General features: G+C 49.9%; 1 protein-coding gene and 1 long non-coding RNA gene across 17 annotated transcripts; one reads left to right on the top strand and one right to left on the bottom strand.

Annotated features, from left to right (window-relative positions):
- The first annotated feature begins 50886 nt into the window (after positions 1–50886).
- On the top strand, positions 50887–130582 carry CHST15 (carbohydrate sulfotransferase 15). Of its 16 annotated transcripts, none has more exons than XM_058544218.1 (10): positions 50887–50977; positions 51393–51609; positions 51980–52067; positions 94197–95261; positions 95985–96324; positions 98147–98293; positions 101333–101489; positions 117557–117713; positions 126207–126354; positions 128140–130582. In XM_058544218.1, the coding sequence occupies exons 4-10, from the start codon at positions 94716–94718 to the stop codon at positions 128328–128330; spliced, it is 1686 nt and encodes a 561-aa protein (XP_058400201.1). In that variant the 5' UTR covers positions 50887–50977; positions 51393–51609; positions 51980–52067; positions 94197–94715; the 3' UTR covers positions 128331–130582. The 16 variants fall into 16 exon arrangements, with proteins under 16 accessions (XP_058400201.1, XP_058400204.1, XP_058400200.1 ...); XM_058544214.1 differs by lacking the exons at positions 50887–50977; positions 51393–51609; positions 51980–52067 and adding exons at positions 76360–77537; positions 78034–78127; positions 92836–92977; XM_058544209.1 differs by lacking the exons at positions 50887–50977; positions 51393–51609; positions 51980–52067 and adding exons at positions 85629–86270; positions 88451–88597; positions 92836–92977.
- On the bottom strand, positions 82695–83150 carry LOC131407523 (uncharacterized). The gene is made up of 3 exons (XR_009220511.1): positions 83094–83150; positions 82797–83034; positions 82695–82765 (listed from the first exon to the last, which is right to left on the bottom strand). It is a non-coding gene; the product is annotated as an uncharacterized LOC131407523 (long non-coding RNA).
- Positions 130583–142259: the final 11677 nt, after the last annotated feature.

Here is a 142259-nt window from a genome sequence, read left to right as displayed (position 1 = left end):
ACAAAATACCACCCACTTGGGGGCTTATAAACAACAGAAATTTATTGTTCACAGTCCTGGAGGCTGGAAGTCTGAGATTGGGGGCCAGCGTGGTCTGGCGAGGGCTCTCTTCCTGATTAACAGCCTCGTCTTTTCACTGCGTCCTTAGCTGGTGGAAGGGGCCTGGGACCTCTGTGGGGTCTCTTTTACAAGAGCACTGACCCCATCATGAGGGCTCCACCCCCATGACCTAATCACCTCCTGAAGGTCCTAGTAGGAATATCACCTTTGGGGGTTAGAATTTCTACCTATGAATTTGGGGGGACACAAACATTCAGCCCAGAGAAGGGACCCTCCAAGTCCCCATTTTGCAATCTCACTCCCTATAGGAAATGGGTAATCCAATAGGGGGAACTTTGTCACCCCAAATCTCAAGTTGGCCCATGATAACAGTAATGGCTGAGTAATGCTGAGCACTTCCTGGGCGCCAGGCCCTGTGCTCAGTGCTTCTGAGGCAAAGTCTCTACACACGTGAGACTGTCACTGTGGAGGCCACACCCAGCTCTCCCTCTGAGAAGTCTGGGAGAGGACTTGGAGACCCACACACAGACACGTGTGTACACACAACGCACACACACAGGCACACACACACTCACACAGACACACAAATATACACACAGACACTCATACTCTCTCACACACTCACAGAGACACACGCCACACAGACACTCTCCCTCACACAGACACACTCACACACACTGTCACACTCACACAAACACTCACAACACTTACACACAGACGCTTTCACAGACACACTCAGACACACCCGCACAAAAGCATCAGAGCCCATTCTGTGCCCGTGGACACGCCCAAAGTGCTGGGCTGGTTCCTGAGCATCTCACGTGAAGAAGGACAAACACAGACGGAAGCCTGTTCAGAAGAGGGCGAGCAGGTGGGCTCCTTGTGCCTGTGAGGGAACCAAGAAGAAACGAGAGGTGTCCAGCTGAGAGAAGATAAAACTCAGGGGCCAGTGAGCGCTCTTCCAATAGTTCATGAACCTCCCCGGGGAAGACAGTTGTTCTGCAACCATTGCCTTGGCCAAAAAAAAGGAACGATATCCTTCAGCAGATGATCTTTTCATGTGGGGAAGGCCAAGGGGGCAGAACAGCAAAGGAGAAAGAGCAAAGAGCATGGAACGGGAGGCAGGAAGCCTGGGTTCAGTCCTCTGCTCTGCAATTTACTTACTGTGTGCCTTTAGGCAAGTCACTTGCCCTCTCTGGACCTCTCCTCTAATTTGAGGGAGTTGAATTGGTTGATTTTACGGTCACTCCAGCCCTGAAGGGCTGCAAATAATCCTGTACTTACTGAGCCCACGACAGGCACCCGCAAAGGGTGGGATGTGGGTGGGCTGGCCCATCCTGCAGCCGCTGCCAGGCTGAGATCCAACATCAGCAGAGCGAGTTTTGGAGTGATGCTATTTACGCCTTTCTGGGTTTCAGAACAAAATCCCAGAAGCAGAAACCACTTACCTCTCAGCCCCCAGAGGTTTCTTTCCAAGGATGGTACGTGTTCACCAAAGACAGCTGCATCAAAACCGAGGGTTTTTCTTAAACTCCCCCTGGAAACCTCCATGCTGGACACGCCGTTTGTCTGCTGCAACACTTGGACTGTAGCTTTAAATAGACATCCTCAGGGCTCAAATTTCAGCTGAGGCAAAATCCACACACAGCCACAGGCAGATGGGAAAATTTAAAGTTTCAGAATCTTACATTTTAAAACTTACAGTGAGCGTGCAGCAAGTTTATGAAAAGACTCAGCGGTCTGACTGGTCTCCTGCCCTCCTGATCCTTGGACTAAATCGGTGCCGATAGTACGCCCGCCTATTGGCACGACCTTTGAAGGACTTCTCCAAAGGTTGTGATGTGGGTTGATGTCCACTCCCTCAAGCTGCCTCCGCCCCAGGTGACCCAGCAGGCCTGGCTTCAGGGGTGGGCACAAGGCCTGTGCTCAGAAGGGCCCAAGGCTTGGTTTAATGTTCGACTGTCACCGTCTTAAAAGTATTAATAATTTTTGAACAAGGGGCTCTGCATTTTCATTTTGCACTGGGCCCTGCAAATTATGCAGCCTGTCTGAACCCAAGAACCCATTTCCCAGGCAGTCACTGACCCGATGGCAGTGTGCTAATTTCTAGTCTAAAGCCATTTAGCTTTCAGAAGAACTAAATGTTCAATTTTGGTCTTACGAGCACACAACTTGGCCTACTGACCTGTCCAGAACAGGTGTTCAGCACCAAGGAAAGATGGGTCTTTTGGCTCAAAAAGAGAAATAAAATCAGGTCTTTCTCGTGTATAATTGTTCTCATATAAAAGTCCAAATACAATTGTCCAAACTTGTACAAACTTGGTGGGGCACCTACAAAGACCATAAGGAATTCCCAACTTTCCAACACCTGAATTAGATGAGCTAGATCAGGGGTGAGCACACTATGGCCCATGGGCCAAATCTGGCTTGCCACCTGTTTTTGTGAATAAAGTTTTATGGAAACACAGCCACCCCATTCATTTACCAATTGTCGATGGCTGCTTTCCGGCTACAATGCAGAGCTGAGAAGCTGCAAGAGACTGTAGGACCAGCAAAGCCTAAAATGTTTACCATCTGACCCTTTCCAGAAAAAGTTTGCCAATCCTAGTCTAACCATTAGAATTGCTAAATTTCCATAATACAGTAATGAACTTCTGAAAGCATAGCTTTTAAGAATAATGTTGTACCATTGGGATAGAGAATGATTACTTAGATATAAAAATTTATAAATATAATTAAGTTAAAATAAAAATTTTGCATGGCAAAAGCCACCATGAACAAGGTTAAAACAAGCGGCTGTCTGGGAGAAAATGTTTTCAAAACACCAAATAGAAGGCAATTCAGATTATATGAAGAAATCCTGCAAATCCAAGAAGAGTAGAAAAAATTGGGCAAAGGCTATGTGCAGAAAATTCACAGAAGAACTACAAATGGCCAAAAGCATATTAAAAGATGCTTCCCCCATTTAATAATTGCGAATATGCAAATTAAAATGAGATGCTGTTTTTCACCCATCAGATGGGCAAAAAATGTGAAAATCTGATAGTTTCACATAAACAAGGATGTAGGAAAATAGTGGGCATACACACTGCTAGTGGAAGAATAAATTGTTACAACTGCTTTGGAAAGCCATCTGGCATTGTCTAGAAATCTCTGCTTCCAACCTGTGGGCCCAGCAATCCTCTTCTGGATACATAAACCCTTGAGAAACTTTCAAAGATGTGCCAAGAAAGCATATATGTGGATGTTCACTGCAGCACTGTTTATAGTGGAGGAAAATGAACCAAAGGGAGCACATATGGAGAACGGACAATTTTGGCTACTTCATTTCCTCTCTTTGACATTTCTTAGCCAATTGCTTAGCCAAAGAGGCAATATTTGGCAGAATGTAATGCCTTCCCCTGGGCATCCTTGCCTCTCTGTGGCTTCTTCACCAGAGCTGATTCACAGGTCATAGCAGACCTGGGCCTATGCACTTTGCTCACATGAATGAGTGCAGAGATTCACATATGGATGAGCACAGAGGACCCTTCCACTAAGTGGTCAGCATGGTCTATTACTGTGCCTGTGTGAATGGTAGAGACCCAGAGTGCTCTCACCGGGCTCCACGGTGAATTTGGCCCTACACAGTCAGAGCAAAGTAGTTGATCAGAAGTGCACAGATTTTGTTACCCAGCCTTGAGTTTGAATTTCTACCCCATCATTTACTGCCTGCGTGGCCCTGAGCCCCAGAGCTTACCCATCGTAAGCTGTATTTAGAAGCTCCGGTGTAAATTATAAGAGTTCCAAAAGAATAGAACAGAGAATAAATATTTGAATAGATAATAGCAGATAATTTTCCAAAAATGCACAAAGCTACAAATCCTCAGACCAAAGTGAACCGTGAGAACTAGGTGAAATAAAAGTAAATCTCCATCTAAACACATTATAGAAAATAACAGAATGTTAATGCTCAACAGAAAATTGAAAAATCTCCCCCAAAAGATAGGGCAGGTTAACTAAAAGGACCATCATTGGACTGACAGAAGAATTCTCATCAGTAACCATAACTGTTAGAGGACAGTGGAATAATACATTAAGACTACTGAGAGAAAATAATCACAAACTTAGAATTCTGTACCTAGCTAAGTGATCATTTAAGAGGGAGGGGAAAATAAAGACATTCAAAGACATAAAGACTAAAACAAACACCACCGACCCTTACAAGACAATTTCAAATTGTGTAATTAGGCAAGAAGAGAGTAAATATAAGGGGGAAGATACAGGAGACAACATATAAGAAAAAAAGTCAGTGGAAACAGAAATAGATTAAAATGTTTGTAAATTTGGTTAACTATTTAACTGTAAAGAAAACAAAAACCCTACTTTTGTGTTTAAAAAATAAGGTAAAACTAAAGCTTTAATGAATGAAAACAGAGTAGAGTGGTTTTCAGTAATAGTTAAAGCAGCCTAATATTTGCAATGTGCTCTGAGTCGGTGGAGGGTGGTGGAAATCTACACATATTTTTAATTTGTTAGAAAAATTTACAGTTGAATATGTTTGTTTAAGATTTAATGATAGGCACTAAAAATGAAAATAATTTGTTATCAAATAATCACAGCAAAAAGGAAGAACTATAGACGACTTTAACAGAAGGCAGAGAAGAGGAGGAAAAAAGAGAAAGAAAGGTGAACATACAAAAATAGTAGAAATTAGTCTAACCACATTAGTAATCAGTATAAATTGAATGGATTAAACTCACTTATGAAAAGAAATATTGTCATGTTAGGTAAAAATACAAAATCTAGTTAATATATTGTTCACTAGGGGAAAAAAGCAAAATAATTGCAAACTTAGAAAGGTCAAAAGTAAAAAAATGGAAAAACGCATACCCTAAAAACGTCAACCAAGGAAAGCCGATCAGCCATAGTGATGTCTGATCAAAGAGAACTGAAGGTGAAAAGCTTATTAGGAATAATGTGAAAGTCTACATAATAAAACAGGAATAATGCATCAGGAAGATGCTACAATATGATGCATATTAAACTTTAAAGCCAAAAAAGTCTCGAAACAAATAAGATAAAAGCTAAAAACAGAGAGAACTTGAGAAATCCACATTCACAATCTATTAAGCAGATTAGTAAAAGTACAAAAAAAGTACAAAAAAATTAGTACAGATATTGAGTTTGATTTTATGAAAGAATATATAAATAACCCTGCAACCAATATATATGTATAACTTATTTTAAGTATGTACGAATGGTTATAAAAGTTTGTCGTGTGGTAAATCTTGAATAAAATCTCAACAAATACCACAGAATTAACATCATACTGATTCTGTCTCTGAGCACAAGCTACTAAGTTAAAAATCAACAGAAAAAAGATAAAAGTATGTTCAGAAGGTTTAAAATATTCTGCCAAGTAACTCATGTGTTAAGGAGGAAATCACCATGGAACTACAAAATATTTAGAACTGACCAAGAATAAAAGAATGATATATCACAACTGGTGGGGTGTAGCAAAAGCAGCACTCAGAGGAAAATTTATAGCCTTAGCTATAAATGAGTTCAGTGTTCAACTCAAGTATTTAGAAAAAACTTTGAAATAAACCTAAAAATATAAAGGAAAAAGAAAATGGTAAATATAAGAGCAGAAATTCACAAAATAGAAAACCAAAAGAATCAATTGTTATACTTGAGAAATACACATGCAGGATTCTAGACTTTATTATGCTTTTTGTGGCATAAATAATTTCTTCAATAAATGTATCATAAACACAAGTATTTAGTAATTGTGTGGTTATTTGTTTAATATCTGTCTCCCTATCACATTATATATTTTATGCTTGTTTTGTTCACTATTTTATCCCCACAATCTGGCACTTAATAGATGTTCATTAAATCTTTGCAAATTGAATGAGTGAAAGGGATCCCAGCCCAGCCATTGACTATGTGACTTTGACCAAGTTAGCTAACTAATCTGAGCCTCTCCTTTCTCATCTGTCAAATGTGGGAACAAAGGCCCCCTCACAGGGCTGTTGTAAGAAACAAATGATGTAATGTACTTGGGGTTCTTCCACAGTTCCTGGTACAGGGTGAATAGCCCATAAGTGTAGGGAGGTACAATTGTGAGTCAAGGGCTTGGCTCAGACACTGGAGTGTAACCTGCCCGCCCAGCAGCCCCCATCTGTCATGTTCCCCCAGCTTTCTGAAGGGCAGCGCGACACTCTGCTGGAAGGCACCAAAGGGCCCAGCTTGACTGGAAAGGGGAAATCTGGTAAATGAGAATCACGAGGAGGGTCAACCAGATGAACGAGCCTGGACTGCAACAAGGAGGCCAGTGCACCGGTCCCTGCCTTGCCTGCTTTGTATGCCTTTTGCTGGAATTCTCTTCCCCCAGTTCTTTGCATGACTCCCTCCTTTCAACATAAGGGTCTTGACTCAATGTTTACCTCCTGTTCTGACCATTTGCATGTTTGCTCTAGGATCCACATCCCTCCTCCTCATTTCCCTGCCCTGCTATATATCATGGGGCTCTGGGGGGAAAATGCATTTTCCATGCTTGCCTGCCCATTGGCTCTTGGTTAGGTTCAGCCATTGGGAGGTACTGGCAGCAGATTAGAGGGCAGGAGGAAGGGAGAGCCAGGGTATTTCTAGTCCCCACTCCCCCTCTGCTCAGGGACCATCTCCAGCAGCTACTCCATCTCTCTGTAGTCCAGATTCTACTGAATAGCCCTCCCCTCTATGGTGCCACCTCCTGGACTCTGGGACCCCTTCCTTTGGTCTCTCCACTAGGGTTGGTAGCAGCTGCCCGTTACTGCTCATCTCTGGGAGACTCGCCATCCCGTTTGTCATTTCTGCCCTTCTCTATATTCGTAACTAGTTCTCTATATAAAATCTTTCTATTGAACTACTTGGTGTGAGGTCTGCTTTCTCGATGGGCTCGATGTTAAATATCCAGTGTTAAATATTTGGGATTCTGTGACTTTGCAATTACTATTATAATTCAGCCAGTTTGGGAATAACTCAAAATTTCGAATTTCCTTGTCCAGAGGCATCAGCCCGGTTAATAAAAGTCAGAAATCATTAATTCCTTAGAGTGCTTTGTTCCACTGAAAGGCCATTTGTCCTGGGGAGCTGCTGCTCTCTATTAAGTGCTCAAGTGTGTGCTCTCATTAGGAAGAAATGGAACAGACAGGCCATCACTCAGATCCAGCAATGACCTGACAACGTGGGCAGCTCACAGAATCCGTTCCAAATACCAGCAAACACGTAATTACAGTGTCGGAGGCCAGCAGAACCCAGCCAAGTTCATGGGAACCTGCCATTCTAAGCTGTCTCTAGCAACACATGGGAGGGCTGGAGCCTTTGTGCTTTGAGCTTTAAGGCAGCCACATGCCGAGCAGTCATTTCCCTGTGGGCGCACCACAAGCACTAGGATTCTTTAGAAATATGCATTGGACACCTAGGATTTAGACAGCTTCTCTCACCCCACTGCCTGCAGCTCAGAGCCCCCTCACTGCTGGTCTAGACCACTCCCCAGCTTCCTACCAGGTCTCCTGCCGCCGCAACGCCCCATCCTCTATCCCACCCCCCTCCAATCCCTCCTCCACTCTGCCATGAGCACGGCCTTTCCAAAACGCTTAGAGGACTGAATCACTCACCCGCTTATGACCCTTAAATAACTCCCCATTGCCTTAGGGATAAGTTCCTGGCTCCTTCGCTTGGCGCCCAAGATCACTGCCTGATCTGCCCCCCACAACATCTTCAGCCTTGACTTGAACCATCCCATCTCGATGTGCCTTTACTTACCACGGTTCTTGAGGTTTCCCCACTTACCTGCCGGATTACCCAGGCTCATGCTCTTCCTGCTCCCAGGATATCCTTTCCTTCCTTCCTTGTCTGACACTAATTTATTCTTCTTTTTCTTCAATTTTTAAATAAAATATTTGGCGTCCAAGAGATATAAAGAATATCCTACCAAGCTTAAGAAATAAAGTATGTGAATACAGTCAAAGCTCTCTGTGCCCCTTCCCAATCCCATCTCTCTTCCTCCCTTCCCCCAGGTAACCACCACTCTGAATTCGCTGTTTTATCATTTCTATAAAGATCGTCACATGTTTACAATGAATGTATGTCTGCATCCCTAAGCGAGAGGCACTGTTGCTTAGAATGTTTTATAACTGTATATGAATTATATCACATTCTACATATGCTCCTACAATTTGCAATTTTTGCCCAATGTCATGTTTTTGAGATGTTCCATGTTTATGCATGTAGCCTTAGTCCACTCATTTTCAGGACTGTATAATATTCCATCATGTGTTTGTGCCCCTGCATGTGTGTCTCCACATCTGTTCTCTTGTTGAGGGACATTTAGCTTGTTTCTTTTCTTTCTTTCTTTTTTTTCCTTTGTGAGGAAGATTAGCCTTGAGCTAACATCTGTTGCCAATACTCCTCTTTGTGCGGAGGAAGACTGGCCCTGGGCTAACATCTGTGCCCATCTTCCTCTACTTTATATGGGATGCAGCCACAGCACGGCTTGACAAATGGTGCATCAGTCCTTGCCTGGGATCTGAACCTGCGAACCCCAGGTCACTGAAGCAGAGCGTGAGAACCTAACTGCTACTCCACTGGGCTGGCCCCTCTTTTCGTTTTTTTACTGTTACAAACCTTCCCGCTGTGAACACTATAAGCACATCTGCTTGTACACATAGGAAGAGAGCCCCTCAAGGGCATCATGCAGAAGTGGGATTACATCACAGGGCAAGTGCATCTCCAATTTTACTAGATATTCTCGCCAAGTAATTTGCCAACATGTTCGGAGCAGTTTATGTGCTCATCAGTGGTACGTGAAGAAAATTCCTTCAGTCTACATGATTGCTAAACTTTTTTTTTTTTTTGAGGAAGATTAACCCTGAGCCAACATCCATTGCCAGTCCTCCTCTTTTGTTGCTTGAAGAAGGTTAGCCTTGAGCTGACATCTGTGCCAGTCTTCCTCTATTTTGTATGTGGGTTGCTGCCATAGCATGGCTGATGAGTGGTGTGTGTCCATGTCCAGGATCTGAACCCGTGAACCTGGGCCACCGAAGCAGAGCATGCGGAACTTTAACCACTTGGCCAGGAGGTCGGCCCCACTAAACTTTTTAATGACACATTTTTAAGAATTTTGACAGCAAATGGGTGTGAAATGGAATCCCTTGTAGTCAGCATTTGGCGTTTCCCTGACTGTAAGTGAACTGCTGTATTTCCCCTTCTGTGAAATGCCTGTTGGTAACTTTTGATCATATTTCTTTTTTTCTTCTAATGATTTTTTTAATGATTTGAAGAAATTTAAAAATACATTTTGGATAACAATCTTTTTTTGGTTATATATATTGCAAATGTCTTTGCCTTGTTTGTGGTTTGTGTTTTTCTGTTTATGGTGTCTTTGATTAACAGAAGTGTTTTCTTTTTTTAATTTAGTCAAATTGTTTTATTTTTGCTTTTATTGTTTATGCTTATTGTCTTTTTTTCCTCCATAAGATCTGAGGCAGGGATCTAACTTTTTTCCGTATGGATAACAATTTTCCCAGAACCACTTATTTAATAGTCAATCCTCTACTCTTAGAGTCAACATTTTCTTTCTTTTTTTTTTAATAATTTTATTTATTTATTTTTTCCCCCAAAGCCCCAGTAGATAGTTGTATGTCATAGCTGCACATCCTTCTAGTTGCTGTACGTGGGACGCGGCCCCAGCATGGCCGGAGAAGCGGTGCGTCGGTGCACGCCTGGGATCCGAACCCAGGCCGCCAGCAGCGGAGCGCGCGCTCTTAACCGCTAAGCCAGGGGGCCGGCCCGAGAGTCAACATTTTCTGTTGAATAAAAGTAGCGATCTTAGACATCCTTGCCTCAGTCACCATTTTGAAAGGAATGCTTTTAAATGTTTTACCGCCAAATGTGATGTTTATGTAGATTCTTAATTTATTCTCTTTATCCTGTTAAGTAAGTTACTATCTTTTTCTAGATTGCTAAGAAATTTTATCATGAATCAGTGTTAAATTTTATCTAATGCCTTTTGCTGCTGTTAATAATATGCTAATATAATTATTCTTTAATCTCTTAATATAGTGAAATTATCAATAATTTGCTAGTAAACCATCTTCACATTCCTAGGATAAACCCAACTTGATGATTATGCATTATTATTTTATAGGCATTGGTAGATTTGGATTGCTAATATGCTGTTAGGACTTTGCATGTAAACTTGTGAGAAAAGTCAGCCAGTGATTGTCCTTCTCATACTGTCCTTCTCTGGCTTTATTATCCAGGTTATACCAGCCTCACAAAATGGTCTCTCCTTTCCTAGTCTCCAGAAGAGTTCTTGTAAGATTGGAATTAGGAGTTTGGTAGAATTCTCCTGTAAAACCATCTGGGCCTAGCAAATGATTTTCCAGTGGGTACTAACCCGATTTATTTAGTGATCATAGAACTACTCAGGTTTTCTACTTCCTCTTGGGTCAGTTTTGGTGAGTTAATTCGTTAGGACTTAAGACTAAGCTCAGGTGTCATACCCTGCAGGAAGCCTCTGTGACCACCCCCTGCCCATACGGACTAAATTATCCTCCTATTAACTCCTATGTAGCACTGACATTCATTCACTCAAAAGATATTTATTGAGTGTGTACAGTATGTACTTTTCTAGATGCTAGAGAAACAACAATGGATAAAACAGGCAAAAATCCCTGTTCTCATAGAATGTACATCCCAGCAGGGGCACGCAATAAAAAAAATAAAGGAATGAATTATATGATATACTGGAGAGAAAAACCCAAAACATCAAAGAAGGGGTTCCAGGGGCACCAAGGCAGGAAGGCCCACAGTTGTAATACAGTTATATCAGAGATGCCATCGTGTACATTCTTCCCTGTAAGAAAGAAATATTTACTGAGTATCTACTAGGTGCTAGGTACTAGGATTATAGTGCAGAACTAAACAGACAATGTTTTTGCTTTTGTGTTTATATTTTAGTGGGGAGACAAGTGATAAATAAGTAAAAATCAAATAAATAAAAGTTATAGCTATTGACGAAGGAAATCAACAGGTGCTTTGATAGAGAGAGTCGGGGAAGCCTGCACTGAGTGGGATGTTCAGAGAAGACCCTTTCAAAGGGTGGCCTTGAAGATGAGACTTAAAAAATGAGGAGACGGTTGTGCAGAGCACCATACTGAAATGATCTGTCCTGTCGTGTCCTGTCTTTTCCACTAGACTATGAGCTCTTTGAGAGAAGACGTCATGAATTATTCATTTGGGTGTCCCTGACCTGGCACAAGGCCTGGCACATTGTAGGTGCCCAAGAAGTGTGCGTTTAACTGTTAGGAACAGGAAATCGAAGGTAAGAGTTGAAAGACATTTGAAGACTTATATTGGCTGGCTGGAAGGATCAAAGTTTATAAAGCAAAGAGCTGACATCTATTCAACAAATACTGACACTGCCTGCCACTGGGTTAAGGCTGTGTGGGAGACTTCCTCTTGAGGTGTCACAATCTAGAAGGGGAGGTGTACTGGGTTTTTTCTCATTCAAGACAGAGTCCAGGCCCCACGCAGCCCCAGCACAGAGAGGCTGATGTGTGGGGTGGAAGTAGGCCAGGAGCTGTGCCCCCAAGCAGTCAGTGTTGCACAGGCGGTATGCTGTGCCCCCTGGGATGGAAAAGTGGGCATGGTGTGGGAGCTGCTCTGAATCCTCTTTGGCCCAGGGCCTTGGAGACAGATTTGAGCAGCGACCAGACTCCACTGGAGTCTCCACTGGAGGGTGAGCCCACAGCGCTCATCAGCGGGGTTCCTTGCCGACCGGCAGGACAGGAGCCAACCGTGTTGAGAGGGCAGCCTCTGTGGACGGTGCCCGAGCATCCAAACCCTGCTTTCCATGTTCAAAGTCACTGGGGATGTTCCCAGGCCATCCAGCCACATAAGTTGCATAAGCATTTACTACCTTGTCTCGGGGAGTTTGATAGGACTAATGGGTTGATTTGCACTCTGAGAAGGGAGGAAGATGCCCTCTGAGATGCATCATCAAAACAGTGACAGCATTTGGAATTAACTGGGCAGGTCCATGTTTCTTCATTTCCCAGCAGTGTCCCAGTGGCCTTTTCTGCCAGTTTGCCACAGGCAGCCCTTCTCAGACTGGTCAGAAATGTTTTTATGTGCTTGGGTGTCTGTATCATTTGGCTGACACTTTTTGAGGGAAGCCGACATTTGGAAGAATCAGAAAAACTAGCTTTTAAAATACATAAACAATAACAACACCTTGTTTCTGTATTTACCTACACTTTGTAAGCATGGATTTCTGAGATCTTAGAACCTGCTAATTTCTTCGAGATGCTATTCAGTAGGTACTACATATATTGAAAATAACAGAACTCTCTTCTACTGAGACAAAAATTAAAGAGGAATCTCCCGCTACTATAAGCAAAGAAAGTAATTGACAACTTAGGACAGAACCTAAAGAATTACAAATGTAGAGGGTCAAGCAGGTACCTCCTCAAATACTCCAGTTACTAACTGTCACTGCTCAGTCAAAACCTCATCTTTGTGCACAAGCCTTCTCCTGATTGCTGCCGGAACCATTTGGGGTCACCCAAATGACCTGGAATGCTGGGATGAAACCCATCTGGATCCTCTCGCAGGAGGGACCTTCACTGCCCGTCTTGTGCAGGTCACTGTAGCCCTCTGTACTGGCTCTCGGGAGGCCCCGGGGCTCTGGTACTCTCCTGGCTTGGCTGGTAGAGCAGCAAGTGAACCGCAATGCTATAACAAGAGACAGGCTTTATACAAACTTTCAAAAGAGAGACTATGATGCTTTTCTTACTTTTTCCAAGTTTTCTCCATTTTTCCTTGCAACCACCAACACCTGATCTCTTTAGGAAGCTCATCACCTGTCTTTTCTTCTACCTAAACTTAGCTGGACTCCTTAAAGAGCTTTATAAAATAGGCTTTATACACGAAAATTAAACCAACAAAACTGTCCTTCCATGCAGAGTCAGGATTTTGTCTTCACTTCTTCCCTGGGTCTGCCATTGCTATGCCCTTGCTAGTTTTCAAATCAGTCTTTGATCTTCGCCATTCTCCGGCTAGTTGTCTCCGTCAGGGCTTGTCGAATACTATTACCCCATTGCTCTGATGGGGAAATCAAGGCCTCAAGAATTTGGTGACTCATCTGGCCCTGCTCCCTCTTTCTCCAACCCCACTGCCATTGCCATAGATCAGACATCGCCATCTTGCCATCTCGCACTTGGAGTCCACAGCAGTCCCATCCCTGGCCTCGTGCCTCCAGCTTCAACTATCTCAGTTCCTCTGTGGCCCAGGACAGCTAAGGAGCTGTCCTCAGAGCTGCTGCCCCAGCCCACGCTCCCTCCACGGGAGCAGAGAGAACTCTGTGCTGTACTCAGCCCAGGACGGGAGGGCAGGGGCTGGGTCTCGGTCACAACTGTTGCCTCAGTTGTCTGCACCAGCCAGACATCAAGAAAGGGGCTCAGTGAATGGTTTGAACTTACATGTAAGCAAACGCTAAAGAAAAATCTAAGGATGGAATGAGGTTCTCAAGCTTCCTTGGCTAGTTGGGAGCAGAGCTGAGGGGAAAGGCCAGGCCCCTAACTCCGGGTTTAGGGCCCTTCTCGTCCCATTGTGACCCCTCTTCAAGTTCCCCTGGATCTGTGTTCCGCCATCTTGCTTTACTTTTCATGAAGCAGTATTTGTCAAATATGTGCTTTCTTTATGCTGCTTTTAGAACTCAGGGGTAGAATAAAAATGTTTTTTGCAGTCATCAATTTACAAAAGAGCGTTTAAAAAGTGATTACTGGTGAGATTATGACACTCTTGGTGATGGGAAAGCCCACTGAGTGCCTGCCCCAGGACTTGCCTTTACCTGCGACTGGGCCTAGGAGATGCCGAGGGGGCAAGGCCTCTCTCCTCTTGCAGAAAAGCCCCCCCCCCTGCTTTTGGGAGGGTAACTCACTCAGTGCTCACCTGCCCTAGGAGCCAGACCCTCCCTGGGACACCTGGCGCCCCGTCCCTTAGCCGGCATGACTCTGGCAGTCTCGGCAGGCCTGCAGTGCTGTTTGCTGTGGGGTCATCAGATTGCCCTCCCGCCACACCGGCCCCTGCCCCACAGCCCTGGGATCCAGCGTTGGTACCGAAGGTAACCACAGCCCCATCCTCTCCTTCTTCCCAGGCTAGCTCTGTCCAGATATTTCATATTGCAACAATGCTTTTGTTTTTCTTTCTGAGATGACAAACTGGGAGATTAAACTGACTGGTGGCTTGGAAAGTGTACAAATGTTAAAAATATGTAAAAAGTACTCCAGCAGGTTTAAATGGTGTCATTACCTTCAAAACCAAACCGGGAAGGTAATTGGCGCTCCATAAACATTTGTGCGGTGAGTAAGCGAAAATGTCAAACCCTTGAACCATGGGCAGGAAAAATGATCACACTAGCTGAATTTTGAATTCTCTGTTTTAGCTTGTTCTGGCTTTAAGAAAAGTGCACATGCCAATGTTAGTGTTTAATATCTAGGAACTTCCAAGTTTCAGCCTGAGGCTAACTAGAAATATCAGTGACTCTTGAGAGATTTGGCGAAGTGACAGCAGAAACGGGTAGGAATGTCTTCCGCCCGAGGGGCTGCAGGGAAATCCCAGGACGCTGAGTGAAGTGCTGTCAGTGATGGTATTTCAAAAGCCTTTTTCCTAATTTAATTTTTTGTGCTATTTTGTTTCCTTCATTATCTTCTCATTCCACTGCTCATGACTTCCCGGCTCCCATCACGCCTCCTTATTTCCTATTTTCTGGGTTCATTTCAGTCCTCCAGAGACTAAACTGCCCAGTGCATTTCCAGCTGTGGTCCAGGGGGCACAGGGGGTTGGGAGAGGAGTGAAAGAGAAAGCAGAAAGCCAAAGAGAGGAAGGGGATAGGAAGAAGAGCTTTCTACCCGCTCACCCCCCTCCTCCGAGAGGTCGCCGGGGCCTCCCCGGCAGCAGCTTCAGCCCCACAGACAGGGGGCAGCAGCTGGGACAGTGTTACTGGCCTGGCACCTGATGTGCTGGCTGTGGGCCCTGGGTAACTGTGCACAGTCACACCTTTTCCGCACCCTAAGGCCTTGGTATGCTGCATTCCTGGGTGGCTGCCTCAGTTTCCCTGCTCAGCACTCCAGGTCTTAGCTCCATCCCAAAACCTGTCCTGAGCTGCAGCCTTCTCGGCTGGAACCTAACCTGTGTCTTGACGTCCCTTAGGTTATTCTCCACTCCCCCTGGCCAGCCCAGCCCCGGCCTGGGCCTTGCTCCAGCCGAGACAAAGCAGCTTCCTTCACAGCAGAGTTATTTTCCAAAGTCCCTTTAAACGTTCCTCTGGCCCCAGGAGGCTAGCCTAGGGTTATGAGGTCCCTGTGCATCTCAAACCCAGGCCCATATTGTGTGTGCGTGCATGTGTGTGTGAGGCTGTCAAGAACTCCTTTTCTCCATTCTTCCACTTCCAGAGAAGTGGTGCCCCCAGCATCTCCCCAGAGTGTGGAGAGACCTGTCACCTCTCTCAAGTGTCCTGGAGATAAGGGGGTGCTTGGCACACGACGGCTGCGCTCACAGCACTCTGGGTCAGGGGCAGAGAACGGCATCCAGAGAACTTGAGTCCTGGTCCTGCTATTCTTGTGTGCGTGACACTGTGCAAGTCTCCTAACCTCTCTCGGGATCAGGTAGCACACCTGTAAACCACAGCGCTGCTGACGACCTGCTTCTCGAGGCTGCTGTGAGACGAGACGCCCTGGCTGGAGATGGCGCTGGGTCAGTGTCTGCATCCCAGCAGAGCTCCTGGACAGCAATACGGAACCCTCAGCTCCCCCAGCCTCAGAAACTGCTTCCCCTCTGGAGACCACGAATGGCTGTTTACAAACAGAGAGCGGAGAAACGGTGGCCCGGCGCGCTGAGAGAGCAGAGGCAAGGCCTTCGAGTGGGGTCTGTTGCTGGGCCGGGCTGTCTCCTTCACTCCCTGTGCCCTGGCACACAGGCCTGGACCCCAGCGGTGTGGGCCTCTTTATTCAACAATGGAAGGGACCAGTACAAGTGGAACTCCTTCGAGGAAACACATCCTAAAGGCCTGGGTGCTTCTCGAAACATCTCAGGAGGATTTGTAGGGAAATCAAAGTTGCAGCAAGAATCATAATTGGAAACTCCTTTATTACATTAATTACCCTCTTGGAGACGAGATCAGCGACTTCCCAGGAAGCTTTTAACATCCTGCATTATGGCCTGGACGTCTCAGGGCTCCACAAGAGAGCAGGAGGCTCGTCAATTATACATGGCCGGTGTGGGGCGGAGGAGGCCGCTCTACCCTGAGTGGTCGGGATTGACGGCGGAGCCTCGGACCATGATGCGCTGGGAGAGGGAGGAATGTGGCTCATCTCCAGGCTGCCCCTCCCAGCTTCGCCCCACCTAGGCTGTGCCTCCCCTGGGGAGTGAAAAAAACCATTTGAGTAGTGAAGGTTAAAAAGGAAAATAATTGTTGGGAGATCTGTGCAAAATGGGGCTAGTTAACGTGTGAAGCGGAACAGGAAGAGCTTGTTTCCCCTGGTTTGCTCGGCCTCCAACTCACACGCGCTGGACCCTGGAGTTTGGATGGTCTGTGCTGGAAAAGCCGTCTAATGCACGCCCTCAATTTACAGATGAGAATGCACGGAAGGAGAATGAGACCCACGCACGGTCACGCAGCGGGTAGGGAGAGAGTAAGATGTGGTGGAATAGAGCAGGTGCACAGAGGGGCTGCTTGTGGGGAGCCTGGGAGGTTGGGTCGGGGGAGAAAACAGTTTGCCCCTTCTAGGTTTTGTGGCATCACAAATCTGGGGAGCTGAATCCCTGCTGCTGCCACCCAGACAGGCCTTTAAGGGCAGCTGAGACCCCCGAGCCTTGCCTCTTGCTCCCACCAAGCCTGCCGCGAGGGTTTGGGGAGGGAACGAGGAGACAAGAAGAATGAGGAAGGAGATGGGCGGGTTGGGGGCAGCAGGGAGAGGAGACAGACAAGGGATGGGATAGGCAGGCCTGGGCAGAGGAGGCCCACCTGTGCCCACTGCAAGGGGCAGTTGCCTCATAAACATCTCCTTCATTCGTTGAGCATTTTGCCCTCTCTGGGCAACAACGGGTGTTGTACCTCCTGGCACCCAGACGTCTCCTGGGCAGGCATTCACAGATTCCATCTTCTCTGGGGGATTCCAGATGGTTCTCAGCCCCCCTCAATCCCACTCAGGCCCCCAGGAACTGGGGAGCTCATTCCTGACCCCATCTCCCCAGACAATGCCCCCAACCCCACGAGGAGGAGAGGGGGCCCTGTATCAGCCCTCCGGGTCAGAGTCAGAAGTATTGGTGCACTTTCTGTCCACCCTGGGATTGGCCTCAGTTTTAAACACACATTGTTTAGAAATTTTCTGTGTGTTTTTAACCCTCTCCAAGCGATGGTAATAGCTGAGCATCCTGCACTGCGGGAAACACCCCAGGGTGGTGGGGAGGGTGCAAGACCAGGGCAGGCCACCTGGGCACAGCCTGCTGGTGCCGTCGGGCCTCCTCAGCCACCTTGAGGTCTGCTTTGTCATCTCTGTCCCCAGTAGAGGAAACTGAGCCCCGGAGACGGCAGCAACTGGCCACAGTCACAGGGTAGCGGGGCCAGGGCTAGAACTGCAGCCCAGGCCCTCGGGTCCCAAGCCTTTCCCTACACCTGACAAACACGGGGCCTGCAGGCCCTCCCAGAGCCTCTGGCTGAAGTCTGCAGACACATTTGTCTGTCACAACAAATGACCCTCAGTCCCGCCGGCTGCCTCCTGCTGTTCTAGGTCCCGGGCTTATGCAGCCCCACTGGGCTCATGGGGTGGGCGAGGCTGGCCATCCTATTGCCTGGCCATGGAGGCCGCATGTTGGGGCTTTGGAAGGCAGGGGGCGGGGCTTGGCGCTGTCCTGGGAGGGGAAGATGGCAGCAGAGGATGTGCACGTGAGAGCTGCTTCTGGACCAGGGACTCGGGCCTTCCTGAAGAAATATAGCCACTTGGTCCTGGTGACCATCTGAACAAGTGACTCTCTTGCCTAAAACCTCCAGAAGCCTTTCATTTCCCATTGTCCTTAGGATCCAGGACTGAGTCCTCAGCACGGCCTGGGGGCCGCCATTAGGGCTGGAGCCGCCCCTGTGCCCACACCCACCTGGCCCCACACCTACCTGGCCCAGCCCTGCCACCCCCTTTCTCTGCCTCTGCCAACCCCTCCTCTCCTTTCTGACCCAGCCCTCTGCACCTTGCCTGGGGAGGGACAGAGCCCAGCAAGGAGCTGCAGCCCCTGCCCTGCAGCCGTGGTACTGAGGCTGGTTCTGCAGTGGTTTCCTCTCGGCCCTTGGTGAGGCCAGTGTCCAGCCTGGGATTCTGGCATCAGGGAGCCCATGAGCGCCCCGAACCATATCTGGCCAAGGCCATGGCTAAATGCCCAGACACGAGAGCCCCTTCAGGTGAGGAAGCAGTAATGGTGGCTGGGGCCATGCAGGGAAGAGGACAAGACGAGGGCCTGGGGAGGGCTGACGGCCAGTCAGTGCTGGAGGAAGAGAGGCCGGAGGGCTGAGTGTCTGGGAATCTTTCAGGGAGTCACACAGGGGCTGGGGACATTGAGGCAGATGACCATTTCAGGGCTGGAGCTGCTGGCGGGGAAGTGCCCTCTGGGGTCTGCTGAATATGCACCGGGCAGACTGGATAAATCACTCAACGTTATTTCTGCAAGTGGCTCCGCTGCTGCGTGGGCCTCCTGGTGTGAGCTCAGGGTAGAGTGAGGCTAGCCCAGCCCTGACTCACTGACTCACTTCAGGGGCTGGTCACCTACGTGAAAGTCCTGATGGCCTGGGGGGTCCAAGGAGACAGAGTTCCCTGGGGCCAGGGTGCCTTGGGCTTCTCTGTCAGGGCCCCAGGGCTTGCTCTGAAGGGAATGCCTGGTGGGCATCACAGATGGTGGGGCTGGGAGATCCATCTGGTTGTGCAGTGAGCACCCATGCCACATTGTATGGCCTTCGGCGATCTCCGAACCTTTCTGAATCTTAGGTAACTTACTTTAGAGAGAAAAATACAGTGTACATTGATGTTTGCGTCTGCTCAGAACAGAACACCACACTCCCTTTCTCTTGGGGAATCTTCTCTCCGGTTACTGGCTCTGGGGGTACAGTTGAAGAGAAATTCCATTCTTAGCAGAATCTGTGACATCTGACAGCATCGCCCATGGAGAAGGACTTGGTGAACACAGCAAATGCTAGCAGAGTTGTCCTTTTCTCTCCACTGCCCCCTCCCCTGTCCACAAGGGGTCTGGGGCCCAGAGGCAGTGCTCGCCCCTGCACCTGGTGGGGCCAGGGGCCACTGTGCCCAGCGAGCATCGGATGGAGGACAATGTGATGGAGGGGGGCAGCTCTGAGTCCAGTCTGGGCTTTTCATCCAGTTCACCTTCCAAGGCTGCCTCTGGACCTCCTGTGTGTTATCCTTCACCAGAGGGTGAGCAAGGAGGTCTCTCAGGCCGTGTCTGGTATCTTCTCCATAAGCATCTTTGCTGTAGACATCTTTGCTGAAAGCATTTTCCCCACAAACACTTGTGCCGCTAATTGGCCGTGAGGCAATTGTGCCGTAAAAGAGAAACTAACGGTTGACAGATGGGTTTCATTTCTCCATTGACTGCAGTGCTCCATTTTTATGTTATATAAATCTTAGCTCCACATTCCCACAGAACTTTGGAACGTCTATCAACAGACATGTGACAATACGCCAAGAACAAACAACAGTGTAGAAGGCTTCTCACGACGCAATGCAAAACTCAGTTACAAATATGCATCCTTATATTGGAAACCAATGCCTCTCCCAATGAAGGAAGAAATTCTAGCGGGAAAGAAAAAGTGCGATGGGTGCCAAATGAGGAGACGATCAGGAGGAAAAAAAAAAAGAAAGAAAATGTGTAACACTGAGAAAGAAAGACTTTGAAGACAAGTGCCTGGGTACAGACCACAAAACGAAATTTGTTCTTTACACAGTATTGCCTGAATCTACACACGTTTTAAATGTATTCAAATATTTTGTATTTATTTTGCAAGAGAATCTTTTTAATTTTGTTATTCATTTTTCATGTTTCGGTATGTCTTTTTTAATGTCCCTTTTTTATTTTTCTTTATTTTATCTTCTAGGGCAAAATTATCTTAGGGTCAGTTAGTTATACAGTGAAAATGTTTGCAGCAGAGATGTCTATGGCACAGATGCTGATGGCGAAAGTACCTGGAACCCTCTTAGGCGCCTTCCCGAGGCTCTAACCCTGACGGCGGGCATCTGCTACCACCCCAGAGTCTTGACTGGATGCGTGTGTGGGTGACGGAGGAGGCAGCCTCGGGGACCTTGGTGGGAGGGCTGGGGCACGGGCATCGCCTGATTAGCGCCCTGTGGGGAGGAAGCCTTCTGTGAATGTGCTCAGCTCAGAGGCCAAAGGAAGACCAGGGCTCTGTAGCTAAGAGGCCACACAGGCAAACTCAAAGTGGGAATAAATTTGGTGCCTGACAAGAATACCATATTAAGGGGTAATTTTTCTCCTGTTATAAATCCGTTAGGAAATTAAAAATCTAGGCTGTGACTTTAAAACATGGAATGGAATTTTCTTCATAGCCCCCTAGGTAATTTTTTTCCTCAGTAAATGCTGAAATCTAATGAATCTAAATCTCCTCATTGAGGATAATGTTCCCAGGGGTGGCTGCTGCTCCTTAGCTGTTCACTGACTTGCAGCTAGGATCTTACCTTCAGAAACGTTAACATAAAATCTGACAGTGTTTGCCCATGGCTGGAACTGAGAGCTGCCTTACGAGTGTTAAGAAAGACCTACTGCACGCCAGGACCCTCTGGGCCTGAGCCAGGGGCGTGCAGGGGGAGGGAGGAGAGTCAGGCGACTCGCAGATGGGTGAGGTCCACTCAGATCCTACATCCTCCCCACAGGGAGAGAGATGGGAGAGAAACACTACAGAGATAGTTTGACAGAGGTGCATGTCAACAGGGCCAGTTAGGGTTCACCCAGGACTAGTTAGTCTCCAACTAGGGAATTTAGTGTACAACCAGAAGTTAGTGTACAACTAGGACTAGTTAGTGTACAACCAGGAAAGTTACTATATAACTTAACCAGTTGTATAACCAGGGAAGTTAGTGTACAATTAGGTCTAGGTAGTTTACAACAAGGATAAGTTAGTATAACCAGAATAAGTTAGTATACAGTGAGTGTGCAATGAAGACAAGTTAGTGTATAACCAGGGAAGTTAGTGTATAACCAGAGAAATTAGTGTACAACCAGGTCAAGTTAGCATCCAACCCAGGAAGTCAGCGTACACCAGGAGAAATTAGTGTCCCACAAAGACTAGTTAGTGTACCACACACAAAGGTTCTAGTACTCCACCAACCCGGACATCAGGCTTTCAGCAGAGCCGGGTCTGGAACGAACGTGAGCTCTGGACCTGGAGCACAGAGCTGAGCGGGGTAAGGCTCTGCAAAGCCGGGCACCGTGCTCCGTGGCTCTTCCAGAGACATCCGCGCTTCCAGCGAGGCCCGGGTGGGAGGCAGGAGCGCCTCTGCCGTCAGGAGCTGGGCCGTCAGAGAGCAGCCCGGAGACCAGAGAAAAGACCCACGTGGAGGCCTGCAGCCAGGGGGCTGCGAGCCCTCAGACCCCCACGCATGAAGAGACGTCTCCGTGTGAACTCAGGCTCAGAGTGACGATCTTAGAGCAAGAAAATGGAGTCATCTACTGATGTCGGAATGCAAGAAGGACATAAAAATTTTATCGAGCTTTTTCACCAAAGTGGTTGAAATTTTAAAAACTCATGTCCTGAGGGTGAATATCACCAACCTACAATATTGATTTAATATGATGGGCATTCTCCAACCATGCTGGATGAGTGTGAGTGTGCGTGTGGGGTGTGCGTGTGTGTGTATGTGTGGTGTGTGTGTGTGAGAGGTGTGTGATATGTGTGTGTGTGGTGTGATGTATGTTGTGGTTATTGAGTATTGAATAAGTGCAAAGAGGATGCCAACCAGGGAAGTAAATGGGTAGGGTGTTTAGGAGAAGGGGAAACTGGGCTGACCTCAAAGGTGGCCAAGGGTGTTGAAAGTGGGAAAGCCAGAGCAAAAGAACATACTGTTTTGATTCCCAAATCAGATAACCATTTTCTCAAAGTATTTTTAGACAACTTGGTTGCATTTAAACCCTATCAAAAAGGAGACATTTCCTGGGCAAGTATCCCAACAGCGGCATCGGGGATTTAAGAACGTTACAAGGAACTGGTAGATGTGGTTCCTGAACACGGAGACCCGTCATAGAATCAAAAGCCATTAGGAGACTGAAGTCATGGTCCCAACTCTGCCCCTGACTAGCTGTGTGACCTGGTACAATGACCTCTCTGGGTCTCATTTTCTGTAAACTCTGTAAAATGAGGGATTCTGTCTAGACACCAGTGGATCATACCCAGAGTTTACATCAGAATCACCTAGGATGCTTTGTCACAATGTGCGTGGCCGGGTCACACACCAGATTTGCTGAATCAGAATATCCAGTGTGGAGCCCAAGGAGCTGGATGTCAAAGAAGCTTCACTGCTGATTTTAGACACAAGACCAAGTTGGGAAACAGTTACGTTAGATTAGGCCAGCTCCTATAACAAACAGCCCCGCAAACTTCACTGGTTCAACATGATTACAGTTTGTTCTCAGCCACATAACAATCCACACAAATGTACCAGCAGCAATCCTCCAAGTGATGAATCTGCCATCCTGACTCCTTCCGTCTTTCCCTCTGTCATCTTCAATGTTCTCTTTAACCGCATGTGCGGTCTCATTGGAGGTCGTCTCCGTCCAGTGAGCTGGAAGGGGAAAGAGCATGGAGGATCCAGGAAGTGTGGAAGGCTTTGATGGGCCAGGCCTGGAGTAGTGCACATCACTGCCACTCACATCCCTCTGATGGCAACCAGTTTCCGCAGCCACATGGCCACACCTAGTGCAAGGCACCCTGGGAAATGCAGTCCATAGGAAGACGAGAATTGAGTTTGGTAAACAGAGTAGTCTTGGTCATAGTACTGGTAGGAATAATTGCCAAGATTCCTTTTTTTTTTTTTTTTGGTGAGGAAGATTGGCCCTGAGCTAACATCCGTGCCCATCTTTCTCTACTTCATATGTGGGATGCCCGCCTCAGCATGGCTTGATGAGTGGCGTGTAGGTCTGCTCCCAGGATCCGAACCTGTGAACCCTGGGCCGCTAAAGTGGAGTGCACGAGCTTAACCATTATGCCACTGGGCCGGCTCCACTAAGATTCTTTTCAGCAGCAAAGTTCCTGAATGTTTGTCCATTTTGCTGCCACAGCCCTGGGTGAGAACCTCAGTTCTAGTTCAGAGCTGGTTTCATTCTGCGTCTGGTTTCATCTGTGTCAGTATCCACCCCAGATGGTATGCTCCCCAAAGCAAATACTGTACCTTACCCATCATTCTTTCTGTTCCCCGAAGTACCCAGCACACTATTTTGCACAGATTATGCACTCAATATTAACTGAGTGGGTGACTTAAATGTATGATTTCTAACAAACTCGTTAGCTCTGGGGGGGGAGGGCAGGAGCCCTGGTGTCTGCAGACCCAGGTTCTATCCAGCTCTGTCTTTCGCTAAACTGAGGGGCCCTCCCCCAGGCTTGGTTTCAGTAAAATTGGGCAACAACAGGACTGACCTCATAAAGCTGTTGGGAGGATTAGTGAGATAATGGTTATGAGGTCCTGAGCACATCTGGTGTGAGCAATTGTACCTCCTTTTGTCTTCGCGTGGGTTCGTGCCATCTTGAGACAGTCTCAGCAGAGGTCACATCCACGAGCAGCAGAACCTGGACAGATCAGCTCCATCTTGTATTTGCAAATGGCCTGGAAGTTTAGCACCATGGAAAATAATATCTAGAATGTTCCATACTTTATCCTAGGGGTCCAGGTGACTCTTGCAGTCCTGGCAGGATGAAGGACAACATAATCGTCACTATAATTCGTTACATTTATACAGTACTTTGTGGTACTCTAGGTCTTTTACAACTATTGTTCTAGATCAGAGTTCAGCAAACTTTTTCTATAAATAGCCAGATACAAGTATTTTAGGCTTTGCAGGCCATGTAGTCTCTGTCACAACTACTCCACTCTGCCAGTTTGGTGTGAAAGCAGCCACAGACAATATGTGAATGAATGGGTATGGCCGTGTTCCAATAAAACTTTATTTACAAAGACAGGGAGCAGGCTGGATTTGGTCTGCTCATAGCTACACTGCAGGTTCAAGCTTAGTCATTTGGGTATCACGTGACTCTTCTTGTTGTAGTTGCTTGGACCAGAGATGACAGTAACCCAAGGCCAGACAGTCTTTTGATTGGCCAAATTATTTCCCTAGAGAATTGGAATGATAATGTAAGTCCATGAGGGTCCATCTGCCTTTCTCATCCTGTGTCCCAGCACTTACAGTGCTTGGCAGATGGTGGGCACTGCATAGATATTGATTAAAGCAAGGGCTAGACCAAGCAACCTAGAGCCTAGCCAATGTGTGGTGGACATCGAAGCTGTAAGATCCTGTACACTTGTCGTAGATCAAAAAAGAGAACTGGAGAGGAGAGAGACCAGTGGTCCAGAGAAGAGAGACAGAGATAGAGAGAGACAGAGATAGAGGTAGAAAGACAGAGACAGAGATAGAGAGACAAAGACAGAGAGACACACAGAGAGAAAGACAGAGACAGAGACAGAGAGACTTGGAGTCCTAATGACTTCCTAGCTCCACCTGAATTCCTCTGACCCTGAAAATAAACTCCCCTTTCTGAGCAATCTTGTGTGGGTTTCTGTCCCTAACCAAGGCAATGGTGTGACAGGGGCCAGGGTTCAGGCCTTCTGAGCTCTGTCCCAGGACTTTTTCTACTAGTCAATGGTTCTCAACCCTTTGTATCTTTTTTTCCATCAGAGACCATATCAAAAAAGCTGGGGGGCCGGCCCCGTGGCTTAGCGGTTAAGTGCGCGCGCTCCGCTGGTGGCGGCCCGGGTTCGGATCCCGGGCGCGCACAAGGCACTGCTTCTCCGGCCATGCGGAGGCCGTGTCCCACATACAGCAACTAGAAGGATGCTATGACATACAACTATCTACTGGGGCTTTGGGGGGAAAATAAATAAATAAATAAAATCTTTAAAAAAAAAAAAAAAAAGCTGGCTTCTCCAGGATAGAAATGGAAGCCAGATTTTCTGAGAAAGCAGTAAGTCCAGGGTGTTCTGTGTCTTCTACAGAATTCCTAACACTCTTCATCTCACCTGGGTTCCGTCTTCCCGCCCCTGGGGGTTGCCCCTTCTGCCTGCAGAACTCCTGGGGGTCAGAAAGCACGCCAGGCTGCAGTGGCCTTGGTTCCATCCGCATCCGTGAATGGAGCTCATCCCGCAGGCCATACACACACACACACACACACACGCACACCCCATTTCCTGTTTTCCTTCCCTGTCAAGGCGACCCCTCCCTGGTCTCCTCTTCACACTAGCAGCATCTTAAATGCAAGGCTTCTGAACAGTTCCACAGTGTTCAGGCAGTGTTCCCAGTTCCCCCTCATTTCCTCCTATTGTTTGAAGGGAATGTGTTTGATGCTATGTCGGGGGGGGGGGGCTGTGTGCGTGTGTGCGTGTGCGTGTGCGTTTGTAGCCGAGGAAATGGCTACAAGATGGTCTGTTTATCAGTGAGGGGAAGGCAGTTTTAAATTCTAATTCCTGGGGAAGAAACCAGGAGGGGAGGCAATCCCACGCCCTCTCCTTCTGGGTATTTTTAATGCATTGAACACCTATTTGCAGAATGTCCACCATGCTCAGCCCTTTGCCAGGCACTGAAGAATGCTGGGGAGACAACAAAGGAAAATAAGACCTGGACCCAGGTCTGGGGGAAGCTGGCACTTGGCAGATGGTGAGGGAAACAGCTGACATTTGTCAAGCACTTGCTGGGTACCTGGGATTGTGCTAACCAGCCTTTCCCTCCCTGCCACCACGGAAGGGGGGTTCCATTTTATACGTGAAGAATTTGAAGCTCAGCTAGGACATGACACAGCTACTAAGAAGGAAAGCCAAGATCTGAGCCCAGGTCTCCCATGGCTGGGTCCCCAGGCCAGGCAGACTTTGAGAATAAACAAAACTAGCAAAAGAAACATTCGCCTCCCACCAGGCGTGAGCTGGGTGTGAGTCTGCTGTCAGACCTGCAGGTGCACGGAAGGACCCGGGGAGGAACCTAGGGCGAAGGCAAGGCTCCTGGGCCGAGGAAGCCCAGAGCGAGACAGGGAAGCGGCCAGTTCTGTTCCAGAAGGGAACCTGGGATCCGAGTTGGCTGAGAATTTCCATCCCAACCAAGTGCCCCCCAGGAAGAGGCCCCTGCCCAGGGGTCTGTGGGGCTGAGCAGAACCAGTCCTGCACTGGGGACCTTCCTTATGGCCTGAAGGGGGCCTTGACCCAGCGCACTCTGTTCGCCTCCCCCTCCCTTCCCCTTCCCTTCTCTTCACCTCCTCACTCTAGCCTCACCCTCCTCCCTCCCTTCAGGCAAAGCTGGTGGGGTGCAGTGTGATGCTGAGTCTCTCCATGTCTGGAATGAGCTTATATGTGAATCTGTTTTCTTAGGACCAGAAAATTGCTTATTTTACAACGTGACAAAAAAAGAGTTATCTTTCTCAGGTTTATGGGGCCCAGTCTTAATAACACACCCCAATGGGAAAGGAGATTGCTTTATGCCACCTTCAGAGTGTCAGTGTGTACCCGTGGACTCACCTGGCTGCTGGGAAATTGAAAAGACACAGGTAGACCGAGTCCCAGTGTGGGCTGCAGCTCAGTTACTGGGAGGAGCGAGGAGGTAGGCTCTCCCTGTAGGTGCTGCATGCTGATCCCATATCCCATCAGCCCTGCATGAGACCTGCCTGGCCTGGAGAGTTTGGGGAGCTGGGGTCCAGCTCAGGCTCTGAGACAAACTCCCTGTGTGAGCTGGACAAACTGCCCTCTCCTCTTGACCTCAGTTTCCCCATCAGATCAGCGAGGCCGTTGGACAAGATAGTGGCTGCACATTAGAATCACAGGGGAGCTTTAAAACCAGGACAATGCCCAGCTCCAGGCCCAGAGATTCTGGCTTAATTTGTTTGAGGTGGGACCTGGTTATTAGCACTTTAGAAAATCTGCGCCAGCAGATCCCAGTGCCCGGCCAGCGTGGAGAACCATGGGACCAGATGATGGCTAGGATCCTCTTCCCCGTCTCATCTGGGGTGTGGGGTCTCTGCCTTTGGAAGAAGAAACCAACCTATTTGAAAATCAGAGTTGTCTTCACTTCTGACTGTCCTGTTTTTTTATTTTGCAGATACCTTTATTGAGACAACGGCTAGTGCTTTCACGTGACTATAGAAGACCTGAAAGGGAGGGCGAGGGCAGCTAGAGCTGGGCTGTCGTACGGTAGCCGCTAGCCGCATATGCCAATTGAAATGTAAACTGATAAAAATTAAAGTTAAAAATTCAGTTCCTCCAGTGTTCAATACCCCCATGTGACTAGTGACAGTGCAACTGGACAGCACAGATATAGAGTGTGTCCGTTATCACAAAAAACTCTACTGGGTAGGGCTGAAATAGAGACTGGATTGTAGTCCAACCTTGTCGTTTTATAGATGGGGAAACTGAGGCCCAATGAGGCTAAGAGGCTTCCTCATGGTCTCAGAGCTGAGTGAGGCTGGGGGCCTGGGCTCCCGATGTTCATACTGGATCCTCCACTTTAGGAGAATTGGGGCAAGAGTTTGGACTTTCGGTTTCCTGACCCACATGTTTTCTTTCTTCCTGTCTGCCTCCCCCACTACGATGTAAGGCCCCTGTCTGGTCACCTGTGTCAGCGCCTGGCACATGCTGGGAGCTCAAACGGCTGCTGGCTGGATAAACGAAGATCAGGAAGGTGGATGGAGCCGTGCAGGCAGCAAGTGGAGAAGGGGCTCAGCAGAAACCTTTTGAAAAGCAGGATGAGGAGTGGCTGGAGCTGCAGGAGGCAACCTGAGGCAGAGGGAGAAGAGAGTTCCTGAAGGAGGGCGACCACCGGTGCCTAATGCTGCCAAGAGGCCAAAACGGGGACCAAAGTGTAGGGGGCTTTGGGGGCCAGTCAGTGGCACCGAGGCTGAGGGCTGGTGGGGCCGAGGCTACTGGCTGCGTTTGGGCGGGCTGTGTTTGCTCAGACTCCGGCTCAGTGCCTGGCCGCGTCCTGTCCTTCAGGACCTTCTGCGCCAGGGTATGTCCCAAAGGACTTCCGCCCCTTGCCCTTCCGTTCACAGAGGCCGACACGGCAGCTGGCCCCTGAGGGAACCCTGACCATGTTAGTTATCCGAACAGGTGCGCCTCCTGCGGCTTCTTTCCCGGCTGAGCCTGGGGTCTCACACAGGTGAGGGCGCAGCCTCCTCCCCAAGCCTGGGTCTCTCCAGGCGGCACCCTGGACCCACGTTCTGGGGGCTGCTTCTGAAGCTGCCACGGCCAGGCATGGAGGAAAATGGATTTTCCTCTGTGGTTCCCCACCTCTCAGCCACAGAACATTGGAGCTCTGAAGCATCTTTACAAAAGAGGGTTGATTTTATCAAACGTGGCTCAGAGCCAAGTCTGTTATCTGAAGAGATGCCCGAGCTGGGCTGCTCAGAAGCAAAACGCCCCTCCCTCTCAGCATCCTTCTCCTCCAGGCCCCGCCCAGCCCTCCTCCCGGAGCCCCCATGTCCTCCTCTTCAGATTGAAGGGAAATTTCAAATGGAAGGTGTTTTTAGGATAACATCGAGTGGTTTTTAAAAACTGCTATTTTGTTTTCTTTTCTTTTTTTCAAATTCTCAGTGGAACATATGACTATGAGGGTTTTTTTTAGTATTCAGGGGGCTGAGCTGGGGCAATTAGAGTAGTCACTTAAAATATTCCACCCCAGTGCTCTGAAAGTGGTGTGCTAACGGCGATCGAGTTATCAATGCTAGCAGGGTTCCCACTAGAGGGAGAAAGAAGGGTGCAGCTTTGCAGGGCTGAGCTCCAGTCTGCAAGTTGGGACAGGAGAAATAATGGCGGCAGGAAGGTGCCCTAGCCCCTGCAACACGGTTGAGACATTATAAAACATAGTGGCATCCTTTATGTCCCTAGCGGTAGGTGGGAAGGGAGTCATGATTGCTCTCTGAGGGGCAAGCCCTCTGCTTCCTTAGGAAAACTGCCCAAAGGCTCAGCTCATGGGCTGAGGGTCAGATGGCCACCTGTCGCCTCTCTCTGCCGACTGCCTTGCACCTGCTTCAGTGAGAAAATTAGAGCAACCTCAGAGACACCCACAAGCTCCCCCACCTGCCCACCTGTTTGCCTTCACTATTGGCCTTCTCTCCTCGCACTGTGGATGGAGCATGTCGGTGTCCAGCTAAGGCCAACCCCCAGGCACCAGATCCCTTCTTACCCTGCCTGCTCTAAAGACGCTGCTGGAGCAACTTCCCCCTCTGCTCCTGCATCAGTTTCTTTTCTCTACCGGTTCACTCCCATAACACCCAGACATGCTGTACTTTCTCCCTGTAAACCAGACTCCTCCCGTGACCCACTCCCCCTCCATCTGCCACCCAGCCGCTCCTTCCCTTCACAGCTAAACTCCTGGAGAATGTTGTCTCTACTCGCTGTCTCCAATTTCTCTCTGCCCATCCTTTGACTTGGCCCTGCCCTGATTTGTTTTTTCTCCTTACATCTGTCACTACCGAGCTACACATTTTCCATGTTTCTCTCTTTGTCGCCTGCTCCCTCACCCCACACCCCTGAATTAATGTCCCTGAGCGCAGGAATTCAGTCTGCTTTATTCACAGCTGTCAGCTTAGTGCCTAGAACAGCACTGGTATGGAACAGGGGCTAAATAAATATTTTTTAAATGAATTAATGGATGAATTCGTAGATGACAAAATGCTTCCACACGCAACAGTGAGTTATTTCACTGGATTTTCACAAACCCCCCTGAGGTTGGTCTCGGACGGTCTCATTTTGCAGAAGAGGAGACAGAAACAGAAGAGGTTAGTTAACCTCCCCAAGGTTGCTGGTGAGGATGGTGGTGGGTCCAGCGCATGTCTCTGACTCCTAGTTCAGTGCTCCATCCTTTACCCCACAGCCACCTCCAGCAAAGGGCCCCCACTTCTGCTTCTCTAGGGCCCCGGTGGGAGGGGCTTCCTGTCCACCAGCTTTGCGGATGGGCCCAGAACTAATGAGAACGAAGCCAGGACTCAAGTAGCAGGCGACCTGCACTAACCCCATAGCCTAACGCCTTAGAGCTCCCCTCCCATATCCAGGGCTGACCTTCCATTGCCTCCGGAACCTTCCTGGTTCAGCAAAACATCAATTGCGTGATGCATTGGTTAAGATATTACATTTGGGGGTGTAATCATTTCAAAGGCAATTAGGTATTCAATATCTCTTATTCCGCCTGCCAGCAGGAATTAATAGAAAACCTTTCAATCAGGAACAACTGCAAAACAATTTCTGGCCCCAAAGATAATCAATATCACCCAGCAGAGCATTCTTCTGTCTTCAGGAGGCTATTCATTTCTGGTACTTTCAAAACCAGAGGGGAATGTTCTATTTCCATCCTCATCAGAAGCCCCTGCCCCCATTCTTTACATACAGCCTTTAAAAAGACATAGAAATCTATATGGCTTTTTCTGACTATGCGTGTCCATGTCACGTTCCAGAGTGCTGGGAGTAGTCCTAGAAAATCCTGCCCAGCGGGAGCGTGAGAGACAGTCATGTTATTAGGAATGCTAATCGCTACTTTGCCCTGAGCCTCAAGGCCAGATTTTCTGAGGCCTGCGATGGGAACACGAGACCCTTAACTGTGCCACTAGATGGTGTGTCCTAGAGGCCCATGGACCTGGCATCTCCTAGGAGAACCCGGAACAGCTGGTAGCATCTTCCCTCCCCTCTGCTCTGCAGGCCCAGTTCCAGGGCTGGCCCCTGCCTCAGTTTCCCTGCTATCACAAGAACTGGTGACCTTCCTGCTTGGCGAGGTCCCTGACATCCTGTCCAGCTCTTGCCAGGCCCCTTCCCAGGGTGGGGACTATGTGTGTAAGGGGAGGAGGGTACGTGGAACATAGGTTTATTGTTGGATCCTGCTCTCTCTACCCCTCCCACATCCCCCAGTTTTCTGTGTTCACACCATGTTCTGTTCTTAAGTCTGCAGGAATTATGGTGGGGGGGAGGGTCGGGGTGGGGGGGGGTCTCAAACAATGGCAATCAATGGAATGGGAAGATATTTCATATGCTAATAGGGACAGCTGGTCTCAGACCATCATTTACGTACAACAGGGTGAGGGAGACTATAGGGCAATAGGTCAGAGGGGAAATGCAGAGAATGTTCTGGAACAAAAGGCCTTTTGCATTGGCTTCCTAGATATGAGGGTCTGGTTTCCACTGGAACCAATGTAATTTCTGCACTTCCAGGCTTCACCATCCAGGAGAGTGTGAACGTTCCAGGCCTCGGGTTCATCTGTGATGCTGGCCGCATAGGCTGCTGTCTTGGAGACGCCATGGGAGTTCTGAAAGCTGATGGGAAAATTACCACACAAGGGCCTCTCCAGAAGGGAGAAGAGGGACCGATGAGCCTTAAACGTTTGAAGTCAGAGGTAAATGGCAAGGGTGTCTCTCTGGCCAGCTGAGCACGAGGGTGCTGGAGAAATCGGAGAAGCCTTGGGCTTCCATTGGAGCCCTCCCATTTTCACTTTGTGATAATGTGAACTCAGGAGAGTGCAGCTCAGCTGGGCCAATACAGAAAGCGTTTGTGAAACAACCTATTTAAACAGAACACAAGGGTGTAATAGTTAATCTATGGGAGAGAATAAAATTTTAGGAGGCTAAAAATCAGGGTGTGAAAACGTTCATTTCTAATTATAGACCAGTGAGTCCAGCTCCTCCAGCCCTGCTCTTCCTCTCACGTCTCCCTCCCTCCACCCCACTTGAATTCTCGGCTTTCAATTCCTCCAAAGAGCCATGCTCCTCCCCTCTACCTGACACGGATCTAACCCTTGAAAAAAGAGCGCCCGCCATGTTACAGTTGGGGAAAATGAGGTGCAGAGAAGGAAATTGACTGCCTCAAGGTCACCAGTCAGGAAATGGCAGGGCCGCCATATAAACCCAGGGATGTGAGATAATGTCCTGCGAGTGCCCTGAGCATCCCGTGGTCCATTGACCAGACATTTAATGAGCATTTAGGACACAGTAGGCACTGCCCCAGGCTGTGTGGCTCATCTGAGTGGCACACACGTGACCAAGTGCCCTAATTTTGTGATCTGTTCTGTTCTCTGAAGACCCCACATTGGCACCGCCTGGGCTCTGGTCTGAGATTTCCCCCTTGGTTTACTGTGAAGGAACAAGGAGGTGATGGCTGTGGTTATGTGGTTGTGTTTTCAATTAAACACACTCTCCAGTGACAGTGTGTTGAGTCAGGCACAGCACTGTCTCGAGGGGCAGAGAGGTGATGGGTTTTGTGCCCCTGGTGGGTGCCCTATTGCGGTGGGTGTCTTCTAGGCTATGGTACACCCTCAGTGGCTGGTGGGCAGACTGCTCCATGTATGCTTCTCATGTGTGGTGAAGTTTCTTTGCCAGGGTAGGGGGCAGCATGGACTGGTGGGCCCCCAGCTCCTACCACATTCCTGTCTTTCCTGCTCCTGACTCCCAAAGCCCCCTCTGAAGAGCCCTTTACAGCAGTCTGTACTTTTTTGACTAGGCAGTGGTTATCTGTCCATCTGTCTGCATATCCATCCACCCATCCATCCATCCGCAGCGCACTGTCCATCTGTTCTCCATTGCCTCTGGGATAAGGCCCAGACTCCTGAGGCATTGATTTAGGATGATGTTGCTCTAAGTAATAGAAAGCTTCAACTCAAACTGGTTTAAACCATAAGGACATTTGTCATCTCACCACCCAGAAGTCCAGAGAGGTGCATGCTCTTAACAGGATGCCAAGGCTCTGACCTCATTTCTCCCTGATCCCATCAGCTCTGCCCCATCCTGAGTGTTGGCTTTGCCCTCAGGCTGGAGGTGAGATGGCTTTAGCCACTCTGGGCATCACGGCCAGACACAGACACGGCACTCTCCCAAGGAAGAAGAGGGGCCCTCTCTTCCTCTGTCTCTTTCAATGGCCTTTGTTTGTGGATTTTCTCATCCCTAGGAGAAGCCATGAGCCAATCATGAAGAGTGAATTCAAACCCAACTGGATGGCTCAGTGGGTCTCAAATCAAGCCAGGCTGGTGGAAAAGGACCACCACCTTCAGCCGATTCCTGGAGGCCGAGCGACGGTCAGCTGACACAGTCATTGCAACAAGTGCCTGCCTGGTGGACAGCCCTGAGTCACTCTCTCTTCTCCCCAGAGCCTGGCATCACGCAGCAGGCCATTAAAGGACAAAATCCAAGCTGTCCGTCCCCTGGCAGCTCTCCTCCATGAACCCCGCCCCCTCCCGGAACTGGTCTCCCTGGGGTCTTTCCAACAGTCTTCTCACTCGTTACCTTGGGTTCGATTTTCTTTTTGCCCAGGAAGGAGGACAATCAGCATAATGGCTCCCTTGTGCTCAGTGTGACACCAGAGACGAGGCTACCAGCACTGCCTGCAAGCTCCTCTCTCCACCCCGGCTCCCAGGCCCATGACGAACAGCCTCAGGCTCCAGCCTAGCACGCCTCCTCTGTCCCCCAGAACAGAGGCACTGTGGGGCGGCGGAGATCCCATGGGCTCTGATGCCGGAGGACCCTACATAAAAGGAAGGTCAGAAAGCAAGCATCTTTCATATATTCATTCAACCGACTTTGCAGAGCACCTACTGTGTGCTAGAACCTGTGCTAAGTGCTGGAAGCGGATAGGGAGGGCTCCAGGGCTGGTGAGACGCACAGACAGACAGACTGCCCCTTGGTGATTAAACAAGCCACGTAACCTCTCTGAGCCTCAGTTTCCTGGTTTGAAAATGGGAACAATAAATAGCACATACCTCAGAGTGTAACCAAGTGAAAAAGGGCTTGTTCTGCTCGCCACAATCCGATGCCAATCAATTGCAAACAAGCCGGTGGTTGGGAAAGGAAAATTTACACGATTAGCTAGCATAATTGGAAGATGGTGGAACAGTGTGCTAAAGAACCATCTTAAAGTCATACAGAACCTTCAGGCAGTTATATAGAGGAAAGGGGCAGAGAGGGAGGGGGTTTAGGGATGTTGATCATCTGGTATGACGAAGTTTAAGGAGCCACAGCATCTCTTTCTTCTGTCATCTGTGATAGGTACCAACACAGAGTTTTTCTTTCTGGAGGTGATCGTGTTCCTCAGGAACTCAGAGAACAAAGTTATTGTCTTATCACAGCTGGGAGATATATGTAAGCAAGAGTCGTAGAACTAGCAGATCATGTATTTTGCAGAAGTGAGAAGTGCTTAATCATCTGGGCTATGTGCAGGCTAGAATATTCTCAGAGACTAGTGAGTCAGGGTCATACTTACAATATTGCTTTCTTTCTCTAAGATGGCTTCCCTCATGCGAACTTAAGATCTAGCTGTTACAAGAGGATGATTATCAGGATTAGATGAGACACGTACATGCAGAAAGCATTTAGACAGTAGTCAAGAAATGATAGACAATAGTGAGGAGGAGGAGAAGGATGACGAAGTTCCTCCCCTCACGGAAATCACCACACACTGCAGAAGCACAGGCTGGGGACCTGAGTTTCACTGGTGGTCCGGGTAGGGGATTCTGGAAGGGGCGACTCTTGAGTTGTGTGAAAGAGGGAAGGGAGTTCACCAGGTCATCAGTCCAGATGGGCGAGGCCTCTGCCACCGTCACTACAACCCTCAAATCTCCGGAGTTTGACACATAGGATTCATTTCATGTTCCTGCACGGGCCAGGAATGTTGAGACACTCGACATCCAGGTGATGGAGGCTGCCTTGTTGTGGAGGATCCGCCATCTCACCAGACAGCACACGGAGAGCTCTCGCCTGCTCTTCTATGCTTCAGCCAGAAGTGACACCTGCCAGCCTGTCAGTCCGCTGGCCAGAACTCATCACAAGGCCCCACCTAACTGCAAGGAGGGCCGTGCAGGGGAGCGCATGGATACTCAGCGAACAACAAATGTTCACAAGGAGGGTGAGGGTGGGGTGTGCCTCCTAGGCTGAGAGAGCAACATATTGGAAGGCCCAGGGACAAGAAGGAGAAGGGTGTTTGGGAAACCAGGAGCAACTTGGGGTCCGTGCAGTAATGAGAGCAAGGAAGGTGGGGCTGAGGGCTGGAGTGGGCATGCACTAGTGAGCTCCGGCTACAGTGGATTGGAGGGCATGGCTGGAGGCAAGGAGATCCCTCGGGAGGCTGTTGAAGGAATCTGGGCAAGGGGAATGGAGGCCTGAGTTGGGGCCATGGCAATGGGGGAAGAGAGGAGGGGACAGGCCCTTGAGCTGTCAACAGTGGATCAAGAGACCAGCTGGGAGTCAGGGAGAGGGGAGGCCTTCAGGGCAATTCCCAGCCTCCTCACTTGGGTGACTGCCATTCCCTGAGATGGGGATCAGGGAGGCGGGGGCAGCTTTGGGGGACCAGGAAGAGCTCAGCGGTACATCTGCCCAGGAGGCCACAGGGCACAACATTTCAAGGCTTGGGGGAGAGACCTGGGCTAAAGAGTTGTCAACCTACTGCGCACAGCCCTCCTGCCCACCTCCGGGGACGCCATACTGAGTGCCAACATCCAGGCTTAGCCGCCCTCCTTCTGCAGACCCCTGCTGGGCTCCACTTAGCAGAGGCGGGGAAAGCAGCCGGGCCCGGAAGAACAAGGGGAGGCTGACCTACGACAAAGCACACTGTGTTATCATCTCAGCAACTGGAGTTCTGAGGCTGGTGATCAATTCCCACTCTGAACATACCCAATCCCAGGGCGGGCCGGGATGAGGTGGGGGACAAAAATCGACAAAAATGTCAATTATGGCACGTGGAAGTACACTTTTAACACAGAGGATGGCCAGACACATCACTCAATATCATGCTTTGCCACTGTTGAGGTAATTGAAACATGATTAACCCCCCTGGGCTTTGGCCTTTGGGCTCTGGAATCCAATAGATTGTAAAGAGCTCCCTTCCAACACTGGCTGTCTCAGCCGTCCTCCGCAGACAGGAGCTAGTCATATAAGCATCACGAAAAGCCTCCTGCCTTATTTAAGAGCAGAGGTAGTTTTCCTGTGCCCCAAAGTCCTTTGCTGTTTTCTCTGTTGCACTCTGGCTTTTCAAAGTCTCCTTTCAAGTCAACATAGACCCACAGTTCAGCCTCCTGGGAGGAGTCCTGTGGCCCTGAACATGGGGGTTATTTGAAGATGAATCAGAGGCGAGCTCTTTGAAAATTAATCAATACTTGCATTTGATTCTAGCCATTTCGCAGATGGTTAAACGGAGGTGCAGAGGGGTTAAGTCATTTGCCTGGCTCACCGAACAAAACCATATTAGGGGGAAAAATAGGAACCAGAAGTCCTGCTCCGGCTCATGAAATCCGGGCTGCACTGTCCTCTGCAGAGAGAAGACAAAAGCCCGGCTAGAAAAATAGAGGAGGAAGCTAGCTCCCCTTGAATAAGTCTGCTTGAGAGTGGCAGGCTTGGAAAATACAGCCACACTCGTTGGAGCCTCTCTGCACCATAGGAAGGCCCAAGAGCCTTTCATTTAAACAGAGGACTATTCAACAATAAATATTTCTCACACACAGCTAGGGAAGTTACCACAATTGGCTCTTGCCCAGCCTGGCTGAGTCAGCAGGAAATTAGCCAAGGTGCAGAAAACCTTGTGTTCTGTGGCTTTGGTGTGTTGATATTTTTTAAATACCAGGCTGGGAAGCAACGAGGACTGAAAAACACAAGGGAACGTCACCACCACCCTTGTGAGTCCCCCATCCCAGCAAAAATGGGTCAGGATCCTAGGAAGCTGGGAACCTGCTGCGGGTGGGAGGATGCAGGATGAAGGTTACACGAGATTTGGGCAGGTATTAAGGCAATGCTCTCTCCACTGCTGTTTCCTTATCTACAAAATGGGTCGAGTAATATCCACTCCTCAGGGCTGCAGTGATATGGAGGTTTTCTGCTGAGTGAAGGGGGTTCTATAGGGAGAGCATTAGCCTTGGAGTAAATCCTCCCCACAAGATGTAGGACTTCTTAGCTGAGTCGTTGGGCAAGACCCTCCCTCTCTCTGAGCCTGCTGCTTCATTTATAAGCTGGTGCATTAATATCTCTCATATGGATCTTTAAGAGACAGATATGGAGGCCCAAGGGACTGATCAAATAGGAAAGTGTCTAAATCGTGAGGCCCCAGACACATGCAAAGTATGATGTTTTTTGGTGCTGTTGTCCCGTGGCGCTTCGCCTGGGCCGGCCCTGACTGAGGTCGTTCAGCGGCACGTGGGACCTTGTGTGTGTTTAGCTTTTAGTTGAGACTGGGACAGCTCCTTCGTTGGAGCTCAGCAGAAAAGGACTGGTTCTGTGGGTCCCCTCACATAATTAATATTTCAAATAAGGATTATGCAGTTGCTTCTACGAATATTTGATTCTTTGACTCTTCAAACACCAGCTCAGTTCTCCAGCTGAATTGAAAGAAGCAATAATTGTTTTTACGACGATCCCCCCGGGAAGGCTGCCGTGGGCCCGGATCACAGCCTGAGAAGGAATGACTTAGTTTGGTTGACAAGATGCGTGCTGCAAATGTGGTGGTTCTTGAAGGGAGAGAGAAGCGCAGCTCAGCTCCTTTTGAGGCAAATATCGGAGAGATTGAAGTCCCCAGCCCTGTGAGGCGGGAGGGAAGCCCTGGGCGAAGGCTGGTTTCAGAGGAGCGCCCGACAGGAAGACTCGTCTGGACACCCAGGACTCAGAGGCCCAGACTCGGGGAGATCATCAGCAGAGGGTGGAGAAGGAGACTCTAGTTCATCTCCAGCGCAGTCCTCGTGGGCACCTGTGGGAGGCAGGCAAGGACCAGGACTCAGGATGAATAGGTCCCCCCCATCTTGGTCTGAAGACCATGGGTTCCCCTGATTCTGGAAAGAGGACACCAGGCCTGCATGCGCTGCAGAGCCCAGAAGCCTCATGGTCCAGGAGATGACCTTCTCACTTCTTGGCTTCTTGGGTCCCATCTGACTCCTCCCTCCCAGAATTCTCCCTCCCCCGGGGCCAACCAGAGGCCAGATACATGACATCTACCGGGACACAGCCTGGCCTGGGCTAGGAGTAAACAAGAAATGACAAACTGTCTGAGGATTGTAATGTAACACTGTCATCTGAAAATGCTCACAGTCCTTGCTGGCATGTGCTACTGGTGCATAAATACGCAAATCAAGGGCCGGGTGACTGCTGGCTCTGGAGGAGACCCCTGACCAAGTGCCCTGTTCAGGTGCTGACCTGCTGGGGTGGGACTCTCAGGGGTATCTGGCCCATTTCTGGGTTGGGGGGTAACCCGAACAGAACACTGATTCCAGGGGCAACGGGCCCCACTCCATTGCCTGTTCTGCTGTTTGCAAAACTGTGTGCCTTTGGCCAACTGCATGAGCCTCAGTTTTCTTTCCTGTAAATGGGGCAATATCCTCTTAGCCCTACCCCGGCCCTTATAGGAACAGCTTAGCTGAAGCATCTGGAAGCCACTGGTACAGAGCTACAGAAGTGGTAGCCTGTGGACATCTCTCCTGCAATCTGACTGGGTTGGCTCTCACAGTATTTACAATTTTTTTTTTTATTTAGTCGCCAATTAAACATTTCTTTTAAAATTTTGGGCTATTTTACACTAAAAGGTTTCTGGCTCCCATGCTCCATCTAGCAGGAGCTGAGACCCAGCCGCTTCCTTGGACGGGTGTGTATGTTCACGGTATCTCAAACTCCACCATTCCCCACTGGCCACCTCTGATCCCCTTCAACAGTGTCTCAGCTGAGTAACGGGCAAGGCCCCCAGCACAGCGCCTGGCATAAGGCTGGTGTGGGACAAACACCCTTTTCCCCTGTCTCTATGCAATGGCGAGGCCAGGAGAGCACCCTGTGCTCTTGGGGAGGGACTGGCCCTTCTTCCTTCCCTCCCCTCCCTTGCGGCCTCAGTACAGCCAGGTGGTGGACCCATCTCCTTGCTCTGCCCATGTCTTTGGGAAGCTGGAGCAGGTTGAAGACCAAGACTCTGAAAGGCGCCAGGGAGACAGGAGCCCTGATCTCACCATTGACCAAAAGGGCCCATAGCTCCATTGTGGATAGATGGACCAGCCATGAAGCCAGCCTCCTCCTCACTCCACCGATGCGGCAGTCTTGGGGTTAGGCCCCCAAGTGGTGCTTTAGCTGAGTACCCTCCATCTCAACCTCCTCAAATGGTTAGGATGCCTGAGGATGACTCAGGAGGTGACAAAGCCACCTGCAGTCTCCTCTTAGACTGGGGAGGGGAGGTGGAGGGACTGGAGGAGAAGGGCTTTCACTGGACACTCAGTTACGGTATGGAAGGCTACCACATTCTTCCCCAGGGCCAGCTTGGGGAGGGTGGGGGTGTGAGCAGTGCTTCGGGGTCTTGAGTCTTTGAGGGATGTGGGAGTGGGATTTAGAGAAGAGGGTCAGGGGCCCAGGTAGGGGGAGAGGCAGACTAGGAGCCCCAGCTTTCTTCACCTGGGGGCCTCTCCCCAGCTGCTCGGGCTGTTCCTCTCCACTCTCTGGCCCCTCCCCCATCCGCACCCTCTCTTTGCCCTGAGACCCACATACAGCACACTCACAGTCACAGACTGGGACACTGCAGGGTCGGAAGGGCCTCAGAGCTCCTCCAGACCACAGGGGCTCTTGGGGATGCTGGACGGGGCGGTAGATACAATGGAGCTGCTTCCTGGGAAAGTTGTCATAGGGACTTAAAAACTGATAAGTCTTCTTAAAAACTCTCCCAGTGAGAAAGCCCACTGGGTCCTAGTCCTTTGACTCTGACACTTGATAGTCTCCCTGTGAAGAAGGAGACAGCACCCATCAGGACCTGGCTGGAATTTAATCACTTCGTTTTAATTATATTTACTTTTTGATAATATTTTATGGCAAATGATAGTGGTTTTTCCATTTATGATGAAAATAAATCATCTGTTAAAAATACATTTTAAAAAACTCTTTTTGTTGTGGACACTTCCCAACTCAGACGAGAAATAGAGATGGGTGCCCAACATCCCACGCTCTAGCTCCAACCATCATCGGCCCACGCTGGCATCATTTCTCTACACGCCCACTCTCCCCACACTCTGTTACTGAAGCAACTCCCAGCCCCCTTACAACTTCGTCTGCACATATTTCAGCGTGTGAATTGCTTCCACATGAGTGTATTGAAAGAACATAGTAAGTAAATCATTGTACAGGGAGTTCCAGATAAAAGGAAATCTGAGGGTGGCCTGGATGACTGGGGACCCTCACCCAGGCCAGCTGCTTACTGAGTGCATGAGAAACCTGCGCCCAAAGAGGAGGCGAGGACCTGCCCCCAGCCGGGCCGCTGCCCCAGCCCTGGCACAGCACGGCACTCAGTTCTTCCTGTGTCCTTCCGGACTGTGGGCCTCCAGAGGGCAGGGCTGCGGTCCTGGAGGCTCGTGTGTGGTGTCCCTGGGCACATACAGGAAACGTCTGCTGAAGATGTGATGGCAGGCGGGAGGAGCAAGCCTGCTGGACTTCCTAGCACAGATGTACGGTGGGCCGAACTTTACGTGACCCCATCACCTTTGCCCCCAGTGTCATGCCTGTGAATATGTAGGCTACGTGGCACAAGGGACTTTGCAGATGTGGTTAAGTTAGTAATCAGTCGACTTTAAGATAGGGAGATTATCCTGGATTATTGCTATCCTGGGTGCTCCTTGCTGGACTCAGTGTAATCACAGGAACCTTCAAAAGCAGGCAGAAGAGAAAGACAGAGGGGTTCCAAGAGCGAGAGGGACTTGAAACGTGGTTGCTGTTGTGAAGGTGGAGGAGGCCCCGTGAGAAGAGAGGCAGGTGGCCTCTAAGAGTAGAGAGAGAACCCAAGCTGACACCCCTCGAGGAAACGGTGCCCTCTGAAACCACAAAGAAGTGAATTCTGCCAACTGCCTGAATGAGCTGGGAAGCGATTTCTCCCACAGGACTTACAGATGAGAGCCCAGCCTGGCTGACACCTTGATTTTATTCTTGTGAGACCTGCAACAGAGAACCCACCAGACTTCCGGCCTACAGAACTCTAGGGTAATAAATGGATGTTGTTTTAAGTCACTAAACTTGAGGTTATTTGTTGCGCAGCAATAGAAGACTGATACAGATAGTAAGCAAATCACTTTCCGTCACTTCTCATGATGGGTAATAAAGATTCTAACAACACTTTGGAAAGGACGTCGTCCCAAGGGATATAATCCAGTTCTACCCTTCATGTCATGAGCAGGGACGTGAGGCCCAGAAAGGGGAAGGGGTCCATCCAACGTCCCACAGCAAACAAAGAGAGGAGCTGAGGTCAGAACCCGAGCCTGGGGACTGGCAGCCCATTCACCAGGTGCCCTAGCAGCCGAGCAGGGCTCCACTGGGTGGGGGGATGGCCCTTGAACGGGATGATCAACCCTCCTATCACCACCACCCTACAGCCACAGCCCCACTCACACTGGATTTTTGTTTTTGTTTTTGTTTCTTTGTTTTGGCTTAAACAACAGAAGTTAATTTTCTCACAGTTCCGGAGGCTGGGAAATCCAAGATCAAGGTGCCACAAGGTGGGTTTCATTCTGAGGCCTCTTCTCGTGGCTTGTAGGCGGCTGCCTTCTCGCTGTGGGCTCACATGACTCTTTTTTTGAGAGAGAGAGGTCTCTCTCTTTTCTTCTTCTTTTAAGGCCACCAATCCTATAGGATTAAGGCCCCACCCCAACAACAATAAAAGTAAATCTAATTGGTCACCGTTGGAGGGGGTTGGGGAACTAAGCTCTTATTTTGAAAACTGTAAGTAAAGGGAAAGAACTAAGCATTTATCTGGCCTCTTCTTTACTAACTGTACCGCAAGGTAAAACAAAGTAGACAAGGAAAAGTTTACTCTTATAGCAGTCTTCCAGCTAAAAAAGAAAGAGAGAATAGTGGATTTTGGATCTAGGAGCACTGTCAGCTATGAATATCCCCAAAAGAAAGACCACCAACCATTAACGTGCTCCTGACAGAAGCACACACCACCATCCAGCAAGGATTCTCACCCCAAATATCTAGCCTGAATCTGATCAAGCCTTATAGATTTAATGACCAAGGCAGAAAACGGAGGAGCGTGTGAAACAACACCCATGGGATGCAATCAGCAAAACCCAGACTTGGGAAATTATAGAACAAACGATCTGTTTTTTTCAACAAATTAATTGTAAGGAAAAAATAAAAAGATGGAAGGGAAACCTATAGATTAAAAGAGATTGTAAACAAGTATTGATCAATGGCAACGTGTGGACTTTATTTGGATTCCAACTCAAATAAGCTGTAGAAAAAAGAAAAAATTAATGACATGTATGAGACTATTGGAATTCTGGATATTTACTAGATATTTGATGATATTATTAATCAATTCTTAAACGTGATACTGACATAGGAGTTATGTATAAAAAAGGAGTCCTTATACCTTTTTGAGATAGATATTGAATAGCTTACAGATTTTCATAGGTATGAAATATGATATCTGGGATATGCTTCAAAATAATATGAGAGGAGCAAGTGAATGGGGAGAGAGATGAAACAAGATTGGCCATGAGCTGGTACATTCTCCTCATATTAAGCTGGTGAAGTGTACAGAGGAATTCATTATACTCTTTGGTCAACTCTTGTCTGTATTGAAATTCTCCATAATAAACATTTTTAAAAGAAGAGAATGGGACAAAATTTTGATAACAATATTACCCTGTTTGAGTATTGGTGTTATGAATGCTGGTTAATTCTTAACATTGATAGAAAGAAATATGCTTAAATCTCTTTGTCAAAATGTAAGTGTAAAATCAGATAAATAGAAATAAAATATATAATTTTTAAATGACAAAGGGAAAGAAAAGATATAAGATCCTTGAGAGTCTGGTAAAAGGCAGAAGGGAAATAAGGAACAACACAATGAGAAAGCTTTCTTGTGCTCAGTTAGTTCCAAGTGATTCTATTTGTGTAAAGACCCTGTATGTTCGTAAATGCAAGAAAAATGGAAGCCCAGACACTTAATTCCAAGGAGAAGAGCAGGATTTCAGTGGGAATAAAGGCAGACTTTCATCTTAAAAAAAAAAGGTCCCATCCTTATGACCTCATTTAACCTTTTTGTAAAATTACAAAGTATAATTGACATATAACATTATATTAGTTTCAGGTGTAAAACATAATGATTTGATATTTGTATACACTGCAAAATGATCACTACAATGAGTCTAGTTAACATCTGTCACCATACATAGTTAACAAAATTTTTTTTTCTTGTGGTGAGGACTTTTAAGATCTATCCTCTTAGCAAATTTCAAATATGCAATACAGTGTTATTAACTATATACACATCATGCTGTGCATTACATCCCCAGGACATATTCATTTTATAGCTGGAAATTTGTACCTTTTGACCTCCTTCACCCATTTCGCCCCCCACCCCCACCTGGCAACCACCAATCTGTTCTCTGTATCTATGAGCTTGGGTTTTTGTTTGTTTGTTTCCTTTTTTAGACTCCACATATAAGTGACATCATACAGTATTTGTCTTTCTCTGTCTGACTTATTTTACTTAGCATCTTGCCCTCAAGGTCCATCCATGTTGTTGCAAATGTCAAGATTGTATTCTTTTTTATGGCTGAATAATATTCCATTGTGTATGTGTATATATATATATATATATATATATATATATATATATATATATACCACAATTTCTTTATCCATTCATCCATCAATGGACACTTAGGTAGTTTCCACATCTTGGCTATTGTAAATAATGCTGCAATGAACACAGGGGTGCATATATCTTTTTGAACTAGTGTTTTCATTTCCTTTGAATAAATATGCAGAAGTGGAATTGCTGTATCACATGGTTGTTCTATTTTTAATTTTTTTTTTGTGAGGAAGATTGGTCCTGAGCTAACATCTGCCAATCCTCCTCTTTTTGCTGAGGAAGACTGGCCCTGGGCTAAAATCCATGCCCATCTTCCTCCACTTTATATGGGATGGCACCACAGCACGGCTTGACAAGCGGTGCGTCAGTGTGCGCCCGGGATCTGAAGCAGGGAGCCCCAGAACCCGGGGAGCCCCGGGCCGCCACAGCGGAGCGTGTGCACTTAACCGCTTGCGCCACTGGGCCAGCCCCTATTTTTAATTTTTTGAGGAAGCTTCTTACCGTTTTCCATAGTGGCTGCACCAATTTACATTCCCATCAACAGTGCACAAGTGTTCCCTTTCCTGCACATCCTTGCCAATACTTGTTATTTCTTGTCTTTTTGATAACCATCCTAACAGGTGTGAGGTGATATCTCATTTGGTTTTGATTTGCATTTCCCTGATGACTAGTAATGTTGAGCATCTTTTCATGTGCCTGTTAGCCATTGGTATGTCTTCTTTGGAAAAATGTCTATTCAGATCTTTTGCCCACTTTTTAACCAGATTTTTTTTTTTTTTTTTTTTTTTTTTGCTATTGAGTTCTTTATATATTTTGGATATTAACCCCTTATCAGATATATGATTTGCAAATATTTCCTCCCATTCAGTGGGTTGCCTTTTCATTTTGTTGATGATTTCCTTTGCTGTGTAGAAGCTTTTTAGTTTGATGTAGTCCCATCTGTTTATTTTTGCTTTTGTTGCCTTTGTTTTTGGAATCAGATTCAAGAAACCATCACCAAGACTGATGTCAAGGAGCTTACCGCCTATGTTTTCTTCTAGGAGTTTTATGGTATCAGGTCTTACATTCAAATTTTTAATCCATTTTGAGCTAATTTTTGCGTATTGTAAGATAGTGGTCTCATTTTATTCTTTTGCATGTTGGCTGTACAGTTTTCCAACACCATTTACTGAAGAGACACATTGGATTTTAATATCATCAAAACAACTTCTACGGAGGCAACTTTTGTCTAGTTACCCTCCATCCAAGAGCGGATAGTCCCTGGAAATGGACACCAATGTTTCGTGATGCTGTTGTCACAGAACTCATCTTTTCAGAACCACCATATGTGTTGTCCCTGAACCACTTTGGGAAGCAGTGTGAATGGAGCAGATGAGTTTTTGAGAGCCAGGGAGGGAGATGGGCCTGGAGAAGAGGCAGGACCGCACCAGCAGGGCCTGGGACTCTGCCTGACTCACTTTGTAGGTGCAATGAGGCATCACAGGTGTTTAATTATGGGGCTGACCCAATCAGATTCGTGTGGTGGAAGGATCCTGGCTGTGTGTGTAGAAAGAACCAGTTAGCGGAGGTCAAGGAGAGGAGGCAGGGAGAGTAGCTAGAGTCACTGCAGGTCCCAAGGGAGAGATGAGACAGGTCCAAACTAGCAGTTCTCAAACTTCCATGGGGAGCTTGTTAAATATACAGATTCCCAGGCACCATACCAAGAGATTCAGATTCTTGGGCCCTACCCGAGACCTACTGAAATGGAATCTCGTATTGAGGCCCGGGAATCTGCATTTTTAAAACCTCTCAGGCTTCTAAGATGACCCAAGATTGGGAAGATGATGGTGGCTAATTGGACCTGGCAGCAAAGCTGGGCAGGGAAGGGGTGCAAATTAAGCACAGCCACTCGGAGCCTCTGCATGTAGGTTTGTCATTCCCATTATCCTCCCAAGCACCGCTTTGTAACATTTAACTGCATTAAACGCTCAACCAGGAAAACGAAATTTATTTAGAAGGCTCAGGTATTTCACATCCAGTGTGGGTGATGCCGCTGTACATTTACCAAGTCAACAGCTCTTTTTTGCTGTTGGGTGGGTTGTAGATCTTATGGCAGAAGCAAGTGAGAACACTGCCCGGCCGTAAACTTTATCTTATTGGTGAAATGTCTATTATGCAGCTAAAAACATCCAGTTAATAGGCGCTGCTCTTCAACAATTGGTAGTAACAGAGTCTTAGCCGGTGATAACAACGACATTATGTCTCTTTTATCACCCGTAGGTTCTTTGTATCGCCAATTACTGGCCATACGTTCACTCCTGGCCTCACACACTGCAGGATGAAGAGGGGTGCCATTCTGACGGTGCTGTCATTACTAAAATCATTTGGGGTCCTCATGTGATTTTCCTCCAGAGGTTTCTGCCTGTGCTTTTAGGATCCCCAGTCTTCATTAGTGGGGAGGACATTTCATTTTAGGAAATAGTGAAAATCACAGGAAGTTAAGTCTGGTGGACAAGTCACTAATCAAGCCAGGAGATTCCAACTGGATCATTCACAGGACATGTGCTGGGCGTGTCCTCTGTGCCAGGCTCTGAGCCAGGGCTGGGAATGCAGAGATACACGGCCCCGTTCCTGCCCTCCAAGGGCTCTGGTCCCTCAGACTTCTCAGGAGGGGACTCCGGGATAGAGTTCTAAACCTTCAAGCCGGGGAGGCATCTGTGGAGCAAGTGACTCGCCCTGTGGGGGATCCCAGCAGAGTAGACAGCTCTCAGGTGAACATTCAAGTTTGGATCTTTGTTTAAAACTGGCCCCACTCCTTTCTTCACTGAAGTTGAGATGCAGAGCTGAAGTCTTCAGCTTTAAGGAACTTGTTATTATCCGAAATCTGGTTGAGGTTTTGGATCGGGTGTAGGAAATAGTCACAAGAACCTAAATTTCACGTCGATTTGTGATGGATTAGCATACCAAAATTGGCTTAAAGTGCACTTAATGGATCCATTACTGTAGAAGAGATCTGTCTAACCAGAGTATTTCTAAATTTATGAAATTGAAATGCACTTCAGGTTACCGAGCAGTCTAAATTTGTCAAAGTCACAGGGCTTGAGGCAGGTTGTTGCCAGAGACAGAGGTGGCAGACATCTGAAGCCGGCTCCACCAAAATGAATTTGAGACCCTGTTCACTGATTCCCCAAGGGCCCCCTCGCACCCAGGGGCAGCCCTTTCCAGCATGGGGAACTCCGACTCCAGCTCTCCATCCCTCATGCTGTCCCCTTGAGAACAACCTCAAATTTGGGAATAAGGTGAAGATGAATTGAAACCTCATTCCAATCTCTGCTAAAGTGTTAACTAAATTAAGGAGTTAGCTGATAACTAAGGCCTTTGGCATCCAAAACGGTTTTTCCTTCGGGGCATTGCGTTCTGATAGGAGGCTCTTGGAAGACCCCTAATGCTCCGATCTCAATGCTCCTATGGTGGAATGACCAAGGGCAGGATTGTTGCTATTGTGCTGGGGCCTATAATGAGTAGTGCCCAAGGCCTGGCCTTGTCTCTTTTTCTCCTAAGTTGTCTGTTGTCCCCACTTTCAAATTATCAGGCCAGTTCCTAGACCTGCGCTTCCCATCCCCTAACCCCTAAAATTGATTTCCTCCAGCAATTCCTCTTGAATTCACAGCTCTACAGAATGCCAGAGCTGCAGCTTTCGAGGTCCTTTCCCCCTCCAGTTGGGGAAACTGAGGGCCAGAGAGGGGCTCAAGGCCTCAGAGACAGCTGGCAGCAGAAGCAGAACCTGGGTCTTCTGAGCCTCAATATTTCCTGAGCACCTACTGTGTGCACCCCTTTACTCCATTCTAACTGCACTTACCTAATGGGTGTGCCCACCATTAACTTAAATTCATTGGCACCGGCACACACTCATGCTATAGGAGTGGCCTTTGGTCTTTTCCTGTGTTGTTTGGTTTCTGAGCCTCAGTCTCCTTGCCTGAAAAATGGGGGCAAAGAATATTGGCTTACAAGGCTGTTGTGAGGGTCAAATGATGTAGCACCAGAATGTGCTTAGCAGAGTGCTTGTCACATGGTGGGGCTCTGTAGGTCCCCATCCTTAGGAGGTACAGAGATTTAATCATCTTAGTGGCTCCAACACTCACTCCAGTGTGTGGCACAGAGCAGGTGTTCAGAGAATGTCTGCTGAATGAATGAGTGAGTGAATGAATGTGATTTAGGGATCATGGCAGGTCCCTGGTCTTCCAGTTCTCTGATGTCCTTGCACTGTCTCTGTAGAATCTTTATTCAAGTAATACTTGTTCACTAATTCAATGAATCAGTTAACAAAGTCATTATGTGACTGTTATGTGCAAAACTACTTTCAGTAATGTTGATTACTAATAACATATAATATTTCTGAGCTCTTACTATGTCCCAAGAATTGTGCTTAGTATTTTTCATTTTGTCATTAGTCTTCACACCAGCCCACTGAGGGAATGTATCAGTCAGTAACGCTGTGTGACAAAACTCCCACATTCAGTGGCTTACAACAAGCATTTTTCTCCCCTTGCTCAGGTGTCTGTAGTTCAGCTGAGGCAGCTCTGAGTTAGGCTGTAAGTGGGGTGACTTGGCTCCAGTCTGCAAGTCAAGCTCAGGTCTGCTCCACGTGTGTTCATTCTGGAGCCTCGCTGAAGGAGGCAGCAGCTGCTTGGGATGTGTTCTTCTCATGGTGGACCCCCAGGGCACAAGAGAGCAGACCTGGCCCTGTAATACATTTCAAATCTCTGTCACATTCCCTGAAATCTCATTGTCGAAAGCAAGTCATATAGCCAAGCTCAAAGTCAAGGAATTGGGAAGTATATTTCATGCACTATGAGGAGGTGACAAGAGTGTAAAAGTGTCATATACCCATGGGATCAATGATTCAATCTACCACAGTAGGTGCTATCATAAGCCCCAAACTGAGGCACAGACAGGAGAAGTGACTTGCCCAAGGTCACTTAGCTGGTAGGTGTCAGAAGTAGGATTTGAACCCAGGCAATTTACCTCCAGAATTATGGAGGCCTAAGAGTGCACACATGGGGAGCGGATATTTGTTTTCTTACATTATCTGCATTTTTTTCACCCATTAGTGGCCAATGTCATGTTGGCACCGATGTCTCTCCCAGCTACACATCCATCTGTCCATCCCTCCACTCTTTTACACACGTCTGCCTTGGGTGTTGTCTCCACTCTCCAGAATAACAGGCTGAAGCACAATTCTTCGGTAATTTTTTGAAATGAATGTTGAGAGGAAACATCGCCCTCCAGTTCATCTCAGGCACCTGTATAAATATCTTTGGAAAGTCCCTGGTGGAATTCTTATCAAAGCAGCACCATGATCTGACTTAAAAACAATTGCTCCACGTCAACCGTGATTTCTGACACCTGAATTTGAAAGTGATCTGGGTGGGCCCAGCGCCATCTCCATGGTGAGTCATGTGTTTACGTGGAGGGAGGAGAGGAGAGACTGAGGTATGTGTGGCCGTAGAATAATGTTCCGCACACCCTTACAGGAGGGGATTTCCTACTCTGTGTTTCCATAGAACCTTCCCTATGTTTGTTTAAACCCGCTGCACACACTGGTCTGACAGCTGCCTGGCCCAGGGCCTTCCTTGTGGCCGCATGTACAACGAACCCTCTTTAACAGCACCCTGCACTGTGTCCCCCGATGCAATTACTTGAATATATAAACCTCACTGAAAGGCAGGCTTTTCTTGGGAGCTAATAAATAAGCCCCAAAGCCACAGCGTGTGTAAGACCTTGAAAAATGGCATCATCATCTATTGGGAATTGTGAACCCTGCAAAAAGCAGCTCATTGTATTTTCAGAAAAAGGTTTTTGTTTCAAAAAAAAAATAATGAACAAAAATCACCAAGTGGAGTTTACATGGAAAAAGCAATCTAGTCTGAGATTCTAAGGCTGGTCTCTTTGCTGCATTAATCTTTCTTCATAGATTTTATGTGAGAGGCATTATTTGCAGGAAAATAAGATACAGTTTTGAAGAATTCCCCTCTCATCCCAGCTTCGCATGTGCAGTTATAATCCTCTGATTGTGACCTCTGCACTAGTTTCCATGGATGCTGAGCAGAAGTTGACCACCTCGGCTGGTTGTAGTTTCTGGGGGGGTGAGATGAAACCTCAGCCCATAAAATCAGGGTTTTCAGAAAAAGAGGAAAGGGGGAAAGGCACTGTCAGGAAGTGGGCATTGTCCTTTAGGAAGCACTTTCGGCTCCACGTCTGGTTGCTTTGAGGACGAGGATGCTGGACTGTGGCCACGGGGACATGGGCAGGCGAGAGGTTGTGTGACTGAAGACAAGGAATTTTATCTGTTCTTTGGACCTGTTTCCTGAGAGGCTGGGCTTGGTGCTCCAAGCGCCCCTTGAGTCGAGCTTCCAGAATTCAGTGTCTTTTCTTTAACTGATGGCATCTTCAGTCCACAGTCGGGGGAGTCGACCCCTGGTGCCGCTTCCTTGACCTCTGGCAGCCTGGAGGTTTCCTGGAGCAGCCGCCTCCGGGCCACTGCGGCAGGGCTCCGGGTCCCGCCGAGCCTTCCCTCTCCATAGAAGCAAAAAGGCTGGCCCAAGAACCCGGGAAGGCCTTCGCGGGATGCAAAAATACAACAGAGGGCGCAGAACGCACCAGCGCCGTGGCCTTGACTATCAATGCACAGGCTGGCTCCAGACCGCCGAGTTCCTTAAAAATGTCTCTGGCGGGGTGTCACTGGCAGACTTTGGGGTTTCGGTTTGTTTTCTATTTAGAATCACCGTATCACTCACACAAACCGTGTTTACTTGGAAGGGCAGGGGGCGGGGTCCAAACCCACCGCTCGGCGCACACGCCTTGATCTCACATTCCAGACTTGAACTGATGTGTGTCAGCGTGACATGGGGCGGGGGGAGGGTTCTCTTCGGATGTTTCATTCGCCATCTGCACGTCACTCCCAAACTTTTCCTCCCTGTGCTCGGGGAGTCAGGTTGACGCGCCCTGGATGCGGGGCCCGAGGCGCGGGGCTGGGCGCGCTCCCGCGGAGCCGGAGCCGCAGAGGCTCCCGGACTGGACTCCGGCTTCTCAGGTACAAGTTGGGTGCCAGGCGCGAGTGGGGGCGGCGAGGAGCGGCGGGTGGGGGTCTGGCTCCGGGCTCCGGCGTCGCTCTGCGTTCCGGCCGAGCAGCGCCGGCGGCGGTCGGGGCTGGGCGTAGGGAGTCCGTGCCGGCGGAGGCTGCGCGCAGCCTCACTCCCCGCGGCGCTCCCGGCGCGGCGGCGGCGGCCCACGCAGACAATGAACTTGCGAGCGCGCCGAGCCGAGGCAGGTTAGGGCCCCGAGCCCCTCGGCCCAGTCTCCCCAAGGCTACCGCGGCCCCCAGCGGGCAGGCCGTCTCCTCGCCGCCGGTCCTGGCCGCGCTCCGGGCTCCCCGCGCGCCGGGGACCCCGCGAGAAGGGCTGCCTGGCGGCGGCGCCCGGACTCACACGCCCCCTCCCTGCCTCGAGAGAATGCAGCCGGAGCTCGGGGACAGAGGACCGGGCGACGGAATGGTGGCGCTGCGGACAGCCGGAGGCCGGCGGGGGGCGCACGCCCCGGGGCACGCGCGGGCTGGCTGTCCAGAAGAACAGCCCCAGCGGTCTGATTCCGGGCGCCCCTGCGCCGCCCCGCTCTGGAAGCATCAGGCGGAGGACGGACGGACCGACAGACCAGTGCTTTCACCGTGTGAGCGCGCCTTGGGGGACGGGGGCGGGGGGAGAAAATCCCCCAGCTATGCGCTCTGCTCCCCCAGCACTTGGGGGAAGTTTTCAGGCGCGGCCCGGGGCAGGTAGGTGAGCACCCACTATTCTCGCCCTGACTGGCTCGGAGCTGCCTCCCGAGCCCCGGCTCCAGTCCCGCGGCCGCTCTGGGCAGAGGAGGCGGGGGTGGCAGGGGTTCCCAGGCGCCAACGCCTGTGGGACCGGGTTCCGGGGTGGGGGACCGCGGGGGCGGGCCTGGGAGGAGACGGGGGCGCGGCCGGGCCGGAGCAGCCTGAACTTTTGCTCCCCGCCTCCTCCTCCATCCTCCCCGCCTTCCGCCCGCTGCCCCCTCCCAGCGCCCGGCCACGGCTCCGGAGGCGGCTTGACTCGAGAGCTGCCGGCGCGTCCCGGCGGCGGCATCCCTGGCCGGCCTGAGCGCGGCAGGTCTGAGCGGCGCGGGGGCGGGAAGCAGGGGCTGCGGGGCGGCGAAGCTCTGGGGAGCCGGGGTGGCAGCGTCCCCTGCGCGGGGGCGACGCTGGGGATCCCGATGGAGGGCGAGTCTGTTGGGGGTGTGCGTGCGGGTGGAGAGGATGCGGTGGCTGTGGGCGGATTGGAGGCGGGTCGTGGCGCAATTGGCCCCCTTGGAGCCCCCTGGGATCGCGGGATGGAGGCGCCCGTGCGAAAGGAACCTCGCCTTTGGAGGAATGAATGAAGAGCTGTGGAAGCGCCTTCCGACTCCTCCGGCGAAGGGATTGGCCGGCGCGCGCGCGTGTGTGTTTAGGTTTCGGAGCCTCCTGGGTCCTGGGCGCGGCTGCTTGACCGCCCCGTCGCGGTCCTGGTGCCCACGTTGTCCACCCGCCCTGTGCCCCGGGTATGCCCGCGCGGCTGGAGCGGCCGGTGTAGACACTGAAGACAGGGGCTCTGTTGCCGGCTGCTGGTGGCTGGACGTCCGCGCCTCGCGCGGGGAGTTTCGAGAAGGAGGCGGCAAGGCTGGGGCTGAGACCCGCTCCCCGGGCCTCCGTTTTCCCCTCTCCTGGGGCCGGGCCCTTCGCTGTGTTCACTTGGGGTGAGTTACTGCACGGATTTTCAGGTTGAAGTTCTATCTCCAGGAAGCCGCAGGACGCCCAGCGAAGGGATGTGGCGCTCAGTGAGGCTGAGCAGAGGGTTTCGCTCCGGTTCTGGGCTCCCTCGCAGTGCCGCCAGCCGCTCCTTATCAGCTGCGGTTCCTGTGAGGGCAGCCACCCGGCATTGGAGCGAAGACACAGCCTGAGGGCATCTGTACCCCCTGAGGGGCCCAGGAGGAAACTGAGGCCCGCAGATTTGCCCAAAGTTCCTCTAGGACCCTCTCACAGCGTTCTCCATCCCCAGCTTTCCTACCTTCCCTTCCTCCTCCAGCCCCCAACGTTGCAGAATCAGGAACCCTCCCTTCGAGAACATGGCACTTATTAATTTTACAAACTGTATGTTGAATCAGGATGTCTTAATTGGTACATAAATCTTTACAGATCGCATAAGATTTTGTTTAAAATAGCATGGGAATAAAAATGCATCTTAGGTAGTTTTTATCAAATAAGTTTGTCTCTCCAATACTCCTGAAAGGTTGGCAAGAAAAGGTTCTTCTTGCCTCCTCCTGGATGGGGAAACTGAGCCAGCAAGGTGAGGCGGCCTCCGTCGGCTCCCTCTCAGTGCATAGTTGAGCCTGAAGTGAAGCTGCAGGCCTGGCCTTCCCTCCAAGGTTTGGCTCCCCAGGAGAACCATCTCCAGGGCCCTCAGAAGAAGAGTCAACGATGTCCGAGTGTCTTTTCTCCCCTGGACATTGCATGACTGCAGTGAGCTGGCTGGCGGGTGAAGTGGGCAGGGTTAATTCATCCAGGATATTGTGTGGGGGCTGGGAGGCAGGTCTGCCCACAGTGGGTCCCCCCTGTGCTTTGTTTTTCTTTGATGGTTAGAGCCTGTGATGCCTGAACCACTGTCTGGCTGGGGATCCAGCATGGTCACTGGCTGCTGTGAGGGCTGATGTTTCCCCAACTTTCTCAGCCTCTGTTGCTGTTGTTCCTGGCCAGGAGAAGCAAGGCATTTGGTTTTCCACATGCCTGAAAGAGAGAAGATTAATCCCTACATCTGGAAGAGGTAGTGTTTGCAGGAAAGGTTGGAAGAGATTGGGAAGTGGACTCTGCTTATTTGGTGTCTGCAGAAGAGCAGAAAAGTAACTCCAAGTTAACCAGCTGGGCTGCAGGAGCCCCAGGGCCTTTGAACCTGCACTAGTGACAGCTTTAGATTAGTGCTGGGTTGTGATTGGATTGTGGTTGTCCAAGGCCATCTAGTACAGGGGGATGGGGAGAGGAGAGAGACTCTGGGGCTGCCCTGAACCGGTGAGGGCGTGCCCTACCTATAGGGGGCAGCTTTGACTCAGCTGCAGCCAGTTGGGGGAAAAACAGACTTGACAGGTCTTGTTAATTTTTAAGAGAATTCTCAAGTCTGGATATTTAAGTGTGGACTCAAATTTTAGAAGGAGAGTAGAGGTTTAGAGGTGAGTGTGCTGCTAGGAGTTCTGAAGCTTGACATCTGGCCCTGTGTTTGTATACTGGGAAGGGTGTCTCACTATCAAAGATGTGACACATGACAGGACATGGGGATCACACCCCCGATGGCCAAGGGACGAGGAATTGACAGGTGCCCATAGTGCCTGCAGCCGTGTGCCAGTCTCCTTCACATGCTTGTGTGTCATGCGTTCATTCAGTAGCGCTTTGATAAATTCCCATGATGTGGAAAGTGACACTCTGTATGAAACTTTTCATATAATTTCATTTACCAAGTAGATTTCACAGTTGAGCATCTGAGGGTGTTGCAATGATAACACAGACATAGTCCCAGCCCTCCTGGGAGCGGACAGAGAAAAACACCTGCCCCAGACAGACAAATGAAGGTAAGCTGCGTTAAGAGCTGGGAAGGACTAAGACAGGGACAAGAGCTGGAGGCGCGTGGTCGTGGGCAAGGAGTCTCCTTTTGCAGATATGGAAACTGACACTCGGGGCAGTGGGGTGACTTGCCCAAGGTCACACAGCCCGTAAGTGGAAAGTCAGCCCAGGTTTCTGATCGCCAGCTCCTGGGCCTGCTCTCTCATCCTGCCATGTTGGGCTGGAGCCTCTTGGAAACTGCCAGATGCATGGACACTCGCTGTGGTTGGCAGCTTTCGCTTTTGCATTCACGTGTCCAGACCCCGTCCCCTTCCCCATGCCTCAGCAGGCCCAGGATTGCAGAGATGCCATTTGGAACCCATTTATCTGAGAGAGGAGTTTCCTTCAATTCTAAAAGCAGGAACTATTTTTAAAAGTCGTAGCTGGCACGGGGGTGTCATTTATGGGGCAATCAGTCAGCATCTCCTCAGCCGCATGTGATTGAGAAGTGGCGCGCTCAGTGCCTGGTGAGAGCAGCGCAGCCTGCCTTCCCCTCTGGTCTGTACGTTGGGATGCTCAGGAGCCACGTTCACTGCCTTCTGCAGGGGACTTGGTTCTCTCCTGTGAATGAAGAGGTGTGTGCTCACTTAGCTGAGCAGGTGCTGGAGACAGGCTGCTTTGACTTGCACAATATATTTCTTCATTGTTCTTGAGTGCTGGGGTCTGCCTTCCTTCCTGAGATGCCCCTCCTTTAGAATAAAGCACGGGGACAAGAGGACGTATGTGTTTTCACAGCATGAAATGGAGCAGAAAGGTGGCAGTTATCTAGTTAGTGTATTCGGTCTAGATATCCAGGAAGAAAAGGAAAGGTTTTGTGTTGACTTGGGCCAATATAGAATTCTTTTTTTAAGTACCAGGGTTGGGGAGGAAGACATTTGGTCATAACAGCTGTCATTTGCTGGGTCCCTACTGGTTCCCAGCCAGCCCAGTGCCAGGCAGGTCAGACAGGTGTCTCCCTTTGTCTCAATTAGAGGGCAAGGAGGCTGACTGAGTTCACACAGACCAAACTTTTAGCCATCTGGATGTACAGGAGGGATCAAGGATGACAGAGGAGGAAGGAGGGAAATGGGGGGGAGGGGGGTGGAGAATAGCGATCTTGGCTCCCGAAGGGGAAGGCGGGCGTGAATCAGCAAGTGGTAAGTTGTGGGGAGGTGGCAGTGGAAAGCAGGTTCTCAGTCTGCTGATTTCGAAAGCGGTGTGGAGGAAACTTGGGCAGCATCTCTTTCATCATCAGCAGCTATATGCAGCATTTATGCGTTCCCCCAGGTGCAGGCGGGCCAGGTGCGTGGGAGCGGGGTGGAGGGCAGCACTCAGGGCCCAGGGCAACGCTCAGATTAGTGGGCGAGGCAAAACTTGCACGAGTCAGTTACATAACGGTGCTGAGGGTGCAGCAGCAGCAGCTGGGTTAGCGGCTCTGACATTGGAGCAGTCTGGGCCGACTACGCTCCTGGCCTGGGAGCTGGTGTCCTGTACGCGAGCTGACACCTGCCAGGTGCTTGGAGACCGCCTGGCCCACAGTGAGTACCCAGTAAACATCGGCTCTTGTGGTCTTTAGCCCTAGAGCTCGTAACCAGGCTAGGGGGATGTCTCTGAACTCCCCGAAGTTGCGTGTACAGTTTTTTATGTAGGTGTGTATATTTCTTGGGGGACATAACTTCTCGTGTATTGTATGTCAAAGGGCTTCTCTGACACCCATAAAGCCAGGAGCCCCAGGACACCTTGGATTCTAGTCAGATTTCCTTAGGCTGGTTGCTTCACCTCTCTGGGCTGTTTCTTCATCTGTGCAGAGGGGCCGCCCTCTGAGACCCTCTCAGCCGACATGGGGGACAGGCTGTGCAACAGTTTGGCTGTGCTCCTGCTTGACATGATTAAGCAGAGGGCAGATCAGGCAGCTCTCGCTGGAAATGTGCTAGGGTGGCTTGCTTTAGAATGTTACATCTTGAGCACCACTCTAAGCCTAAAAGAGTTCTGAGCAGGCGTGCGGGGGTCTCCTTGCTGGGGCAGGCTCTCCCTGACACCTGTTTTAATTTCTAGAACTCATCCTGGTCCAGGCCTTTTGGGTCTCTGAAGAAAACAAGGCTGGCAGATCCTCAAAAGCAGAGGGTGTTATTATAATGGAAACTTGGACACTTTCCAGAATTGTGTTTGTGATGAAAATATTCAAACAGGCAGCCTCGTCACTCAGGTGCCTGGAAAGTACCCCACCGTGGGCAAATAATTAGATACAGGCCGGGCACAATTATTTTTTCCTACAATATGCTGGAACCTGGTGGTTTCACATTTTCTCTTAAAATAGAATATGCACCTGCTGGTCCATTTTGCTCCCTGTGGTCAAAAAGATAGTGGTGTGGCCTCTGAGGGGGAGGAAAGGCCACGAGAAGTGGCGATTCCATCCCACCCAGGACAGCCCGGGATCCTGGGGAAGTTCTGCCCTGCTCTTCCTGTGCCCAAGGGCCTGGGCCTGTGGCACCTTTGCTAGGAGGTTGGAACCTGCATTTCAGAATCTAAGAGGTCTGCGAAGGTGCATTCTTGTCTCACCGCTTGTTGAAAGGGGTCTGGGCTGCTCTGCCTGCCTGTTTGATACCTGCTAACTCACTCACGCTGATGGAAGTAAGTTCACTCAGCACCTTCATCCCGTCAACCAAGTGTTTGGTGCCCACCACACTGATGTTCTTGTAGCCTGGATGTTGAATCCTGTAGATCCTTGGAGGGGTGACATAGGGATGGACTGAGCTGAGGTACCACATCAACCTGGCTTTGAGTCCCTCCTGTGTTTCTTTGTTCCATTACTGGGACCTTGGGCAAGTGGCTTAATTTCCTTGTGCCTTGGTTTCCTCATCTGTAAAGCGGGGTTAATAATTTCTACCTTGTAGTGTGGTTTGCAAATTAGAGATAGTATAATGTAGGGTTCAAGGGAGCTCCCCACGTTGAAGCCCTCTTTCCTGCCTGAGTTCTGAACCTATGGAGAGAGACGGGAGGAGGAAGATGGGTGGAGATAAAGAGGTGACATTTGTTCCTGGTGGAGGCTGATGTTAGAGAATGTGGCTGAACCGTGGGCATTGTAATCCTGAACTGAGGATTGGACAATTAGGGCGACTCACCTCCCCCAGTCACAGGTAGAATGGGAAAGCTGCGGCCTCTTCTGGGGGCAGCCCCCATCCTCCAAGGGGCAGCCAGCAGGGTGAAATGACGACTCTGTGGGGGAAAAGGCGAGGCCGGGCTATGCATTTCCAAGTACTCCTCCACTCCTGGGTGGTGTAGACACCACCAGGTGTAGACACCAGCAGAGTTACATAGGTGGAGCTCCCTCCATGGATGGTAACATCAGGAGTGGGCTAGAGGAGTCCCCCACTGACAGTGAATAATAAGTGCTGAGCCCAGGGCCTGGCCTGTGGTGGGGGGTTGACAAATGGCACCTATTGGTATGCAGTTGATAAGGACAGCAGGGCATTGAGGTTAGGCAGTGAGGCTTGTCAACTCTGTGTTGTTCTCTTCGAGCATGGGAGTGATTAGCCAGATTGAGATAATGATTAGCAGTGGACCTCAAGGCTGTGTTCTAACTATAACGGAATTGCAGTTCACAAGGAGCAGAGGTACTGCCTGCCTAATGGCCTGAGCTGGGAGAACCTTTTCCGCCTTCTCCTGGTTCCCCGTACGGCCCCTCATCTCCCCTTCCCATCACCACCTTTAGGAAGCCTTTGCCAGGAACTCTTACCATCTCTCCCTGCCCCCATCCAAGTGTTACCTTCTTCTTCTGAGCTTCTGCAATTCTATTCTGTTGAACTCAACCTCGAACCCATCCTACTTTATACCACGTTCTAGTTTCCTGGGGGTGGTCTGCTTGTCTTGGCCTAGGGAGCCTCTCAAGGGTGAGGAGAGCATCTGGGGGTCCACTCGTAGCTAGACCCACACGCAGCTGCGAGAGACTGCCATTTGTTGAATTAATGCATTAGTGAAACGTTATTCTTTCAAAAGCCCGTTTTTCCTGGAGAAAGGACTATTACGGATTTCGTGTGGGGCTCTGGGTGTGCACCCAGAAGACAGAAAAGAATCCCTAATTTGGTGGCACAGTACAGGAGAGTTAAAGCTTGTCACCAAATTTCCGAAGGAGTCAAGAGCCTAATGTAATAACCTTGGACTTCCCGGTGGTAGGTTTTTGGGCTCTTTAAAGGTAGTAACCACAGTTTTTTGTGTCTTGAGAGTCTTGGGGAAACTTGGTTGGTGTTGCAGGAATATAAGCAGGAACACCTACTCAGGCAAGAACTGTGGGGGCCGTGAGTGTTTCTTATAGCTGGTATAAATAGCTCGTCTTTAAGTTCCCTGCTCATTTGTTTGGAATGTAAATATTTGCATTAAAAACATAAAATATGTTCTGGCGTGTATTTATAGGGACCATAATTCCCAAACCCAAAATCAGACTATTGGTCTATAGAGGATTGTTTCCTCTGATTTGTGAACCTGTTTATATAAAGAGTCTTCCAAATGTACACACACAGAAAGGTATGTGCTTTGCGCACCTCAGGGATCTCAGGATTACGAGAAAGCAGGGCAGCCCCAGGGAATCCGGGCCAAGCGGTGGTGTTTCCCAGCCTGCACTTCTGATCGTGGCATCTGTTAAGTTGCAGACACGCTGGAAGGGCAGAGTTTTGGCTGAGGTCCCGTGGGATTGTCTGGCTCCTCTGTCCTCAGTTTCCTGGACATCCAGGTTGGGGGTTGGCCGAAGCTGGCTCATCTCTGGGTCATGTAACCAGACGCTTGATTTCAGAATTGCTGTTTCTTTAGGAAGATGTTGAGAAGAATGGGGGATCTGTGTCCTCTCTATGGTCTGGTGGTGGGAGCAGGAAGTTCTCGTTTCTGGTTCAAGGTTGAACCCAGAGGGCTTTTGTAGGATTTCTTCCTCCATCAGATTCTTGGGGGCAGTTTAGCTTTTTAATTTTCCTATGAAGAACAGCCCAGATTTGTCAGACACTTGCTGGAGGCAGAATATCACCACTTCTCTGGTCTCCGCCCTCTTCTCTGGAGTGAGAGACTGGGGGCTGCGTCAGGCTGGGCCAGGGCCTCTGCTCCTGGCATTGTGTGTGTGTTTGTGTGTAGGGGGGAGTAGTTCTCAAAACTCTCCGTGGCAGCCCTCAGTGGGCCCAGAGTCTCTGTCTCCCAGAGTCTCAGCAAATGGAGAGTGGAGATCATCTGGTCTGTTGGAGACGGCCAACCTGGTCGAACAGCCTGCCCCAAATCCAGGCTCGACCCCACCTGGCAACCCTGTCTGTCATCACTGGGTGAAAGGCAAATGACAGTAGAGCCAGTAGGGTCCTGGCAGGGCCCGGGTCCCCCAGCTCTGGCCTCTGCTTGGCTGGGACCAGGGCCTCCACTGTCCTGGCTTCGAAGCCAGGCCAGGGCCCTTCCCTCGGGCGGGGCCCGCTCCTCCTCTGCCCACTACGCACTGTTGCCTCAGGACAGGGACTCAGTGGAGGTAGCAGGAATCCTTCCTTCTTGCCTTCTCCATCTCCATCTTGCAAAGGGCGTGGCCTCCTGGCTCTGGGAGAGTCAGGCATGTCTGCTTGGGAAGCTTTCCTTCCTTGGGGTCCTGGGATGCTGAGCCCCACCCAGGAGAGGAAGTGAAGGTGGTCCGAGGGGAGAGGAGTGGAGAGCCGTGTTCTGGCTCCCACGCTGCCCCTGAGGTGCCATCCAGTATTAAGCATGGAACTTCCCCTGTTTGGTCCTTCCTGTGACCCATCAGTGAACCTTCCTTGTCTGAAAGAAACACTGTCTGGGCTTAGAAATGAATTGAGGAAGGACCGCTTTCCTGTGTGCCTTGGTGCTCTTGAACTGTGGGAAACTCACGATTGCTTTTTCTCTGGTCATCTTCAGCCTGACTTTCCCTTATTCTCTGTCCCAATTCTTAAAGATAGTATGTTCCAGAAAGGCCCCGTCCAACCCCACATCAGGCCAGTAATCCAAGAGCACTATTTTGAGAGTCAGAGGAAGTGGCTGTGTTCAGGACATGCTGAACTTGCCTAAGAAAGTTCTCAGTTGGAATAAATGAGAGGATGAAAGGATGCTCCGATTAATGAGAGCAGGATCAGCCTGCCATTTGTGTCCTAAGTTTGAACAGCTATTTATACTCGCTCTATAGCCGTTTCTGTGAGAAATTAGATATGGAAAGATGTACAAAAGAGAAGAATCGGAGCTTGGCAAATGTGACCTCCTCATCAGAAATACCTTCCTGGGCAAAAAAAAAAAAAAAAACTCATGTGCCCACAGGTCGACAATTGAAAATCCACAGATCCTTTGCATTGTACACAATTTGGCTCAGGGAATAAAATGATGTATTAAAAAGTAGATGAAACCCTGGTTGCCATTTGGGTGGTAGAAAATAAATTTGCCTTTGGTTGTTAAAACTGAAAACAAATCGATAGAAAAATGCAGGCCTGCCCACTTTTGAGTCAGGAGTTTTTTTGGTTTATGGAAGAAGGAAAAGATTTGCCCACTTGAAAATCAGCTTTGTACCTTTGGACCAGTTATGAAGCTGCACAACTGTTTAGGGAGATGTGCGTGTATGTGTGTTTGTATTGATATATATACATTTATTTTACAAAGTTCTCACCTGGTTTGTTTTTACAAATCATCTGTGGGGGAAGAGGGAGAATCCCCCTCTGCCCCTTCCCTTAAGGTTCTTATGGCTGGCCAAATAATTAACAAGACAGGCTAGCAGGAGAAAATAATATTTAGTTTAATAACATGCATACATGGGAGAAAGCAGGGACACTGCGTTTCTCAACACAATAGCAGAAATTCTCGTCTTAAATACCATGTTCAGCCAATGACAAAGGAGGATGTTGGGGGTGGGGGGAGTCAGTTACAGGAGATTGCCACTAAAGCACAGTAAACAAGAGTAAGGTTATTATGCAGATTTAAGGCCTCACCTTCCACATTGATAAGTTTCTAGAAATGAGGTCACCCCCCCCCCTTCCCAAGACAGAGAGGGAGATACCTTTACAAATGGAGATTTCCCTTATAAATGTAAATGTTTGTCTGGCAACTCCTCACAGAGAGAATGTGGCCAGAGAGACAGAATTTCTGATAAGATGGGCTTGTTGGTGCCTTTCCTATTGTAACATCTATTTTACATTATATTATAGCCATCAGATGGAAGATCTGTTCCAGGAAGAAGTTACTGTGTCAAATTCTTTAAGCAGTTAGTGGGGGAGGTCAAATGTCCATCAGAGAAAACAATCAAGGTAAAGAGATATATTTCAGGGTGGCCAAATCTTGATCTCCCACACATCCAACAGACATTTTTTTTGCCCATTCAATGTATTCTTTTTTTAAACAGCTCTGTTGAGATATAATTTACATACCATACCATTCACCCATTTAAAGTATACAATTCAGTAGTTTTTAGTATATTCACAGATATGTGCAACCAGCACAGCATTCAATTTTAGAACATTTCATTATATCAAAAAGAAGTCCTGTACCCTTTAGCTATCAGCCCCCTATCTCCCCATTTACCCCCTTCCCTCCAGCCCTAAGCGACCAGGAATCTACTTTCTATCTCTATTGATTTCTCTATTCTTGACTTTCATATGAATGGAATCATATAATATGTGGTTTTGTGTGACTGCCTTCTTTCACTTGGCGTGATGTTTTCACGGTTCATCCATGTTGTAGCAGGTGTCAGTATTTCATTGCTTTTTATGGCTGAATAACGTTGTATTGTATGGATGGACCACATTTCATTTATCCATTCATCTGTTGATGGACATTTGGGTTGTCTCCATCTTTTGGCTCTTAGGAATAATGCTGCTGTAGACATTCATGTACAAGTTTTTGTGTGGATACATGTTTGCATTTCTAAGGTTATATTTTATGAGATACTTTTACTTGCTCTTAATAATTAAAATTCATTTATTTTTTTACATGAGCTGTTCTCGGCCCTGGAGAAGGCTTGATTCTCAGATGGGGTTCTGATCCCCCTCTGAATTGTCTGAATTTTAGAGCTTGGAAAGGTCTTCAGGGAAACATAGTGCAGCCCCATTTTGTAGACGGGGAAGGTGAGGCCCAGAGAGGCCGCAGAGAGTCAGGATTGAATCTGGGTTTTCGGAGTCAGTCCAGTTACCCTGAACGTTCTCTCTAAGCTCTTAGTAAAACCCCAGGTCGCCCTCTTGACTGGCTCGGGGCAGTAAATGAAGACTGGTTGGGTGGACAGATGGTGACCGCCTTGGCCGCGCCCACTGTGCTGACCCCCTTTACCTGACAAAGGCTGGAGAACGTCTCATCCTCCCCCAGCTGCCAAACAAGAATTGCAACTTGTGGCGCCAGCGCCTTTCTAGCTCTTTCTCCCCTGCGGCAATGGGAGGCCAACGCTTATCCGGGGAATAATTAAATTAGGAACCAATTCAGAGAATGAAATTTTATCTGATCTGGCCGAGACCATAAACAAGGGGCTGTGATTGTGACTCCAGGATACATTATGAAGTTGTTTTTTAAAGAATTATGCTCGACAAAAGCATCGAAGGAAACGTGCAGGGGCCTGCAGGGAGATCTCCCGGGGTGGGCGTCCTGCATGGGCGGGGCGAGCATCCCAGAGTGTTTAGCTGTGTCCCCAGACTAGCTTCTCAACCACTTTGTTTCTAGGTATCATCTGAGTTCTGATAGAAGTGTTTGTGGTCGGAACGTTCTCGATGCTTAGGAAAGTTCATCTGTTAAATCCTCATGGGTACATTTCGTGTTGTTATCACTGACATCATAATGCACCTCTACAACTGTAATAAGAAGTCAACTTTGCCGGGAACTCCTTGACTATAAGTGCAGGGTGCCGCACCGGAACCCCTAAGGAACTTTTAGAAGGAAATACGCATACTCCAGGGCTACGTCAGTTCTTCATGGTGTGCCCTGGGCTTGTGGGTGTGTGTGCGTGCATGTGCATGCGTGGGCACTGGTGTGTTAAGCTCCTTAGCTGAGAACCACTGATGGAACTTAGCAGTGATTATAACCATTCTCCTGAGGGGAGTTCCCAGTTCCTCCATGGCAAAGATGGGGGACAGACAATCTCACAGTGGTCTCAGGAATGAGCCTCTTTCGTCCTCGATCTGTGTTGGGATTTCGACTGTGACTCTGGGTTTCTTGACCAATTTCCCTGGATGTAACTAACATACATTTTCCATCACTTTGCAGCATCTGTGGGAATTTAGGTCTGTTTTCCTTCTCTCCATGAATGGCCCACTCTCGTCTCCACAGGGGCCCAGCCAGAGGCCCAGGAGTCTCCTTTGGCACTTAGCTGCTCAGGGCAGAAATTACGTCCTTTCCATCTCTGCCGCTAGAAGGTTGTTTGTCCTTTTAGGACAGAGAGTGTGTCTTATTCAAGGTTATATCCCTAGGGCCTAGCCCTTGGGAAAGAATGATTGGATGGGTAGATGGATGGATGGACAGATAGATGGGCGTGGACAAGTGGATGAAGGGAAGAAAGGCAGGAGCGGGCAAGTGTACACTGGATAATTGAAAACCTTGACCCATAGTGCAGGGATAGCAAGGGTCTTACTGGTCTTCTGGTTAATTTTCCTATCCTGCTCGCCCCTCTTTTTGAGCTGGGGAGATGGGCACTGCAGAGGTGAAGTGACTTGCCCCTGATCCTTCTGTTTCATTAATGAAGAACATTTGGGAGCCTGACCCTTCAACTTCTCCAGCTCTTCTTACTCAGGCTCTGCACCTCCCTTAAGAGTCACCCTCCAGTGGTTGAGGACCTGCCATGAGCCTGATGATGCTGTCCTAGGAGCTGGAATTCCATCAGTAACTAGACGGACAGGGTCCCTGTGCTCAGAGTGTGTATGCTCACGGGGAGAGACAGACAGTGCACAAGTTCACAAATATCAGAGAACAGATAGTAATTAGAGCCGTGTGATCAGGAGTAACTGGCTGTGTGATCGGGGAAGGCCTTTCCAAGGAGGTGACATCCAAGCTGATCCTTGAATGACAGGGAGGCACCGCTGCCTGAAGCTCAGGAAGAGCATCCCAGGCAGAGGGGACAGCCAGTGCCAAGGACCCAAGAGGGGACCAGTTGATGAGATGGGATCAGTCATCCTTGGGAGAGCCGGTCAGAGGACTTGGTTTATGGCACACTTGGGTTGACGTCCATTCTTTTCTGTTTTACATCCTCCAAACGATCATTTCCATCTCCACCTTCTCACTGTCTTGTCTGTGGGTGAAGGACACTTGTCCAGTGCGGGCTGGCCCGCAGCTGCTGCAGTTTCAGAAAACAGGGCTGGAGAGAACAAAAACCCCATCCTCCTTGTCCGTTCACTTTGGTTTGGCTTGTGAGCAGGAGTTATTTTTATGTAAGCATGTACTTGAGGGGGGAAGTCTTGGGGTGGGCAGCTGAAGCCACACTCCTAAAAACAAGACTGGAATAGTGCTGTGAAATCCCAAGGGTGAGCATGCAGCTGATAAACTTGAATTCGGTGACAATTCCAAGCAGTCAGGTTCTGGGAAAGGGGACCTTTTGGAGAGGGACTAGGGCATAGCAAACATATGCTGGTGTGGCCCCTCCCTTGAGCTTTGCTCTCCTGCTCTGGCCTTGACCAAGCCCTCCCTAAGGACTTGACTTCTTCCTGAGCCCTCAGGTGGAGATTCCTCCTCCCTCCCCATTGCTACCCCCAGATGTTTCTCCCCCATCATCTGCGAGAACCTCAGCTCCTTGAGGGCCCTGCCGTTCATTGTCCCTTTCTTGCAATCATCTTCCTACCACCTAGGTAGTGGACCCCAGAGTGCCTCCCCACCCCAGGTCCTGCCATCACTCAGGTACCCGTGGTCCCTGTGGGAACAGCCTATTGGGCGCTTTGGCTTCCGGGGTCCTCGACCTTCTCTCTCCTTCAGGATACTCTGGACCTTGTCTGCACCTGGACTGCTCCATACAACATATAGTCAGTCCATGCTAATAACATGGTAATGACAGCCTTTCCTTCATGGGGACCATGCCCAAGGACCAACTGGTCGACCTGACACATAGTAGGGCCTCAGCAGATCACTTCCATCAATTATTTCCTAAACTTTAAATCTCTCGCTGTTCCTCCCTGGAAATCCTTAAAGGTGTAACATTGTGAAGTTTTCCTAATAAATGTTTATCAGTAGTTGTAGCAATGTATATCTCTTTTTTATGATGTTTATGATTGATTTTTTTTTTTTTTTGGTGAGGAAGATTAGCCCTGAGCTAACATCTGTTGCCAATCTTCCTCTTTTTGCTGAGAAAGATTGGCCCTGGGCTAACATCCGTGACCTTCTTCTTCTGCTTTATATGTGGGATGCCTGCCACAGCATGGCTTGATGAGTGGTGCATAGGTCCACGCCTGGGATCTGAACCCGCCAACTGGAGCACGTGAGCCAAACTGGAGCACGTGAACTTAACCACTGCACCACCGGGCCGGCCCTTATGATTGATTTTTAAACTGTGGACAAAATATAAATTTCTCTGTTTTAATAAATGGAGAAATAAAAGAGAAACAATTTTTTTTTCCGAATTGCTTGATTTAGAATCATTCCAGATGTTCACTCAGCATCTCTTCCCAAGTCCGTATGGGACCACACCACCTGGAAACTGTGACTGTACTGACATGTTGAAAACTTGCCGAGAGGAGAGTCCCCTTAATCTTTTGGCACTCTTAGATGCTGCCTCATAATTTTATTTCGGCTTTTTATTTTCAAATAATTTTAGAATCACAAGAAGTTGCAAAAATAGTACAGAGTTCCTGTGTACTCTTTAACCGGCTTCCCACAATGATAACATCTTACAAAACCATAGAACATTATCAAAACCAGGAAACTGACACTAGTACCATACCATTTACTAAGCTACAGACCTTATTCCACTTAATTTTATTAAACGTAGGAATCGGCAGCACTTTGGAAATATTTTAGAATTTCATAAACTTCAGTGTTGTAATTTATCTTTTAGATCCCTTCCAATTGGGCATCATTTAAAATTAGTTTCCATCGGGTCGGCAAATACTGGAAGACCCGTGATTTATGCATTTCACGTCTTCCATGTGCCCACGTGGTGCTTAGTGGGTGCGTTGTCCCTGGTATGTGCACACAGATAACCTTCTTCCCCAGATCTGAGGGCTTCTTGGAGGAACTGCAGAGAACAATTTGGTGTAACAGAACAGAGGACAGGAAATTGGGAAACCTGAGTTCTGATAATAGTAACCAACATTTGAGTACTTGCACTAGCCTTTATCTACATTATTTCATTTATTCTCAGCATCCTGATTGACATCCCTATTTTACAGAGGTGAAAACTGAGGCTAGAGAGGGTCACCCTACCCAAGTTCTGGCAGCTCATGAGTGGTGGAGTTGGGACTTGAATCCAGGCAGTCTGACTTCAGAGGCTGCTGGCTCGGACCTTTTAGGGCTGCCCTTCTTGGTTCAGGCTGGTACCCTTCTGGTCCCAGTTCTTACTAACTGCTCTGTGTCCTGGGGCTGCTCACTTGACTCCTCTGAGCCTCTTTCCTCACCTCAACACAAGGGGCTTGGCTGAGAAAGTCTGTCACGTTCCCTCCCTTTTCTGAGTGTCGTCGGCTTTACTGGTGAAAACAGTTACACCACTAGCGGCAGAAACGCTCAAAGATCCAAGTGAAATTTCTACCCCATCCTTTGAAGGTGCTTTTAAGGTTGGGAAAAGTTTTGCTACCTACTTTGGTTTGATGGGAGCCTCACTTCCAATAGAATTATGCTCTGGTGTATTTTAATTAAACCATCTACAAACTGATTTCTTAAAGATGCAAAATCCCCATGCAGCGGGCTGTGTCTGAACCCCCACGCTCAGCTCTGGTCGGAATGCTGCTCTCATAATAACCAGGCGATGTTGTGAGTCTGCTCGCTGTCAGCCTCATGGGCATCATTAATTGTGCCATGCCACCAGAACGAGATGTGAGGGCATTATCGGCAGATACTTAATTGATTTTTGCGTTCTCCACAAAGGATGGTCAGGATTAAGCTTGTTTGTAAATGGTGTTTAAATTGCGCAGTCCTGGGGGTGGGTTGCAAAAAGCAAGCAGGGCACTCGTCAATGGTTTGAATTTTCTTTTCAGGTTGTGGAATGAGCCCATCGTTCAACTCAGGTAAAGATGTTCCCATTAAAGGGCTGGGAGAGGGTGAGCTTCAGATCGTAAATTTCACCGACGGGGCCTCAGCTTGAGCTCTTATGAGATGGCTGGACTCTGGATGAACGTGTAATCACATTAGCGTGATAAATTAAAGGGCCCCGTATTTTTTAAATTGTCAGGCAGAGCTGCATTAGAGAAGATACTGTTGTGGATCAGAGTTGTGATAAACGGACTCATGGAAACTGCCTTTGGTAACTTCACTCCTGGTATAGAATGCGTGATGCTGATTCTAAGATGCACCTGGACCTGGAAAGGCCCTCCTCAAACCTGTGATGAGCTTAAACTCGAGGCGTAATGCTGTTTTCTAAGTATTTGTTCTTTGGCTGTTACATATACCAGGAATAAGAGAAGCTCTCTGGATATAATTTCTCTCCTTTTAATCCTGTTTATGTAAGTCTTTAGGTATCTCCAGAACCAGCTATGTAATTTTCAGGGCCTAGTGCAACATGAAAATGTGAGCCCCTTATTAAAAACTTATTAAGAATTTTAAAACGGGGACAGCAGAGCATTAGACCAAGCGCGGGGCCCTTCTGAGTGCCGGGCCCTGTGTGACTGCTCGGGTCAGAGCCTGTGGAGCCGGCCCTGGGTAACTTGTATGATGCTCATCCTAGACCAACTTGATTGATGGCACCTTGTGTGAACAATGGAGGGCAGGGCTGGAGCTGCGACGCTGGTGTGCTCTGAGGGGTCTGGCAGGGTGCTTGGCCCCGTACATGCTTAGGAGAGACATGCAGAGCTGAACTGGCTCCTGGATCGTCCTGGGCTGCTGGCTTTCTCAGGTTCCAAGCATCAGGAATCTGGAAAAATCTACCTCTGTGCTCTTTAGAATGGACAGGCACAAGGACCGAAATTCTCTAATGAAACTCACTGTCTGATAGCTCAGCTTAGAGAAGAGAAAACCTGAAGACAGAACCTGTCTAGATTGTGTATGTGTGTGTGTGTGTGCGCTTGTGTGTGTGTAAACCTCAAGTCCTGGTGGTTTTTCACTGCAGAATGTAAAAGGCTGACACACGGTGATGATCCAGCACCTCTCAATGGTTAGCTTGTATTTCTCTTTGTGGCTCCGTGTCTCAGTCCCTAGAGGGGCTGCCCCTCCTCTCTCAGCTTTTCATCTCTGGGGTCCACTGCTTGCCCACTCCTCTGCCCTCCCCGCTGAGTGAGGCCCCTGGAGAGAGTCCAGGATTTCAGGGCCACTGTAGGTCACGCTAGGCGTTTCCCAATCACAGAATAGCCAGTGCGCAAAGTCAGAGGGGTGGCACGGTGCATCTTGGCGAGGAACCAGACTCCAGCTCCTGGAGTGTCGCTCCTCTGGAGCAAGTGGCTGCAGGGCTCGGAGGGGCTGGTTCGCCTTGGTGTAAAGTCTTTGTTCTCTCCCAGCACGGTCAGCCGGGACTTGTGCAGGCTCAGTGGGTGCCTAAGGGAGCCAGTGGAGAAGCAGAAACTAGCCTCTGAGGCTGGCCGCCGGAGAGGGGAGCTTCCAGCGAAGGAGGGCCCGGCCTTTTGAGGTTTTAAATTGGAGCTGGAGATCTTGAATGAGGATTAAAGTTATTTTTTATTGGGAGGGTGTGCGGGGGTTGATGCTCTGCTCAGAATCCATAAGGCAAGCTGCCCAAGTGAGATCTCTTCAGAGCTTCGTCTCTGGGGAGTTACTGCGTACCGTCGCTGAATTTTCCTCCTTTTGTCCTCAGTTTGCACAGAGGTCCTTGGAGATGTGAGCTCATAGGGAGCTGGGACGCTGTGCTCTCCCTTCATTGTTGCAAGTTGATGGGTCTGAATGGGGCTGTGAGCTTGAAGAAAGCAAGCAAGCTTCTTTATGCCTCCAGGCCGGGAATCCGGCCGTCCTGGAGGCCACAGCTGCCCCGCTGGAGTCGAGGCCATGAAGGGAAGCCTGTGTGGTACCTGGCTGTCTGGAATTAGATGCTCCCTTTCAAGGGCATGCTCAGCCAGCACTTCACTTATCCAGTAAATAACGAGTATGGCACCTTCACGTGCAAGCACAAGCTGGTTTTATCTATTTTCCCTGTTAAGACATCCACAATCATTGTTTTTATTTTGGAACGAAAAAATAATAGGAAAAAACCCCACAATATTTTTATTCCCTGGTGTGGGAGTCTGAGATAAATAATACATCTGGTTTAAAGCTATGGGGGAAAAATGTCGATGCATAAACAAAAGAAGAGAGAGAGAGAGAAACATGACGAGTGTGCCAGGACAGTCTTTCCCTCTGCAAAGCCTCATCAGCTCCGAAGGGGCAGGGGGCTTGTCAGTCTTGTCTGCCCACTGTGCCGTGTGCCTAGCACAACCACAGCTAGCGGGATCTGTTAATGGGTGAATCAGTCAGGTCCTAGAGTCCTATTAGGGCCTGTGAGTTGGCATTCTTGGACAATGGCCTCAAATGGAAGGAAACTATAAAGATATAAGAAAATAATACTGTCGTCTTTGTGATGTTGTGGTCAGTACTTCACATAACTCGGTCAATCTCCCCTCCAGCCCTGAGAGGTAGATGACATGATACCTGGTTATAGAGGGGCAGATCAAGCACAGAGAGGTTCGGTGCTTGCCCAGGGTCAACCAGCTGGCAGTGGCTGGGCTGAGATTTGATTCCAAGACTTGCCCCGTGGCTGTCCTCCACTCTTTCTACGCTACAGGAGATGTCAGGGAGAGAGAAAAATAACATTTATGGACAGCCAGGTGTTTGAGATACCTTGGTGTCCCCACTCAGTGAGCCCTGGCCCCAGAGGGCACAGAGAAGGAAATCAGCACTGGTTGCTGGGGAGTCAGTGGTGGCTGAGACATGCCCAGGTCCCCTGGAGGGGCAGAGTCTTTAGTGTTGGGGAAGCGACAGTGGTGGTCGTGGTGAGCACGAAGGTGGGGCTGCACCAACCCCGGTGAGGTGCTGGGACCTGGGATTCTCTCTCTTTGAGGTTCAGAATGTCTGGAATCCTTCTTCTTGGAGACTGGATTGATTCCACAGCCGCCCACTCCCACCACGCCGACCCCCAGCATTGCGCCCCTGCGGTCGGGGTGGCCCACACTGTTAAGTGCCTCCTGCCCCCTGCCTGGAGGGGAGCTGGGCTTCCTCAGGGGACATTTAGGGTTCCTGAGATTTATTTGTTTGCTTTCTCTATTGGGAGATTTGAGAAACTGAGGAAACTTTCTAAGGCTGCAGTGTGAGTATTCAGTGTCTTTCCCTCCCTGGGGGTCCTGGCCCCCTTAGACGGGAAGTGAGAAGACCCTGGGATCCAATAGCCAGTTACCTTCCCTGGGGGTGCAGCAGGAAGGCCTGGACTTGCTGTGGATCAAGCAGCTTCTGCCGCAGAAAGTCTTCTATGGAAAGAGGCTAAAAGAATACGTAACACAGCCCTGGTAAAGCCTCTGCCTCGGACCTCCCCCCTGCCCAGTGTGCCTGGCCTGTAGGTGGCCGCCAGGCTGAGCAGGCTCCCTCATGCGGCCAGGGAGGGCCTGGGGCTTTCAGGCTCCTGGCCAAGTCCACCCCGGGAGAAGCCATTTTAGACCCTGGAAACCCATCGAACCTGGCAACTGGAGGTTATTAGCTGTCTGTCTGTGAGCTGGGTCGTAAAATAAGCCCTAAGTGGTATGAGCCCTGTTAACCATTCTAAAATGCACGAACAGAGGAGGCTTTGGTTTGGCGCCTCTGAAAGGAAACGGGTGTGGATCTGATGGAAGAGCATTCACCTTTGTGGTCCAGGCGAGAGGGCTGGATTGCATTGGTGCATTCGTGCTGTATCAAATCGCCTGCATGCCCTTTGCTTCTTTCTGGTTTCTTACAGGGCAGAAACTTAACACCACTGCTTCTAGCTTTCTTTTATTAGGAACTTTTTTTTCTTAGAGTATAACATACGTATATTAGAGAGCACCTACCTTACATGTACAGCTCAATGGATTTGCACAAACAGAACTCACCTGTGCAGCCAGCACCTAGGTCAAGTATACGGAAAGCATCCCAGAAACCCCCGGTTCCGTTCCGCTCATTAACCACCCCCAACCTCAGCTGGGGGAAACCACCATCTGGACCTCCACAGCCTCCGCTGGTTTTGCCGGTTCTTTGTACTTTGTGTAAATGGAACTATATAGTACGTTCTCTTTGTGTGTGGTTTCTTGTGCTCGACGCTGTGTTTGTGAGCTTCTTCCCTGGTGTTGCTTGTAGCTGTAGTTTATTCATTTTCATAGCTGCATTGTAGTCAGCCATCCGGCTGTGGAGAGACACTGCAATTTCCAGGTTTTGGCTTCACAGTTAGAGCTCCGAGCAGCCTAGTGCATAAGCCTGTGGATGCATTTGTGTTGAGCACAAACCTGGGAGCAGAATTGCTGGTCTCTGGGAATGAGTGTGCTCAGCTGCACTAGATGCTGCCCGTTTTCCAAGCAATCGTACCAAATACAGTTCCCACCAGCAGTGTTATGAGTCACCTGGAAAAACCGTGCCATGGTACTGACCCCCCTGTGCCCCCTGCCCAAAAAAGGAAAGACCCCAGGGGATAACAGCTGACCCTTTTGCAGGTTTGTGTTGAATGGATGAGCTGGGAACCGAGCAGAGAGAAGGTCCTTATGATACTCCAGAAAGATGCCCCAGTCCCTGCTGGGGTTCTGCACCGCACGGTCACGCTTCACTGGAAACCAGTCTTTGTGCCTGAACTTGGGGATGGGGATTTGTTGGTCTCTGGGAAGAGCCCAGAATCCAGCATTGTAGTCACCACCCTTGGGGTGTCTGCTTGCAATGAAGTAAAGCCTCCAGGCTGGGCAGTGAGATGAAAGTGGCTGGCCGGGGTTCCTCTCTCTTGGAGGTGGGGGTGAAGGTGGCTGCCACCATTGTGGCTTGGTCTGGAAAGATTTTATTTACAAATCAGTCCAGTCTCAGAACCAGCTGCTTCTGCACACTCCCTTCTTTTGTGCAGCCTGACCAGCCAGTCCCTTCCATCCTGTGTGCAAGGTGAGGAAGGAGCTTTTCCTTCCTCCAGGGCTGACGTTCAGTGTGAGTGGGGCTCCAAAGCAGCGGCAGCAGGCGGCTGGCATTTCCTGAGCGTCCCTGCGTGTTGACAGGAACGCTGAGCGCAGGCGTGCTGGTCTCTCTCTTACAGACAGGAAACTCAGGGGAGAGGGCACTGTCCCTGAGTGCAGAGCCCCTTGGGGCCAGCCCTGGCTGAGTTTCAAGGCCTACGCTCTGCTTTGGCTCCGTCAAATTCCTAACTCACAATAGTGGCGGTGGCTGGATAAGGCGACGTGGAAGGAAGGCAAAGCTGTGGCCATTAGCCTGAGCCTTAAAAGTCACCTGGATGGCTGCCAACTGCCTCGCTGGCTGTCAGAAGATCCGCTAGCTCTGGAGCAGGGCCTGGATGGAGCTGTGTTTTATCTGGTGTCCGTGGAGTCTTACATCAATTTTGGGCAACAGTGAGTTCCCAGTGCCTTTTGTTGGGAGGCCGGGTAAGAAAAGGAATGAAGGAAATAAGAAACAGACCTTGCCCTCAAGGAGCTCACGGCCCAAGCGGCCCTGTGTGGTGGAACTTTCTGCCGCGATGGAGATGCTCCGAGTCTGTGCTGGCTGTGTGGGAACACCAGCCACACGTGGGCAGTGAGCTCTTGAAATGGGACCAGTATGACTGAGCAACGGAAATTTTAAATTGCGTTTCCTTTTAATTAATTTAATTTAAAACAGATACTCAGTTCAGTGAGTGGAAGACTTTTAAGAATGTTTGGAGCAACTTGGGCATGTAACCCTCCGTGTTCAACTGTGCATTTTATGAAATCTAAATACAGATCAGGTACTTCTGATGAAAATTTAGCATCCAAATTGAGATGTGCTGTAAGTCTAAAATACACGATGGATTTTAAGACTTAGTGTGAAAAAAATAATGCAAACGATTTCATTAATAACTTTTATACTGGATACATATTGAAATGATAATATTTTGGATATATCAGTTGAATAAAATATATGAAATCAACTTCATCAGGAACATTTAAACTTGGGTATGTGGCTCACTTTCTCTCTCTGTTGGACACTGCTGCTCTGAGGAATTCCCCTTTCTTGCTGGAATTTGACCCAGAGTGCCAGGGACTTGGAGGAGATGAGAGATGCCCCTGCTGTCCTCCATTGTTTCCTTCACCTGGGAGAAGGGTTTCTGGCTGATTACACACCGGGCCCTGCGCATGGCCTCAAGGGAACCTTGTGCAATGAGGGGAAGTCCTCAGTGAACTGTTCTAGGGCCCTGCCCTTCCTGTACCTTCTCTCCAGGTGATGCTTTTAGAAATGAGTGTCTGCTCTGATGCTCCAGACTAGGAAGAAAGTACTAGAACATGCATGAGCATGTCTCACTCTGGGCTGCACCGCAGGCACACATGAGTGGGACATGAGCAGCCACCGGTCAGAGCGAGAACTCGCCTTGAAACTTAGATTTAATTTAAATCTGTACCCCGATGGGTAGAGAGCCACTCCAAACACTATGCTACAGAAATGTGGTTCAGAAGGTGAAATGGATTTCATTTCTGCCAGACGTTGGCCCCCACCGCTGTTTCTGGAGGGGCAGTGGGAGTGGGGGGAGGCCCGCGGAGGTGTGGTGGGCGGTGACTCAGGTGAGCACATTCATCTCTCAGCAGGTACTCCGGTTCAGCAGCTTGTCAGTTGTCCCCCTGCAGCACCTAGTCTGTCTGACACATTGTCTCCTCCTCTTTGGGACTCTGGATACCTCCCCCACTGGTCCCCCAGCCCTGCCAGGCAGGGGCCTTGTCTAGTTCACTGCGTGTCCCTAGCTCTACACTCGGGCCCGGCACATGGCAGGGGTTTAATGAACTTAGTTGAATGTTGGAGCATGCCTCCTTAATCTGAGGGTCAAATGTGGCCCTTGGGGGTAGGGGTCAAATATTGGCCTCCCTGAAATTATACTCCCATTGGGTGGGCACTGAGGGCCTTGACGGGGGTGGTTAGGAGCCTCCCATCTACGTTGTGCTTTATTCTAAAACTCTGTGTGCAGGTTTCTCCTCTTCTTCTAAAACCTGTTTCTTAGACGACACCGTAACTGTTACATATTGAAAAGAGAAACCTTCCATCGGTGCAGAGCATTTCTCTCTCCGGGGCATTCCCTCGGCCGTCCTCTGTCCTCTGTCGTTTGCTCCTGACAGCACCCCAGGCGACGTTGCCCCAGAACACAGGTGGGGCCAGTGTCCAAAGTCGGAACAGCTGATGGAGGCACAGCAGGAACTCAGATTCAGGGGAACTCCCATCTTGGGGTGACTTATCCATGCTTATTATATCTCGTATTTAAGGCACCCTAATGCGTAGATCCTCGTTGGTCGGTCCGGGGAAACAGGAAATGTCAAAGTCAAGATGGGGAGAGAGAAGTCTGTGCCCTTCGTCCGGGAGGATTGGGGCATGGCGGGCAGGACGGTCCTCTGTGCTCCGTGTCCTCAGCAGGAGCTCATGGAGGGGCGCTGGGCCTGGTGTATCTGTCCTTTGCTCTGCCTCATCCATTGAAAGTCAGTGGCTGAAATGTCTACAGTGTGAAACCATAAACTCTCGAGTCCTGTGGACCCACCATCTTTGGTCGTCTGGGAAATACTCGACTCCCCAGCCCGTTCAGCCTCCCCAGGCCATCGGCCCTGCCTACCGCTTGTGCACATTTCTCCTTCCATAATCCCTGACCTTGATGTCGACATCAGCGTGGGGTGGTGGCACCCTGTGGCTTGCCAGAGGGCCTGGACTCCACCACCCCACATCCTCGAGGACCAGCCTGACCATCCTGCAGTGTTACACCGTTCATGCCACCCTAGCCCATTTTCATCCCTTCCGTGCACCGATGGGGTCCACAAACAGCAAGGATTAACTTGAACTTTGCCAGACTCTTACGTTTCCAGGCTGTCTTTATGGTCTGTGTGGCCTTAATTTGTACTAGAGCTGAACTTGCAGAATTCAGTCGACCCCAGTTCTCCCTTTATTTAGGAGTGCCACGGGATATGGGAACTCAGATGGGATGTTGGTGTGTGGGAGTTTGCACTTTCACCTGGTGGAGCCAGAAGCTCAGACTTGCCACCTCCTTGGGCGGGGCCCTTGGGGCACGATGCTGGGCCGGATGTGTGTGCAGGGATGGGGGATGTCTCCCCACCTCTGAGGCAGAGTCCCGCCCTGACGGGTCGTGTCCCACTCTGCACTGACTGCAGCTTAGCGCAGAAAGGGACGTGCTCAGATCTGTTCAGATACTTTCTTCCGAGCTGGGATTATCTCCTTGCTATGCCTTCTTTCTGTGCTTGGGGCCCCAAATACCATCAGCCCTAACATTCTAGAAGAAAAATGATCCTGTTTTTATTGTTTGAATTTGTGTTTCTTATTAAAATGGAATGCTTTGCAGTTACAAGACACGACCTTATTTTAGAAATAACTGTTTTTCCTCTTTCCGATTTTTTTTTTTGTGTGTGTATAAGAGTAGGGATATCCAGGCAGGTGATAGGAAAGCAGAATTTTTTATAAGAGCGTAGCGATTCTTTTCACAACAAACAGAAGACCTTAAAATGTATGTGTTTTGATTTTCTTTTTCTGGATTAGAATATGAAAGATCAGTTGCCACAGACAGCGAAGTAATTCATTTCTGATGCATTTCAGTGAGCCATCCTTCTAGAAGAGGCCAGAATGAGACACGGAACTCGTGACACAGACCAGACCAGAGACATACCCGACGTGTTCTCCAGACACAGAGAACAGGTGGTGGTAGGAAGAATAGTTATGACGGTGATGAACATAGTGAGGATGGCCGCGACTGCTCAGGCACTCACGGGGCCGAGCTCCTTGCTCAGCGCTTTCTGTGGATTATTCCAGTTCCCTCAGCTGTCCAGTAGACTAGACATTTTCAGCATCATCCCATTTTTCAGATGAGGAGCTGAGGCGGGCTTGGGGTCAGGCCGTGGAGCCAGGACGAGAACCGGGACCATCTAGATGACCATGTGCCCGGAGCCACCACCCTGCTCCTGGGGGTCAGCACGTGGACCCGCTCATGAGTGGAGACAGGTCCCCAGCACCCCTTGGCTCTGCTCTGACCCAGAGAAGGTGAGAACTGGACGCAGCTGTTCCCGGAATGAGCCATATGCTCATTTTTTGCTTCAGTTATTTCACTAATTGAGGCAAAGGTTCTGGGAGTTTTGACATTAAGTATCTGGATAATTGCCTCAATGCATCATTTTCATTTTACTTGTTTAGACACAACCTTTAATGAAATTTGAAAACCCGACTCTACTTGGGGAAATGATATTAACTTATATTTCTAACTTTGTTTGCCCAAAGTGCTTGATGGCTTAGGCTTCCAGTTATAAGCTTAACTGCCCAACACAACATCCTCCAGCCGCCCTGTTGACAGTCGACCTTGGAAGACTTGAAAGTCAACCTTGATTTGGGGCAGATTGACCGTTCCTTACCTGGGAAATGAGGGCTTTAAACAAGATGGTCTCGCAGGTGCCTAGTTTTTGTTCAGAGGTTCTGTTCTGGTTCCTTGCATGCCCATCTGGATTGCAGGTCTTAGGAGGGCAGGACAGAAATTTGCCCTCTTCCACCTCCCTGAAGGCCTAGCATGATGACTGAACAGATCGGTCTGAACAAGTGGGGAAGACGCCAACGTTTTCATCGAATGATGTGAATGTAAATTACTGGCCAGAAAATATCCGTAGAAGATAAATATCTAAGGGCTTCATGCTACCTTTGAAAAACGTTTCTAATTTCTTCTTTGAGATCCCCAAAGAGGATTTTAAAGAGGCTTGAAGTATGCTGCTTGTTATTGTCTGGGTGCGTTGGCAGATCCTCCGGCGTAAGTACAGAATGTGGTGTCTGCGGTGCTGTTGTCATGTCACTTGGTATTGGGGCCTGCACGCCCAGCGATGCTCTGGAAGCCCAGCCAGTTACTCTCGGATGTGCAGACAGCTCCTCTGTTCCAGCTGCAAAGCCCCCTTTGGGTGGGTCAGATCCTAGCGGGGATGGGTGTGAATGGGGCAAAAGCAGGAGGCTGAACCGGTGGTATGTGCTCATACAAGTCCTGCTGTTCCCTGCGTGGTCTCAGAAAGCTGTGGAGAGAGCAGCAGGGGAACAAGGAGAGCAGCCTAGAGAAAGAGCTGCCCCCTCCCCCGCCCTCCTGTGCTGACCCGCCCCTCAGGGACTGAAGTGATTAGCAGCCCAGGTAGGGGTGCCCCCCCAAATTGAAATGACTGACTCCCTCTCTTTTTTTAAACTATAAAGTGAACACGTTTGGCTATTCCTAGGAAAAAGCATCTCTGGAATTTGTTCATAATCATTCACTTTTGCTGAAGGTTTTACAACTGCAAAAACGACGTGAGAACCTCAGAAAAACTGAGTCAACCAGAGACGGTCCAGTGATGTCGTAAACTGATTTGTCATCAGAAGGTGAACATAATCCGAGTGTGTGAACGTTTAGAAGAAAGATCAGCCCAGACTGCTTTCTGACGGCATAGGCTTGATTCTTTCAGCCACTTTCAGAAGAGGAGGAGGAGTGGGTGAGGCCCGGAAATAGATGCAGAGGCAGTGACAGGACTGTCCTGGTGGCAGTGGTCCGAGTCCCAGAGCGGTGGTGTTAGCTAAAGAGGCCTGGAAAGCATCAGCTCCTTTCTTCCCATTTCTGCTCCCCTCGCCTCCTCTGCTGGAACAGAGCTGGTTGACACTCAGAACTCTCCTTGCCCCAGCACTCTACAATGCCATGAATAATTTTCTTAACCCCAAAATCTAGTTTTCCTCACCCATAAAAACCAGTAAATCCTCAAATCAATTAAATGGAGGAGCTCATCAAATTACACGGGGTGATTGGTATTTTATCTCTTATGAAGTATAGGAGAGGGGAAAGTCACTGACGGGACTGAAAAAGAAAAAGGGAAAGAAAGAAACAGAAAGAGAGGGAGAGAAAGGTAATTTGGATTTTTAGTTGACTCTGAGTACTTGATGTTTTTGCAACATTTCCAAATTTCCTTTGCAGGAAAGGAATGAAAATGATCCAAAGGGAGGAGAGATTTTTTTTTTTCCTTTTCTTTTGTCCTGAACTCAGTCCTGGGATTTTGTGGCATGTGCTGAAAAATTGTGTTGCCCGCATGCATTCTGAAATTTGCCTGAAAGGATATAAGAACTGAAAATGGGCAAAAACAAAACAGAAATAACGAAACTTCTGGCCACAGATAAGAATCATATAATTTACCAAGACATATCATTTCGGTGTTTTCTTAAGTATGAAAGCTAACTTAGAAAGGCAGAGAGGAGCGCTCGAGGTTGGTGGGAATGAGACCAGTTACGGGCCCCAGGAGCCCCTTGTTTCTGCCCCAGCAGAACTGGGGGGCGGGCGGCTCTCTGTGGGTGTCAGGAAGCTAAGGCCAGTGAAGCTGGGGCCAGCCCACCTCAGCCCCACAGGGGAAGCCAGTGCTGGTGCAGCCCCGAGAGACACCGGGGAATGGGTTTCCAGTGACAGAGGGACGAATCCTAGAGAGGCAGAATTTAAAACCCTGCAGAATTTTAAATTCTGTTTTAAATACCAAAAAAAACCCCGTTTTGGGGGAATTCTCTGTTTATGGCTGTGCTATATTTTTATATGGGTTGCCTGCTTCCTGCCTTTCTTTCTAATTTTCTTCCTTTGGGAAATATTTGTAGAAGGGAACAGAGGACATTCGTGGAGCTTCTAGTCCAGTGGTCGAGGCAGATGCCAGCCCAACAAGCACACACATGGATGAGAAATGGAAGAGGTTGATGGATGACTTGGTCTGGGGTTCAGGGGGCGCCCTTGGCTGCCATCTGAAGGGTGACAGGAGCTCATGGGTCAAGCAGGCCGGTGGTGGTGTGGGGAGGCAGGTGGAGACAGAGACAGACACAGGCAGTGGGATAAAGACGGCGAGAGGGGCCGAGGCAGGCAGTGGGCGCAGTGCCGCTCCTCTTTCTGTCCTCCCTGTAGTGCAGCGAAGGAGTGGCCAGTGTCCCGTTACAGCCAGCGGCTGACAAGGGGCTCAGAGGTTGGGTGGCCTGCCCGGTCACATTGTTGGTGTGGTTGTTTCAGGATCTTGTGTCCCCGGCTGTAAGTGACACCAAGTCAGGCCGTTCCTGCTCTGCTCACCATGCATCCTGTGGACTCTGAGTCCAGTGCTCATGTCTCGGCTCCACAGCCTCTGCTGGGCCTTTGGAAGGATGGGGAAGACATCACGTAGGCACTCCGGTGGAGAGAAATTCTTACGGACTCTGAGCTGACTTTAGGTCCGAACAACTGTGCTCTTCAGCCAAATATTTATTTTTTTGAAACAGACCAGAGCCGTTCTTGATAGGAAGTCAGCTACAAGGACTTTTTTAAAATCATTTTTTTTTTTTTTTAAGTTTGACATCTTTTTTAGGCCATGAGGAAGTCTGCTCTCGGCAAACAAGTCCTGACCTCCATAATGAGGCCTGAACGCTTTCCAGATCTTTATGAAAAAGATCCCACTCTTCCTTGGTTAATTGGAAGAGGTTACTTGTTTACTTGTTTACATAGAACTGAGGACAGAGAGCAGCTCTTGCGGCTCTCTGTCTGATTTTATACCCTGTATCGCTTCCTCTCCTGTCCCCACTCTGCCTCACCTCCCTGCAGAAGGAGGCTGGCAGCCATCCCTGTGCACTGACGAGGTTGGCATAGATGGCGGCAGTGTAATCGCGTCTTAGCTGGGCCGCAGAGAAACGGAGGTGGTGTTGGAGAACGTACCTTTGTTATAACATTTATTGAATGTTTACCTCTCCAGCGTCAAGTATTGAAACTTGGCGAGACTTTTTGAAAAAAAGTCATATGCCACCAAACACTTTCAGAGTGTCTCTACTTAATGGAGAGGAGAAAAGAAAAAAATTCCTGTTTGATAGACCAGGCATAGCCATGTTCCGCGTCTTGGGTAATACATCTATAAATAACTACTTGCTTGACCTATTTATTTTACAGAAGTTGGGACTCTGGATTCCAGATTTGAGTGGGGTTATCAGAAACTGGGTCTGTTTTGTAAAAGTCGAAGGGAAGTTAGAAGGAGGCTTTGAAACTACTATTTTTTAAATTAGTTTCTTCTCTGGGTTTCTCCCTCCATTTGAAAAGCAGCTCTTGGCTCCAGGTGTCCTGGTGGGACCAGCATCCTCATCGCCATGTCACTGACAACATTTATTGTTTGTGTTCACCATTTATCCTTTCAGTCAGTCTTGTTCAGACATTGCTGATACGCAGCCTTTGTAACTACCCTTCTTCCTGCCGTATACCCAGACTTGGCTGGCTCTTCATACACCAGGCCACAGTCCCTCCTGCTGAGCTGAGATCCTGGTGGCAGAGATGGGAGGGAGAGAAGGAAGAGACGTGAGGATGGTGGTGGTGGTGGTTATGGTTGCTGTTGATGGAGCACTTGGGGTTGGCAGGGGCACCCTGCAAGCATTTTGCAGTGATTATCCCATTTAATCTTCATAGCTCTCTACGTGGTAGGTACTGCCATTGTCTCCATTCTAGAGATGAGCAAACCGAGGCACAGAATTGTAAAGCAATTTGCCCCAGGGAACACAGCAGCCAGATGGGCGTGTGTGTACGTTTACATACTTCTGGGGTTTGGTTTTTCTTCTTCGTCCTCCACCACCACATTTCTTTTTCTGCAAGGCGATGTGCTCATTCCCATACACGTATAACCCTACAGAACCAGATCCTGGGCCATCGCTGTCAAAGGCTCGTTTGGCACAGGTGAACAGTCATGAGATATTGTCCTCCAGGGTCCCACTCCCCCTTTTGCTAGTTGTCCCTCGGTGCTCTTTTGGACTGTGCGTGTTTATAAATGTGTATGCTCAGTCCGGGAATTCTGTGGCTGCTCCAGGATTTCCGTGGTGGTGGCAGAGAAGGCAAGGGCTCTCTCCCAGGCATGTCATTTTTAGTTAATGGGAATTGGATTTTTTTTATGACAGTTGAGCATTATAGTATGTCTGGTGGGAAAATGTTATTAATTCAAGATAACTTGGGAAATGCGGGGATGAAGTGAGGCTTAGGTGTAACTACTGTTCGGCACTTGGCGCGAAGCCCTTTGGTGCAGTCCTGCCTTGCCTGGGTAGCCCTGCGGCCTCAGAGCGTCCCCGTGCTGCCTGACCTGGGGCAGATGCTAGAGTGCACGTGTCTTCAGCAGACGAAACTGAGGCTCACAGATGGGAAATTGTGTCCTGGGGGCCTGAACCAGTCCATTTTCTGTTTGCCACACTTTTGTAGTCAACAGTTATTGTGATTATCTCATCTTTATTGTCTTTGTGGTTAGAAAAGTAATCCTTGCTCCATGGAAGTAAGATTGGAAGCAAGGTGGAAACGTGTAAGTGGAGAGCAAATCTCTCTCCCACCCCACCCCACAGGTAACGAGTAGAGACAGTGGGCGTGCAGGTTCCCACTCTCCCTGCAGAGGGGAGTTGGGGCTTCAGCTTATGTGAAATTCACCTCTGCCACTTACTCGCTGTGTGATTGACGACAAACCACTTTGCTACCCATAGCCTCAGTTTTCATACCCCCAAAATGGAGCAATAACATCTGCCTTAACCATTGTCTCCAAGTTGGGGGTGGATGAGATGTAGCACAGAGCCGCCACAGAACAAAGGGTTCAGTTCCTGCTAGTTCTTCCCCCCTCTGCCCTACGTCAGCGCCTCTCAGGCTCACCTCCTGGGTACCCTGAAGGCACAAGAAGAGAAATTCTCACTGCAGTGCCCAGGGCTGGCCCCAAGCAGCGAGTAGACAGCAAGACAAGTTGGAACTCTGCAGATTTTGTATCTCTCGGTAATGTATCCAAAAATAACTTAATTTAAAAACTATGTTTTCAATTTTTAATATTTTACACATGGAAGCTTCAAATTGTCTTGTAGCTTCCTGCAGCCTCTGACACACCTCTTCAGACCCCTGGTGAGATGGCACACCTCCCTACACCCCTGGTGAGATGGCACACCTCCCTACATCCCTGGGGGGGGCTGGCACACCTCCCTACACCCCTGGGGGGGCTGGCACACCTCCGCACACCCCTGGGGGTGTTGGCACACCTCCACACACTCCTGGGGGGGACTGGCACACCTCCCCACACCCCTGGGGGCCCGGCACACCTCCACACACCCCCTGGGGGGGCTGGCACACCTCCACACACCCCTGGTGGGGCTGGCACACCTCCCCACACCACTGGGGGCCCTGGCACACCTCCCCACGCCACTGGGGGCCCGGCACACCTCCACACAACCCTGGGGGCCCGGCACACCTCCACACACCCCTGGGGGGTCTGGCACACCTCCCCACACCCATGGGGGGGCTGGCACACCTCCGCACACCCCTGGGGGGCCTGACACACCTCCCCACACCCCTGGGGGGCTGGCACACCTCCCCACACCCCTGGGGGGCTGGCACACCTCCGCACAACCCTGGGGGGCCTGACACACCTCCCTACACCCCTGGGGGGCTGGCACACCTCTGTACACCCATGGGGGGCTTGACACACCTCAGCACACCCCTGGGGGCCCTGGCATACCTCCCCACACACCTGGGGGCCTGGCACACCTGCACACACCCCCTGGAGTCTACACTCAAGCTGGGGTCAGAGCTGGAGGTGTTGCTCTTGCCTCCTGGCACGCCAAGTAAGGGCCAGGCCTGTCTGGGAGCAGACGGTGAGTGTTCGCTGGCTGCGGGTGACACCCTGGAGAAATCCCATGTCACCTATTCCAACATCCTCCAGAGGACATTGTCATTCCGTCAGATTGCTCACTGTTTCCGTCAAAAAGAAGTAAATTCTACAGAAGGTTTCAGGCGGTTCTTGTTCAGGGGTTAACCAGATTCTTATTTTGCTTATCTTTGGAAATAAAACAACGTTTAAAACTCTTCAGACCAGCAAGGCCAGCTGGTGGGGAGTAGGCAGCTGCTCCCATTCACTGTGCCACCTCTCATTTATTCGTTGTAGGGTGCCGTGGTCCATCTGCAGAATCATCATTCGCAGTTGGTTTTGAACGTGTGAGCTGTGTGTCCATGCAAGACGCCTCTTCTCCGCACGTCCTGCAGGACGTCTGGATCGGGCATCTTCTGAATTCAGTCAGAGCAGGTGGGAGGGTTCTGGCAACCTAATCTACCTTTCATCTTTGTGGTCTAGCTGCGCAAGAGCCAAAATGACCTCGAGTCTGAATACGTGCCACTTTTTCCTGGTAGTTAATGTTTATTGTTGCAGATCTTTGAGCTTGAAAGTGTGCAAAAAGAATAATCACAGAATTTATCACGTACCTTGGTTTCTGAGATCGTTGGACCACGTGATGATGTGTCTACTTTGAGAAGACGAGGATGAGGGTCTGAGTGGTGACAGTTTGCCTACAGTCTCGAGGCTGGTTAAGGGGCGTGGCAGGTGCTCCGCCCAGGCCGTTTCATCCCAGGCCCACTCTCTCTCCTGTACTCTAAGTCATATGGGGGAGGAGGTGTATAACATTCAGTTCTCTGGGCCACAGTTTCCCCATCTGTAAAATGGGAATTCTAATTGTGCTTTCCTCTTAGATTATCGTGATGTATAAACTAGATAATCCGTATAAACCCCAGCCTGGTGTCTGGACACAAGGAAGCCCTTAGTAAAATGTCACTTTTCTTGGCGTTGTCACTAAGTGGCAAGAGCCCTGTTCTGGATATCTGCTGCGAGTTTGCTCCCTCACTCGTTAATTTAAAAACTGTTTGGTGAGCGCCCACCCTGTGCCAGGCACAGTAGGTACACAAGCTTGAGTGGGAAATCTAGTGTCTACACTGATTTGAATTCGGGGTGGAGCATCGCTGACCTGCCATTGGAGAGCTTACAGTCAATGGGAGAGTCACTGAACTCCAGCCACACCTCCTTGCCTGGGGGACAGGGTGGCCGGTGGGCTGGGTGAAGGCTGCCCATGGTGCTCTTTGAGCCTTGAGTTCTGAGCAGGTGTCTCCCAAAGCTGCATCTTACATGATGACGTGCTGCGGGAGAAAGGTCACAGGCTTTGCAGCCAAACAGACCTGCCCTTGGATTCTCGCCCTGCCACTGGCTAGCCATGGGGCTCTGGTATGGTTTTAACCCTGCTGGGCCTCAGTTTCCCCCATATAACTTGGGGATCCCAGTGCTGGCCTCAGAGGGCTGCCATCAAGAAGGGCCCTCGTGTGGTGCTCTGCACAATTTGTTCCTTTCTTTTACCGTCTCTGGGGTCACTGAAAACTCTAAACTGGGTCCATGTTTTGAAGTATACACCCCAGTCTGCGCAAAGAGTGATATTTAATTTTTAATTTCGAATGTCTTAAAACAGGTTGAACACTGCTTCCTTGAAATGCTTTACGTTACAAGACTGTCGTTGCTTTCTTGCCGTGGGCCATTTAGGTGGGTGGGTGTCACAGCAAACTGTAAGCTTATCTGGAGTGGGTTCTGCCTTAATGGGAAAACAATCTTCTGTGGATATACAAGCTTGAGAGGAAAACCTAGTACCTAAATCTAGGACAGATTTGAATTGCTTCTGGAAATAATAAAATGAGTATTCAGAAATAGATGTTCCCCCCAATTGATTTCAGAAAAAGAAAATTGTTGGTTGTGTCACAAAGACCTGTAGAGTCTTGTGCACATTGAAATCATTGGGTGACAACTGCAGCCTGAGTGTATTTGAATTCTCGTGTCGCTGCTGCCCCTTTGCTGAGAAAACCTGATCGCTCTGTGCATTTTAGAGAGACTGGGGCATCTGGCTGTTTCGTCTGTATGTCGGGCAGTCGTGCCAGGGAGCTGGAGCAGATTACTCTGTTGGAGAGTGACCGTGCAGAGAATGTTAAAAAGCTCCCCTCCGCCCTCCCGCCTTCAGCTATTGGAGATCCTGTGGGTCAGTGAGGCCCCGCTGTTGTCAGGATGCGTTTTCAGCTCCGAGAACCAGTGCTGGTTCTTCTGGTCTCTGCAGATTCTCAGGGGCTGGTGGGCTTTGGGGCTGGTCCTTGAAGTGGGATATATAATTCAAATCATACGCCCATGAGTGTTAGAGCTGAAAGAGATGGTCCCAAAGTCATGTTTTACTTAGAGAAACAGGCCCAGAGTTGCAGTGACTTGCCCAGGGTTACTGAGTGATCAAGTCTGGATTGAGACCACACTGGGGAATCTCAGCTCAGGGACCACACGCAGTAGCTTGCTGCCTTGTGGGGAGGGTGCTACCTTGTGGCTCTGAAGTTTCAAAGCGCATATGCTCTTGGGCGCTACCACCTCAGTCATTCAGCCCAGGCTTGACCCTTTAAGCACAAAAGAGGGGCTGGGGGCTGCGTCCCGCGCATGGGGCTGCTGCCATTCCCCTCTGCTGATGGTAACTGACAAGTGGACCAGCCCTCCCTCCCCCCGACCGCTGCCCCTCCATCCCTCCAGGCTTTCTGCCCTCCTCCTCCCTCCCCACGCTTGGTGCCAGGCCAGCCTCTGCGAACCTCGGCCCTGACCTGGTGCTGTCCCTGTCGCCCATTTGACTTCACAGCTGGAGGAGACGCCTGAGTCATGAGCAGAGTCTGAATTAGACAGCTGAAGACGCAGTGCCCCAGGCTGACAAGGTGACTGAAGGAGGCCCCTGCATTTCCTCCCATGTCCTCCTCCCGCGCTTCCCGGGGCTCCCTGTCCTGAGCCCTGTGTCAGACTGCAAATCTGGTCCTCAGGAAGGGCTTCCTGACGGGGCGGGAAGGCGCTGGGATGAACGGCTGGACTGTCCGAGGCCAGGCCGGGGTGGATGGGGTCGAGGTCAGGACGGGCTCCCCCTGTGGATGAGGAGCCGGGGAGACTGGGATCAGGACCTGGCTGTTTTCCCCCTTCTCCTATAATGAGCTTCGCGTCCTTGGGGAGGTACAGAACTGCATTGAGCCTCAGTTTGCTCGTCTGTAAAATGCTGGCCTGGATACCTGCAGCTTTGATTCACTGCGCCCCACCCAGGTGTTGGCCTGGGCCCCAACTGCCCACCACCATTTCCACGGTGTTCCAGGTTTTTCACAGTGTGAATCCCCAGGGATCCCCATGAGGTTCCTTCTGCTGTCTCGCACCTCCCATCTGTAAAGAAGTGGCTCTCTTAGCCCCGACCTTTCGACCTTTGGGGTCATGCATGTTTCTGGAAAATTGACCCTCCCCCGTTAGAACTGAAACAAGTTATGGACGGTTGATCGTTCTGAAGAGGCTGAGCTTTTGTTGAGTTGTTCCCACAGCTGACCGTGGCTCTCCAGGGCTCCCACACTGGTCATTGAGGCCCCCGAATGATCCCGGCCGGCTCTGCTTTGTAATATCTTGTTTTTACTGTAAAACTTGGCTGTTGCTTCCTGTGTCTGTGTGCCTGCCTCTAGCTGCCGCCTGCCTCTTCTCAGTCGTTACTTCAGATTAGCTGCAGACAGGAAAATTGGACACTGATGCCTGGTGTTATATATACATTGAAGCCAGTTGGTCTGGAGTGAGGGCCCCAGGGCCTCTCCTGTAATAATGCGAAGAATACCTATCATTTATTGAGGCTTGCTATGTGCCAGATGCTGGGTAAAGCATTTTATATATATTATCTCATTTCCTCTTCACACCCACCCTGGGAGGTGAAGGTAGTTTTATTCCCATTTTACAGATGAGGAAATAAGGTTACAGAATGGTTGGTTAGTTCCCTGAGATCATAAAGCTGGCACAGAGTTGAGTCAGACTGAAATGCAGGTCTGCTTGATTCCAAACCTGTAAGGGCTTTGACTGCTCAGAAAACATTTTTTCCTACATCCCAACTTTCTACCAAGTTTCGAATCATTTGGTTCCCTAGGCAAGATGCAAGGGAGGAGCTGGCTGCATATTTTGGAGATTTGATCTTAGTGAAAAATTCCTCTTTTTTATGGAATGAAATAATAGTTTAGAATGTACTTTCTATGCTGTAAAGCATGTAAGGTAGTTATTAACAAATATAACATCAATGATGAACTTAATATAGAGTCAAGTATGCTTTGATAACTTTAAAAAACTGCCTGTGTTTCGCATGACACACATTTTGGGCCAGCCATGAAGATCCTGCAGGTCACAGTTTGCGAATCCCTGTTTTAGACAAAGCACTGATGAGGTGTCACAGTCACCAGGAAAGGTGAAATCCGGCAAGGAAACCGTAAGGATCAGGTTACAGGAAGAGCTTGCTCTAGGAGAGGAAGCAAGGAAGAAATTATAGTAACTCTAAACAGAGGCAAAGAGGAAGGCATCTTTATCAGGAAGTGGGGAGAATAGGGTCAGTTGTCCAGATAACTAAGACGTGACAGCTGTGGTTGTTGTAAACACACGTTTTGCCAGAAAATAACCTGTGTGACATTGGGGCAGTTACGTCTTGACTTGGGAACAGGTGCCATCTGGGTTTCCAGCGTTCCTTTGGCATATCTGCTTCTGGTGTTAATTAGCAAGGGGTTCTTTAAGGCAAAAGCATTAATTCACTTGATTCACTGGGTGTTTGGATGAATTGATTTGGCCTGAATTGCTCATGATTCACTTTACTCATATAAACACACTTTTTGGAACTCATAAACATACAATTATACTGGTTTAACTTAGTCGCATCTATTGTTTATAACCTGTAGAAGGGCATATCAGTTAGCTTTTACCACATAACAAAACACTTCAAAACTCAGTGACTTAGAACAGCAACCGTTTATTATCTCTCATGTGTCTGTAGGGATTGGCTGGAGTCAGCAGGGTATTGGCTGCTCCAGGTTGGGCTCAGCCAGGTGGCTCTGCTCCACAGGTCTCTCATCCTCCTCCTGGCCAAGCCGCCATGTTCTTCCCGTGGCTATGGCGGAAGTGCGGAGGGCAAGTGGACACACGCGACCTGTCCTAAGGCCTGGCCTTGGGACTGGCATGTTGTCACTTCTGCCTCATTCTGTTGGCCAAAGTAAGTCTCCAAACTCAAACTGAAGGGTAGAGAAATGTATTCCACTCCTTTAGTTGGAGGAACCGCCAAGTTGTTCATGTGGTGAAGGGTGTGAATACAGGGAGTGATAATAAATTGGAACCAATAATGCAGTCTACCAAAATAGTAATAAACTGATACTTATCAAATACTTAATGTGGACAAGGACTATGTATATAGAATAATAGCTAACATTTATTTAGCACTTGCTATGGGCCAGTCTTGTAAGCACTTGCCATGAGTTGGTTCACCTAATGCCCACAGCCGTGCTGTGATATAGGTCCTAGGATTATTTCCAGTTTACACCTGCGGAAACGGGAGGAGAGAGGTCTAGCGACTTGCTCAAAGTCAAAGCCGGGTAACTGGCTCCAGCACCTGGGCTCCAATGCTATATGTGATCTGCTATCGTCAAGGACTTCTCTTGTGAATGCAGAGGCCCAGATCACTTAAGTGACTTCCCTGAAGTCACAAGGTGGATGTGACTTTAGCCTCCTGGCCTGCGTGACTGCTGACTGTGTTCTTCCCACTATGCCATAGGCCGGGGAGTGTTAATCAAGGCGTGTAGCTTTATTCTGTTTATCGACTGCGTTGTGATCAAAAGCATAGAGCTGTAGGTGTGAGATTGAAACTGATAGTCTGTTGTCTGTACAGAATTGTCCAGTCTTGTTAGCTTTCTCCTCAGTCTCAGTGACAATCTTATGATGTCTTTGAGCTAAATGTGAAAAATCTTCCCTCTTCCACTTGTTGATAAATATTCCTTGAAAAAGTGTATTTCCATATATATAGCCCAAAGAGAAATGTCAGCAGTTTAGACATACTAATCAGAAGAAGGCTTTGTGTTTTAGTAAAGGTTAATTAAGACGCATTGAATTTTTTTCTTTAAAACATAAAAGTAAAATAATGTAATTAGCTATTTTTCCTGTCTCCTCCCAGAGGGCAGACGTAAATGTTGTACCTAAATGAAGCTATTTATTTAAATCCATCCAGATTTCTTTTGAAGTTTCATACATCTTTCTTCTGCTATATCAGCTTATAGCTACAATAATTTAATAAGTTTTTCCTAGGGTGAAATTGGATGCCCTTTATCGATCTTACACTGAGGGGGCATTCAATTACTTAATCTAAAGTGGTATTTCTGGGTCTCTTGATTACAATTTTGTTATAAATGGCTTGCTAATGATGCTTGGGGTACATAGGTTAATAGGGGGCATCCCAGCCAGGGCTGGGTAATTGAGTGCTTTCTATTTTGGGAACAGTTATCTGATCTCTCACAGGGGTACCGGGTTCCCACAATTACAGTCTGCATCTATAGGGCACAGTGTTGAGCCCGGGCTGGGAAGCAATCTCACTGAAACCTAAACCTGAGTGCTCTGGTTTAATACCTGAATGGGAGTGCCAGGAGTCCTGTCTAATCCGAGTCCACTGGCACCAAGGTGTAGACATACCAGACAGCTGAAGTGCAAGGGACGTGCATTGCTTACTTTTTAAGGAAGAACAACCTGAGTGTTAGGTTTCTAAAGGACTGTTCTGGGGACGGTATGTGGCATAAGAAAAAGGCCAATTCAGGAACAGAGCTGCAATCCTTTTTCCTTTCAGTGCAGTCACATTGATTTGATTTTTCTTTACTGAGTTGTGTTAGTTAATAGTTATATGTATTGTAAAGATCCTTTGGAAAGAATATGTAGCGTGCATCCCTTTTTGCACTTGGACAAATCCCAGCTCTGACTCCAGCTCTTCAAGGCCCTTCAGAGTGGTCCCTGCCCCCCACCTGCCCCACAGCCCAGGGGTCTGCCCTCTTGGGTCCCCATGGGCTTTGATCCCCAGCTTCTCCCCTTTAGGGGGTCTTTACTTCCCTTGATCCCCATGTAGCTGGCTTCCTTCTTGTCATTCAGATATCCCCTCCTAAACCAGGTCTTCCCTGGCCGTCCTGTCTGCTGGGGCTCCCCTTTCTCCAAGGCAGCTGTTCTCACCAGGGGTAGAGGTCAGGGATGCTGCTAAACATCCCACAGTGCACAGAACAGCCCTGACAACAAAGAATTATCCAGCCCCGCTTCTAATGGTTTCATTGTATTCTCCCTTTTTATTTTCTTGTTAGCCTTCATTGGTGTCTGTGGTGATGATCTTCTTCGTTTGTGATTTTTTGTTGTCTGTTGCCCTGCAGCCCCCATGAGGGTTGGTCTGGAAGCCTTGAAGCTTCAGGCTCTGTACTTAGAAGCCTGCCCAGCCGTGCATTCACCAGGTCATATGACTCTTGTCTTAAATCAGTGTTATCAAGGTGTATTTTACTTACGATACACTGGCCATATGTTTTGGTAAAACTTGTAACTGTAAGATAGTTTTATATTTTTTCTCAAAGAGGGTCCCTCCTGGTGTTTCCCCACACCAACAAATTCTCTAGCTCTCCAGACACCGGCTGGGCCTCCTACAATTCAATCCGATTCTAACAGTGACTACCCGGAGTTAGCATAGACCCCACAGGTTAAGAGCTCAGTCCCCGAAGACTGCCGCCACTCAGACGCCAGTCACAAGTGTTGGGTCCTCAGGTACCCACACTTCTGTCCAACTTGGCTACAAATTCAGAGGTTCCCACAACGCCCTCCTCTGGTTGGAAAATTGGCTAGAATGATGCGCAGAACTCAGGAGAGCGCCTTACTTACTATGACCAGCTTGTTACAAAGGATGCGGCTCAGGAACAGCCAACTGAAAGAGATGCCGAGGGCAAGGGAAGGAGGGGGCTCAGAACTTCCGGGCAGGCTCTGGGGGAGCCGCCCTCCCAGCACCTCCACGTGTCCACCAACTAGAAAGCTCTCTGAATCCTGTCTTTTAGGGGTTTTTGTGGAGGTTCCATTAAGTAGCTGTGATGGATTAAATCATTGGCCTTTGGTGATTGACTCAATCTGCAGCCCCTCTCTCCTCCCTGGAGGTTGGTAGACTGGGCTGAAAGTTCCAGCCCTCTGTTCAAGGCTTGATGTTTCTGGTGACCAGCCCCATCCTGAAGCTACCTGACGGCTCATCAAGAGTCACTTCCTTAGCATAAACTCTGGTGTAGTTGAAAGGAGCTCATTATGAATAACAAAAGATGCTCTATCACCCCTGTCACTCAGGAAATTCCCAGGGTTTTAGAAGCTGTGTGCCAGGAACTGGGGACAAAAACCAAATATTTATTTTTTATATATCACCACCTCCTCTTGTCTTGGCTTCAGGCCCCCACATCTGACTTGCATCTTCAGCTGTGCCCAGTAAACAGTTGGCCTTCAGAAGGGATCTGCTGAGCCAAAGAACAAATGAATGATGGATTATAGGAGATGATAACACTGTATCTGAGTGGTTTTTTAGGGCCCTTAAGGCATCTGGAATTGTCTCGCCAGTTCTTGGCTCCTCGTTTTACGTTTAAAAATCTAGAAGGAGTGAGAGGCCTGGCTGGAGGGTGCAGCCTGCCTGGGGAACAAATGCTTTGGCCACCACGTCCGAGAGCCTCTCTTGAGATTGTCAGCTTCTCTATCTACCCAGGTCCATTTATTTACATTGCTTGTAATAAGAAACCTTTGTTCTTGTTTAGGAATATTTTGCTCGTTCTGTTGGGTCCAGATTTTGTACATTCTTGTCTTGGAGCTTCAAAGACCCATGTTTTAAAAAAATCTAATTAGACCTTCTGCAGCCAGAGAGACAGAAGAGTGAGAACTCGCTCCCGCTGAGATCCTGGTTGGAGTCTCATTTTAACCCCGTGTGGCCTTGTCTTCACCATGTAAACAGTGTTTTCTTGGCTTAGTGATGGGCTTTCCAAGTAGAAGATCTTGCCCTTTTGTTTCTTTGGTTTGGAAGAATTGTTTGTACCAAGCGATGGGTCAGGGGTGGTTGAGCAACTGGGAGGCAGAGATTTGAGCCTTGAGGTTCCTGACACGTCCCTCCAATGGCTCTCAGGGATGAGGGGGCCGTGGAGCCCGGAATGTTGGCCTGGTTCCTGAGTAGTTTGCTCCCACAGCCCCAACTCCTCTGCCCTTCTCAGAACTGCCCTGACCTGGATCTCGGCCTTTACTGACTAGCATTTCTCAAACTGCTTCCTTGGGACTTCAGTGAGAATTCCGTGACCAACTATGTTTTGGAAATTTTGTGTATTATATTTCTCTCCTGTGGATTCACAGGGCTTATTAGCATTTTAAAGGCCCTGAAAAGTCCTATTGTAAAGAAATCTGTGTAATTTTGTCCATCTTTTCTCCAAGTAATTTAAGCACAGAACACATCAACAACATGCAGAACATTGTGTGGAAGACATTTTAGGAGACACGGCTTGGCTATTTCTTGGTCAACATATTTTGATAAAACATGGGCCTTTTGGTCCAAGGGAAGGGAATGCTTCTACTGGTGAGTTCTGATCATTCAGGTTGTCAGCCAATATGGGGAGGCTTTAATGCGGGGTTAGTTAATATACCTTCTCTGGGGACAATAACGATTGCTTGAAGCGTGTGTGTGTGCAGAGTCGGAGGGGAGTCTATCGCCTGTGGGTAATTCTCAGGTTCTAAGGAAAAGTAATGTGATATAGGATCTCCCATCTTTGGTTCCACTTTAGATGTTCTCGGCGTTCACTGACAATTAAAAATCATAATAGTAAGAGTCATTGATGATGCTAGTATTATTAATGTTATCTATATTTTATGAGATGCTAAATATGTTTAGGCATTTTGCAAACACTTTACATGCATTAACTGGGTTAGTACTTGTTACAAACCCATAAGGGAGGTGAGGAAACACAGCTAGTTAGCAGTGGTCTACCACTGCTAGGAACTAAGTAGGTCTGCTTTTTTGCTCTTTTTACAACATCTACAAAGAAGTGTCGTTTGGGCAACAATACATTTTATAACCACAAGATTCTATTAACGGATTTTTAAGAATCATGTTTTCCCCACGACGATGAAAGTGAAAAATTGTTTCAGGGTCTGAAGTGTTATGTTACTGAGGGGAATACTGCACATTGGATTTAATTGCTTAATAACTTAAAGTCAAATGATTTTTTATATGATACACTCACTTCAATGCTTCTAAATTTTCATTAACTTTTGCTTCCTAAACTGATAATAAAGGTTAGCTCTGGATAAGAGACTATTGGTGCTACTGGGAGAGAAAAAGCATTTCTCTGCCTACTCCCATCCTAACCATCCTCCTTCTTGGATTTTTTGTTGCCTTACAAACACTGATATTTCAATTCATCCTTCAAGTTTGTAGTCACTGACTGTGCGTGAATCTGAAAACGATTGCAAAGTCCTGGGATTGGAGATCCAGTAACTTAGATGTGTCAAGGCAGAGGCATTCGAGGGTATGTGGGTTGTGCAAAATATGAGGTGTTGAATGTGGTGCTGGTGTTGGGGCCATGTTGGTGGCAGAGATTGAACCCTAAAGCCAAGCACTAAGGATCTAAAACCTCTCCCTTTACCCTATAGGACCCTCTATGACCTGCTTGTGACCCAGCAGGCTCAGCTGAAACTTAGAAGTAGAAAAGAGATGTTAACATCTCTCCTTGGAAGATGACCCCTGGGTTATTACTGTTATCACTTAATGTAATAAAACTTTTTCCCTTGTTGTTTAGGTAATCTGACATTTTAAAGATTTTGCTCCCCATGAAGAGGAAACATTTCAAGGGAACCCGGGATGTAAAAGAAGGAACCTTCCTGGGCATCTCCATGGATGGCATGCTGGTCCATCCCTCACTGAGAAGACCATGATGTCTTCTAATCTCTTGGGTGTTTCCACGTTCTCCAGCAAGAATTCTTCCTCTTCATTTTGTGCCATGGGAAAAACCTGAAGGACAGGCGGAATTGCCCCTGAACTCTTGGCTTTTTCCACTGTTGCACTGGCTCTTAGAGAACATGACAATTGGAGATCACTTCCGTTGGCTGTCGTTCAGGGTAGAACCAAAGACTGTGCTTCCTCATTCTCTAGTGCTTTGGCACCCGCTCGTTTTTATATTTATTTCTGTTGCTTGTGCCTTCCAACCACCTTATATAATCACAAGACGTCCTTAAAGTTTCCAGCGTGACTTGCATGCATCCGGACTCCTCGGGGGCTCGCCCATGGCTCGTTGGGCCAGCAGTCCAAGGGCATTACCATGAGGCACTGCATTAATTGCTGCATACAGTTGTCACCCGACGACTCGCACAAACAGCGAGTTGGCTGCCGAGGAGGCCCGCATCACAGTTGCCAAGAGTGCCCTGCATGCAAAGGAGAAAACAAAATTGTGTTTCGTGTGGACGGTAAGCAGATGAACTTGCTTGCTGTTCTCGAAGTGAGGGCTGACGGGAACGAGAGCTGGGGTGGGTTTTTGCGCTTCAAGAAGGGGAAACGATGTAGTCTCATTTTTGGATTGATAATAATGACCTTGGTGATGGCGTCTTACATCCTTTCTGGGGCCCACCAAGAGCTTCTGATCTCATCGCCTTTCCACTACGGAGCCTTCCCCAGCAATCCCAGCTTGATGGACGGTGAAAACCCGAGTGACACGAAAGAGCATCATCACCAACCCTCTGTAAATAATATTTCATACGTGAAGGACTATCCCAGCATTAAATTAATTATCAACAGCATCACAGCCAGGATAGAGTTCACGACCAGACAGCTCCCAGACGTAGAAGATCTCAAGAAGCAGGAGCTGCATGTGAGTAGCCTTGTGCTAGTCTCTGTTGATTGATTTTAGAAATGGATGCTGCCTTCCTTTCCTGTCACCATCTTTGGGAACACAGGAAGAAAATGACAGAAAAATTTCTCAAGTGTAACAAGGATAATTTGACAGCCTTTTGGATCAGGGCACACTGGAGGAGTGCTGTCTGTTGATGCTGTTTACATCAAGATGGGAATTCACAGGGCTGAATGGCACAGCTGAAATGCCGGAGGACCACCCTTCTCCTAATTCCATCCCTTGGACTTCGTGCCTGAAATGTGGTCGTGGCTGTTAAAGTTGCTTTTGTCAATCACCATCATCCTGTTTCTGTCCTTTTCTAATTAGTATTTTTGTCTCTAATGGCCATTTAAATATACAACCAGTAAAAAGATTCCAACTGTTTAACTTAGACTGCCGTGTGTGTGTGTGTGTGTGTGTGTGTGTGTGTGTGTGTGAAGGATAAGTCATGGTAGAATCGATTTTGATTAAACTTTCATCTTCATTCTCTCCAAATTTTATTTTTATTTTGGCATAAGGAAAACATGATCATTGTCTATTTACCAAGTTTGGCTTTATTAGAGTATTTAATCGTTGTCAAATAATACTTTAGATTTGAGCATCACAATAAGTATTATAGCAGGATCATATTGTGGTTAGAATGTGTTTTTGCTAATTTTTGCCCCCTCGGTGTGTCTCTCCCTTTTTTCCTCTTCGTTGCAGATGTTTTCGGTAATCCCCAGTAAATTTCTCCCAAGTAGTAAGAGCCCCTGTTGGTACGAGGAGTTCACGGGGAGGAACACCACCGACCCCTACCTGACCAACTCCTACGTGCTCTACTCCAAGCGCTTCCGCTCCACCTTTGACGCCCTGCGCAAGGCCTTCTGGGGCCACCTGTCCCACGCCAACGGGAAGCACTTCCGCCTCCGCTGCCTGCCCCACTTCTACATCATCGGGCAGCCCAAGTGCGGCACCACCGACCTCTACGACCGCCTCCGGCTGCACCCTGAGGTGAAGTTCTCGGCCATCAAGGAGCCGCACTGGTGGACACGGAAGCGGTTTGGTGAGTGACGGCTCTGATTGCAAGGGGAGGGCCTCAGCGTGCGTGTGTGGTGCCCTTTACTGTGGCCCAGAGCCCTCTCTCATTCATTCACCCTTCCTTTCCTCAGGGTCGAGTGGGAGTGGAGAGAGCCCGATGTGAGCCCGGCGCTGTGCGGGGCTCCATGAGGGAGGCAGCGCAGAGGAGATGGGAAAACACTCGGGGACACAGAGATTAGACAGTTAACTTGTCTGAGGTCCCACAGGCAAACATCTGACGGGGGCTGGAACCCAGCTCCAATCACCTAGTAAACATTTATTGAGTGCCAGCTGTGTGCAAGGCAAGGGGAAAGGTGCAGAATTGGCAGCTCATCTTGTCCCAGAGAGCTTTGGTCTGTGTGCCAGCCGTGAGTGCCGGGTGCCGGGTGCACGTTTGTCTGGGGCTGTCTACCCCCAGCTCTGTGCCCCTTGGCTGGAGCCCCCACACCAGAAGGAGACGGTAGAAAGAAAGGCTGCTGCTGGGGGTGTGGTCCCACCTTCCTGCTTGCTCAGCCAAGGGCCCTGAGCACGTCACTGAGCTGCTCTCGGCCTTGTTTTCTCCGACCTGCTCCGTCTGCTTCATGGGGTCAAAATGGAAACACACAGAGAGAGTTCTGGTGACCCTGCTGGCAGCACCTTTTTCCCACGGGCTTGACCGTGGACGCTGCCCGTCCCTCCCATGCCCAGCCCCAGCCACCCTGTGGCCCTCGGGTCACTGTTTCCTCTCCTTAACCTTTCCTCTTCTGCCAGGAGACGTTTGGTCACTGGAGCTCAGGGGTGACTAATGCCACAGGCCAGGCGGGCCTCGAGGGCGTTTTCTGAGTAAAGGACGCAGGTTGCTTAGAAGGGATTCTTACAAGTTTTCCTTTGTAGAACCTAAGTTTAGACCAACACTTAATGTGTTTCCTGACAAACGTTTGACCTAATCCTTCTGATGTGCCTCCTGGAGTGAACGACAGAAGTGTAATGGGTCTCTGTGGTTTGGCAGTGGCGGCTGTGGGAGCCAGAGTCTCACGTTTCTGTCATTTGTTGGGTGCTCTTCCTACATGGCACACCATTTTCCCTGATGAAAACCAGGTTCCCATCAGCAGGGAGGAGGGCAGCACAGGGCATGCCTCTGGAATCTAGTGTCCGTGTCACCTTGAACCTCTTGCTGTTTGGCCCATTGATGTTCTCGGTCCACTTTCCACTTTAACCTTGGTAGCTGTGGTTTGGGAGAGTGTTGTTGGTACATTTGCAGGGGAAATGTACCCACTTTTAAGGTAAGGGGCAAATTTAGACTGCATGTGGCTAACACTAGAACAACTAGTGAGTTCAACCCAAGCATCTGTGCAACATTAATTTCCCTTGTTGTTTGGGCATACAAACCAGCTGCTTGATCAAATAGGCCGGGAGATAGAACCTCAGATAAAACCTGTCTTTTCTGTACTATAGTGTGTGCATCCCGGATGCCAGTGCTGCCACGTCAGGGTCTCACCTGGTACACATGTTAGCCAGCCCTAAACTCTCCGGCCCTCCAAGCAGACACATTTATAGTTCTTGAACGGGTGTGCTGTCCTCGAAGCCACCATTGTGCAGCTGAATGGTGGTGTCTTCCACGCCTTGAAGTGCACATGGGCTAAAAGGGGCAGCCGGTTCACAGACGCCCCTCCCACTGTTGCCCCCTTCTGCAGCTGACTGAGGGGAGCCATGGCTGCTGCCGGTGGGCCCCTGGGCCTCTCCATCCCTCTCTGGTCACTCCCCAGGAGGCCACCACCCCAGCAGTGGTAGCTTTGTCCTCAGTAACGCCTGCTTCTTGGTTCTCATAGGAATCGTCCGCCTGAGAGATGGGCTGAGGGACCGCTACCCTGTGGAAGATTATCTGGACCTGTTTGACCTGGCCGCACACGAGATTCATCAAGGCCTGCAGGCCGGCTCTGCAAAGGAGCAGAGCAAGATGAATAGAATCGTTATTGGTACGGCTTCTGTGTAGCTCCCAAGAGGGCCCCGCTCCTGCCCTGGGCCACACGCCGCTTTGCTCTAGCTGTGGAACAGTTCTGTGATGCCTGCCCTCGGCTGTTGAGCAAGCACGTCCCCCTGGCCGTCACTCTTACCCCTACGTAAAACGTTCGTATTGCTTGTACAATTTCTATAAAGCAGAAATGTTTAGTAGACTTTCTAGTTCCATGGAGACTCCAGCACAGCTGAAGTGGCTTTTTTAAAAAGTTGCCATTTCTTTGTTTTTATTTAAATTAAGTTTGCCTACTTGACTTCTTTTCGTGATATACCAATCTAAGTTTGGATGAGGATCATAAATGCAATTAACCGACTAGTCATCGATTTAACACATGGGGCTTTTGTAATCCTGGGCCACTGGGACCCTGTGAAGATGGAGGCAGCTTCTCCTGAAATAGATGCCCTGACACATCGTTGGTGACTAATTGCTGTTGAAAAAGCCTAGCCCTTGTCAACCTAATGCCTTTAGATATTCAAAATGAAATGGTTTGATTAATAATCATTTCTTTTTAATTCACAAGAATGTTTTATAAAAAACATATCTATTTGCTCTTTGTATTGGATTCAGTTTAGGAGAAGGCGTTGATCCACATACACCTTCTGAAAGAGAGAAACCTAATCACATATTTTACTTAAATTAGTTACCCGAGGCAGCAATCTATTTTTTTATTTTCCTAAATCTATTAGATTTTGATTCTCCAAATTCAATGAATCTACTAGTGACTAAGAGGAGTTGTAATCAACCATTTGAAAGAACATGTCCCTCATGTTCAAGGGGACAGGCTTACATGCCTAACCCCTGATTTATTTCTTCTTTTTTTTTTTTAACCTCAAAGAAATCAAGTCCTGGGAGCCAGATGAGATCATATTCCCCTTCCAGTGTGAATTGGCTACTAGCTATTTTCTTGCAGCCTTGGGCCCAAACACCTCAAATCACGAGTCTAATTAATATTTGACTGTGACTCCCACACCGTGTGCCGCTGGGAATATCTCATGTTCTTATGAAAGAGCTAAAAACATGCATCCTAGGGCCAGGAAATGGAGCCTAAGATAATGAATAAAAAAGGAAAGCCTTAGTTTGGTTTCCTGATTTTACTTACTTTTAGATTTAAAAAGGAAAAACAAAGAATACATTTACTGCTCTGACATTTACCTAGAGCGGAGTTTGGTGAGTTTTGTGGAAGCGGAGAGGCAGGTGGAGAACTGGCATCTAGTCCTGCCCACGCCTCCACCTGGCTCTGTGCCAAGCGACAAGGCAGTCTTCGTGATCCTGAACTCAGTCTGCACATCTGTAAAATGAGCTCCTGGAACCAGCTCCGTTCCCGGCTCCTCTCAGCCCTAATATGTGTTTTTGCTCTGCTTTACCTTCCTCCAGTCAGATCCATGGTAGAAGGATAAGGGTCTCTCTTCATCTCAGCCAACGGGTCCATGAGGGCCTTTCCTCAGTGGTCTGGGCTAACGGCTGGAGTCACTCGGGACTCCAGTGGCTGGGTTCTCTGGGGCTGGGGCTCTAGACATGCTGACAGGTCCCTGCCTCTGCTTTCTTGGCCCCCTGCTCTGCCAGTCAAAGTGCTCACGTGGGGCTCTGACTGTTTATTGAACTGTTGGTCTTCCCCTAGATTGTAAGGTCTGAGAGGGGAGTGGATGGTCCGTCTTGTTTCCTTCATCTATCCCTAAGGCCAAGCACAATGCCATGCACGTGTTAGACACCAAATGAATGCTTTCTGGATGGATGGATGATGGATGAAGGATGATTGAAGGAAGGATGGATGGATTGATGGGTAGATGGACAAGTGCTTCTGTTTTTTAGAATGAGTTCATTTATGAGATTTGACAGAATTTGTGCCAGTTTGGTTTTAGATACTTCCCTTGTCCTAACATTCCCTTATTCATTGTGTATAGAATTTTTAAAGGATTTCTGATTGACTTGTCTTTTCTGTATTCTATGGTATTATCTCTTAATAAAAAAAGAAAGAAAGAAAGTCCAGCACAGAAACGCTCACCTGGGCATGATTGTGCATTCAACAGAGTAAGTAGGGCCCTGCTACCTCACTGCATTAGTGTGCTGTGCCCATCACTGATCAAAGAGACTTGGTCTTTTGGCTCATATTTTCCCCGAATAAGTGACTTTGAGATGTATTATATACTCCCGTGTAAAATGTCGAGAAATTGATTGTATAATTGATTGATTTGCCTTTTTGTCTAAATCTCTGAAGACTGTCTTAAAAAAAAAAGAAAGAGAATTAGTTCAGTTATCTGAGAAAGAAATGTTGACGTGTCTGTGTCTTGGCCTTACCCCTGTCCTAGATGTATGTGTAACATTTTCATCCTTCGTTCATGCAGACTGTGATGAAACAGGGGCTAGAACCAACGTCCTGGTCCCCATCAGTGCTGAGTGGACACCAGATGTGTGCAGGGCAGTGGGGTGGGTGGGAGTCCAGGACACAGAACCTGAGACTGAGGTCCTGTGAGCCTTCCCGCAAAACCTTCCTCTCGTTCGGACTAACCCTTGTGATTTCAAGGAAAGACTGGTGCAGATTGCATCTAGTTTCTTAATGAGGATCAACTTCCTCAAGCTATTCCTTTATCCCTGATGCTTTTTGGAGGAAACTATCTAGTACGTTCTCAGTGGGCCCTTAAAATGCCACAGAGCTATGTGTCATGAGCAAAGTTAAATATTATGAAATTGGGAGGCCAGATGCTGAGAGAGCTTTTTTTGCACGTCCTGGAGAGGGGCGCCAGGAGGAAGAGGGATGCTCAGTGTTGTATGGACCACCTTGATTTCCAGATGGAGGTCCTTTTGTATGGGGTGTCAGTGCAGCAGAGGGTGGTTGCCAGACTCCTCTTCCTGGAGTCCCGTCTGCCAGCGTGGTGGATCAGCACGCTCACTGACGGCTCTGTAAGGGGAAGGCATCAGAGCCAAGTGTGGCCCCTACCACAGGCCGCTCTGCGTGAGCCCTAACTCAGCTCTGCTCATTTACAGTGTTTTCCGTTTCCAGGGGAGGCCAGCGCCTCCACCATGTGGGATAACAACGCCTGGGCGTTCTTCTATGACAATAGCACTGATGGCGAGCCGCCGTTTCTGACCCAGGACTTCATCCACGCCTTCCAGCCAGACGCAAAACTGATTGTCATGCTCAGGGACCCTGTGGAAAGGTGAGTGGTTTAGACTTTTGTTTTGGGCAGGGGGAGAAAAGGCGGTTTTGAAGAACAGTCTTCGCATCACAAGCAAGATTTTGCCTTTTAAATAAACAAGCTTAACTTGCAATGTTACTGCTATTTCTTATGTAAATGTTATCGTTGGGGCAATCTTCACTGTGTCTAAACAAATTGTGGATTGTTTTCTTTGCCATTCTGACCCTGTGGGCCTTCAGCCTCTGACCAGTTTGACCTGGGGACATGGGACTGCTCTTTGGGGTCTGTCAGGGCACAAGAGACCCCCCTGGAATTAGGGGTGTTGAGTTTCTCCGTAGGGTTTAACTCCTAGAATTCCTTGTCTCCTGACTTGATTCATGCTTTTATATTGTCAGTTCTAAATGTGCAGGCTCCAGCTTTTCCTGAGAGACCAAAAGGAAGAAAAATGACGGACACAGCCGCTTTGTCTTAAAGAGCAGGGGGGTTGCCCAGTATGGATGGGGCAGAGCTAGCGTGATATTGAACAGTGTGGGGGTGGCTGGGCCAGTGCTGGGCGATGCTTACACTATTGGTGGTGTCTGTGTGGGTGACAGAATCTCAGAGCTGCCAGGATCTTAAAGTCATTTAGTCCAGTGCGCCCCCCTGACCAGTACCACCACATCAGAGATACGAGGCCCCCAGTCTGGTCCAGGACCCTTGGGTGGGAGTTTCCCACTCAGGTTGGCCAGTCCAGCTCAGGACAGCTCTTTGAGAGCATTCTTCCTATTTTGAGACCAAGTCTGTCTTTTGGGACCGTCCACGCTTTGCACCTGTTTCTTCCCCATGGAGCTCCGCAGACCAAGTCTATCCCTTCTGAAAGGGGAGAGCCTACTGGATATTGAAGGCAGCAGCCATGGCCTTCTGTGTCTTATTTTTCTCTAGGCTAACTGCCTCTTGTTATGGGTTGAATTAAGACCCCCAAAAAGATATGTTGAAGTTCTAATACCCCCGCCGTACATGTGAATGTGACCTTGTTTGGAAATAGGGTCTTTGCAGATGGACTCAAGTTAAGATGAGGTCATATTGGAGTAGGGTGGGCCCTAATCCAATGGCTGGTGTCCTTATGAGAAGAGGAAGTTTGGACACAGAGACACGCAGACACAGGGAGAACACCATGTGCTGATGGAGGCAGAGGCTGGAGTGATGCTGCCAAAAGCCAGGCAACAACGCCTGGGATGGCCAGCGACCGCCAGCAGGGAGAGGCAGGGGACAGGTCCTCCCTCAGGACCCCCAGAGGGAACCGACCCTGCTGACACCTGGATTCAGGTGTCTAGCTCTCAGAACTGCAAGTGAGTAGTTGTTATATGCCCCCAGTTTGTGGTGATTCGTTACAGCAGCCCTAGCACCCTCATATACCCTGATTTCTTCCTGGGCTGGCGTGCATTCCTGGCCCCCTTGCCAGTGATAACAATAAGACATGGTTATTGTGGAAATTTTGGAAAATACATTAGAAAACTTTTTAAAGAATATCTATAATTTCCACCCAGATAACTATTATTTATATTTTGGTGTATTTTCTTCCAGACTGCTTATCTATGCAGATAAGTGTAGTGAGCGCGCGCACGTGTGTGTGTACACAGCTGTGTGAGTACATCTTGCTTCTTACACTTTGCATTGTGCCCCCAGAAGGACATGCCTTATAGTCCTGCCCGGAATGTGTCTCCACGGCCCTCTTGGGGGTTCTCAGAATGGCCCCTGCTGCTCTAACTGTGACCTGGTTGGAGGAGGACTGGATGCTCCTCGCTGCCTGTCCACCCCTGGCAGCACCATCTGGCACGTCTATATGCCTCAGATCGTTTTATTCTGCCCTTTGTACATCCTCCGTGCTCAGGGGTCTGTCCATTCAGGTGCTGGGCAGCCCCTGACCTCGGAGTAGCTCGCCATGTCCTACCTGCTCCTTCCTACCCTTCGGAGGCAGGAACTTGGCCCTCCTGCTCATGGAGTGGGCTGGTCCCCTGCGTTCGAGAACAGTTGACACAAATCAGTGGTTCTCTTGTGTAGACATGATTACATAACTGCTAGCCTTGAAAGGAAAGGCCTGGTGACTAAATGACCCTTTGCCGCCCACTCAGGTGTTTTCACAGCTGCTCTGCCTCCCTCCCCCGGCTTCCCCCAGCTGCGGTTCACAGAGTCGGAACTCTCTCAGGGGTGTGCTTTCTGCTCACTGTCTGTCTTCCTGTCACATCGCCCTAGTTCCTCATTCTGAGGAAGGTCACACTGTACCTCAACTTCAGAAGGCCAAGAGCGTCAAAACTGCTGCCTTTTGTCACCCTGGGCACAGAGAGGTGGGGACAGTCTGTGTCTGGGCTTGGCTCCCTGTGTGCCAGCCTTGTTCTAGGCCGTGGGGGAGCAGGAGCTCATGGTTGGTCCAGGAGACAGGCATGGCCATGGTTGTTCTGGTCTGCAGATTCAGCAACAGCAGAGAGGGAGGGTGAGATGTGGCACAGAAGAGGGAGAGGGCTCCTAGTGGGGGCGTCCAGAAAGGCTGTTCTGGAGGAGCTGAGGCTGGGCTGGGTTTTAAAGGATGAGTAAAAGTTGGCCAAGTAAACAAAGAGGGAAGGTAGTCAAGGGGCAGAAGCATTCTGAGCAGGGAGAACGGAGAGCACAAAGGTAAAGACTGTGTGTTCTCTTGTTGGAGAGCAGAGCCAGCTTCCCTGGCTGTGACCCTTTCTCCCTGCAGTTCTGATTTCACCTCTGAGGACGTGAGCTCCAGAAAGGGGAGCCTTTGAACAGGGAGGGTCGTCGTGCTGTCCAGGTTCAGACAGCTGAGCCAGAAGGAGGACCTGCCCAACTAACCTCTCAGACTCAGCCCGAAGTGTGCCTTCCTTAAGAAGGCCCCCAGGCCACAAGATGGCCACCCCGAGGAGTCATCATGTTTTCTTTTCGTTTAAGAACAAATACTCTATTTATACTAGGAACTGAAAGTGAAGGTTTCTTGCCTTCCTGGTCCTCAACTTAACAAAAATGGTTCATGAATTGAAATGTTTATTGAGCCCTGACCACATGTCAGGCACTGTGCTGGGTGCTGAGCATACACACATCAGTGGACAATGAAGGGGACCCGGTGCCTGCCCTCTGGGAGTTGGGACTTCATCAGAGGAGCGAAGCATTGACTCTGTCATGAAGAATATAATGGTGCCGAGGAGGAGAGGGGCAGGTTGCCATGGCTCAGCCTGCATCAGGAAGCTAACCCAGTGGTGGGGTTGCCTACTGCATTAGTCATCCACAGCTGCATAACAAATGACCCAGAAACTTAGCAGCTTGGAAAAGCACACTAACTATCTCACAGTTTCTGTGGGTCAGAACCTGGCACAGCTGTACTGGGTCCTCTGCTTCAGGGTCTCTTCCAAGGCTGCAGTCAAGGTGTCACCAGGGTGGGGCCTCATCCGAAAGCTTGACTGGGGAAGGATCTGCGTCTAAGCTCAGGTGGTCATTGGCAGAATTCAGTTCCTCAAGGGCTGTTGGAAGGATGGCCTCTGTTCTTTGCAGGCCATTGGCTAGAGGCTGTCCTCAGTACCTGACCGCTGGGCCTCACCAACATGGCTGCTTGTTTCATCAAAACCAGCAAAGGAGAGAGTCTGCTACTGAGTCGGAAGTCTCAATCTTTTGTAATCTGATCATGAAAGTGACAGCCCGTCACCTTTGCCATATTTTATCGGTTAGAAGCAAGTCACAAGGCTAGGCCACACTCAAGGGGAGGAGATTAGAAGGCGTGAATACCAAGGAGCGGGGATCATGGGGACCATCTTAGAAGTTACCTACCATGAGATTAGAAGGCATGAATACCAAGGAGCGGGGATCATGGGGACCATCTTAGAAGTTACCTACCATACCTGCTCTCTGTTCCAGTCGCTAGTCCTCTAGGAAACCGGGGCCTTACAGTCAGAAGAGGAGTAACTGCCCGTGTGGTACCGTGTCTGCTGGCAGAGCCTCCACACGCATAGTGGAGTGTGTTTCTGTGAGTATTTTCTGTGTGGGTTACTGACAGCAGCAGCTGTTTCATCGCTTTTTAAACATTTATAAAAACATGTAACAATAGGAATTTCTTCTTTTTTGAAACCCGTGACTCATGGCCTATCTGAAGTGGCTGGCTCGTTCCCCATCCCAGCAGAAAGAATGATAAATATTGGGTGTTTAGGTCACTGTTGAAGAAACAAACACTCAGAGCCCAAGTGGATCCTGGGCCATTAGCCCACTTCAGTCATTCCGTGACCTTGCACTTCTGCAAGTGGGAGAGTCCCTGGGTTGCTTGCTGCCAATGGGATTCCACTGAATCATTCTTTTCCTTCTGCAAATTGGCTTGGAGAGGAGCAGGGAGAAACTTTTGTTTCTAGTTTTAGATTCATATTTAGCCTTTATTTCTGTAATTGATCAAAAGTAGAGATTTGAAAATGCTGGAGTTGTAAGCAAAACCAAATCCATCACTAGAAAGATGTGAAGATGTCCATTTATTTTTCTGGAGAAGAGAGGAACAGCGGAAAGTGAATGGGAGGGTTCTTGCGGCCAAAAGGGCCAGCCAAGAATTCTTGTTGCCCGTTTCTCTATGTAAGAGATAATGACAATTTAAAACTCAAGTGAAGCATTCCTAGGCTGAATTGCCCCAGTTAATTAAAAAGAATCCACCAATTGCAAGCAGAATTTTTCTTCATTTAATTAGATTTTTAAGTGGAAAAGACTGTTCTTTTCAATGTGTCTCACATTAGCCTCCTGCCTCCTCATTTGTGAGATGGTTGATGGAGTTTGGCTCTTAATTCAGAGGCAGTTACGGCCCCCATGAATGTGAAAAATGGCTGGAAGGTGCTGACCCCTCCATCGTAGTTCATTCAGGGGCCATTTGGAGAGGGGTCATGCACCATCTGTTAAGGATTTTATCCTCTCTGAATTTTGGTTTTAATTCTGCACGTAGACTTAATGCAATGTGCAGAAACTACCACCACAGGAGCGATTGGTTTTCACGTTTATGATGATGAGTCAAAAGGGAAGGAGAACTCAGCTCAGTTAAGAGTGAGAATTTGATTTTGACCCAAACACCTTGAGCCTGGGAACCTGAGGAATTTTCTTCATCTGCTTGTATAAACTGATTTAACAACCCAGTGGACTGGTTAAATAATTGATCTATTTATGACAATAAACTAGGAACGGCAGGAACGAAGCTCGTAATGAAATGTGTCTATATATATGCAGTCGGTCATTCCAACAGAGAGTTATCAACGGGGCTAACCCTTTGGACGGGAGTCCGGTTTCCTGGATTTCACTCCATCTGTAGAGTGGGTGGTGGGCTGTATGGGTGGTGAGCAGTGAACCAAGAAGGTGGTGATAGAGACACAGCCTTGGGGGACCAGACGGTATGCATTTGAACCCCAGCTCTGCCACTCACTTGCTGTGTGACCTTGGGCAAATTACTTAACTTCTCTGCCTCATGTCCTCATCAGTGAAATGGAGGAAAAGAGTCCTACCTTGTGGTTGTGAGAATTAAATGACTTAATATATGTAACGTACTTCAACAATGCTGGACAGATGGAAAATGTTATGTATTTGTTAGCCATTATTATTAGGTTGCAGTAGTAGCAAATAATAACGGTAACCAAACTGAGCACTCATTTGCTCGCTCACTAAATATTTATTGAGCACCATTGATGTGCCAGATGCGGTACAGACATTGGAGAGTAAAATCCTTCCCATCTGCCCTCCTGGAGTCGAGGGGGTGGGGACAGCCCTCAGTTAAGTGACCTAGCATTAACCAAGCACGTACTCAGCCTGGCTCTGTGCTAAGCCCTTTCCAGGCCTTGCCTCCTCAGAGCTTTGTGAGCAGGTGAGAGGGTGTGGTCATGGGTTCATAGGTGAGGCGTGTGGGCTTGGTGGGGTTACGTCACCTTCCGCAGTCACCTGGTTTGTAAGTGGCCAGACTGGGATTCGATCCCGTGTCAGTCTGACTGAGGAGCCAGGCTTCCACCTCGTCATAGGTCAGTTATCGAGGTGCAGACTCTGAGACGGTGGTTCGTTGGCAGGGTTTATAGGGAGTGCTCTGGCACAGCCCTGTGAGGGGCACGGGCAGGGCAGCAGAGGGAGGGCTTGGGCTGTGATGCAGTCACAACAGAGGTCTCAGCTGACCCCACAGGGGGCTCTGGAGCTGGGACAGCCCTTCAGTGAGGCGTCTCCCACCCCCCAGCCATTGGCTGTGGTCTGTCCTGGGGAGGCTTAACTTGGGTGGGGAGGTCTTTTCAGCCGAAGGGAGTTTCCGGGAGAGACTAGACTGTGAGCCATCAGCAGGATGACTCCCCACTTTTGCAAAGCTGTAAGCATTAGCGACCCCAGTCTTTGTGGGGTCCTCTAGGTCTGAACTCAGCTCATCACTTATCTCCACATCAGCAAGAGAAAGATGCCGACCCCACCCAGAGCAGGGAGCTGAGGCGGCCTGATGCTTTTGGATTGCTGCAGACCTCCTACCTGAGACGAGCGTGTCTTGCTACTCAGCCTGCCCTGGCACCTTCTCCAAACAGGCCGACCTCTCAAGGCCACTGGCAGCACCGATTTGGTGCCGTAGGCATGTTCTTGGGCAGAGGGGGAGAGCTGGCACTCCAGTGTCGTGCAGTGTTTTCTCTTTGAGAGATTTGCGTGAGCATTAGAAGCTGTTCCTCAGCATGGGTGCATTAATTATTAATATAAACTATCTCGAAGGGAAGTTAGGAGAACTCCCCTCTGGGCAAGAGATGGAGTGGGGAGAAAGGCCATTGGAGTATAAAGGCCACGACAACAGCCACAAGTCGATTTCGCATCCACCCTCCGTCCCTGCAGCTCCCACTCTTCCTTTTCTCTCTTGAAGACTCTGGAGGATTAAGAATTACAAGCAGTAGCCCTGAGGAGGACTGTAGTGGAATGTCTCTAAGCTGCCTATTAATTTCCTGGTGAATTCAGGCATTTTACTGCTCAGAAGCTGCCTGTCTAGGTGTCATTGACACACCTTTTTATGGGCCCTAAAGGTGGCATGGAGTCCCTTTCATGGGGCTGAACTGTGAGCCACCCAAGGGCAAGGTTTGGCCTCAGACCTTCCAGCAGGAGGAGAGCTGGCCGTGCCCAGGCCGGGACAGCTCGGGCCTTGTGAGGGGTTCTGTGAAGGCCGTTCCGTAGTAACCACCTGGTGAGGGACACATCTTGTTATTGGTGGGAGGAAACCGTCATGCTGAAAATTTCCAAGTGTTTCACAGTTTATTTTTTTGGGACATGTTTACAAAGCCATTGGCAGTCCTGCGTATTCCCACATGGAATTGTTTGCAAAGGGCGGTTCTGTGTGGCAAGGCTCTCTGGGGAGAAGAGCCGGTTGTTTCTCAGTCTGCAGACATCATAAGGGGGCCTGTGGGTCGCCGGGCCCAGATCGGGAGGACACTCAGAGTGGACTGGGGGCCGCCAGGTGGAGTTCAGGAGCCTCTCCCAGCAAGGGTGCTGGGCTGGTGAGTGAGGTCGGTGAGTTGAAAGGAGGGGGCAGCACATGTCACCTTGCGGCCAGCTGTGGTGGGCAGTGGCCATCGCTCTGCAGGGAGGTCCCGCACGCTGGGACCTAGGCCTGGCTTTGCCGCTGCCTTAACCAGGGTAGCCTACTGATCCTCTCTGCGCCTTCCTTATCTCACCTGTAGGGATATCTGCTAGCCGGATCACTGGGGAATCGTGAGAAAGTGCTTTGTAGACCGTACTGGGCTCGTAGATAAGAGGGATGTTTGGCATTGTCTCTGAGGGTTCTACCTTCGTTCCATGAACATTTACCAAGATCCATGATCGGATGTTCTGGAAGAAACAAAGGTGGACCCAGAACCCCGCCCGTGCTCAAGGGGAAGAGAAGACCCCACCCCAATGGCCCCAGCAAACGGAAGCTTTGCATCCAGTGGACATTTTTAGGCCCAAACCTGGATGTTCCCATCTGGCAGAAGATGAGCCTCATCAGTGTCACCCAGGTGTACAGCCTAAGGTGACTTTAGACGCTGCTTCCACACGAGGTGGCCTGGCCTGGCCTACTTCGTTGCTCTCCGTGATGAAATATTCATTTCGTGATTCAGGCAGACAAAGGGCCTCCTTCCCAGCTGTGTTAAATGGGCTTTGTTTCTTTGTAGGAAATATGTATATAATCGTTATCGATGGCACCATAATCAGAGGATGGGAAGTTGTTGATCAGCAATTCGAATCTGGGTGCTGGCAGATGGAGAGTAATGAGAGGCTCTCTGGCTTCCGTATCTGTATTCACACGTATTGCGACCCTGCAGATGGCTGCAGAACCTTGTGCTGTCGTGGGAGGGGGTGACTTGGAAGACATGAATGTGCCCACCTCCTGGGGTCTCCTGGTTGAGGAAATGTGACTGTTCACATGTGTGTCATTGAGAAGCCGGCTGGCGGGCGCTCCAGGACCACAGGGAAATCGGGGCCGCGCTGCCTGGGTGAGCAGCCCGGGAGTGTGGTCAGCTGCTCCCAGCCGTCCCCCCACTCTTGCATCTGCCCCGGCTCTCTTCTCAGAGCACGGCTCTCTGAGACGTCCGACGCATGCAGCAGTAACTGGGAGAGATGGCACAGCTCACGGCTTCCCAGACTGTGTTGACTGGGTTGAACCTGACCCTGAAGCTTGTGCTCTCGTGTGCCTTTTGGGCTCGGGGCTCTTAGTGACTTCTGACGTGCGCCCCTCTGGGAACTGACGGGTCAAAACCAACAGTCACTTTTGCGTTGATGAAAGTGTCCTGGAATTAGATAGTGGTGGTGGTTGCTCAGCTTTGTGCATACTAAAACCTACTGAATTGTTCGCTTTAAAAGAGTGAATTTTATGGTATGTGGATTACATCTCAATTTAAAAGCGGGGTGAACAAAAACATCACAAAGGAGGAGAAAATAGTTACAGGGAGCGGTCTCACCGAACTAGTGACGTTTGAGCTAGAATTTGTAGACGCTCCATGTAGAAGGACGGCCAGTAAACAAGCAAATCCTCATTTAAGAACTAAAACTCTTAAAATCAAATGAGCTATCACAAGAACCAATGAATATTAGCGTATCCAAGCAACAGAAGATCATGCAGTGAGTACTGGCATTACGACAAATACCCGGACACTTGTTGTTGTGGCTGTAGTTTTCTAGATGCCCAACGCCATGCTCCATGGACAGGTTTGCATTTCCTGATTGTGACAATGAAGTTCCTCCTGTTTATCCTGAGTGTTTGTTTACTGTGCTATTACATGTCTTAATTGCTTTTCAGTCTCCTGTGACTTATTAAGTAGTTCTCTGACGGAATTGACTTTTGCTTCCAAATCACTCTGCACCTAAAACAATAAAAACTTCAAAACAAACAAAACCCCAAAACCGTCAGCTCAGATGGCTCCCACTCTGTTCTAGTCAGACGTTGGTTTGCCTCCATGCCTAAACTCTGAGGTCAGGAGCCATGTCCTGCTGGGTCAGTGGGCTTTGGGGTCAGGCTGACCTGAGTGTGTTTGGACCCCAGCCCTGAAACTTCCTGGGCCTCGAGACCTTGAGAAGCTCTGTAAGGCGGAGTGACGACAGTCAGCGTGTATCTCGTAGGTTGGCTGTGAGCATGGAAGGAGGATATTCACACAGTCCCTAGCACAGGGCCTGGGGAGAGGCAGCCCTCTGTGACCATGAGTGGTCTTGTCAGGGATGGACCCCGAGAGGATTCCGGGAGCTGGGCGCCTACTGCACTCACTCGAGCCTGGCCTGGAGGAGGGGTCCACAGGGTCATGGTCGCCCCTGTTTCCACGGTGATCAGTGCACCCACCTCTGCTCATGTAGGCTCAGAGCGTGCCCCATCAGTGTCACTGAATGAAGTCAGCAGTGGCCCTGGGGTAGCCGTCCAGATTTACATGGTGGGGCCTTTAAGCTCACTGATGGCCACTCCTCTGTCCCCGTGGGGAGAGGCGTGGTCCCAGAGGCACCAGGTTGAGGGAGCCCCCGCAACGCACACATCCCATCCCGCTCCCACTCCCAGCAGTGCTGGGGTCTTGGGACCCCTGCACCTCACAGGGGAGGAGCCGAGGAGCCCCTCCATGAGGCAGGCCCACCGTCACGGGGCCGCCCCAGCAGCTTCTAAAAGAAGCACAGCACAGAAGGCCCAAAACGTATTTGGACTTATATTTGGAAATGCTGTTGGAAACAGTCCCGGCCAAATGTAACACCCATCTGTTTGGGACGGTTTACAATAATGACATGAGGTGGTTCGGCAGGAGGGGGCCTGGCCGCTTCAAAACTTGGGTATGGCTGGGTGTCAGGGTCACCTGGCCCTCATCTAGCCTGGGAGTCCTCATCCCTTCCAGCCTTGGCCGCTCCTGCTGCTGGGGCTGCTCACAGCATGCTGGACTGCCCCAGCCAGAGACACTTCCCCTTGTTTCAAACCAATCTTTCTTTCTGAACCTTCTCGCCACTGATCAGTCGTTCAGGAGTATGGAACAGGTCTCCTCCTGGTTCTGGACAGCCTTTTAGCCATTGAAGCTGGTGTCCTTCCAGCTGAGTCTTGCTTCTTCAGATGGAACAGCTCCTTCTCCCTCATCGTTTAGCTCCCAACACCAAAGGCAAGCATACTTTTGGGCCTTGACCTGCCAGGTTGGAGCAGAGCAACATCCTCCCACATTCTCAATGCCATACCTCTATTAATGCATCCTGAGGTTGCATCATTGTCCCTGCAGTTCTGTGATGATTTACTATGGGCTTATGTCAGCTAAACCTCTATGTATTTTCCATGTTGGTGTCTTTTTCCATGTTGGTGTCTTCCCCCTACGTCTTCCTTATACAGTTGATTTTATTTTTTTATGTATTTATTTTTTTTGTGAGGAAGATCAGCTGTTAGCTAACATCTGATGCCAATCCTCCTCTTTTTTGCTGAGGAAGACTGGCCCTGGGCTAACATCCGTGCCCATCTTCCTCTGCTTTATATGGGACGCCGCCACAGCGTGCCTCGAGAAGCAGCGCGTCGGTGCGTGCCCGGGATCCGAACCGGCGAACCCCGGGTCGCCGCAGCGGAGTGTGCACACTTAACCGCTTGCACCACTGGGCTGGCCCTGTATGGTTGACTTTAAAGGCTAAGATGTGGACGTTTAGGTCTCTCTCTGTGCTCTTCAGCTGGTTACCTGAGTGTGCCTGCTCCAGCTTTTTGAGATTCGTTTTAATACTTATTCTTCATACATTTGCTTTCCTTCTCAACATTTTCTGAATGGTTTAACTCATCCAAGTGGCTTCCAGTCATCCAAGGTCCTTCGCTGATTCTTTTTCCCTGGAGAGTAGTTGTGGGGCAAGCATAGCGTCGGGTATGAAGACGTTCTTATGAAGCACCAGCCTAATTCTTCTGGGGACCCGAACAGTCCCCCTGGCAGCAGGAGTCCTGTTTGCTTCCTTCTTGTTTCCCCGTGGGCGAGCTGGCCACATGGCCGTCATCCTCCTGCACACTCAGGTCACTCTTCCAGAGTCTCAGGCCGGGGAGAAATAACTCCTCAGTCTTCCCGGGAATTGGGGTTTAGAATCTGTGGTAGGTTCCTAGGGCTGTTGTAACAAATTACCACAAACTTGATGCCTACAAACAACAGAAATTTATTCTCTCACAGTTCAGGCGGCCAGAAGTCCAAAATCAAGGTGTCAGTAAGGTCAGTTCCTTCCGATGGCTCTGAGGGAGAATCTGTTCCGTGCATCTCTCCTGGCTCCCGGTGGCTCCTGCGACCCTTGGTGTCCCTTGGTCTGTAGACATCCCTCCAGTCTCTGCCTCTGCACGTGGCCTTCTCCCGTGTCCCTTCCTCTTCTTATGAGGACAGCAGTCATTGGATTCACCCCAAATCCAGGATGATCTCATCTGAAGATCTTCAACATAATTGCATCTGCAAAGACCCTATTTCTAGATGAGACCTGATTCACGGGCACCAGGCGGAGGTCAGGACGTATCTTTTGGGGAAGGTACAGCATCCACCTGGGAGGGGGTGACCATTCTTATGATGCATGAAGTCTCTGCTCAGGTGTTTGCCGACAGAGCAGGGCATGAAGGACTTGTTCTCACAGACCCCTCTCCCAGCATGCATGTGGACTCGAGGGAAGCCCGAAGCCCACTGCCCATTCTGTGGCAGGTCCAGGGTCCCTGGGGGACTGAGGGGCTGAGGACACTTCCCCTCACCCTGCTGAGGAAGTGGGCCTGGCCTGGCTCTAAAAGGCTGTGACCTGACTCAGAAGGTGGGGTCCTCAGTTCATTTCATTGCACCACAAACAGATGAAAATCAATATTCTCACCTGAGCTGGGCTGGGCTGGCTGGACCACTGGACATGTCCCACTTTTTCCCCAGGATCACTTCTTGATCTCTAAAGAATTGTGTAGAATCAGCACAAACTTCACGAAGTTTGTATTTAAAACTGAGGCAGGTTTAGGGGCTCTTGTTTGTTTATGAGCCAAATGTCTACAAGAGATGTTATTACCCCAAAATGAGCTCTCGGTATGGAAAGCTTGAGCCGATGGTTGGGTTTATAGGCAGTAATTTATGTGATGGAATTCCAGTTCCACCGAAGAATTTGGATAGTTCTGTGGGAGTCCTTGGTAAGAACTCTGGACTTGGACTTCCTGTTAAATACAGGTTTTGATGACGGTTTTGGAGGCATCGGTGACTTCTCATGGGCATGGCTTCTTGGGCAGAGCCATAGTACAGACAGGACTGGTAGGAAATGTGTGAGCCAGAGGGGCACCCCGTCAGACCCATTGCCACGTGCTCCCCTTGACACACACGGCTCAACTGCACGTTGAGGTCCTTGCAGATCTAATTTGGGCATTTATCAATCAGCTTTTTAGGTTGTACTAACTGACTGACCCTGTGATGACAGGTGCTGGGTTTCGGTCTTGATGGATGTTCTACTTTCCAAGAAAATAGCACGGCTGGTGTTGGGGGACATCAGTAGTAGGTGGATGTAGTGTCGTCCCAGGTCCTGTACTAAGGTGAGCCCGGACCTGGGAGAGAATCGACTCCCCAGTCACAGAGCATCTTTAATGACTAGTTTCGGAGCAAGTCCTTTTGGGGAGTTTGGCTGACCAGGCCGAGATGTACAAAACACTCCCATCCCAGTGTGTGTTTGGATTCTGGGCCATCTGTGAGCAGATCCCAAACGTCTCAGGTCTTGTCAGAGGTGTCCTCTGTGGACACTGGCTGTAGGTGAATTCCAGAGAGCCATGTTGAAGACACTGTGCCAAGTGCCAGAGGAGAAGAAGATCTGGTCCCTAGGAAGCCATGCTCGTGTTATTTGTGTAAATCTTTGTGTCCTACTACGACCATAATTAGAGGTGAGGGGCTGGAGAAGGAGCATTTGCAGCTGACCAGTGTGACAAGGGCTCTGCGATTTCTGCAGGAGTGCCTGGGGATGGGCAGAACCGCTGGAAGCAATTGGCAGGTCAGATGTAAGTCCCTAGACAGACGGGTACTTCATAAGATTGGCTGAATTGTCTTCACCAGAATGAGTGAAGCCAAGTTAGAGAAGCTAGCCGAACAGAAAGTATGAAGCTGAGAGGAGAAATGTGACGCCAGGGGGCCGGGGTCCAGTCCGCAGCAGCCCTGTTTCCCCTTGGCAGGTGGCGGTTGTGTGTGAGTGGAGTGTGTTGGGCACAGCAGTGGGGGTCCCTGGGGGTGTGCGTTGAAAAGGCACAAGACAGAAACAATGGGCAGATCTTTGAAAACCAAAAAAAAAGGATGCAGACTTATCCTCTCTGTAAGAGGAGAAAAAGATGCAGGAAACTCGCAACTCAGAAGTTCTGTTACAGAAAAACATTGTGGGTGACGATGGAATAATGTTTATGTTAGGCCACAGTATACTATCTTATACTTTTATGGATGTTCAAAATTCCCCAAAATTAAATCACTGTAGCAGTCCCATGATAATAGATATATTATCTGATCCCATCTGATATAGTCTGGTACATCTGTGTTTTAAAAAATATAAAATATGCAGATATGTGCTGGGGGATGCACAGAAAATTTCTGGAAGGATATGTAAGAAACTGATTACAAGGGTCATCTGTGGGGAGTTGTGCTGTAAGTTAGGACCATTGGAGAAATCAAGGGCAGAGATGTTAAATAAAAGATGTGCTTAGAACGTTGTTGTAATGTGTTTTGTTTTACTTTTTGTTTATCTGATATAAGAAAAGAAATATCCCATGGTTAAAAAAAAATATCTGTAATGTTGAAAGTCCAATAAATTATTTGCAGGTTTGTAAAAAAAAAAAAAAAGGAAAGAAAAAATTATTCTGACACTTGTTGAAGAACGGGAAGGCAGACTTTATTCAGGACTGTCACAAGAGGTGTAGGGCCCACTGTGAGGAGGTCTTGCAGTAGGGGAGAGAGATTGGGGGGTGTCAGTGGATGGAAAATTGCTACGAGGAAATGCCAAGGGTGAGGGGAGATTCTGGCTAAGCCGACCTCACAGGATTCTTGCTGCAGGCAGGCTGGGTGGTCAGACATGGGAGTGGGGGATTCTGGCTAAAATTGGGCAATGCACCAGACAGACTTTGAAGTCCAAAAGTTGAGGCCTAGTTGGGTTCTGAAGGAGGCTGAGTCAAGTTTGGTCAAGGAGAGACACTGTCAGTTCCCATATGAAAACGTTGCTACACGCATGTGGTGGGGTCCATATGAACAGATCGGTGTGTATCGACAAACGTAGGTCTACAGCTGTCTGCATGTGTGTGTGGCATGTTTTCACACTATGTTAAAAAATAGGTCCTGATTGGGGCCGGCCCCATGGCTTAGCAGTTAAATGTGTGCGCTCTGCTACTGGCAGCCCGGGTTCAGATCCCAGGCGCGCACCGACACACTGCTTGTCCAGCCATGCTGAGGCGGCGTCCCCCACACAGCAACTAGAAGGATGTGCAACTATGACATACAACTATCTAGTGGAGCTTTGGGAAGAAAAAGGGAAAAAAAAGAGGAGGATTGGCAATAGATGTTAGCTCAGGGCTGGTCTTCCTCACCCAAAAAAAAAAAACAGGTCCTGATTAAGTAAATGGAAAGCAATAGTATATATTGGGGTACATGAGGAAGCCATTTGGTTTAAAACTAATTTGGCCTGACCTTGTTTTTCCAAAAGGGCCTGACGTGGCCTGTTGAGCATGCATTGTACATCTGCTTTAAACATTTACTATGTCCCAAAGGTGAGAATGATGCCCTCAAAGATAGGGGTGTAGCTTCCCCCCATATCAGCATTTCCTTAAGGATAAGCATCTCTTCCTGGGAACTAAGGATTAATTACCAACCTGCTGTGCTCACCTTGTGACCACTTACCTGCTGACCACTGAGCTACTGTGCCAGCTAAGCATCTCAAGACAATTGTAAAAGGGACATTCCTATCATATGTGATGTAAGCTCTTTGTTCCAAGACAGTATATAACCGTTGTGTACACCCCACTTCTTTGGTGCCCTTCCCTCCTTGGGGAAGGAAGTCCCCAGGCTATAGTCCTCAAACCTGGCTCATAATAAACTCAGCCCAATTGTGATTTATAGATTGATGATGGATTATTTGCATTGACAGTCCCTACCAATCTAGAAAGATATATTTCATATATATATAATTTTAACATGTGGAACATCTGTGGAAACGGCCAGGAATTTTGTGTGGAATTGTAACATTGCAGGAGCGACAGATGTTCTTGTTATTGTTGCCTCCAATAGAGGAGAGAGGAACTGGAAGGAGCATAAAATGTTCATGGCCTCTCTTTGCTCTTGTACAATTTTTGTAATCTGGTGTTGTTTTGAAGTTCACGGTTAACTGTGAAAACAGCTGTGGCTTGAGGTGGCTAGAAAGAGCCACGAAATAACTACCAGTGGTTTGTCTGGGGTTGGTGTAGACACCTCTGAGTCCAGGAGAGCTTGGGTGGCCCTGTGAAGGGTGCGGGGCGTGAAGGGAAGGAGGGAAGTGGCTCATCTGCGAGGTAATGAAGAGAAATGGCAGTGTTTTAATGAACAAAACTGGATAATATAATTGCACGTTGATTTCCATTGTCACCCAAATGGCATGATTTCACATTCACAGGTGGTAAAAATATCCATTTATTTTATTCACAGGTTGTACTCAGACTATCTCTACTTTGCAAGTTCGAATAAATCTGCAGATGACTTCCATGAAAAAGTGACAGAAGCTCTGCAGCTGTTTGAAAATTGCATGCTCGATTATTCCTTGCGCGCCTGTGTCTACAACAACACCCTCAATAATGCCATGCCTGTGCGTATCCTGGGCACCCGCCCTTCACTGAATGGGCTACTTTGCGGTTATTATGCAAGTGGCATTGTGGATTGGGATCTTAGCATATAAACAGAAACGTTTTAATGTGCAAATGCCTCTCCCTGTGCCTTTGAGCGGTGGCTAATGCAAAAACAAATATTCATGGATGTAAAAACTGTAAAGGCTGATGGGCCTTTCAGCTGGCACCCTGCTTTCTTCCCCGCTGATCTCCCGTTCCAGTCTCTCTCCTCCCTCTGCAGAGACTGAGGGCGAATTTAGGAAGATTACCATTTCGTGAGGCTCTGAGAACACACTCGGCAATTAGGATGGGCAGACACGAGGACACCCAACTTGCAAATTGTCTTAAGAGTGGTCTCTGCGATGGTGGATTGCTTTCTTGGTTTTAAAAATTACGCACCAGTGACTCGCAGTGCTTCTTCGACAGGGTCTCAAGGGAAAAATATTTTCCATCGAGCCTTCTTTCCTCTTGTTTGCCTTCGGGAATATAGCTGTACATTTCTTGCCTTTTTTTATGCAGAAGAAGCTGTCAGTGTTGAATTCAGCACTGTTTAGCTGAGGGGTGTGTTTCTACCAGGCAGCGCCCTGGGTCGCCCTCAGCGCCTTTCAGCAGGTTTGGTGCAGCAAGCTAAGGCTGTCACCTGCCCCCAGTGTGGTTCCCAGGCCTTGCTCTGCTGAGCGTGTCTCGCGGTAAGGCAGACAGATCTGCTTGAGGTAGAGGCTTGGAATGCCCCAGGGGTGGTGGGGTTCAAGGTCAAGAGGTTTCGCCCCTCTTCCTTGTTCTCAAGGCCGCAGTCTCTGGAAGGCAGGGCTCTGGCTCTGGCTCCGGCAGGATGCATAGAGGCAGCGGGTGGGATTCTTGGCTGGCCTGCCCGAGTTTGTAGTTTGGCGGGCGAGACGCAGCCAGGGTGCAGAGAACCACAGAGGCCAGCTGCTGGTGTGAAGTGGCAGGAGTGGCCTTTGGAGCCAGGCTGTGTGTGGCTTCAGTTCTCAGCTTGGTCATTAACTAGCTGTGTGACTCAGGACAGTTGTCTAAGCTTCTCTGAGACCCAATTGCTTCATCATAAAACGGGGTGATAATACTGCTTTATCAGGCTGTCGTAAGGCTTAGAGAGTCATAGTTCCTTCCTGTGTAGGGCAGGAAAAGTTAATTCTTTTCCTCCAGCCATCTTAGGTCATTGGCTGGGGCCCTGTAAATTAGACTGACAAAAGACAGATTAACAAGAGAAAAACAAAGTTTATTAACAGGTGCGTTACACAGACACTCGGGGAGCGCTCAGGGGTGAGTAACTCAGAGGGTGGTTAGCATTCTGGGCTTATGTAGCATCTTAACACGCGAACAGTAAATTTGTGGAGAAGTGATAAGACAAAGCAAGAGGACTTTGAGTTTCTAGGGCGGCAGATTGTGGGAAGGCAAACATACAGGGAACTAACGGAAGAGAAGGGCTGGTTTCAGCAAGGTTTCTTATGTCAGATCCGCTGGTGCTGTCTCCAGGCCGACAAGGGTCTAGAGTTGTCTCCAGTGATTTACTTCTGTCTTCCTGGTAGCGAGGGGAGGGGAGATGCCCTTGCAAATTTATGTCCTGCTTTTAGGCAAATAGAGGGAGGACAGAGAGCTTTTCTCGAATCCATTTTTCTCAGTCTCCTTTAACTCAAAATAATCCTTATGCCAACGTGGCATATTTTGGGGCAGCATATTCTGCACCCTTCACAGGCATTCCTGCATTGTGTCTGTGCATGGCACTGTCTCCTGGGCTGCAGCGGTAACCGCACAGGCCTGGGTCTTGCACCTCAGTGCAGCCCCATCCCTAGTAGGGAGAGTGGGATGGGAGGCTGAGGCAGGAGCCCTGGCCCCCAGCAGAGGCCGCCTGAGAACAGGGTATCGGGGGCGCTTCCTCGAAGAGGTAGTGTCTGTGCTGAGGCCTAAAGGATGAGTCGGCCGGGGAGATGGAAGTACGGCTGTGTCCAGGTGCAGAGAGCAGCATGTGCAGAGGCCAGGAGGTAAGCACTGAGAGCAACTGATACAGGCAGGCGCAGTGTGCATGGTTGTGTGGGTGGTGGGGGGTTGGAGGGAGGGAGGTGCATGGGGTTCCATCACCAGGAACTTGTGAGCCTCAGGAGCCTGGACTTCATCCTGAGGGAGATGGGACCCCATGGGAAGGTTTAAGCAGAGGATAGTTAGGGCAGCTGTGCATTTTAGAAGGATGCCTGGTGCACGGGGCATTTGACTAAGTTGGGATGGGCCTGAGGAAGGGGTTGTCTCCCAGAGACGGGCAGGTGGAAGGTGCTGTAACAGAGGTGATGTCTGAGTCAGAGTAGGAGAGCAGTGGAGGTTTCTAGAAACAATCAGGAGGAAGAGTGGAAAGGATGTGCAGATGGATTGGATCAGGGATGGTGGGATAAAAGGAAAAACCAGATACGCGTGCGTGTTTTCCGGCTTGCGTGCCAAGTAGAGTATAGACCCATAATGGCCCTCCCTCTTAGCTGTTGCTTATTATTATTATTGTTTATGACTGTGATTGAGGGCCTGCAGGAGAGAAGAGCCGCTTCCAGGAGACGTTTCCGGAAAAAATCATAGGTGTGACATGAAATGGGGACTGGCTCCTTCATAGTTGAGTCTCAATTTATTTCTCTGGGCATACACTGGGTGCCCACTCTGTGCTGGAAGAAACACAAGCCTGCCTCGAGGCGCTACACCCGTTTTGCTCTCCTCCTGACCCCTTGCCCTCCCCAGCACAGAACAACCTGTAAGGGAGGGAAAGTGGGGGCAAGAATCAGTGTCACTGTTGGCACCCAAGGGCAGTGAGAGGTGAGGTGATGCGTCTAGCTCTTGTGGGTCAGAGAAGGAGCTGGAACCATCCTCTCCCAGGCCTGTTAACACTGAGTTCTCTTTTGGGGAGATTATCTGACAAAGACTCAGAAAAGGAGGAGTAGGCCTGGGCTTTACTTTGGGGGCTCCTGAGAGGAAGTGGCTTGCACTAGGTGGGTTTGGGTGGGCAGGGCGAGGCAGGGCTGGGTGGAATTCCTGACCGGAGGTGCAGTTTATTTCAATAGCTTTAAATTGTGTTTCTCTCGTGGAAAAGTGATGTCTGATGTAAGTGCACAGTCTGTGCCACGGGGCACTTTGCATCACCCAGAGCTCACCAGGCCCTCCAGCACCTTCTCTTGTCACAGTCAGTGCCACAGGGACAGAGTGAGCTCGATGCGCATCTCGTCTGTCTTTAGACAAGTTTCCAGGAAGCAGGATGTCCACAGCCTCTTCCCCCAACAGGGAAGAAAGGGCGCCCGCCCCTCGGCTTTCCCGTTGGCACTCCGGCCGTGAACAGAAAAGTGTTGAGGTGAGGTGATGAGTTCATGGGCATCATCATGAGTCTCCACTTTTGTGCGTGGTGGAATTGTTTTCTGATCCAAAGTTTGTAAACGCTCCATCAGTGAGAGAGGGGAAGGGCTCTGTCAGAGACCAAAAATTCAACTGAGTAAATTTAAAGATCTAACTGGCTTTATTCGGTGATTCATGAATCGGGCAGCATCCCATCCAGCAAATAGATAGGAGCTCCGAGGAGCTGTACAAAATGGAAGGTTTTTGTTGGCAGAAAGAAGGTTATAGGACAAAGAAGTTAAGAGTGGGATATTTCAGGCAGGGTCAGCTTCCCCTAGGGGAAGACAGGGGGTCTTATCAGGCAGATCATCTCCCTAGTGTTGATCAGGAAATTCCAGCCTGATGGGTTTTAAATTCCACTCCTGGGAGAGGCTGAAACTGCAGTTAGGTGAGGTGTTAAGTCTCGGTGGGCTTACCACAAGTGACTCCATTTTGGGCCTGTTGTTTCTTTTTAACATCTCTAACCTTTGGTCATCACTGACTCCGAGCCAGGCACCATCTTAAGCTCTTTCAATGCATCGTCTCGTCCAGTCCTCCCAGTTGCCCCAAAACCCATTCCCATTTTACAGATGAGAACACTGAGGCTCACAGAGGTTAACTCTCCCACCCAGAGCCACATAGCTAGTAACAGGCAGGCAGGGTTCAGTCCCTGGTCGCAGGCCTTTGAAACCCATGGCGAGTCCACCTTCTTTAGTTGGCTCCTGAAAGCAGAGGTTTGAACTGGCAGGAGGCGTGTGCTTTTTAACTTAAATTTCATGTTTTGCTGAGGATGACGAGATGGTAGCATAGCAGGTGCCTCTGGTCAGAGTGAGATGCCCAGGGACACGATCAGCAGATGGGAGGGAGGGGCCGTCACAGATTGCAGATCGCCAGGCACTCTTCAGTCCTTGGAGAGCTCAGGCACAGCGCTAAGAGCCAGGAGGTGAGGAGCATTCGGAAAGCCTCCTCTTGGGGTGAATCTTCAATTCTGGGATGAGAGAAGCAAATTTCTCTCCAGCTGTGAATCCCAGCCCCACCACAGCACAGGGAGGGCAACCTTTCTCAAACACACAGAGACTCTGGCACTACCCAGCTTCAGCCATTCACTGCCCGCCTGAGTGCACGAGCCGGCCCTGCCAACCTCTCCTCCCAGCCGCCTTCCTCTCCATCGCTACTCTGCACCACACTCTCCTGTTAGAGCCCCAGATTGGCCAGCCTCCTGCCTCAGAGTAGGGGTTTGCAAGTTGTCCTGGACCAGCAGTGGCAGCTTCTAGGAACTTGTCAGAAATCCAGACACTCAGGCCGCGCCCCAGACCCCAGAATCAGGAACTTTGGGGGTGGGCCCATCAGTCTATTTGACAAGCCCTCCAGGCGGGTGTGTTGTGCACTCAGGTTGGGAAAGCTGGTTCTAGAGCCTTTTCACACTTCCCTCTGCCTCACGTGCTTCTCCTGGTTGTTGTGGGGTGTCTCAGCCTTTGGGTCTGGCTTTAATCGGACCTTCTGTTTTCTCATCCAATTCGTTTCCCCACGGCTTGTGTCACAGACGTTTGTTTCTTTACCAGCTTCGCTCTGCCCCCTCGACTAGATTACAAGCTGCTCCATGAGGCCGGGGGCCTGTTATATAGCAACACATGTCCATTGCCTAGCGGGGCACCTGGCCTGCAGCATGCATGAGACTATTTGTGGAATGAATGAATGATGAATGAATAGGGAGTTTGTGAGACTAGTGGGGAGTTCCACCTAAATCCTTAATGGGGAACAGAGAGGCTCAGCGTGGTGCCTGTCTGGGTGCGCCCTGCACTGGCCCCTCCTTGGCTCTTGCTCTGTGTTGGGGACAAGCCTCGATTTCAGGGCCCTGACTTCAGGTCCATGCTGTGGTGGGTGCCGCCAGCTGACCCTGGGCAGGCCCTGCCCCTCCCATCATTTCTTGCTGTCTTTTCTTTTGACCTTTTTCCATCAAAAGTTGGCTGGAGTTGGGGCTGGCCCGGTGGCGCAAGTGGTTAAGTGCCCGCGCTCTGCTGCGGCGGCCGGGAGTTCGCCGGTTCGGATCCCGGGCGCTCACCGACGCACCGCTTGGCAAGCCATGCTGTGGCGGCATCCCATATAAAGTGGAGGAAGGTAGGCATGGATGTTAGCCCAGGGCCGGTCTTCCTCAGCAAAAAAAAAAAGATGAGGATTGGCAGATCTTAGCACAGGGCTGATCTTCCTCACGCACACACACAAAAAGTTGGCAGGAGCAGATAACTTCAAAGGCTTCTCTTGGCTCTGATGTTTTCTAATTTTAAATATATCCACACCTCCCCTCAACACCCTTTTTATCTTCGTTCCATTTTGATTCTCTGGCCTATACTGGGGAGAGGGGAGGAAAACGCGTTCTGAGTGGGCCTGTCTTAGGTTTGTCTTCATGGTGCACGTCTAGTAGTGATGCCGAATGCACCAGAAACTGTCACTCCAGGTGACCAGAACTTTCCTTGGCTGGTAAGGGGGCTGGGCCTGGGGGTGGGCGGTGAGTGGGGCATTGGAGTGGGCTGGAAGAGGTAGTGTCCAGGGGGACTGGGCAGCCCACCCCTGTGGGAACCAGCCTGTGTGCCGAGGAGCCTTCCCCACCCCTCTTCCTTTGCAGAGTGCTCACCGGTTTGTTCTCTGCCCCACGGCCCCTCCACTGCCTGGACCAGCCCTGCCTGTGAAGGAGGCCTCGGCCAGTAGGTCTTTGCCCTCCTGGGGACACGGAAGGGGACTCTCCCCACAATGGGTGCAAACATGCTTTTATGCTTTTTTCTTTTTCATGGCAAGTGCAGGGATGGGCTGAAGCTAATTTAAAACACCCCCACCCTGCCACAAATACCCAGCTTTTTTCCTTCTAGAAAGTTCTCGAGTAGCAAAGACAGGTTCTCTGGAAGAGAGAAACCTCGCCAGGCTGGTCCTCCCTGCGAGGGGCTGGCCTGCGAGCCTAACAGAAGGAGAGAGAATTGGAAAGCTCTGTGAGGCCGATGACTTAACAAGAAGATGTGCTCATAATGGCTCGTCTGTGTTGGAGGCGACGCGTGTCTTTACTTCTGAGGCTGCACGCACTCATTTTCTCCTGAGCTCTGGCCCAGCTTGAGGTCTTCTCTATGAGTGGTGTAGAAGGTAGCGACAACCTGGGGGCTGGAGGCAGCTAATGAATTTTGGAGACAGCTTATCCCCTCTAATTGTTTTTCTTCCTTCACATCCTCCTACATGATTAGAAAAATAATGAAACGGAAGGGGAATAGCGAGAGATGAAACCAGTTAGTGTCTGTACATATTTTGTCAAGCGTTTCATCTCACTGTCACCACCGTGTTCAGCAGTTAGCTAGGGTGCATGGCCGTGTGCAGCCAGCGCTGACGAAAGAGCCGTGGGCCCCACCCTCGAGGAGCTCAGGGTCGAGCTGGGAAGGAAAAGAAACATGCTGTAGGAGTGTCTGCCTAAAGAAAGGAGACTCGGAGGAGGAGCCTGGGGAGCTGGGGGGCACTCCATGAGCTAAGGTGTGGGCTGGCAGTTCATGCCAGATGAAGGACTTTCCACACCTGGAGAGCCAGGGGGGCTTGGAGTGGGGGCTGGCTGTGGCCAGGCCATTGGTTTGGAAAGCTCACACTGGTGGCAGGGCGAGGGATGGACGGACGTTCAGAGACTGCAGAGGGGAGCACCAGTTAGGAGGCTGTGACAGTGTCCAGGCAGGTGCTGATGGGGCCGGAACACAGGGAGTGGCACTAAGCTAGGGAGAGGTGGGGGATGAGAAGCATTTGGGAGGACCACAGAGAGGCAGACCGGGAGACAGCGCATGGAGAAGGGTCCCTGAAAGAGGGGTGGGCGTCCAGGAGAAGGAGCCCTGGAGAAGGGGCCTCAGAGCGGAAGGAGAAAGGGCCCCATCCTTTTTTTGGAGCTTTGCCAAGAGTTTAGGGCCAGCTGCAAAGTTAGAGGGAACAGTTCCCAAGACCATTCTCACTTCTGACACCATTTTCAGGTTGCGGGGGGTCCCTGAAACCACCCTCGGGTTCAGTAGTTCACTGGAAGGAATCGCAGAACACACTGAAGACTATGATACTCATGGTTATGATTTACAAGAGGGAAAGGACACAGATTACAATCAGCCGAGGGAAGAAGCACGTGGAGACCCAGGAGGTGTCCAAACACAGAGCTTCCAGTCATCCTGTCCCCGAGAAGCATGTGCAGTGTCAACTCCCCGCCTGCCATGTGTGACAGGACGCACGGAGTATTGCCAACCAAGGAAGCCCCCCAAGCCTTTGGTGTTCAGAGTATTTACTGAGGCTCCGTCACATACTACCTGCGTGGCTGACCTTTAGTTTCCAGTCCCTTGGGGAGGTCAGGCTGATACTGTCGGCCCAAAGCCCCCGTCATAACTCGCGCTGTTAGACTGTCCAGTGGCCAGATCCCCCAGGCAAGCGAAGACACTCTTCTCAGGCAGGACATCCCAAGTGGCCTAGAGGTCACCTCCCAGGAGTTGAGGACAAAGGGCAGACCTATCTTTGGGTGAGGATAATTCTTACTACACAAGCTTGCAGTCTGGCATGAGAGAAGACACCAGAGAAGGATTAGGATCTCCAGCATGTATGGGTGGAAAGGAACGGCTTGGCACCACGCTGCTCATATTCGGATGTACACACATCCTCACGGTCACGGACGTCTGCGTGGCCCCAGGCATTTGGCAGTTCACTCACCTGGCTCATCTCCAAGATGTTTTCGGGTATTTTTCATGGCTGTTGTGTGCTGGGCATAGGAGCAGAGACAGCCAGGATGTCGTGCAAAGAACATTCACACCATTGGTGGGTGTGCCCTTGGCCTCTCCATCACCTCGGTCCTCACTGAGTGAAATGTGCCGTGGGGCTACCTACCGCGATATCTTGAGGATTACCTTCGACCCTAAGTGTGGGAATCCTTTGTGCGTGTAGCAGAAAACCCTCCACGAGGAAGCAAGAATGCATGGTGTTTAAAATCCAACTTCTGGAGGCGACTGTTTGCTAGGATAACTCTTTGGCCTTGGTTTATGATGCACGCCGTGATACTTTTGGGAAAGTGCCTTCCAGTGTGGGGGGGTTACTCCTGAAATAACGCCTGCCTTCTTCTCTGATCCCAGGTGAGGCTCCAGGTCGGGCTGTACGCCGTGTATCTTCTGGACTGGCTCACCGTTTTCAATAAAGAACAGTTCCTCGTTCTTCGCCTGGAGGACCACGCATCCAACGTCAAGTACACCATGCGCAGGGTCTTCCAGTTTCTCAACCTTGGTGAGAATGTGGCACTGGAGACCCGTGGAGCAGGGCATGGGCTCCATGGACATGGGTCTGTGAGGGGCTCCCTGAGTCCCATGCAGACGTGGTGAGCCGGGCAGGGACTGGCTGACTGGGGGCCAGCTCGGTCCCTGTTTATCGAGACCAGCTGCAACGCGGGGCCTTGTGCACAGTGTGGTGAGGGGTCCCTGGGGAGGAAGAGATGGCGTCTGGTCTGGAGCTTATGGTCCAGGGGAGGGACAGGAGGGAGCCGCGGCTCAAATTACGTGGGGGAAGGTTAGCATGGTCACACCCCACATCCTACGGATGAGGCGGAGTCCCAGCTGCTAAAGGGGTCATGGAAGACTTCATGGAAGGAATTAGTCTGAGAGCTGAGCCCTGAGGATGGGCAGGATGTCAGTGGATGGCTGGGACAGTCCTGCAGGGGATCCGGGGCTTGAAGGAGGGAACAGACAGGTCATGGCATTGTTTCAGGTGGTTGGGGACCCCTGGAGTCAGAGCTGTGTGGCTGGGTTTTGGCTGCTGGGCCTCTGGAGAGGGGGAGCCTGCCCCCAGCCCAAGGATGCCATCGCCTAGAGACCCGAGTGGCATTTTGTGGTAACAGGTCGCGCCACTGGCCATGGTGACGGCTGGTGGAGGTGTGTACATGGGTGCAGAGAGCTGTCCCTGTGGACAGGGTACCCAAGCCCTGCTCCAAAGGCTGGAGCAGAGCTCACGTTCCTTCCCAGCACACCTCCTGTGGCCCTAATTACCTTGCCTGGGAATTTTGTCAATGGAGTACTTCTTGAAATCTCTTTGCCTACCACTGGGGCTTAGGACCTTGTTATCATTTGATTTTCTTTCCCCTTTTCTTGGAGAGCTGGTGATGCGATGGAGTGTGACTACTTTTTCCTTCTAAGGCGTAGAACCGTTTTTCTTTGATTTGGCCTCCTGTAGACTCTCTCACATTAATGAGCTTGTCTTTATCTCTGAGACACGTTGGATGCAGGGCTCTCTAAGATGGATGGTAAGGCCAATTCTGATCCTTCTATCTCATGTAACCCTGGCACACTGGGAGATGGTTTTTCTGTGTGTGGGCTCAGGACTTTGGCCAGATCCTGAGATCCTGGGGCACAGAGGCCTGGGCAGTGATCCGGGGGTTAAGTCAATGAGAGGCTTATGGTCCAGAGGGCTGGGGGTGGCGGTGGCAGCCTCAGGTGGCAGTGCCTGCTGGCTCATTCCCGGGTCTTTCCCCACTGATATCCTTGCTGCAGGTGGGGTCTCTGGGCACAGGTGGCTCCCCTCCTCAGCCTCCCTACGGCCACTTCATAGCACAACACACAGGGTGAAATATGGCCCAGCTACGGGACCCTTTGCAGCAGCCCGAAGTAGAAACGAGGGAGGCAGAATTCCAGCAGGCTGGTTAGCAGGAAACTCTAAGTGCATGGGCCGTGCCTGCAGGTTGCACAGTGATCCAGGGACAGGCTGACGGCCGTGGGAGCCAGCCCTTTACAGGCAGCTGGAAATGAAGCCAGGAGGTGAGGCTCAGGCAGGCTTCATCCTGCAGTTCCAGCTGCACCTGGGAGGACGGGCATTAAACCCTGGGCCTGGAATCTCTCTGCTATTTCATGATGGCGTTGCTGCCTTCCACCCTCGGCTCCTCTGAAATGGATCCAGCCAAAGAATTTTAATCTCTGAACACATTCTTTAGGGAAACTCCTGTCTCAACACGAAGCATGGCTGGGATTTTTGTAACGTTCCTTTTGCCTCCTGCCTCACAGGATTCTTGTCTTTCTCTTCCAGGGCCCTTAAGTGAGAAGCAAGAGGCCTTGATGACAAAGAGCCCCGCCTCCAACGTGCGGCGTCCCGAGGATCGGAACCTGGGGCCCATGTGGCCGGTCACACAGAGGATCCTGCAGGACTTCTATGGGCCTTTCAACGTGAGGTTGGCACAGGTTCTCGCCGACGAGGCGTTCGCGTGGAAGAAGACGTGAGGGCTGATTTCCTGCTGCCGGCCCGGGGCCCGCGGTTTCATTGTTATCAGGAGTTCAGAAATCTCTCTGTGGGGAGCCGTTGTACTCATAGCATGGAGAAAACCCGGGATTCGAGTCTTCCTTCCCTCCCTAGGCACTTGTTTCTTATAACCATCTCAGAATTCCCTTTGCGATGGTCAGTAGCCCAGCAGTGGACCCTTCTCAGAGCTCCTGCATCAAGGCCACTGGAAACTCCACTTCCGAAAGAATTCCCTGCTGTCCAGGAGGGGCCGGAGCTCCTGGGACGAGGCTGGCGGGTGCAGGGCCGCGTGCGCAGAGGGGAGCTGACTCTAGGGTTGACGATTCTGGGATCCGATTGAGCACTCTAGACGGCGTACCAGAACTTACACTTCACATCCAGTTTTGAAACACTCTGTTTAGTTCACTAACCTCATTTGGGCGGAGAATGGAAGCTCTTCCGTTCCTTTTACCAAAGTCAGTGCTTCAGTCTCTTCACGTATAAACACTGTTAACTTCATTCTTTACAAGAGGAAAAACAAGTCCATTTTTGTAGCACGTTCGTCTCTTGGGCTTCCTCCCATTCTGTCTTTGTGGATTTTACTTATGTTTAACATAGAAAATGAATGCATTTAAAACAAACCACTTGCTGCATTTCACTAGCCCTAGCTCTCTTTTCTGCTTTAGATGTTTCCTCAAGACTTCATTCAGGTTATAATTGGAATCTAAATTCGGTTTAGAATTGGGAGGGAAATTTTTGCTGTTGCAGTTGCCGGACTGAGCAACTTCAAGGAATTAAACACTTCGTGGAAAATCTAGGTCGCTTGGGCTCTCCTCGCACACAAGGTCATCAGAACTGGAGGGTGTTCGAAGTTGTAGTTCTGGCCGCCCGACAGGCTCCGTTGCTCTGCCTTCCCCCTGGAAGGAGCTTATTACCCACATTCTCCGCCAGGTGTGGCCAGAGGCCCTCGCTCCCTTCACAAACTACGAGATACTGGTGTCCTGATTCAGAAACACAATGCGTAAGCTTTCCTCGGGCCGAACGTGGTGTGCTGGGATTCTTAAAGGAACTTTCTGGGACACTCGGCAGCTTGATTTACTGATGGATGGGCTAAAGGTCTCATCATTTCTTGGAGGTGATGGGGAAAGAGTGAAGAGAACACTGGAGCCCACTCGGCACACAGCCCCAGGTGGGACCCTAACGAAGCTTTACACTCCAGTGTTGTCAAGAGAAACTTCCTGCAAACCAGAACCAAAGTCAGAAAGTGCAGATGTCGACATACCCGACCGTCCCTCGCAGGCCTGAGGATTTGCCCAGTGGTCCAGCCTGGCGCCGTTGTCTCTGCCGTCAGAGATGGGAGGTGTGCCCATTGGAAGGTGTGCGGAGGGCTCTCGGTACTGGCATGGCCGGGCAATTTCGGCTACTGAAAGAGCTGTGTGTCCTGAAGACCCCCTTTCGGGGACAATCCCCCCTTTGTCTCGAAGCCGGCACTCAGAGCAGCAGCCAGTGGCGGGGTCTGGCCTGAGCACAACGGTGCTTTCGGGAGATGTCACTTCAGTGCGCGTGTGTATTTATTTGCAGTGCGGGGGGTGTGTGTGTGTGCGCGTGTGCACGCGCGGATGCATTTTCTGAGTGGGTTCCCTTCAGTTCTGTGTCTGCTGTGAGGCTCCTCTGCTCTGGACACACCCCTTTCATGGAGTCATTTCTCTGCCACGTGGCTTGTCATTTTCAGCACGTATTTTGCTATCCCATCCCAACAATAATGACAGCAAGGGATTCTTCTTACGCACTCCTATGCATGTGAATAACATGTAGTGTAATTCTGCTTCTTACAGAAGTACTACTGAAGGTATTGTTTCCAATATTATTTGGTTTATTATACAGATCTTTTTATATACACAGGCCCACCATCCTGTGCCAGTCAGTGCCCTCCGGACACAGTTTCTCTCAAGGGGCTTTTCTCCAAAGGGCGTATCTTCTGGCTTTGGTTTCTCTCGTTCGAGGCCCGGGTCTTGTTGACAGCACAGATGCCGTTTCGAGCGGTGGTCCTAGAGCCTGTCGTCCAAAACCAAAGCGAAATGGAGCATTTCTCACGACCTGGTATTGAAATGACTTTGTGTTCCCCAAAGCTGTATCGGACTGTATTAGATCGTACTCCCTTAGTCGTGTTGGTATGTTAAGTGAACTGCAGTTATGCTGTACTTTCATTAATATTGAACATGATTAAATGTGGACCCCTGTGCCTGGTACCCGAGCGGGTGTGCTCTTCCTTGCCATCATGAGCGCTCGTGGCGGGTTCTCCCCACGGTGTGCACTGTGTGTGAATGAATCTCAGGAATAGTTCAGCATTTTACCTGCATCATGCATGCGTTGTGCACACTCTGTGAAAGGGACCAACTGCATATGGTGACAGGTGAGAGACAGAAGGGTTCAGATGTTATGTTACCGTGGACCCCCCACGTGGGGCCATGGGGGTGAGTCATGGTGACGAGTTCTGGCCCTGCCCACAGACAGGCCTAACATTGCCTTCAGACATTTGGATTTGAAAGTTGCATGACCACAGGCCCTGCTACTCCCAATAGGCTACTCCACGTGGCTGCTTCCCTCATTTCTGTGGCCGGCCTGGCCCCTGGGGGCTGCGAGTTTGAGACCCCTGGTGTTACTGGGTGCATTATCACCAGACACTCAGGGTCCCCTGGCTGCGTTCAGGGTGGGGCAAGCCTAAGGGAGGAGATGGGATTGTCTCAAGTTTGGGGTTCTGGAAGCCTGGGCCATTCTGGGGACAGCATGGACGCTGGGTTGGTCCTCGAGTTCTGGAAAGACCCACTCTGGGCCAGCCTCTCTCCCCAGCACTGCCCCCAACAGTGGTGTGTTGGGGGAGTCCAGTTCCAGGCTGGTGAGTCCAGTCCAGACCTAGAAACAAGGAGGACCCCATCTCTTGATGACAAAGCCAGGAACGGCTTTGCTCAGCAGAGAAGACTGTGCCTGTGAGGAGAAGGGGGGCAAGTGGGAGACCGGGGCGAGGGGCTGGGGGAGGGGGTCCCGCAGGACACATGGGCAAGTCTTGAGGGTTGATTGCATGACTTCCTCTCCCGGGGGCCTTTCCAAAACCCTCTCTGCTGTGTGGCCACCCATTCCCAGCTCGGGAACCAGCTGTCGGGGAGCATTCTGATGAGGGTCATTTGCATCTTAATATAAACCTCCCTTTGGAATGACCTCTCTCCAAAAGGAATTTCAGGCCTCGTGCAGCAGGGGGAGAGGTATTGTGTGTGGGTGGGTGTTTTTCTGTTGCTCTAGAAATCTCACCCTCTGGGCAACCGTGGGCGAGGCAGATCCTGTTGAGACATCGCTTTCCCAGCACCTCGCCTGGCAGGGCTCCCTGCAGAGCAGCTGAGAGAGAACGGGTCCCGTGGGGGGAGGCTGCAGCCACAGGAGCACCAGTCGGCCCTGGGGAGCTGCGTTAGTGTCCCACAGCTGCTGCAGCAACTCACCCCAACCTGAGCGGCTGAAAACAACACAAGTTTATTATCTTAGTTTTGGAGGGAGAAATCCAAAATCAATCCCACTGGGCTAAAGTGAAGGCCTGGGCAGGGCCATCTTCCTTCTGGAAGCTCTAGGGGAGAATCGTTTCTTAGCCTTTTCCAGCTTCTAGGGGCCACTTGCATTCCTTGGCTTGCGGCCCCTTCCTCCATCTTCTAAGCGTAGCATCTTCAAATCTCTCTCTGACTCTGCTTCCCTCTGCTTCTGTGGTCACGTCACCTTCTCTGACTCCCACCCTCTGGCCTCTTGTAAGGACCCTGTGGTTACTCTGGGCTTACTGGATAATTCAGCGTCATCTCCCCATCTCAAGATCACATCTGCAAAGCCCCTTTTGCCATGTGAGGTAACGTATTTCTAGGTTCTGGGGATTAGGACGTAGACATCTTTGGGGGCCATTATTCAGCCAGCCATAGTGGGGTGGTCCAGTGAGCCGGTCGGGCCATGAAGGGATGGAGTGGGTGCCCAGTGGCCTGTCCCTTGCGGCTCTGCCCTGTGGGGCCCAAGCAGGTCTGAGTGGGCAGTGGCTGCCTAGCAGAGGATGGAGCTTCCGCACATGTCGGTTCTGAGATGCTGTGTCTTCCTGTCCAGGCAGGGCCCTGGGACTGGGGTGAGCGGGACAGGGTGGGGCCGAAGACTGACCTTCCTCCCAAGTTCAATGGCAAGTCATTCTTTTGTACGTTTCTCCCACATGAGCCCCCTGACCCGAGAGAGGACCTTTTCTCCAGTTCCAGGTAGAAGTGATTTTTGAGTGCTTACAAGTTTTGTGTCTTTTTTTTTTTTACGTTTCTTTCTTAGTTCCCCCAGGAGACCCACATGAGCCGCATGGCAGTTTTAAGTTTCTGAAGTTCAGCTATTTTTGCATTAGTCATGCTTCAAAGGGAGCAGCTTGTGAAAGCCACAAAAATAGCTAGAATGTTTTCTGGTCCCTGAGAGAGCCTTGGGCCAGTGACCACTGTGGCCCCCGCCTCATGCTCCAGGGATGCCTTTGGAAGGCTGACCGCCAGCCTCACTTTCATCCGTTCTGCCTGATGGCCCCAAGCTGGACTCTACTCAACAGCCTCTGCTCTGCCCTGCTCCCGAAGCCCCTGTCCCCAGCCTGGCCCCTGTCCCCAGCCTTCCTGCCCTGGCCAGCCCCTGTTCCTCTCCATTCCCCTCCTTTGCAGACCTGCTCCTGCTCAGGTCTTGGGCAGAAGGGCGGAGGACTGTGGGGGTCCTGGGTTCCTTAGGGCTACACAGGTCGCTGTCCCTGGAGATCCTGCGCGGGATGAGGACCGAGCACAGAGGTGGAAATGGTGCAATCTCAGGCGCGTGAGGAACAACAGTTCACCCTCAGTCACCACCGGAAGTGGCCGTGTCCTCCTGCCAGGGGCACAAGGGACTGACTCAGGCCTGCCCCTGTGCTCTTCACTGTCGCACTCGGGGCAAAGCAAGGAGTCGACGAGTGCATTGCGTGCTGGACAGCACTCGCTGACCGCCCTGTGGGGCCCACACCGAGTCTGGGGCACAGAGGAGAACAGGAAGGGGCCTCCTCTCCCACGTGCTCCTTGCTTGGGGCAGCAGCGTGGGGAGCACGGAGGCCCCCGGGATCCTAGGGGCTTCTTGCTGGGCACCCGCAACTCTGCCCGCGCGGAGGCTCAGGGGCTGGTCAGTGTTCTTCCACCACAAGGGATGCTCTGACTTGCACCCACCAAACTTTGCCACCCGAGAGGGACAGTGTGGGGAGAGGGCCTGGAGCTGGAGGAGCTGGGTTCAAGGCCTGGGTCCCCCAGTGGACGGCCTGGGATGCACCCGTCCCTAACCTGGGGACACCAGTGGTCCTTTCCACATCCACAGGTCTGTGGGCCTCACGAGTGGGTGTCAGAGTTAATGAGGCAATGGTACACAAAAGTACAAACTGAGGATCAGAGAGGCTGCACACCTGCCTGAGGTCACACAGCTCTGATCCCCAGAAAGAAAGTGCAGAATGCCAACTCAGATTTTTTAATTTTTTTTTCCTTCCTGAGGAAGATTAGCCCTGAGCTAACATCTGTGCCAATCTTCCTTTACTTATATGTGGGTTGCTGCCACAGCATGGCTGACGAGTTGTGTAGGTCCACGCCTGGGATCCGAACCAGCAAACTGTGGGCTGCAGAAGCAGAGTGCACCAAACTCAACCACTACCCCTCCGGGCTGGCCCCAGATTTTTTGCTTTTTAACTTCAAAGTCAATGCTTTTAACTATGGTGCTACACTGTACTCCCCCACCACCCCTGCACAGCCCCCCAGTCTCCCCGCAGCAGCCTGTCTGCGTATCGTGTGTCAGGACTCCTTCCCCTCCTTCCAGCCCCCATTTTGAAGGCCCGCAGGGACGGGGCAGTGGTTCCTGGGTCTTCTGGGCCAGGGCTTTCTGCGGACCTACCCACCTAGGGCTCTGGGTGGAGACGGGAGCTTCTGGGGGGAAACAAAGAGAAATAACAGGACTTTGTTCGGCCCAAACTCTCTCAGCTGAGACTCCTCCTGGCAGAGGCGTCCTCTCCACCCTGGGCTGGCTGGGGGGAGTCATCTAAGTCTCCCACCCACAGGAGGGGCAGGCCTCGGGGGCTGGCTGTAGGGGGCTGGCAGTCTCATCAGAAGAGGGCTGCTGGTCCCTGGGCTCAGCCCCGCCCGACTGCCTCAGAGGCACCAAGGGGACACACTCCAGCTAGAAAGTGTGCAAAGAGTCAAAATTTAATTTTTTAACACATATTTTCTGAACATCTACTTTGCACGAGGCGCCGGGCCAGGCATTGGGGTGGGCAGGGTGGGGGCTGTTCACTTTCTCCTTCTCTGATTCCTCCACTTGTTCTCCCATCAGATATTCATGGAGTCCCGACTGGGTGCCCAGCACTGGAGGTTCCCGGGAGAGCAGACCTGGTCCCTGCCCACATGGAGCTGGGGTCTAGTGCAGCAGACGGGTATCGATCAGAAATTGACAGATACTGATCAGAGCTTCATCCAAAGTAATGCAGAACTGCAACAGCCATGAGTGCCCCTGGGGAGGTCTGGGGACAGTGACATATTCCTGGTGAAACCTCCACCCCTCCCCAGGCCACTGCATTCCCTGTGTCACCTCCCCATCTGCCTCAGTGACCGCGCTGGACCTGATGACCCAGCTTCTCCCAAGTAGCCTGGGGACCAATGCCAGCATGCTTGGGCCTGTCAGGGGACTCCAAGGCCCTGGACTCCTGCTCCGAGCCCCATGCCCTGAGCCTTACAGAAGCTACTGCACCTTCCAGCGGGTCCCCTGGGCCTCACGGCCCTCATCCCTCCTCGGAATGGCTCGTTCACCTTCTTGCTGTAGCTCATGATGGCCAGAGTTTCTCCGTAAAGGGCCAGATAGCAAATATGATAGACTTTGTGGGCCCAAGAGGCAAAATAGTAGATATGTAATTTCTCATATAACAGGAGAGAAAACAAATTTCCACAAACATTTACTGACAAAATTTTAAATATAATAATTCAGTACAATTTTTTGGTAGTACAGGTCTGCTTATGAGAAGATGGAATTCTTTTTGGGGGTGGGTAACATTTCGCTTCCTTGAGGTTCAAAGTTACCAAATTGATTGCAGAAGTTCCTCTGTAAAGACCATCCTTAGCTCCATCTCCCGGCCCCGCTAACCTCCTTCTGAACGCCCTCACCTGGTTTCCAGGACACTAGACTCCAACCTCCATAGCTGCTCCTCCCTGGTACGGCCTCTTCTTTCTGACCTTGAAATGTTGGGGTGCCCCACAGCTCAGTCCTCAGCCCTCTGATCTAGCTGTCCTCTCCCATGACCAGTCTTAGCCAGTCCATGGCCTCAACTGCCACGTCTGTGCTGATGACACCCAGACCTCAGCCCTGAGCTGCCAGCTGGTGCATGTCCCCACTGGCATTAGGGCATCTCCAAACTAACTAAGCAAACCAGAGCCCTTGGGGTCTGCCCCTGCCCCACTAGGCCCCTCCCCCACCGGGGCCCTTCTCAGTCACAGCGGCCAGTCTGTGTAGACCAAATCTTGAAGCTCCCACCAGGTCACTGCTCTCTCTCCCACTGACCCTGGAACCCACTTCACCTGCTCTCCTGCCCTTACTATCTCTTCTGCATGGGTGGCTCTGCCCCTTGGCTACTTCCTTCAGGTCCCCTTAAGTGTCCCATCCTCCGAGACCAGCATGACCACACAGTCACCCCCCACCCCTTCCCAGGTCACTCTCTCACGTTCCTCTCTTCTCCCACCTCGCAGAAGCCACCGCTCTGCGGCCTCCGCCCCCTGACCCTGACCGCTCCTCACCGTCGCCCCTGTATGATCATGTTTTCTATTCTCTGGATTTTATGATGCTTTGACTTCTTGGGAACTTGCTGACCTGGGAGGGACCGCCCCTCCCAGGCCAGCTATTTCCTAGAGACAGCGAACAACTGCCCCGAGACAGCCTTTGATACGCAAACCACCCGATCCAGAACCCATGCTCCAGACCACCTCCTTTATTGGTCACTTATGCTCCGGCCGCTGTCCACCTCCCTGATCTCCCCAGGGCCAGATAGCAGACAGCTAGCACAGCGCCTAGCCTGGAGCCCCAAAGTCACTCAAACCAGCCAGTCCACACCCTGCGCAGCCTGATCAGCCTCTGCGCCCATTCCTGCCCTGAAACCACGATAAAGGCCCTTGACCAAATTCCCTACCCTCTGCCTCCTGCCCCACCCTGGTGCTTCCCCAGGGCCCTGTGGTGTGGTGTGGCATGCCCCCTTCTCTTGGGAACTGTGAGTGACAAACTGTCTTTTCAATGGCAGTCGTCTCCTGCTCTGTTGGCATCACCATGCCTGAATCATAATAAAACCTACACTTTAGAACATCCTCCCTCCTCCTCCACCTGCCCTGCAGTGGCGAGAGCCCGGCCAAGGCCCTCCTGGCCCCCAACTGCCGCTCTTTCCCTGCAATCTCCAGCCAGGGCGATCTTTTAAAACATCCCTCAAACCATGTCACTCTCTTCCTTGAAACCCTCCCCAACCTCCCAGCTCACTTAGGATAAAATGCAAAGACCTGCCCATGGCCCTCCAGACTCTCCCTGAGCTGCCCTGCTGACCCTGAGACCTCAGCCACCCCCACTCGCCCGGCTCACTGAAGTCCAGCCACGTTGACCTCCAAGCGGTCCCTCCAGCATGCCAAGCCCTTCCCTGTGGCAGGCTTGTGCCCTTGCTGTTCCCTTGCCTGGCACACCCTTCCCAAGTATTTGAAAGGCTGGTGCCTTCACCTCATGGAAGTCCATAGTGGGAGAGGATGGCCTGGTTGGGTCAACATTCTCACAGCATCTGTAATTATAGAGTTAATTGGGCAAGTTGGGTAAGTAGGGAAAGCCTACTTAACCACACATATATCTCTTAAGCGTTTTATTTTACTTAAAATATTTAAAGTACATTAATTTGTCTTTTGGTGAAAGGGACATAGCCTTTCCTCTGAATATGAGTCTGCAGATAAGAGTTCTGGGTCACCTTTGTTGCAGAAACCACATCATGATGAATCAGCGATGGTTTCTGGTTTTGGTCCTCTCATGGGGCATGAGAACCGGAAGACACTTGCAGAACCATCTGAAAGCAGAGTCTTTCATCATTTGTATGGTTATTCTCCCCAAATTATTTCCCTCCTCTATGCTGGGACTTTCTAAAGCTTTCAACCTGGTTTTCAGAGAGCAACTCATATTTTGCACTCATATCTCTTTAGTTTACATCAGTGGTTCTCAAAGGGTGGTGCAGGGATGCTGGGGACCCTTGAGACCCTGTCAGAAGATCCACCAGACAAAACTATTCTCACGATCGCACCAAGACATCATTCTCCCTTTAGGGTCTCATTTCCTCGCGAATGTACAAGTGACGATTTCCTGTGGCCACAGCCCACTCTGACAGCTGATGGAGTGTGTGCTTGTGCGTTCACGTGCTTTAGAAATTCTCAGATTTAATTTCTAATGTATTGATAGACGTAAACCACAAAAACAAAATCTCTTTGGGATCTTCAATAATTTTTAAGAGTGTAAAGGACTCTTGATGCTAAACAGTTTGAGAAGTGCTGTTTGATATATTTAATTAAATCGTGCACTTATAATATCAAGCACACCTGGCGTAAGACAGACTTGGGAACAAACAGAAGTGACTTGTGGGAGCAGAAAGTCAACCGGAGGGCATTTTGCAGAATGGCCAAGAGCCCAGAGCATCAGCTGGGATGTTTAGGGGACAGAGAGACAGACACCTGTCAGGTGGGGAGGCCGGATAAGAGACCACCTGCAATGGGTGAGTAATGACGGTGCCAGCTCTTTACTGAGGACATGCTAAGTGCCAGGCCGTGTGCTAAGTGCACCTCTGCGTGTCTGTCTCCTTGGATCCTCACCACAACCCTACGAGGGAGGTTCTATCTTTATTTAGGTCCACCATCACACAGGTGAGGGAACCGAGGCTCAGAGGGGCCAAATAATGAGCCCAGACCCCCCAGCTACTAAGGAGGAGAGCTGGTCCTTGATCTCAGGTCTGCTGGATCCAGGGCCTGATTTAACCTCCGCTTCTTGCCTCTGAGTCCCTGAAGTCTGAGTTTCCAAGGAGGCGGTGGAGAGGGCAGAGCCTCAGGAGGAGCTGAGTGAACCTTCCGGACAAAGTCTGGGCTGGGAGGCCGACGCAACCACTGGGAACTGAGCCAGGGCCGGGTGGCAGCGTCAAGGTCATTCCCTTGTGGAAGCAGCAGAATTGACCTGGACAGTGCCTGCCTTCCCTGCAACCCAACCGATGGCCAGCCGTGCAGGGGCCGCTGGGGCAGAGACCTGATGCTAGCCTCTGACGCCCCCTTACTGCATCCCTTCTGTGTCCTGCATCCACCTGGATGGTGGGAAGCTGAGCTGAGGGCGCTGCTGACCCCCAGGGGGGAGCCCCTGACTTTCTGGGAGGTTGAGCAGGCGGACTGGTTGTTCCATGGGCCCCGCACCTCACAGTGTGAGGCTTTCTCAGAGCCCAGAAATCCGGGCTGCCCCCGGACCACCAGTTCTGAGGTCAGCAGCTCCTGCCGCCTCTGTGGGTTCAAGTCATGGTCAAGGAATGGGGAGTGGCCGCTTTTCTCTTCAGGGCTGGGCTCCAGATCTTGGAGGGGCAGCTGGACATCCCAAATTAGGCTCCACAGTCACTATGGAGACCATTATTTGCTCCTACCTCCACATGAGATAATCTGGACAACCGCCCTTTTCTGCACTTTCAACATAATGGAATTCAGCAAAATTCCAAAACCAAGCCAGCCCCCAATTCTAAAGGCAGAGATGTGGGCAGCCTGCATGGACCTCAGAATACGGGCAACCTTCTGTATGGCCTCTATCTTCTTCTAAGAGAGCATGCACCTCAACTACACTCCAAATTTTCTGCCTCCCTGCCTTTGCCAAGCCACCAGGAGTGCCCACCCTCCCCATTGTCGAACTGAGCCAGCTTTTTACCCCACCCCAAAGACAAGTTCCAGTGTTGCCTCCTCCTCCATGATGGCCTCCTGGATTCCATCCTCCCTCCCACCTCTTGACCAGCATGAGGAGGTCTCTCCGCCTTCTTAGTCCCTCTCCCATCTAATGTGGCATTGATTGTTTTCTAACTGAGTCTGTAGTCATTTGTGTGTTTCCATCTCGCATCCACACAGCAAATCCTGGGGAGCCCTACCCCCAGACAACCAGCAGTGGAGTTATGTTCCTAAGAGGGAGGCAGTGGATGCCTCGAGGAAGAACTGAACTGGGAGCTAGGGATCTGGACGATTGGGCAAACGATTTAACTTCTCAGAGCCTCAGTTTTCCCAGCCACTGACCAAGGTAGGGGTCTGGAGGATTTCAGGGGCCCCTTTCAGATCTGCCCACCTCTTTATTGTCTTTTGAAAATCTGCCCCTTTCCTCCAGCTGCTTAAGTTCCTAAGGCATTTTGCAGAGGAAGTGTGTGGAGAGAGGTGGAGAAAGGGGTGCGGCTGCGGAGCGGCAACCCCCTCCCCAACCTCCTGGGGTTCCGGGGACAGCTCACCCTGGGAGCAGGAGGCACCGGAAACGTAGCCCTGCGCTGCCCCCGTGTGGCCGCGCGGGCACTGCAGTCAGGAAGGTTTGCTTAGCCAACCTCTCCAGGGCTGCCCTGGCAGGTGCCCATCACCCATCTGGACCCCTCGCTTGACCCCCACTCTCTTCCCCTTCACCTCTCACCTGGGCCAGGGAGCTCCCGGGGGCCGAGCGTAACCCCAGTAACAGGGCGTCCAAGGGTGGAAGGACTAAGATTTTAGCCACTCCGGAGCGTTGTTCTGAAAATGCAGCAATGTCGGAGGTGGGGGTGGGGGGGAAGGCTGGTCGTGGGAGCCCCCGGAGGTGCGCCCCGCCTGTTTCTTGGTCTCCACTCTCCGCCCCCGGACCCCGTCTCAACGGAGCGCCCCGCAGGCCAGGCACGATCCATCGCCCCAAGTGCAGGGAAATGGAGGCTGGGAGAGGGCCAGCCGCGGAGCTGGGCTCCCTGGGAGCCGGCCTGACTCCCTTCCGGTGCTCCCTCCACTCCATCTGGCGCCTCCAGAACACAGCCTCCTGATGGGCTGAGCGGAGACCCTTCGGCCCCTTCGGGACTGGTGGTGGTCCAGACACCTCCTCCCCAGCCCCTCCCCACCTCGGTCCTTTCACCGGTGGATGCCTCCCCTTCCCAGCCCACCCTTCCAAACACCTGTCCTGAGCCAACCTGCGCTTTGGCCTCTAAGACTGTGCACGGCGGAGGAGAGCCCCCAGGGAGCCATCACCCACCCCAGGGGGACCTCAGAGGAAGGGGTGTAGTGATGGGGGGGCTGCAGCCTCTGCCTGCAGACCTACAGAGCTCCATCCTCCCCAGCCTTGCCCTGCCTCCGCCTCCTCACTCCTCCCAGCATCCTCTCCACTCTGGGCTCTCCTCTTTCCTCCGCAAATAGCCTGCCTGCTCTGTGGCCTCTTAGCCCTATGCAGGCAGGCTCTGCTACCCCTGTCCTGGGGGCCGTCCTTTTCTAGATGTGGGGAGAGGGAACAGGGCAGATCTGGGGGGTTGTAGGGCTCCCCCCCCCCCACTCTGCTTTCCCAGGGCCTCCCGCTAACTGAGCACTCATCCTGCCTTAGTTTAGCCACACTGAGGTCTGGGCCTCCACTGGCAGCGGGTACTCATTCTGCTTCCCTGGTCTTACAGGGCAGACCTGACCTCCTCTTTCATTTGGGTTCTTTCTGTTCTCTCCCTTCTTTCCCTCCCTTCTCCCCCTTCCTCCTGCCCTGCTCTCCCTCCAGCAGTGAGGAGTTTGCGGGCCTGGCTGGGCTGGGCTGGGCTGGGCTGGGCTTCCAAAGGGCAGATCTGGAGGAGCTGCTACAGTGCAGCTCTAGTCCATGATGAGCCAAGCTCAGCATAACCCAGATAAATCCCTGTGCCCCACATTGCCAGGACGATCAAAGAAACACTGTCTAACAACCGAAGGAAATGATCCCACTTTACTAGCATCCACTGAAAGACTCCTTTCAGAGATCCAGTTCGTAACCCTCAGCTCCACTTCCCACCAGCTCTCTTTCTCTGGTTCTTTCACGCATCCCAGCTGCTCCAAGCCTTCTCCCTCGCCAGCTGGGGGCCGTACCTTCTGGAACACATGACCTTCTCCGCCCGTGCATCAGGAGAGGGACCTCACCACTGCCTCAGCTGAGAAGTGATCTGTCCAGTCCACTCACGTTTCAGTGGCCATAATTCATCACACGGCCAGGCAGCGGACCAAGTGCCTGGGTGGAGAGCCCGTTTTTGGCGCGCACGAGCACTGTCTGCCACCCCGCTCAGCACTTCCGCTAGATTCCACGCTGGCCCTTCGTGCTTGTTCCTCCCGGTCTCTTCATCTCTTTCAGATTTTCTCCCTCTTTATGTCTGCACTGCCTTCTGTGAAATTTCCTCACCTTTATCTCCCAGTTCACTGACACTTCCTACTTGTCTAAACCACCAACTCTCCTCTCTAAACTGTTAAGTTTTTTGTTTTTAAATGACTCTTTTGGGTCGTTTTCAGTCGTAGAACTTCAATTTGATTCATTTTCAAGTCTCATTTTTCATAGAAACTTGTTCTCTCAATATGGTTTTGATTCCTTTATGTATTTAATCATTTTAAACATTTTCTAAAATATGATTTATAATTTCATTTGAACTGTTCTGTTATCACAAGTGCTTGGGGGATCTACTCATCCTGTTTGTTTTATCTGCTGACTTTCCCATATTGTTAATTGTTTCCTCGTGTACTTTGTCATTTGTAAAAATTATTGTGAGATTTTCTTCAGGTGATGTTAGCACTTTTTCCCAGGGGAGTCCCTCGTGCCCTGGGTGGAAGGTGTCTCCAGGAAAGGATTTATCTTTGCTTTGGCCTGGATCCAAGGGGTCACCTCTC

Source organism: Diceros bicornis, chromosome 6 (genome assembly GCF_020826845.1).
Source record: "Diceros bicornis minor isolate mBicDic1 chromosome 6, mDicBic1.mat.cur, whole genome shotgun sequence".
NCBI classification, from domain to species: Eukaryota; Metazoa; Chordata; class Mammalia; order Perissodactyla; family Rhinocerotidae; genus Diceros; species Diceros bicornis.
Note: the sequence above shows the minus strand (reverse complement) of the source record. Positions and strands in the feature narration are given on the sequence as shown.

Excerpts from the sequence above, each read along its gene's own strand:
- CHST15 (XM_058544221.1), top strand. The coding sequence starts at position 94,716 with ATGAGGCACTGCATTAATTGCTGCATACAGTTGTCACCCGACGACTCG. Across the intron at positions 95,262-95,984 it reads TCAAGAAGCAGGAGCTGCAT|ATGTTTTCGGTAATCCCCAG; the intron begins GTGAGTAGCCTT and ends TCTTCGTTGCAG. Across the intron at positions 126,355-128,139 it reads CTTCCAGTTTCTCAACCTTG|GGCCCTTAAGTGAGAAGCAA; the intron begins GTGAGAATGTGG and ends TTTCTCTTCCAG.